This window comes from Nerophis ophidion, linkage group LG08, assembly GCF_033978795.1.
Source record: "Nerophis ophidion isolate RoL-2023_Sa linkage group LG08, RoL_Noph_v1.0, whole genome shotgun sequence".
Lineage (NCBI taxonomy): Eukaryota > Metazoa > Chordata > Actinopteri > Syngnathiformes > Syngnathidae > Nerophis > Nerophis ophidion.
In genome coordinates this window covers 62492691-62614586 of record NC_084618.1, presented here as the reverse complement: position 1 = coordinate 62614586, position 121896 = coordinate 62492691, and the positions used below count along the sequence as shown (strand labels likewise).

Sequence of the window (121896 nt, the reverse complement as noted above, 5' to 3'; positions counted from 1 at the left end):
CAAATCTGTGAAGAACTTTGTAAATTAAACAGCTATTTTTATTTAATGTATACATTTTGTCTGTGTGTATATATATATATATATATATATATATATACACACAGACAAAATGTATACATTACATTAATTTACATTAATGTAATGTATACATTACATTAATATAATGTAATGTGTATATATATTAATAATAATAATGTGTATATATATTAATAATAATAATGTAATGTGTATATATATATATATATATATATATATATATATATATATATATATATATATATATATATATATATATATATACACAGTTGTGACCACAGAACTTTCCTCCAGAAAGTCTTGTCTGTCCACGTGATGTCAGATGAAACTAAAATTGAGCTGTTTGGCCACAATACCCAGCAATATGTTTGGAGGAAAAAAGGTGAGACTTTTAATTCCTGGAACACCATTCCTACTGTCAAACATGTTGGTTGTAGTATTATGCTCTGGGCCTGTTTTTCTGCCAATGGAACTGGTGCTTTACAGAAAGTAAATGGGACAACGAAAAAGGAGGATTACCTCCAAACTCTTTGGGACAACCTAAAATCATCAACCTGAAGGTTGGGTCTTGGGCGCAGTTGAGTGTTCAGGACAATGACGCCAAACACACATCAAAAGTGGTAAAGGAATATATATATATATACATGTATATATATATATATATATATATATATATATATATATATATATATATATACACACACACACATAAATGTGTGTGTGTGTGTATATACCGTATTTCCTTGAATTGCCGCCGGGGCGCTAATTAATTTAAAACCTCTTCTCACTCCTGCGCTTACCAAAGGCATGCGGTCAAAGTAAGCATGCGCTAATTATTTTAAAACCTCTTCTCACTCCGGCACTTACCAAAGGTATGCAGTAAAAAATTGAGTGTGATGTAAGCTTGGACCTTAAATCCTACTGAATATCTCTTAATCTTCTTCCCTTTATGCGATTTCATCTTACCGGTATTGAAATCAGCCTCCTCCATTTTGAAAATGATGATGGGGGAAGTGTTACTCGTGACATCACGAGTTTGACCAGGCGGTAATACTAAGGATGCGCTAATTATTTTGGGAAGCGAGTTTGACCCGGCAGTAATTCAAGGCAGGCGCGTACTCTATGTCCTGTGGAAATTCAAGGAAATACGATATATATATATATATATATATATATATATATATATATATATATATATATATATATATATATATATATATATATATACACATACTGTATGTATATGTGTATGTATATATATATTTTTTATTTTTTTATTTTTTTTCTTATGGCACTTATTTTTTCAAACTATTGCTCAAATGGAACGACAGCGGCTTTAAAAAAAACATTTTTTCTAACATTTCTATCGCTGTGGCAAAAAAAAAACGTGAATTCGTTATCACTCCCTCTTTAAAGCCCACCGATCGCAAGTAAGGGAGGAGGTACTTTAGCGTTTTCCTATTGGACAATAATATATCTCCCCTCGGGGGTCCACACAGCCTTGCTTCTGATTGGAGGACATGGCCGCCAGTCACCATTGGCTCCTCCCAATGTCTGACCAAAGGCAGCATTTTGACGAAAACATCTAACTCGAGCTACGCAGCGCGAATGCAGACAACTGTGTGACAGCTGCGTCGGTCAGTAGTGGCGTATTTTTGTATCTATTTTTTTTAAAAGTTGGATAATGTCCGACCCTGACGCGACGCCGTTACGAATACGCGACCGCTCGATAAGATAGGAACCGGAGAAGGACGAAGAGCACTCCCTCGGTAAGTTGGCGTCGTTCCCCCCGCGATGGAGGCAGACGCGACCCTTAGCAGCGAGCTCGAGGACCGCAGTGTCACCAGCGTCATGTCGACGCCTCTTTGAGCAATTAACTACCAGGAAAATTGCGCACACCTGCCCGCGCTAGTCGTCAACTTTTAAGCGAGAGAAAAAGTTCGCATACAAAATGACCATAACTTAAAGAGCACGTCCACCCGGAGCTCTACAGAGTTCTACCAGCCTACAAACATAAGACTTTTTTCATCATTCTTTGAGCAACATGTCACTCAAAGAGAACCCCTGTCGCAAGTTCCAAGCCAACATTTTCAACAAGAGCAAGTGTCAGAACTGTTTTAAGCCCCGGGAGTCGCACCTGCTCAACGACGAAGACCTCAACCAGGTGAGTACCTCCCTCCATGCTGTGTAACATTACCACTAACTCAATACTGCAAGTGCAAAGGTTTGTTCATTCTATTTGTCTCCAGCCTAGGGGCATTATTGACCTTAGCTGTCAATCTGCTTTTGCTGATTAATTGGGTCAAAACTGTGCACAACGATCATCCTCTATTGCAGTGGTTCTCAACCTTTTTTCAGTGATGTACCCCAGTGAGCATTTTTTAATTCAAGTACCCCCTAGTCAGAGCAAAGCATTTTTGGTTGAAAAAAAGAGATAAAAAAGTAAAATACAGCACTATGTCATCAGTTTCTGATTTATTAAATTGTACAACAGTGCAAAATATTGCTTACTTGTAGTGGTCTTTCTTGAACTATTTACAAAAAAAATATAAAAATAACTAAAAACTTGTTGAAAAATAAACAAGTGATTCAATTATAAATAAAGATTTCTACACATAGAAGTAATCATCAAGTTAAAGTGCCCTCTTTGGGGATTGTAATACATATCCATCTGGATTCATCAACTTCATTCTGAACATTTCTTCATAAAAAAAGAAATCTTTAACATCAATATTTATGGAACATGTCCACAAAAAATCTAGCTGTCAACACTGAATATTTCATTGTTGCATTCCTTTTCACAGTTTATGAACTTACATTCATATTTTGTCGATTATTCAATAAATATATTTATAAAGGATTTTTGAATTGTTGCTATTTTTAGAATATATGTTAAAAATCTCACATACCCCTTGGCATACCTTCAAGTACCCCCAGGGGTACGCGTACCCCCATTTGAGAACCACTGCTCTATTGCATTGTTTTTCAACCTTTTTTGAGCCAAGGCACATTTTTTCATTGAACAAATCCCGAGGCACACTACTAGCAGAACACATAAATAAAACAAGATTTAGCAGCAAATATTGACAGTATCAACAGGGTTTGTACGGGGGTTTAAAAACTTTGAAAATGCTTGGATTTTAACGTTATGTTTTTAAAATGCTTGCATTTTGGGTGAAGTGCTTGGAAATGTTCATCATATTTCTCGGTAGTCTGACTCAATAGGCTAATTATAGAATGGGGGAAAAAAAAAAAAAGTTACCTTAAAAATAAAATCTATACGCTTGATCTGTTGGCTTTGCAAGAGCCCTTACATTAGGTTGTTGTCATGCCAGAGCTGTGTATATATTGCCCTTATGTGGGCCTACCGAGGATGTCGTAGTGGTTTGTGCAGCCCTTTGAGACACTAGTGATTTAGGGCTATATAAGTAAACATTGATTGATTGATATATATATATATATATATATATATATATATATATATATATATGCCCTCAAGAGGACAGTGTTGCATCAGTCCATCATACTGGGAGGTTGTCGTTTTTAATGAACATCAAGGGGTGGCACTTTCGTGACTTCTGTGGTGCTTTGTGGTGAACTTTTGGATCTGCCTCCCGAGAGCATTTTGGCCATGGCGACCAGCTGCTGGGCCTCTGCCACACCAGAGTCCGTTTGGAGAGACTGGAGTAGATGAGGATGAAGAGAAAGGGCTGCGGAGCTGGCGCCAAGTGCCGGGACGGACAAGCTTCACAGTGTCTTGGCTGAATGAGCAGGTATTGGACACCTTGCTCATCCATGCGGACTGGACATTGGCCGAGAGTTGGTTGGCGGCCGAGGACTGAGTCGGCTCTCATGGTTGCTTTGTTGGGTCTGCTCCTGTTTCTGGCCATGCTCCCTCCACCCCAGCAGACGATGGTGTGGAACACAGTAGAGGCCATCACAGTGTATATGTTGGTTTTTTTGTTTTACTTCTGTGGCTGTGTGTAGAAATGGCTGATTGCATCAGCTCTGCTTTTCTAATGTCTTTAATGTCCCTTTGTGTTTTTTTATGTTTCTCTCTTACGCGTATGTCTAGTGTGCTATGGCTATGAGTGTTTTTTTCCTTCCTGTTTGTCACCTTTTTTGTAATGGGCGCCGGAAGTTGGCAGACCCGTCAGTAATCCTGCTCTGTCTCCCTGTAATGTTTGTCTGCTCTTGAATGGGATTGTCCTGAAAATCTCAATTTCTCCTCTGGGATTATTAAAGTATTTCTGATTCTGATGTATGCATGAATTATGATACAAACAAACAAGTAAACGATAATGTTATTTCTTGTAAGGAATGATGTATACATGAATGATGACAATACAAACTAACAAGTAAACGTTTGCACACACCAATGACATTGAATAGTCTACAGAAACACTGCATCATTTTATATGCCCCATTCAGTTAATGATAACTGCTGGTTCAATGTTAGGTTTTAGCAGATTTTCCGTATTTTTCCTACAGACAGCATTTGGTGACCTCAAACAAAAAGGCTATGGATTGATTCACACTGGTTTTCCGCCTTTTGAAGGGAACTGAAAAATTGATGTTGAAAGTCCTTAAAAAGTGCTTGACTTTGTCCATGGATAAGGTGTACGGAGCCTGTAAAAAGTTGTTCTCGCAATTGCTGGATATATATTCAAACCATAACCAACCATGCATCACTATAGCTCATCTCAAAGTAGGTGTACTGTCACGACCTGTCACATCACGCCGTGACTTATTTGGAGTTTTTTGGTGTTTCCTGTGTGTAGTAGTGATTTAGTTCCTGTCTTGCAGTCCTATTTTGTTGTTTATGTCCTGTACGGATTTACTTTGTAGACGCCGTCTGCTCCTCCACACGCTGTAAGTCTTTGCTGTCGTCCAGCATTCGGTTTTTGGTTACTTTGCAGCCAGTTCAGTTTTAGTTTCATTTTGCATAACCATCACTAAGTGTCAATGCCTTTTCTTAGCGCCACTCGACTTTTGTTCATTTTTGGTTTAAGTATTAGATACTATTTTGACTTACATGCTGCCTCCTGCTGTCGCCTGCATATTGTGATCATGACAAACCATGTTCCCAACATCCACAAAGCAATTAGCTACCTGCTGCAACCTATTGATATGGTAGAGTATTACACGGTTACTCTGCTACGCTCCAAACAGCACAGACATTCAACAACGGCACATTATTTGCGGATTATAATTACTAGTTTGCAAAAAAATATTTTTAACCCAATAGGTGTAATGACACAATATCTCACGGTACACTATTGTGCCGAGGCACAGTGGTTGAAAAACACTACTATTGGACACACTGCACAAACTGCCTGGATAGGATATTTCCAAATCACATTATGTTCCATTTGTTGATTAATCACAAATGGTAATATTCCAATTCCAGCTGGCTCCGGAAAACTAACTGCACACTTTCCCTTCCTCAACATTGTGGAAAATAGCTTGTCTTCCCTGTGGAACACCGGCTGTCAACCTACAGCTTGAGCCAGTCAAGTTAAAAGTTGCAATGTTTTCCTACACTGAAGGACGCGGATGGATTTTATTCTGTTCATGTTTTTTACTCGTTGGATCCTATATGTTCCATTTAAAAAAAGCGTGTCAACATCCTAATATTTATTCAGTTTCCACCTGTTAAATGGTATTGTACAATGTTAAACATACATAAACGTAATCCTACAGACTGGTTGCATGGTAATTTTATAACATATATTCTGGGTGCCAAACTCTTCATAATAACAAAAAAACACAGCTGACTGCCATGTTTTGCTGATCAGCCAGGCCATTGACCAACTTGCTTGCTTATGGTTGTCCATCGAGTCCAATGACAACATAAACAAGTAAGCAAGTACCTGCGCAAGGAGATATTTCATTGCCAAAGGAGGTAAACCCGATGGCATGGGTGAGCCCATGACGACCAGTCCCTCGCCATGACTGCAGGAGGTTGCCGGGTCCTTATTCCTTCAAGGCCCGCCTATTGCGCACCACCAGCACATTGCTTTTCTGTTAGGGTGTGCTTCCTTAGCCTTTGCCTAAATAAGCTGACCCACAAGGTAATGGGGCTATTTACCCATAGTTGGGACAGGGTTGACGGGCATCAGGGTGTGTTCCACACAATGGTGGGCCTATACACCACATCTCAGGGGCCCACTGCTGCTCCGAGATCCCCTTCAGTTTAGTTCGGGGTCTGCAAAGACCCTTATCCGTGTGTGGCCACGAGGAGGCACTGAAGGAGTCTTGGTGGTGGAGAGGCTTTGTACCAGCAGGAGGAGACTTACGCACTCGGCTCCTCTTTTCACCCCCTGAGGGGGGCTAGATGGCGGCGGTAGCTGTAAGCAGAGAGTAGCAAGCAGAAAGCAACATGCACTATCTACAGACATATCTCTACTTCTACTGCACTAGACGCGTCACACACACAATTGACCAACACAGCACTTTTGTCATACGTTAAATTAAATGGCTATCATCACTGGTAACATCCTTGTCAGTGGCATCCGAAAATGTAAGTCCTGAAAAAATGTTGAATTGTCTTTAATTTTGTGCAACTTTTGAGCAGCATTATTAATATAAATTGCTCTGGGGGCCACATCTTTTGTACTTTATTTACATGTATTGTGTTTGTCATTGCGGTTTCCTCCGGGTACTCCTGCTTTCTCCCACCTCCAAAGACATGCACCAGGGGATAGGTTGATTGGCAACACTAAATGGGCTCTAGTGTGTGAATGTAAGTGTGAATGTTGTCTGTCTATCTGTGTTGGCCCTGGGATGAGGTGGCGACTTGTCCAGGGTGTACCCCGCCTTCCGCTCGATTGTAGCTGCGTTAGGCACCAGCGCCCCCCGCTAATCCCAAAAGGGAATAAGTGGTAGAAATGGATGGACGGATGAATGGCGTTTGTCATTGCAAGGCTCTGTTGTATCTTAAAAACCTCAGTTTACCAAGCAGTAGTCATGAATAAAGTCATAATCTAAGACAAAGATATTTTATGTTATTGTTTCTTAACCATAGGGCCAGGGCCCATAGTTGGACTGTAAGCGCCCCCTAAAGGGCAACCAAAACAATCAAAGTTATTTATAGAGCTCTTAATCACAAATGCTTCAAAGGGCTGCACAAACCACAGCAAAATCCTCGGATTTGATCCTACATCAGGGCAAGATAGAACTCCACCCAATGGGAACAATGTGAAATCTTGGAAGGAACTGCAGATGTGGGGACCCCCCTCCAGGTGACCGGTGAAATGGATGCCGAGTGGATATGGTTAATAACGTGAGAGTCCTGACCATAGTGAGGCCAGCAGGGGATTCTCTTGTATGTATACAAATCAGCAAAGCAGATACGTCACCAGTTGATGTACAGATGAGTGGTCCACACCGAGTCCCAACTTTGAACAGCTAGCGCGTCCTCTGTGGAAACTGATCCGTGGCCACCTAAAAACCTCTCTATGTAGGAGAGGGGGTCAGAGCAGAACAAAGAGAGGGCAGATCAACTGGTTTAAAAATGGGTCTATTTAAAGGTTAGGGTGTATACATGAGTTTTAAAATGGGACACAAGTGCCTCCACTGAGGTAGCATCTCTAATTGTTACCGGTAGGGCATTCCAGAATACTTGGGTGTGAATTTAAAACATTCTATAGCCCGCAGACTTTTTTTTGGGCTCTGGGGATCACTAATAAGCCAAATTTTTGGAACATAAGTTTCTGGCTAGAATGTAGGGTATAATACAATCGGCAAGATAAGATGGAGCTAGACTGTTTGGTATTTTATTCACAAATAATAAAACCTTAAAGTTGCATTTTAAGAGCACAGGAAACCAGTGCAGGTGAGCTAGTATAGGTGTAATTAGGGCTGGGCGATATGGCCTTTTTAAAATATTTTTAGGCCATATCGCCATACATGATATATATCTCGATGTTTTGCCTTAGCCTTGAATCAACACTTGATACATATAATCACAGCAGTATGATGATTCTGTGTATACATTAAAACTTTGTTCTTCATACTGCATTAATATATGCTACTTTTTAAACTTTCATGCAGGGAAAATCACAAGTCAATTAACCAAAAGTGTAATTATTAAACCTTTATTAAGCAGTGGCACAAACATTCATGTCATTTCCAAAACAGAAAGTGCATCACAGCTAACGTTACCCATGCTGCTACCTCTCTGCTGGGCGAGAGCGTATACGTATGTGACAGTGTGTGATGTGTGTAAGAAAGTGCGCTTGTCTGTGAGAAAGAGAGACAGGAAAGAGCGAGGAGAGCCTGTAATGTAATGCCCGCAGCTAAAAGTAACTGTGTGAGAATGTATACTTGAATATCACGATATAGTCATTTTCTATATCGCACAGAGACAAAACCGCTATATGTGTATATCGATATATCGCCCAGCCCTAGGTGTAATATAATCAAACTTTCTGGTTTTTGTCAAAAAGCTAGCAGCCACACTTTGTACCAACTGTAATCTTTTAATGTCAGACATAGAGAGACCCGAAACTAAGACGAGATGTAACGACCGCATGAATCGTTGGTTGACAAAATGGGATGAATTTTAGCGATATTATGGAGATGAAAGAAGGCTGTTTTAGTAACACTCTGAATGTGTGACTCAAACGAGAGAGTTGGGTCAAAGATAATATCAAGATTCTTTAACGAGTCGCTTTGTACAATTGTTTTGTCAAATGTTATGGTGGTATTATTAAATAAGTGGCGGTGTTTAACAGCCCCGACAATCAGCAATTACCTTTTCTTAGCGTTAAGATTCAAAAAGCTGCTCGGAATCCATTGTTATATCTGTTTGTCAGCGAAGGTCCGTATGGGCCATAGCGCTACTCCGTTGTAATTATAGGTGGAAATTTGGGCCGGGTTTGTCTCTGCGATGTAGAAAATGACTATCGTGAGTGTTCGAGTATACGTTCTCTCACAGTTGCTTTTTGCTGCGGGCATTACACTACAGGCGTTTCTCACTCTTCTTCACTCTCCTTCGCACAGAGAGATAAAACAAGCGCACCTTGTTACACATATGTCACATACTTGTCACGCGTACAATGTCATACGCCCTCGTGAAGCAGAGAGTTAGCGGCATAGGTAAAGTTAGCGGTGGCAGGTGGTGCTAGCGGTGCGGTGCGTGTGGTAATATGAGCGAGAGGTGTCAATCTGCAGGAAGAATTAACTCCCAAGAAAAACAGCACGGGGTTCATCGTCAGGCGGTGGTTTGACTTCTAGCAGGAAGATGTTGAACTATCCATCCATCCATCCATTTCTACCGCTTATTCCCTTTTGGGGTCGCGGGGGGCGCTGGCGCCTATCTCAGCTACAATCGGGCGGAAGGCGGGGTACACCCTGGACAAGTCGCCACCTCATCGCAGGGCCAACACAGATAGTGTTGGCCCTGCGAACTAGCCAGCCTTAATATGTGAAGTATGCGGCAAAAGCGTTGTACCAAAAAGTAACGGCACTACTAATTTGTAGCATTTTTTAAAAAAGTCAACCGTTAGAGAATAAGAAGTGTTTGAAACTACGACGGAGGGGACTGCGTGGCGAAGTTGGTATAGTGGCTGTGCCAGTAATCTGAGGGTTACTGGTTCAATCCCCACCTTCTACCATCCTAGTCACGTCCGTTGTGTCCTTGGGCAAGACACTTCACCCTTGCTCCTGATGGGCCCTGGTTAGCGCCTTGCATGGCAGCTTCCGCCATCAGTGTGTGAATGTGTGTGTGAATGGGCGAATGTGGAAATACTGTCAAAGCGCTTTGGGCTCCTTTTTAAAAAGGGGTAGAAAAGCGCTATACAAGTACAACCCATTTACCATTTACCAAACTCTGCATGTCAACATCTCCGGCCGGTGCCACACCGACAAAATGCCAAATAACAGCACTGACCCAATTGAGCCTGGCATCTTCCATTTCCACATCAACACCATATGAAAAAGTTGTCAACAGAAGGAGATAACGTCCGCACTCCGCAGTAACCTACCATGTCACGAAGGGCCTACACTTTTATTTCCTATTATGCAGCTAATTTTTTTTGACAGTTATTGAAATATCTTGTTTGACATCATGCACAAAAGTGCATATTATTTGTTTTAAACTATTTTAGTGGCGTTCTGTACAAAAAGTGCACTTTAGTTTTGTTTTGATATGTCATATTAGTGAAATCATGCACAAAAGTGCACTAATTTGTTTTAAAATATTTCTGACAATCTTGCACTTTCTGTTTTGAAATTACATGCATGTTTGTGCCACTGCTTAACAAAGACAGTTTTGGTAAATTGATTAAGTTGTGAGTTCCCTCTCTGCGTGAAAGCTTAAAATGAGTATATATTAATGCAGTATGAACAAGAGTGTTTTAATGTAGACATAGAATCATCGTACTGGTGTGATTATATGCATCACATATGGCATTTTAATTTTCCTGAAGGAATCAATAAAGTACTATCCATCTATCTATCAAGTGTTGATTCAAGGCTAAGGCAAAATATCGAGATATATGTCGTTAATCGTGACATGGCCTAAAAATATTGAGGAATTAATAAAAGGCCATATCGCCAAGCCCTAGTGGGAATCTTTGGGCTCCTCATGGTTTGATTACGATTCAGGAGCTACGAATCGATTATTGATGCATCTTTAATTTATGTATATTGATGCAGTTTTACATTTCTTTTCATTTCACTAAATAAATGTTTATGACTTGCAACTTAAAAAAAAAAAATTAGTTCCCACGTGTATTAAATTAACATGTCTGTAAAACTGGAACATAGATGCCCTATAATAAAATATGTCCGGATCTCTCGGTGAGTTGGCTCTCTGCAGTCAAAACCGTCTGCATTACTTTATTTACAATAAATAAATCATCGATTATTGATGTTTACTAATCGATTTTAGAATCGTCCATGTCGGAATTGCAATGCATCTAAAAATGGATTATTCCCCCCACATTTAGTTGTAATACACTTTTCCACCACGTGTGGCAGTAATGACAATATCAAAATAACAGAAGTCTGGATCTAAAATCATAGAGAAGTTTAAGCCCAAAAATAATGACTAAAGTGGCAAAGCAGTATTTTCATTTACACATCAATTTTCCCAGTTTATTTAAGAAACATGTACAGCATTATTTAGTATTAATTTTGTTATATTTATTTATGTTAGCACTTTAATTTTATGTAAACAAGTTTTTATTAGTCCCTTTTGCAGTATACTTAATCACTTATTTTTATAATCAGCCTAAACTAAACCTTGATGATAATTTTTGTGATTTACAAATGATTTCATGCCATTTGACAATCATTATTCTGTTAAACTCTTATGTTAGGTTTAGAGTTGTATAATTATTGAATACAATTGAAATCTATAATATGATTACTAATTCTGGGTAAACATTTGAGTTTGTGGAAACGTTTGGCCCCAAAGTCAAAGAGGTTAAGAACCCCTGTGTTATTTGACAAAGTAGGGTTGCACGATATAGACAATATAAATCTGGCAAGTTATAGAGCTTTCAATACATTATCATATCGTGATAATTAGGGCTGGGCGATATTGCCTTTTTTTAATATCGCGATATTTTTATGCCATATTGCGATATACGATATTTTGCCTTGGCCTTGAATGAACACTTGATGCATATAATCACAGCAGTATGATTTTTCTGTGCGTATACATTAAAAAATTCTTCTTCATACTGCATTCATATATGCTACTTTTAAACTTTCATGCAGAGAAGGAAATCACAACTAAGTCAATTGACCAAAAGTGTATTTATTAAAGTTACTAAGCAATGGCACAAACATTCAAGTCATTTTCAAAACATAAAGTGCAAGATTGTCAGAGACATTTTAAGTGTCAAATAAAAATTAGCTGCATAATAGGAAATCAAATGATATTCGTCCTTCGCTATGTGGTATGTTACTAAGGTTATGAAATTCTCTTCATTTTCTAGCGATTGATGCTACATATTAGCAGTAATGCTACTTTTTATAGTAACGCTTTTACCGCATGCTTGAGTTATTACGGTTCTCTGTTCGACATATTCCCACTTGAAACCGAACCACCGCCAGACGATGGAAATCCTGCTGTTTTTATTGGGAATTAAGTCTTCCTTCATTTGTTACCAGATCCGCACCTTTTTTCTCTCGTATTCCCACTCGTACGGCTACGTTAGCAGCTAACGTTAGCCACGCCTCTACTTCTCTGTTGGGCGAAGGCGTGTATGTGACGTATGTAAGAATGTGCGCCTGCTTGTCTGTGAGGAGAGACAGGAAAGAGTGAGAAGAGCCTGAATGCCCGCAGCTAAAAGCAACTGCGTTAGAACGTATACTCGAATATTACGATATAGTCATTTTCTATATCGCACAGAGACAAACCCGCGATATATCTTATATATCGATATATCGCCCAGCCCTAGTGATAATACATGTTAATGACACATTTTAATTGTTTCACGACTGCGTCCGCACACTATGGCACCCTTGCGAGCCTGCTAGAGCATCCAGAGTGAACGCCGCGTCTATGTCAGCAATCATCGCCTCCATGGTGACAAATAAACTAAGTTTCTTACAAGTAACCTTATTATTGGCGGTCAAAGAGTAGATAAACATACTACACTACGCTCTGTATGAGGATTCAATAAGCTATGCTAACCGCTAAGGAGAGCTCTTGAAAGTAAACAAAGGTAGTTGGATTAATACAAATATCGACAGTAGGGATAGCAAGTATAGTAGCTGTACATGGTCTACATTACAGTGATTAGATTTTTTTTTTTTTCATTATCACAAATATATTTCAATGTTTTTGTTGTTAACAAATTCAGGGAATAAGACCCTGGATTCAGAAGCAGGGCTGTAACTAGGATTTGACAAATACCGTGGTCAAAATTTGGTTGTCCAAGAGGAGCTTTGAAAGGCTGCACCACATAAATATTACCTTCAGCAACTCAATGAATTTCCAGAATAACAAAAACTTTCATTGAGGTAGAATTATCACGCCATACTATCTAAAACTTTTAAGAATCAGCATGATTTTGTTACAGTGTCTGTTTGATATGCTGAAGTTGAACATATTAAACAATTATAACATCATTAAAACATACATTTAAAAACCTTATTACAAATTCAACTCCGACATGGAATTGAACCCAAACCCTTTTGCTTTGCAACACAAGTACTAAATGGGCGAGCAACATCAGCCACTGGAAGTCTAGGGAGAAATTTGTCCCCATATTCTTATCAGTAACAGAGCATGATGTGGCCAGGAATGCATTTGGGGTACAATTTTACATGAAGACCTTGTCATTCAAGAGTTTACATTTGACATGTGCTGCTTCATCGCAAAGCACTACGCACGGCGCCTGGCTTGATTTCTGTGAACAGAACTTGACTGACATGACAGTATTATACCGATAGTTTCACATCAATTTCATTCAGGTGAAACCAACATTGTTTAAGTCAATAGCCTTCTATATTAAAGTTATGTTGACATTTCGGATCGGATGATGAAGTAAAAGTAGACTTCTTTGCATTATGTTGTTGCCTGGAGCTGGAGCAAGTGTTTTTTTGCTGCTAACTCAAAAAAGAAAAAAACTACTAGTAGCATAAAACGGTGATTGAAACAAAAGTATAAGCCCTACCATTGTTTGCATCGATGTGAACTTCCTCATGGTGTATTTGTCTCCATGCAGTGGCCTAGTGGTTAGAGTGTCCGCCCTGAGATCTGTAGGTTGTGAGTTTAAACCCCGGCCGAGTCATACCAAAGACTATAAAAATGGGACCGATAACCACCCTGCTTGGCACTCTGCATCAAGTGTTGGAATTGGGGTTCAAATCACCAAAAATGATTCCCGGGCGCAGCCACCGCTGCTGCTCACTGCTCCCCTCACCTCCCAGGGGGTGAACAAGGGAATGGGTCAAACGCAGAGGACACATTTCACGTGTGTGTGTGACAATCATTGGTTAAAATCATTGGTACTTTAACTTAACTTACTGTCCAATAATATACATGTGAACTTTCTCACAATGTAATTGACATATTTGCTGGTCAGAACAGATACAATGAAAGAAACATGATTTAAAATCCCTACTTACAAGTACGCGAGGCACACAAGGAAGCTGCTTTTGATTAGTATTTTGTCCGACGCAAATGTTTTTAAATATTTGTGTTGGTGCGCATTCTCAGTGGCATAAATAGCAGACATCGACAGAACGCCGGCTGTGCATGACCAAAGATTGTCAGTCTTATTTTTGTCTCTTAAAAATACAGAGGATATGACCTTGATGTCCTCAATGATAGTTAATTACGACCATGCACAAGAGGGCTGTAAGGGCATACATTTTTTTAATTAATCAGAGCCAATAGTAGGACATTTTAAAATATGCCATAAAAATTGTTACGCCGCCATCCTGTTTGTCTGATTATAGTAATAATTATGATAAAAAATTCAATCATTCAGTGATCCTTACAATGTTTAGTATCAGTATTGTTAACCTTGAACTAATTTTGAAATAGCTTTATTATCATATACATACCAAATAATATTGTAATATATCGTTATTGCAATAAAAATTTAAGGCCATATCGCTCATCGTTAACAGGAAGGCTCTGCTATTTTCAGAAAAACAGTAGTACACCTTAATATGACAGGAGCACTGTGCTGTTTTTAAGGAATCCACAGTAAAAATATTAGTCAAAGAGCTTCTGTGACAAGAAAGCTCTGCTGTTTTTAAGGATCTACTTGCTGCAAGACAAGAATCTTCCATTAAACTCCATATTGTTTTTTTTTTTTTAGATTTACTGCAAAAATGCCATCCATCCTCTTCCGCTTATCCTAGGTCGGGTCGCGGGGGCAGCAGCCTAAGCAGGGAAGCCCATATTTCCTTCTCCCCAGCCACTTCGTCTAGCTCTTCCCAGGCCAGCTTGGAGACATTGTCTTCCCAACGTGTCCTGGGTCTTCCCCATGGCCTCCTACCGGTTGGACGTGCCCTAAACACCTCCCTTGGGAGGCGTTCGGGTGGCATCCTGACTAGATGCCCGAACCACCTCATCTGGCTCCTCTAAATGTGGAGAAGCAGTGGCTTTACTTTGAGTTCCTCCCGGATGACAGAGGTTCTCACCCTATCTCTAAGGGAGAGACCCACCACACGGCGAAGGAAACTATTTTCGGCCGCTTGTACCCGCGATCTTATCCTTTCGGTCATGACCCAAAGCTCGTGACAGTAGGTGAGGATGGGAACGTAAATCGACCGGTAAATTGAGAGCATTGCCTTCCGGCTCAGCTCCTTCTTCACCACAACGGATCGGTACAATGTCCGCGTTACTGAAGACTCCTCACCGATCCGCCTGTCGATCTCACGATCCACTCTTCTCCCACTAGTGAACAAGACTCCTAGGTACTCGAACTCCTCCACTTGGAGCAGGGTCTCCTCCCCAACCTGGAGATGGCACTCCACCCTTTTCCGGAAGAGAACCATGGACTCGGACATAGAGGTGCTGAATCTCATCCCGGTCGCTTCACACTCTGCTGCGAACTGATCCAGTGAGAGCTGAATATCATGGCCAGATGAAGCCATCAGGACCACATCATCTGCAAAAAGCAGAGACCAAATCCCGTGGCCACCAAACCGGAACCCCTCAACGCCTTGACTGCGCCTATAAATTCTGTCCATAAAAGTTATGAACAGAATCGGTGACAAAGGGCAGCCTTGGCGGAGTCCAACCCTCACTGGAAACGTGTCCGACTTACTGCCGGCAAAGCGGACCAAGCTCTGACACTGATCGTACAGGGAGCGGACTGCCACAATCAGACAGTCCGATACCCCGTACTCTCTGAGCACTTCCCGAGGGACACGGTCGAATGCCTTCTCCAAGTCTACAAAGCATGTGTAGTTTTGGTTGGGCAAACTCCCATGCACCCTCAAGGACCCTGCCGAGACTATAGTGCTGGTCCACAGTTCCACGACCAGGACGAAAACCACACTGTTCCTCCTGAATCCGAGGTTCAACTATCCGGCGTAGCCTCCTCTCCAGTACACCTGAATAAACCTTACCGTGAAGCCTGAGAAGTGTGATCCCACAATAGTTGGAACACACCCTCCGGTCCCCCTTCTTAAAGAGAGCAACCACCACACCGGTCTGCCAATCCAGAGGTACTGCCCCCAACGTCCACGCGATGCTGCAGAGTCTTGTCAACCAAGACAGCCCCACAGCATCCGTAGCCTTAAGGAACTCCGGGCGCATCTCATCCACCCCTGGGGCCTTGTCACCGAGGAGCTTTTTAACTACCTTAGCAACCTCAGCCCCAGAAATAGGAGAGCCCACCACAGAATACCCCAGGCACTGCTTCCTCATAGGAAGACGTGTTGGTGGGATTGAGGAGGTCTTCAAAGTATTCCTTCCACCTATCCACAACATCCGCAATTGAGGTCAGCAGAACACCATCCGCACCATATACAGTGTTGACAGTGTACTGCTACCCCTCCCTGAGGCGGCGGACGGTGGTCTAGAATCGCTCGGAAGCCGTCCGGAAGTCGTTCTCCATGGCTTCCCCGAACTCCTCCCATGTCCGAGTTTTTGCCTCCGCAACCGCTGAAGTTGCATACCGCTTGGCCTGTCTGTACATGTCTACTGCCTCCGGAGTCCTATGAGCCAAAAGAACCCGATTGGACTCTGTCAGCTTGACGGCATCCCTCACCGCTGGTTTCCTCCAAAGGGTTCCCAGACAGGCACCAACTACCTTGCGGCCACAGCTCCAGTCAGCCGCCTCAACAATAGAGGTGCGGAACATGGTCCACTCGGACTCAATGTCCAGCACCTCCCTCGTGACATGTTCAAAGTTCTTCCGAAGGTGGGAATTGAATCTTTCTCTGACAGGAGACTCTGCCAAACTTTGCCAGCAAACCCTCACAATGCGTTTGGGCCTGCCAGGTCTGTCCGGCATCCTCTCCTACCATCGCAGCCAACTCACCACCAGGTGGTGATCGGTAGAAAGCTCCGCCCCTCTCTTCACCAGAGTGTCCAAAACATGAGGCTGCAAATCCGAAGACACAACTACAAAGTCGATCATTCAAATGCGGCCCAGGGTGTCCTGGTGCCAACCAAGTGCACATATGGACAACCTTATGTTTGAACATGGTGTTTGGTATGGACAAACTGTGACGAGCACAAACGTCCAATAACAAAACACCACTCGGGTTCAGATCCGGGCGGCCATTCTTCCCAATCACGCCACTCCAGGTTTCACTGTCGTTGCCAACATGTGCGTTGAAGTCCCCCAGCAAAACAAGGGAATTACCTGAGGGAGCACTCTCCAGTACTCCCTCGAGTGTACCCAAAAAGGGTGGGTACCCTGAACTGTTGTTTGGTGCGTAAGCACAAACAGTCAGGACCTGTCCCCCCCACCCAAAGGCGGAGGGAGGCTACCCTTTCGTCCACTGGGTTGAACTCCAACGTGCAGGCTTTGAGCTGGGGGGCAACGAGAATTGCCACCCCAGCCCGTCGCCTCTCACTGCTGGCAACGCCAGAGTGGAAGAGTCCAGCCCCTTTTCAAGAGAAGTGGTTCCAGAGCCCTTGCTTTGCGTCGAAGTGAGTCCGACTACGTCCAGCCAGAATTTCTCTACTTCGCGCACTAGCTCAGGCTCCTTTCCCCCAGTGAGGTGACGTTCCACGTCCCAAGAGCTATCTTATGTAGCCGAGGATCTGACCGCCAAGAGCCCTGCCTTCGGCTGCCGCCCAGCTCACATCGCACCCGACCTCTATGGCCCCTGCTATGGGTGGTGAGCCCATTGGAGGGGGTACCCACGTTGCCTCTTTGAGCTGTGCGCAGCCGGGCCCCATGGGAACAGGCCCGGCCAAAAATGCCATTAGAAAAATAACTGGAACCCTATTTTGTATTTGAGCACCAGTCAAAAAGTACCTGTATGGCAGATGTTTTTATAAATAATAAAATGCTTGTGAAAGATCTTAAAATAATTGAAATAAATTATTGCAAAATATTAACGCTCTCTTCCAATTTTTGAATGGGACGAAAGTTGAATGGGCTGCTTTAAAGTGTTTATAAAAACTGCACACTTTGTCTCTTTCCCTGAGGAACACCGCTGTCACCTTTTACAAGATGAACCAGTTGCTTTAAGGTCTGTGGGCTTTGTTCTATTTGTCTCCCGATCCACCGTCCAACTGAAGACCAGCACTATTGCATTATAACCAAATGGAATAGGAGGCCAGGAGCTTTTTGCAATACGCAGTTTAACCACTAAACCAATGAAGGGTAAAAATTGACCTGGAATTATGCGAGTGTATTTTTCAAATTGGGCTGCTGTCAGGTCATGTGAGGAAAGACGAGGTCTTCTCCCCCCTCATGGCCCATCCTGAACTCTGCACAGTCTCCTTGGGTTTCAGGCATATTTGTACAGGCTTGGACTCAGCTGGTGTCAGCGCGATTCCTTCCCCCATTATCAGAAAGATTCAAACTACTGACAGTCAAAGACTGTTTGGGACTGGTATTAAAAAAATTATCTTACGTCATTTTGTTTACATTGTGACTGCTGAGAAATGTTTTGTACCTTCTGTAATCAAAACGAAAGCGGATTTTACGGTGGATTATATGTGGCTTTACATGGGATGAAGTTATGACTGTAATCAAAACCCCTGACGGCCATAAATGTCAGAGCTTTTCAACTTAATTTCTAGCCTAGTGTTTCATGGATTCTTTGAGGGCACCGTTGACTTTGTGGAGGATTTATGCCTTATCATTTGAGCACAAACATCTTGCAACATTTCTCCCCATTCACACATAAACCAGCTGTGGTTAGGCAGGGCTTGTTTGACTCGAAATAACTGCTGACTACTCAAGTGGCAGGAGTTCAAGTATGTCGCATAACTATTTAAGAAAGCTTGCCAGGCCAACTCGCATTTTTCAAGTTAAAGTTGCAAATTTGTAGCCCGCAAACGCTCCCAGCGTCCGCGCTACCTCTCTATGTTTCTAATCTACTTCGCTGTTTTTTTTACCGTCTCTGTACCCGCTAGTATACTCACTCCGAAGTATCAGAGAGAAAATCATGTGTTGGCCTTTTTTTTTCTCCTCCAAGAGCAGCATGGTGCTTTGGAAAAAAGCCAGCTGAGGAAAGTAGCCTGCAGTCAACAATGAATATAACTAACACTTATTTCCCTACCATTAATATGAAATGTATTTGTTTAGTTTGATTGTGTGGTCACTGAAAATGAAGCCGTCTGCTATTGTAACTTACAATCATTTTAATAGGATTTTAATTGAACTTTGACTTTGTTAAGGTTACTGTTTCATGGTTTGTCTTTTAACACTGTAATTATGTCTTCTCATTGACAGGCAAAACCTATTTATGGCGGATGGCTGCTCCTTGCACCAGAGGGAACCAATTTTGACAATCCTTTGCACCGATCTCGGGTAAGGGCTTTTATAAGTGTCTTATTTACTGGAGTTAGTGTCAGAAGTAATACATTTTGGTTTCTGGTACTGAAAGAACCACCTTTTGTTGTTGTTTTGCTTTAAGCAGCTAAATTTATTTTGGCATTGTTGCAATCTGCGTCAAAGGTAATTGGCAAGGATTAGCAGATCAAGAATCTCAGATTGCAGCAGATAAATTAAACAAATACAATTAGTTTAATAGCACATGCTTTCATTTCAATTTCCATACAGCTTCCTGTGGGAGTCTTATGATGAGAGCGGTGGTTCTCAAGCTATAATAAGCCAGATATTGACTTTATTCCTTGAACCCCACTCCCTTAACATCATGTAACGGGAGCCTCACTCTGTTGCACTGCCTCCTTTATCAACTTCCAGATAAAGCTGCAACGATGCATCCCAAAGCAGAGCTGGGAGAATGCGGAGGAGGTGGTGTAAAAGTTCTCACAGCCACTGTGATGGCTTCCATATGGGTGTTTTTTGAGGCAGGGGGTGGGGCTGAAGCCCCTACGTGTAGTTCCCCCCTGCTATTGTCAACAGTATATCGCTGCCTTTGTGTTGGCATTATGCAAAGTCTGAACATGCCGATGGCTTAAGTTTAATCATGTTTGTGGGACCATCTTGAATAATATACTTTCTAGAAAGAATAGTGTAATGCCTTTAGACATGACAACAGCACTGTTGGGACCTTTTCAAAGTTTTTTTACAAAGAGCTATTCAATATTTCATGGAATTGACTATGTTGCAATCTGAGCCCGGCAAATGTAATACTGGAACAAAGTTGTGTGTAAAGATACAGCAGGATATAGTTCTCAGTTGTTATGTGGACATAGACACATTATATCGGATTAAAAACCTAACTGGAATAAAAATGTGTAAAACACGCCATTCGGATCAAAAGTTTATTTCGATCGAGACAGGTGGTTTATGCCAATAGTCTTTCAGATTTGGGTTGAAATTATCCTTACTGCGCATGTCTTTTGATTTCAGATATACAGATAAGGGGGACTAAATTTAATAATATCGGAAGGAAGTGATTGTCTTGCTACTGTTTCACTTGAGTCAGCGTGTACACATGTAGCGTTATGTAATGTTGACTTTGTTGCTTTAAAAAAGACTAGCAAAAACAAAAGTTTGGTCTGGAGTGTCATGTATCGATGTAACAAAAGAAAGTATCCAGTTGTTTTTACGAGCTGTTTTATTCACAACATTACAGTTACTCCAAGTGCTAACTGCTAGCCTCAGACACACGCACAGAATGTTGTAACATGAAGCTGTGCGGCAACCTATACAGTACATATCGCAACATACATGGCACAGAACAGCTACATTTCAAAAAGAGAGGTAAAACAAAAGTAGTGAACAGAAGGAAAAAAATAATACTGTGATAACGTCGGACAAGCAGAAATATACAAAGCCACGTTTGTTTACAGTAGAAGTCTAGTGCTCCTGCAATGAGCAAACCCGTCCAAAAGATGGCGCTGTAGCACAAACAATAAAACACTTTTCCGTTTATGTTCTGCACACGTTAAAGTGAAGAAGTATTCTGATTTAATGGTTGGGTGTGATGCAGGTCTTAATCAGAATTTTTTTTCAGGGTCCATGTTCTAATCCGAATGATCAGATTAAATAAATGTTGTCCATGTACACATGGCCAGTGATGGGTGCAATGGTAATGACAGAAACAGGTCTTTATAGCTTTGGCTTCTCCTTGGGGCTATCGCCAGCCATGTCTCCAACCCACACGTTATTTGTACTGTATGCAGAGGTAGAGTATACCACAAGGAAGTTACGCGTTCTGTCAGTCACTCAATGCGTTCCGGGTGAGAAGTCTGTATGCTCCTGTACACGACCGAATGTTCATACTAAAAAATTTGATTAAAAATACATTGACTGTTTCACCCCCACAATGTACATTATGCAGAGCTTTTCAGGCCATTTAAAGATCAGGATCATGTTGGTAAATTGTTGGCACTATCTGCCAGTGACTTGCATCATCTGGAAAATAATACATTTTTCTGCCTAAAGACATTTTTTCATGTACATTGATGAATGAAGAAAACGCTGCTCAGCTTGCTTGAAAACGTGATGTGCTTCATACAAAAACGTTTTCCAATAGTTCTCTTGCCAATATATGGCAAATGTTTACCAAAGGTTGTCTTGCGTGTTGGCTTGCGTGTGTATTGACTCTTTGCATGAGTGTGTGCACAAGAGTGCAATGGTCCCGACTTTCTAAACTTGTCAGTTATTGAATAATATATTTTTAAAAAGGCTTTTAAAGACAAGGTACAAACGCCCTACTCAATGTCAAATGTTGCTTCACTTCTCTGCAGTTGTGTGTCCCGAAATTCCTGACAGCCAGAAAAATAATGCTCGTTGAAAGTTCTGTTCAGCGGCTCCCATTCCATCGTTGTGTCCGAAGACGTCCTTGACTTTCATGTCAGGAAAGACAAAGTCGACAAGAGCAAAATGCGGCTGGAAGGGCAGGGAGCGACAAATATAGTTGTGCTGCCAAAAAACATTCACACTTTCAGCAGTTGTGTGCCAGTCGCACATTGTTTATTCCAAAACACTCAAAATTTTGGACAGTGTAGCAGATGTGGGACGAGTCTGCGACACAATTATGGGCCATGTCACTCCTAAAGAGTCAACCTGACTTTCATTAGGGATATTCTTTACCTTCATTAGTTGCCTGCCTCCTTAGTACATGTTGTACACTTTTTTTTTAAAATCATTTGTATGGGTTTATTTGACAAGTTTGACACTGACGTCTTTATGTATCACCGTTATGATTTTTAAAAATATATATTAAGCTTGATATTGTTCTGTCAATGTTCTAATGCATGCAACTTTCTCTTTTACATGCAGAAATGGCAGAGAAGGTTCTTCATTCTGTATGAACATGGCATACTTCGTTATGCTTTGGATGAAATGGTAAGTGAAACAGCTTTTCCAGTTCATAAAAGTGAACTAGAATGTAATTGTTTGACCGTTCCCTAAAACGCATTTTTATGCTCCAAATCTTTTATCACCAAACGTAATGGTGTCGTCTTTGTTTCTTTTCAACTTGCTGCGAATTAAAAAAAGCACTTTATCAAACAATGGAAGGGAAGTGTCTGACCCCAGAGACTCCTCGAAGAGGGTTCGTTTGAAACTGAAGCACAGAGCTTGCATTTCAGCTAAATACCAGTACACACAAAGTACACTATTTTTAAGAAATTACCGTATGTAATAACCATATGGTACTTGCTTTAGATTAATAGTTACGATAAGATTTATTTTGTCAGTACAGTGACAGCTACCTTTTATGCACTTCACCAGGAAGGTTAAATGTTTTCAAAACAGGGGACTTTTAAAATGAAAGAGGGTTTTCCAACTCTGGCTTCTCTTTGGCACTATCACTAGCCATGACTCTCACTAGCCACAGGCTGGGCTGCATTGTTATTGTTAACAGAGTAGACATGTGGCAATAACACAAGGCAGTAACCCTTCTTGTCCTTTCTGCAATGTGTTCCGTGTGGGAAGTTTCGCACGGCTCTGCATCGTAATGAACAATCCAATTACAGTATATTTAAGTCTTGTCTCTCGGGTAATTGTTATGCCTGAGGTTGCGAGCAACAATTCGGGTTACGCGCCACCCCATCGATGTGTTGATGTAGCGACTGTAAACCCGGTGAGAGCCGACCAAATCATCCCAGTGTCTGATTCGCTAGAATTAGCTAATAGCTAGCGTTAGCTAACAGCTAGCAATATGGGTGGTATGGCGTAGTGGGTAGAGCGGCCGTGCCAGAAGCGTGAGGGTTGCAGGTTCGCTCCCCGCGTCTTGACATCCAAATCGCTGCCGTTGTGTCCTTGGGCAGGACACTTCACCCTTGCCCCCGGTGCCGCTCACACTGGTGAATGAATGATGAATGAATGATAGGTGGTGATCGGAGGGGCCGTAGGTGCAAACTGGCAGCCACGCTTCCGTCAGTCTACCCCAGGGCAGCTGTGGCTACAAATGCAGCTTACAACCACCGGGTGTGAATGAATGATGGGTTCCCACTTCTCTGTGAGCGCCTTGAGTATCTAATAGAAAAGCGCGATACAAAATCTAATCCATGTATTTATTCATTTATTTATTTAATAGCTAACAATAGAACTGACTTTAAATAGTCGACAATTCGATTTGAAACAGTCAGATTCAGCAATCAATCTTGCAGTCAAATCGTCAGACATTAAACCTCCCCCCATGGGAGAGAGGCAAGTTGAGGACCTGCTAGTTATTGCCCGCATACAGCAAGTGTGTTGGGAGTATGGATAGATTGTGTTCATTGTCTTCTTTAAATATCAAAATATTTTTGTGTACAGACAAATAGGTTTTCAAGAGTAAAATGTTTACCTGCCTACAGTTTCGACTGTCACTTAAGCCTTCCTGAGTGTGGTTGCTGCTTTCAGGTAGCCATGTTTTGGCCTGCACATTTCTTGTATAAAATCTATTTGTCTGCGAACAAAGAATATTTTAGGAATAGTTTGTAGGATGTTTCTACATGTGGGACACGCTGCAGTCCGACACGGCGCTGTGCGCGTCTGGTCGGCCGAATCCCGCCGTTGACACTGGTGGGACTCGCTGGAAACGGTGCCCACATTGATCCATAGGTATAGCTCTTCTCTGGCAAAGGTAATGATCCTTCCACTGCTTCATGCACGGAAACTTTTAATACTTCGACTTACTCTATTTAGTCAAGTGTAATACTGCGCCAGATGCGAGGATTTAACCACACCAGACAATCTCTACCGTGTTTGTTTATCAGAGTGGTTTAGCCTTTTTTTAAGTGGAAAATGTTACAAATGAGCTTCACGGTGGCAGAGGGGTTAGTGCGTCTGCCTCACAATACGAAGGTCCTGCAGTCCTGGGATCAAATCCAGGCTCGGGATCTTTCTGTGTGGAGTTTGCATGTTCTCCCCGTGAATGCGTGGGTTCCCTCCGGGTACTCCGGCTTCCTCCCACCTCCAAAGACATGCACCTGGGGATAGGTTGATTGGCAACACTAAATTGGCCCTAGTGTGTGAATGTGAGTGTGAATGTTGTCTGTCTATCTGTGTTGGCCCTGCGATGAGGTGGCGACTTGTCCAGGGTGTACCCCGCCTTCCGCCCGATTGTAGCTGAGATAGGCGCCAGCGCCCCCCGTGACCCCGAAAGGGAATAAGCGGTAGAAAATGGATGGATGGATGGATGTTACAAATGAGATCTGTTTTGTTCACTTTAATGAACGACTATCTTTTTATAACCTTTTGGAATAATTAACTTAAAGCGACCATATTTATCTGCATCCATGTGACATTACTAAAGACCTAGTGAGCTGTCCGGATATACAGTACTTTATATCATCACATTCTGTTAATTCCTCCCTCCCCTGGACTTGACTGATCGTTGCAAACGTCGAACGAGTCAGTCAAATCCATAGTTGAAGACACCTCTCGCTAGCAATACATAACTGTTGTTTCAACCAGGGGTTGAAGAAAGTGAGTGTGATAGACGGTGTTGAGTAGAATTAGAGAAATAAATCTGCTGATGGATGTGTATGTTGGAAAAGCAGCTTGAAGATTATGTTGTAGAAGTCCCTGCTCTGAGTTAAATCCTGTACATCGTTACAAGTTAATAAAACGACTGTAGTTGTTGGTAGTGTATTCTATTATTTGTGATACAATATTTGTTAGTGCTTTGCTTTTCTTGGAAAAAATGTACCAGTAGAGGGGAAAAACAAGTTGCCTCTATATTGACGCTGTTATCATATATATCTGATTCATGACACTGAATAACAGCCATTTTGAGAGTTAATGAGCAAGCCTAGCAGCCACAGATCCCTTCCCAATCAACAACAATGTTAATCAAGCAGATTTTGAGAGCCAACAACGATTACTTTGGAAAAAAGTATGTTCCAGAGCCTTATGTTTTTGAGCCGAACACAGAGGATGAACAAGACGTTTTCGAAGCGGAGTGCTAAATGAGTATAGCTTCATTGAAACGCTAGCATCAGCAACTTTGCTTGGTGCGAAACATACAACCTAACTATAACAAACCATCATAAAGCAAACACTGTACAACTTCACCTCTGGCTGGAAGGCCGACCGACGGGACGCTCAAATATTTCCGATTAAATGAAGAATCAATCACAATCCTAACAAAGGGTTACAAAACAGTTGCCGGAACAATCGTCTTTTTGTGTCTTTTTTGCCATCTCGGGGAAGCAGAGGCAGCCGGCAGCTCAGTGTGTCAGCAATAGCAGCATAAGCTAGCATTAGTTCACTGCTTTCAATGCACCGCTGAAATAGGCTGTCTACGTTAGCGCTTCTAATAACAATATAACTCATATTTGGTTCATTTTCAGGTCACAAAATGTAAATGGAATATTTTTGGCCATTACTGGATTTTTTAGAGGGTGTAATGGGCAAAATAGAGGACCCTAGATCTGTTAACTAAATTGTTAGCTACCGTATTTTTCGGATTATAAATCACTCCAGAGTATACGTCGCACCGGCCGAAAATGCATAATAAAGAATGGAAAAAACATATATGTCACACTGGAGTATAAGTCACATTTTTGGGGGAAATTTCTTTGATAAAATCCAACACCAAGAATAGACATTTGAAAGGAAATTTAAAATAAAGTATCGTGAACAACAGGCTGAATAAGTATAAGTTATATGACGCATAAATAACCAACTGAGAAGGTGCCTGGTATGTTAACGTAACATATTATGGTAAGAGTCATTCAAATAACTATAACATATAGAACATGCTATACGTTTACCAAACAATCTGTCACTCCTAATCGATAAATCCGATGAAATATTCTTCCTTGATGTCTCTTCTAAACAATTCTTCCAACAAAGATATGCGCCGCTTCCTCTTGTCGTTTTCTGCTGCATAATTCACTACGTCCAGCTTGTAATGTGCAGTACATGATTTCCTTTTCGGTCCAATTTTTGTTCAGCCCTCCTCAGTTTTTATAAGTTACCGCCAACGATGAAATGATCCATTTTAATATCTACGGCAGTAGCATATACCAGTTAGCATTCCATGACCCACAATGCACTTTTGCTATGACCCTCCCCCGCCAAATTCTTGTTGGTTGACGTGAAATGTGACGATTGCTGACGTGTGTGTGACGGTTGTTGACATTTTCTTTGTCTCTTCCGCGAATGAGATAAATAATATTATTTGATATTTTACGGTAATGTGTTAAAAATTTCACACACAAGTTGCTCCGGAGTATATGTCGCACCCCCGGCCAAACTATGAAAAAAACTGCGACTTATAGTCCGAAAAATACGTTATTTTATTTACGATTTCAAATGCATTAAAAAAAAAATGCCAAGCATATGTGTTTTTGTCTTATATAAAAATTGTGAATGATAAACAGCACATCTTTCAAATGTTTGCGTCTTTCCAGTACGACTGATCTGATATTATTATGGTCAGAGTGCAGAAGCGTTCCTCCAGTGACTTAGAATCTACGGAATTTGCCAAAGATATTCAGAGCGTAACATTCAAAAAGGCCGACTGAATTTGTGGCATTTTGTGATGTTTAGTTTGTATTTTCACATACTTTGCGGATTTTAAATACAGTTGGATATGATGTAATGGATACAATGAAACTCAATTAAGCATATAACTTGTCAACCCTTTTTTCTACTTTTTTGCAATAACATTTAAAGTCATTTCAATGGGGCACTTTGATTTGAGATACGAGTATTTTGGGCTATGAGCTTTGTCATAGAACCAATTAAACTTGGTAGCCAAGTTACTACTGTATGCAGACATGTACCACTACACCCCAAATGCTAACAAACATTTGAATGGAAGAATTTGCTTCTGTTGCTTGTCACGTAATTACACTATTTTTCATTACTGTAAATGAGTTGAGACATGCTTAATGCTTACACCCTAGTACTTTGTGAATGTTTTTAACATCCATACTAGTGTAGTGTTGTCAAAAGGAATGCATTGACACCCTACATGATGTTGATGCGGAGTCATGTGCCAAGCTCTTTTCTGTTTGTTTAGCAGCTTGTCCAAATATTGTGCAAGACCCTCATAATTTCTTTAGTTTTTACAAAGAATAACTGGAAAAAACACTTAAATGCCAGTAATATGGATGTCTTCTTTGCTGGTGATAGTTGAAGTTTAGTATCTAATAGCTCCCGTTTTTGTAAGTCACCTTTCACTGTGCTGTTTGGTTCTGGCTGCAGTGAGTCATGTGACTGAGCAGTGACTGACCCAGAAGCAGCTCTTTTTCAGCCATGGGGCTGTGTTATTGTGAAACATCAGCACATCCTTTATTTGACCCTTTCTTTCTACATGTGGCATTTTCTGGCAGAAGAGTATGCTTGCTGTATATAATACTCTAGATACAGAATGGGTTATATTTTGGACCTTTCAGGAATATTGTGAACAAAGGCCTAATGTTGAGTGGCGAGGTTATTGTGCATAAGACAGGGTAGACATTTCCCCAGTAAGATGCTACATCAGAAGTATTGCGAGAAATACTGCACAATGTCCTCTTCAGACTCAAGGCCGATTAATCGAGAGGCACTAGTGAAGGATGACTCATGAATAGAAGAAAAAGCACTCACCCTTGTGCTCTGTTCATTGTTTGCTGCATGTCAATCATCGTCTTTTAATCTTCTTACTGAACGAAGGATCAAAAGGGAAGGTTAACACTGGAGATATCAAGTGACACTAAATATAGATCCTTGTTTGTCTTAAAAAGAACATCAGAATAATCATGTGTTTTGAAATATCTTCCCATCCATGGCTCTTTAGCAAACATGTATGTATAACCTACAGACCAAAAATCTGTAATTCTATTTGAAGGGTAAATCTACACAACAGTTTGCTTATTGTTTCATTTGCTATGTCACTTGGCTTTGCTCGGAAAAAGTTGTTTCGTGATTTTAAAGACCTCTTATCTTTCCCTCAGTTCTATGTTGCGCCACACCACATCACAACTGAGAGAATGTTAGTCTTGTAGTTGAGGTGCTGCCCCTCCGTTTTCCTATTGGCTCTTTTTTTTTATGGGTTTGTGTCTTGACTTTTAACCAAACCCAGATGGGCTGTGGTACCAACCTGCAGGATGTGGCCCTGCTGTATGGAGGGTATAGAATAGTTTTGCAAAGGCCTTGGATGGCACAGTTCTGAGCCATCAACTAGGGAGTTCCCCACCTGTGATGCACAATTTTTTAGTTAATTGTTGGAAGCACATTTAAATGGATGAATAGGAGGGAAAATGAATTATGTTACAAAGTGAAGGGGGAGGAGATGAATAGCTGACATGTTGGTGTGCAAAAGACATGGGCTGTCATGCAGGACTAATGTGTCGCTGCAGCTTTAACAGGTTTTGGCATGGTGAATAGGGTTGCGTCTCATGTATTTTACAGAAGTTTGTGAGTGCAAATGTGGGACTAAAGTGCATTTACTTACAGTGAATGACAGGGAGGCAACTCAAAGTCTCCTGTACTAGAATGTAAAAGCTGGTTTCCAAGGGCAACTCGTGCAGTTATTTCAGAGAGTGTGTTGCCAAGGGCAACATGTTTTGTCACTTGTTCCAGCAACAATTGTTCATGGCATAGACAACAGGGGACAGAGTTAAATTTTTTTCTGGAAAATAATTTTTTATGTCCTTACTCTTGACTTAAGACACACAAAGTGGAACACAGTGAAATCATCATTAGTTTATGGGCACCATGCAGAGCTTGTAAGTTGTGCAGTGACAGACTTTTACAGGAAGCTCAGAAATGCAAGGTTGTGCAAATTAAGTTGACACAAAAACTCTGGGCTATCCTAATTTATTTTATCACAACGGTAAATTATAGTCTCCTTTGAGTTATGGGCTGGAAAAGTTGCTAGCATACATGTAATGCAGATACTCTCAAATTTGTTTAATATTTAGAAACATGGTCACTGACTTATGGGCAATTAGTTGTCCTGCCTGTGCTCCTGCAAAGCTGTTTTGCTTGAGGTACTCATGTTGTTTAACTCATTTTTCTCAAATTTCACAAATATGTTCATGTTAATCCTCTTAACGTGTGTACCAAATTTGGTGATTTGCCTAAATACCCTAAATTTACATTGGGTGTTTTGTGGAGTAATCTGAGCTATCTGAGAAATGTAAAGTTACACTCACTTTTTTGTCAAATGTAAGGGGTTTGATAAAAGTGCCACCTTATGGTGTATATGTCAGTCAAAAAACCGCGCAGGCAACGAGGTAGGGGGTGAATGTTTTGTATCATGTTCACCACTTTTGTATGCAGCAATCCAGGAGTAAACTAGTTTATATAAACGCAGGTAAGTGCATTTCAGTTGTAATATTCACATTGATTAATGAAAGGGGATTTTACTCTGGCTCCGAGACTCAGGTGTGAGGGAATAATATTTTGTGCTGACCTGCAGGTGTTTCATGTGTGCATGCACCTGTGTTCAAGGGCGCTAGACTGCCAGGCCATGTCAGGAACAGATGTTGTAAGGGTTCAGAAATCTCAGTCTTTAAATGACTGGAAGTCAAGTTGTAGTGCTGCTTTCTATTAACAAGACTTTGTTTACTTTGTTGATGCAATACAAGTACAGACGTACCAAAAATCCAGTAGGGTGCATATGCTTCTTTGACAAACAGAAGCATCTCTCAATAATTAAATTATTTTAGAAAATTAATCAATTTACAGCTGGTTCATCGCGGCTATCTGGTTTCAGACCTGACTGTGGTAAATGATTTTATGTGAGGTAGGATTATATCATTAATATTTTTATAATTAAATTATAATTGTTTTTACGCCTTAAGTTTTTTTTAACAGTATTAGAGCCCTCTAAACATGATATAACACCTATATACTCACCTTTTCACTTGTAACCTGGAAGATCCTCAAAGCGTCATTGCAATGGTCCTTGCCCGGGCCACTACAACACGGCCACAATGTGGAAATACTTTGTCAAGTTAGAACTAGGCATAGATGAGCTGAAGCCATGGCTGTGTGTTGTTCTGGAAAAAAATGGGGTCAACTTGACAGTTGCAGCTAAGATGCCCAAGATTATTAGCTGTGTTGTTAGGATTGCATGTCCTGCTTTGCCATTCCACATTGCTCACATGGCTCACAAATGTTGTGTGGAACTGTTACGGATGTTGAAGATGAAGTGCTTCTTTGAATCAACAGTTCATCTCTACTCAACGCTGCCTGGGCAGCTGCTGATAGCTGTCTCTTTAGCATTAAGTGGTACGCTGCGTCCCATCGAGTCCTGCTGCGTCCCGCTTTTGCTCTCCAAGGTGGAGATGTGTCAGTGGGGAGAGTGGCCGTGCGCAACCCGAGGGTCACTGGTTCAAATCCGGCCTAGAACCAACCTCGTCACGTCCGTTGTGTCCTGAGCAAGACACTTCACCCTTGCTCCTGATGGGTTCTGGTTGGCGCCTTGCATGGCAGCTCCCTCCATCAGTGTGTGAATGTGTGTGTGAATGGGTAAATGTGGAAGTAGTGTCAAAGCGCTTTGAGTACCTTGAAGGTAGAAAAGCGCTATACAAGTACAACCCATTTATTGATGAGGCAGGAGTCGAAGATGAAATGCATCAAGAAGTTGTGATGCCTAATGTTGGTAAACTTGATTGTCGCAATGAAGATGATGCCAATATGTTGCGGTGTTATTGTCACCTTTAACCTGTAAACTGAAGTCCCATTTTAACAATCGCCAAAACCATAATAATAAAGAAATGGACAAATGATCTGTAATACATATAAAGCATAAATAGGACATAATTTTACACTTGATTATTGCCAGAAATATGTGTAATCTGCTTTAAAAACGAATTGATGTTGTGAAGCCGCAGTTGTTGATGTGCACTGTGTGGAAAGGGACCACGGTAATCTATTAGCTCATTGTCATATCTTAGATTTTTGTGTATCGTGTTAACCACTGCTCGCCACCACTAATCAGTAACACACCACTGGAAGATATGCTATACTTACTAACAGAATGTTAATGTATTGTCTAAAAAAGTGTTTTCTGCAGTGGACATTTGTGTTTTGCATAAGGTTTTTTGTCCCGAAATTTCCACCTCCTACTAAAGAAATATACCAAACAAATATCCACTGCAAAGGATGCTTTTTTCAGGATGATACAATAGGATTTGACATTGTTTAGATTAGGTGGTAATTAGATTTTACTTCTGTTTGATTTAAGGTTGTCCACCTAACTTGACGAGCTCCAGTAAATTAAATGTGCAGTATAGACACAAGAAAACCTACTAGAGTCAAGTTGATAAGCATCCTCTACGATCTTTTTTTCAAGTTCAGGCAGGCTAAAGTACTAAATAAGTTAGCATCTTTAGTCAACATATTTTACTAATTAAACCATTCAACCCCTTTTAAGTTGTATTAATACTAGGTACATAAAGGGGTATGTAGTGCTGAGGACTGTCAGTTAGGTGTTAAGAACTCTCTACTGCTGCGCCATTCAGTGAAAATAATCGACACCCACACTCCAATAGCTGCTTGTCCATACCACACTACATTTCTTATGCACTGCAAACCTACCAATGACCATCTTTTAGTCTAGTTTACGCTCACATGAATATCAATTGATCACATCTGCCCTTGAAAATATATACAGTAGTTAGTGTAGACCAGAGGTGGGCATTACGTCGATCGCGATCGACTGGTCTATCTCGGAGGGTGTGTCAGTCGATCTCAAGCCAGGCATTAAAAAATATACATAAAAATGAGCAATCATCAATCATACCAAGACTTCACTTTCGTCAGTTGTTTGACATTCTCGGCACCCGAGGATCTTGTGAGATGACGCTGGCTGCTGTGAGCTCATATTTAAGAAAAAAATCACTAACAGGGCGGACGCAGAGAAACACATTTTATTTCTAGAGACTCCGTACCTACTGTCAAAACTCTAAAGACCGACTGCACAGTTCCTGTCTTCACCATAAAAGACCTGTTTCATCCTGCCTGTGCTAACAAAATAAGAGTCTCAGAAAGCTAGCGTGCACAAGCTAGCAAGCTACGGAGTTTGATGCCAATGTATTTCTCCCCCGCCCTGAGCGACCGCTTTCTCACTTGCTTGCCCACCCGCACACTCACTGACGTCACTCACCTGCTGCCAGACATTAAAGGGCCACACACATATGCTACTCTTATAACAAAGTGTTTAAAAATGAGTATGCAAGTTGGACAAATGAGATGCCAAATCCAACCACTTTCATGTGGTATTGGACAGAAAGGAGGACTTTTTTTTCCCCTCCATTTGAAAATGCGGACGTTTTTAGCACCACTGTCTAATTCCAATCAATGCAAGTCATCAGAATCAAATACCCCAACTTATATTCTTGTCTTCATGAAAGAAAGGAATCTATGTGTGTTAAACATGCTTGTATTATCATTAAACACCATTAACTTGTTAACAAAAATGTCTCTTTCATAAATAAATGAATATAAATTATAAATAGGAATGAGGTAGATCTCCTTGACTTGGTCAATTGAAAAGTAGCTCACCTGCAGAAAAAGTGTGAGCGCCCCTGGTGTAGACTGAGTCTCTCTCATGGCGTTTTTAGCTCTTGAGGATCTTTGCATTTCACGTGCGCTCAATTAATTTCCTGTGTTTACTTGAATTCAAATACTGGTCTTCTGCCCTCTAGCACTGTCCAAGAACAAAGTTTTTAGAAACTTCCTTTTCCCATTTTGTGCATTCTTTGTTAATTTGAGACATGCCATTTTGCTCTCTCTGCCACCAATCTTGCAGACACAAGCCTATGCAACCCTCTCTAGTGTTTACATTCAGAGTTGTAAGCCCCGTGGTATGCTTAAACATTGCATAGACCCTCTTCCCTCTGTACCCGTGTGGTGTGTAAGATTGAGGGCTCCTCTGATGGGCTTTTATCTTATATTGCCATTGATGAGAATGTTTGGCAAAGATGAACAATTGGGTATAGTTTGCTCATGGCATTCTGTGCAGGGAATTACCTGTAGTGTAGACCGACCACCGAGACCCACTAAATTAGGGACACTTAAAGTAAAACTTATTGTGTGGGTCCTGTGGGTGAAGCATCTGTTAGCTGTATTGAGGGGATGGTGTGTGAGTCTTCTTTAGCCCTTGTCCTTCCTTCCTCATGAATCCTATAGTAACCAATCTGCTGGAATGTAAACATACATGGATTACTGTGGGGTCACTGTTCGTATTGCACAAGGCCACCAAAACATGGGAACAGTCGACCATAGGGTTTGTAATTAACAGGCTTGACTGTAACTCTGCTATAACTGACTTTCAACCAAGGTTAGTAATGAAAGGCCCACATCAAAAAATTCCCAAATAAACATCTTTGTGTAGCTAAGCCTCTCCATGATAAAGACGATGCAGAGATACAATTCACATGCCACGGCGGTGTGACTCGGTTGGTAGAGTGGCCGTGCCAGCAACATGAAGGTTCCTGATGGGTGCTGGTTAGGGCCTTGCATGGCAGCTCCCGCCATCAGTGTGTGAATGTGTGTGTGAAGGTGGAAATGGTGCCGAAAGTGCTTAAGTACCTTGAATCTAGAAAAGCACGATAAAAATATAACCTATTCACCATTAAATAATACTAATTCTCAGAAATAGTTTTTATTTGCGTTGACATAATTAAAAAAGCAGCTGATACAAACATGGATTGATGCTCTTACATTTGAGTTCTCCCAGAGTGTTTGTGCTGCTTTTCATTTTATTTTTTCCCCTCTAGCCCTTCATCATACAGTGACATGCTAGCTCCATAAGACTATGGCTAAAGCCAGTGTCCACAACTTTAGCTGACATGGCCGTCACCTTTGCTTATCCTATTATTCCCCCTAGTTCACTTTCCCATCGTTGTCTTCTCTCTCTCTCTCTCTCTCTCTCTCTCTCTCTCTCTCTCTCTCTCTCTCTCTCTCTCTCTGTGTCTGCCAGCCTCTTGTACATCCGTCTTTCAGACTATTTTGCTGTGTCCAATAAACCATTTGTGCTGGAGAAAGCAACCAGTGGTGTTGTGCAACTTCTCTCCCTACAAAGCCTCCGCTTAGTTTATTCTAAAAAGTAGACCAGGACACTGACAAAAGGTTGTATTTAAAGTGTTGGGGTGAGGGGTGAGCAGCTCTCTGAAAGACCCTAATAAAACAGTGGCCTATACGGGTAGGTGTCTGCGTGTGATGGTGGGGCTGCTGGAGGGACACCAGCAGGTAACGATTAGGAAAGTGAAATGCATCTATTGACAACATGCACTATGAAATGATCGGTGTAATGGGTGCGATTGTCCTTATTACCTAAATGTAATGTGCTCTTTATATGGCTTTTGGGACAGTTTTTATTGGTTATGGCATTTCCCAGGCGTCTCAATTGAAAGCCCGATACTGCTGTCTCATAACCGACTGTAGGGGGAGCAGCTGCATTAGTATATCGTTTGAAGTTGTGGAATGTGTATTGGACGACCTTCAACCTTTCACCTAAGCTCAGTGACCTTCCTAGCCAACCACCTGTTCATCCCAGCGTTTTGCAATCAAAATGTTTTGGGGGCAGAAAAAAAAAGTGTAGCCTTAGAATTTGAGCCCAGTGTTGTTTAAAATAATTAACGTAGCAAAGACCAAGAAAATATTTAAAGGGGCTATTTTTATTTTATTTTTTATTCTTTTTTTTTTAACAATTTACTAATTTTATTGAATAAAAATTGTCAATCTGAGTAAATGGTCTGGCGTTCAGTCTTGTCACTCACTTCTGTCTTCTCTACACGTACACACAGGGAGCGCATTGACACACACAATTAAATTAGCAACTAACGATATTTTAACCGTAATATGTGTGCTCATGAGCGCCAATCATGAAACCTATTATCTCCCACACTAATTTGCTTTACTTTTGCGCAATTGGTCTGAGACATCATGAAGAAAATTATAAACGTCCCCTTTGCCTGTTCGCGAGCAGGTTAGAGGTGGTGTAATCCGAATCAGTCTGTTTCGATCTTGCTTTTAAAATGTGACTGCAATGTTTAAATTGTAGCTCACGTAGCTATGCAAGTGTTGCTAATACTTGTCTTTCTGTCACACTCTGTTAATGTTGTGGTTGCATTTGGTGAAATACATATTGAATTGGAAAAATGCAGATCAATAGCATGTGCGGAAAAAAGTGAAGCCCCTTGCTGTCAGAGACAAGTAGGGACACTTGACTGACCGGAAATGTTGTTCCCAGTAGGGCTTACTAAAGGCACTTTTAAACTTTTTTTTACATTTACAACCAACAATGTTAAAATTATCACATGTCAAATGTTAACCCCCCCCCCTCCCCCAAAGAAGTAACCCACAAAAAATGCATCAATTAAGTATAGGCCGATATTGAAATGAATCCACAGGCAACTGCACTCCTGAATGTCCCCAACATGGTGCAGCAATACACAATGGCGGACAAAAGGCTTCTCAATCATCTACATTTAAATTACTTCTTAATCAGGGTTAAATTTGTGATTAGTCTCTTTTACATATTTTAGGAAACCACCCTACACTTTCTGAAACTTCACAGAACAGCCTTTAAATGTCAGCCTGTTGGTGTATTTACATCAGCAATAACGTCTTAAAAGAGCATCAGACTCTGTGTGCCTCTCTTGGGATTACATACCAGATGTAACTTGCGCAATATCACCTTCAAAACACTTGATGCAGGTGACATCATCCGCATTAATTTAGCACTGAAAACTACTCTGTTTTGGTCTGGTTAAGGTAATTCCTATCGTTTACATCGGCACCATTGTGGAACCGAGTTTTGGTAGCCATCTTTCATTCTGGGGATTCTAATTCATCCATCCATTTTCTACCAATACTTGTGTGAACGTCTCTAGCCGTCACCGTGTGGGTTGCATGGACCATTCAGGAAGGACATCGTGTCGAGCAGGTTTAACTCTTATTTTTTCAAATAAGAAGCTGTCTGCGTCGGTCGGGTCTCTTTTCAGCTCCTCCTCCTCCACTGCTTGTCTCGGTTGGCTTTTCAGCTGCCAGTGGCGTTGTCTTCTTCTGGGGCTCATTCTCTGTTTGGTTTTGTTCGGTTGCTTCTGCTGTGCTGCGGGCACTCCATCTCTTCCTTCCCATCTTTCCTCCTTCTCCCATTTTATATACTGAGAGGAGATAGGCAGATTGTAAAACGGTGTATTTGTCACGCACCTGATTTCAAATGCTGCTACGTCGCTCCAGGCACGCCCCGCCTCTCCGTTCCGCTCCATTCTCCGCCTCCTGGCCGCCGTCTTGAGTAGGGCCAAAGGGTGTCCCTCCCCGCAATCGGCCCGTCTGCTCCGCCTCTCCACAGTCCTCCATTGCCAAACTCAAGCCGGGCTTCCGTCTGGCTGAGCCTACTCCCCCCTCCCTTTTTTGAAGGAGCGGGAAAAAAACTACCACGGCCACGTATCTTCTCTTCTTTGTCCGCTTTTACCTTTTCTTTGTCTTCTTCGTCCTCTTTGACATTTTCTTTTTTTTCCTCTTTGTCTTCTTCTTTGTCCTTCTTGACTCCTTCATCCTCTTTGACTTGTTCCTCCTCTTCTTCCTCCTCTCCTTACACTTCTTTTTCTTCCAGCACCACCACTTTTTCCCATCTCCCTTTTCTCATCTTCATAATTTTCTTGAATTTCTTCAACTGTTTCTTCTTCTTCTTCTTTTTTGTCTTCTTCAACTATTTCTTCTTCTTTACTTTTTTCTTGAATTTCTTCAAGTATTTCTTCTTCATCTTTAGTATTTTCTTGAATTCCTTCAAGTATTTCTTCTTCATGTTTTTGAATTTCTTGGACTATTTCTTTTTCTTCATTTTCAACTTCTTCATCTTCTTTAACAAATTTTATCATCGTAATCTTCATCATCAACTTACTTCATCCTCAACGTAAACTTCATCATCAATGTATACTTCAACGTATATTTCTTCATTATAAACTTCTTCATATTCTTCTTTATCGTAAACTTCATCAACGTAAACTTCTTCAATGTACATTTCTTCTACCTCTTCAGCTGCACGCTCCACTGGCTGTGCATTTGTCTCCTCAGCAGGGGGCGCCTCCTCTCCACCGCTGCCTGTCTTGTCTTTGGGGGGCCATTCACCGCTCCCCCTCGTTTGGTCCGCCAGTGCCTGCAAGAGCCGTCAACTCTCACTGCCGCTTTCCGCCAGCTCGGTGAACGCCGCGACGAGCGTCCAGAGGAAGTCGTCCTCCCCCTGCCTCCGATGATCCATCTGCGTTGGGCGCCATTTGTAAAGGTCTCCAGCCATCACCGTGTGGGTTGCATGGACCATTTAGGAAGGACATCGTGTCGAGCAGGTTTGACTCTTTTATTTTTTCAAATCAGAAGCTGTCTGCGTCGATCGGGTCGCTTTTCAGCTCCTCCTCCTCCTCCGCTGCTCTTCTCGGTCGGCTTTTCAGCTGCCGGTGGCGTTTTCTGCCTCTGGGGCTCATTCTCTGTTCAGTCTCGTTCGGTTGCTTCTGCTGTGCTGCGGACACTCCACCTCTTCCTTCCCATCTTTCCTCCTTCTCCCCTTTTGTATACTGAGAGGAGATAGGCAGATTGTGAGCCGGTGTGTTTGTCACGCACCTGATTTTGATTGCTGCAGCGTCTCTCCATTCTGCTGCGTTCTCCGCCTCCTGGCCGCTATCTTGAGCAGGGCCAAAGCGTGTCCCGCCCCGCCGTCGGCCTGTCTGCTCCGCCCCTCCACAACTTGTTTAAAACCGTTAAAACTAGTTACATAATTAATAGAGCAACATTTTGATGAGACGAATAGAATGAGCAATCACAAATATTCCTGGTAATATGGTTTCCGGTAGTCATGAGCACCATTTATCACTAGCTAACAAGAACACAACTGAATAGCTTATTGCCATTAGTGGTGTAACAGAAATTTTTTTTTAATGTCTATACTTTTTATAATTACTAATTACATGGAGTAAAAATTTCTTGTCGGCGCAATACATTTGTCTGGTGTTCAGGCTTGTCATTCACCACTGTCTCCACTGTGTCCACACTCACATGCAGGAAGCGTGTGCGTACACACTCAAGCAGTCCTAGAAAAGCAACTAACAATTTGCAGTCGTTGTTGTTACGATAGGATACACATTCAATGTTGACTAACATTAGTAAGCCAAATTGTTATCATTAGCTAACAACACACAAAGATAATCTGCGTGTTACATACTGGCCAAGTTGACATCATTATGTACTAAATGCTGTAAAAGGGCGGGATATAATGTTTAAAATCGATGGAAAAGTAAGCTTCCTTTAGGGATTTGAATAAAGACTGCAACCAGCCTCTTTTTTTAAATGGGTCTCTATGGCAACAACAGCCATAATATGAAATAGGTTACTCATCATGCCTATTTGCAGCCAGTGTGGGATGATGTGGGTGGTAGTGTTAGTTTTTTTGGAGAAGGATTGGTGGTTCTAGACTTGTCTTCTGGGCTGCAGTTTGAATATTTACTGCGCGACAAATGAGTCACACCACTTTTCAGAGGATATATATTATAATGAACTGAATCGGAAAAGAAAACTGGTCCACTTATGTCGCGTTTGCGTTTTCTCGTGATTACCCCCATAAAACTTGAAAGGCCAGAAGAGATTGAAAAGATGAGTCCTGATTATGACTTGTGAAAATGACATAATGTGTTGTATAGGAACAATTAGTGTAGAATCCCAGTGACCCCGAGAGGGACAAGCGGTAGAGAATGGATGGATGGATGGATGGACGGATAGTGTAGACTCCTTTCTTGGTTTAGCCCAACACTGAAGGGTATATGTCTTTATTCACGTCTGTATGCACAAAGTAGCAAAGAGATGACAGGACGGTTTAAAGGTAAGGACATGCTTGCCTGCCAGTTTGTTGTTGTATGATCATAACTGAATAGGTTTCCATATCAAAACTCGTAATTTAATGTTCTAGGATGCCATTTATTTTTAGATGCAAACTTTGCACATGTAATCTAGAGAGGCCTGAGAAGCAAGGCTGTATAAAGAAAACATTGTCATATTGAAAGGAGTTGGACAGCTAAGGAGAATTGTTGAGTCTGGGAAAGAACACACCCCCAAACTAATTCAGCTGAGACATTGTGAGAGTGAACAGACCAAATGACAGAAGCTCAGTGTAACACCTGTTCATGTCCACTTCACAGCCAATCTCTCAACATCTTCAATGACTTCTCACAGTCTCTTTCACAATTCAGAGACATTTCCTAAAGCTTGCACTCTTAATGTGGCGTGCATGCTCTGTCGACGCACCACCATCTGTATATCTATTTTACTGAGATTGGTTCACGTCGCTATTTTTACAATTACATTAGCCGTTTTGGACATAATGATGCTGCACTCTTCATCCTCCAACACTTCCATCCTCTACCTCCTCCTCTGCATCAATATGCTGGCTTCCTAACAGTCAGCGTTAAACCACCCACGTCCTCTAGCTATGTGCCATGATGTGGAGCAGCACTGTTGCCCTCCACATTCTTTGAAATTGAGTACCTGCTTTGAAATGTGTCAAAATAGGTTTTATCTGGCGGTTTTATAATCCAGTACTGCAGCTTTGTAACCACTGCCTGCAAATGCATGCCAGTGTAGTGAGGTGTCAGGAGGGACCATGTTGTTCTTCAACGAAGATATCCCGCATTTCTCTAAGTAAGGGATGTTTGTTCTTCTGCAAGTGGTTCACATGCATATTACAGCGGAGATTATTACAATTACATTTAAGTGTTCCATCTGATATGTTAATGCTCCATTTTTGTTGCTGCTATCCTCCATCTCACAAACATACATCTGCCCCAGGGAGTCGAAATAATGTACCGAACCGACGGTCAACTCCTTAACATCAACCGTTTCAGGGCTAAAGGTCAAACCACCACCATATCCATCATGGAGCTGCAGTATGCAGACGATAATGCCCTCGTAGCCCTCTCAGAAGAAGACCTGCAGTGCACTCAGTCTGCTTTTGCAAAGGCATACAAACAGCTTGGTCTTGCCATCAATATAAAGAAAACCCAAATCCTCCACCAACCACCACCAAACAGTAGTGCGCCTGACCTGCCCCCAAACCTCTCAATTAAAAAAATCCGACTGGAAAATGTGGACCACTTCCCATATCTCGGGAGCCTCCTGTCATCTAAAGCTGTCATTGACGATGAAATTCACCACCGCCTCAGCTGTGCCAGCGGGGCCTTCTCAAGACTGAGGAAGCGAGTCTTCGAGAACCGTGACCTCCAAGCAAAGACCAAAATCCTGGTCTACAAAGCAGTCGTGCTCCCGACCCTTATGTATGGGTCAGAAGCCTGGACCACCTACAGCAGGCACTTAAAGGCACTCGAGACCTACCATCAAAGATGTCTCAGAAAAATCCTCAGGATCAGCTGGGAGGACCGACGCACCAACACCAGCGTCCTGGAAGAGGCTGGCTTGCCCACCATCACTGCCACGATTGCCCGAAACCAACTCAGGTGGACTGGCCATGTAGTCCGCATGCCTGACTCTCGCCTCCCAAAACAAGTCCTTTATTCCCAGCTTGTTGTAGGGAAACGGGCCCCGGGAGGTCAAAAGAAGAGATTTAAGGATAACATCATGGCAAACCTGACAAAGTGTCGCATAGACCTTAAGTCTTGGGAAGTCAAGGCAACAGACAGGACGATGTGGAGAAACCTTGTCCGTGAGGGTGCCGCGCAATATAATGACGACCTCCGCCATGCTGCACAAGACAAGCGCAGACTAAGAAAGGAGAGAGCATCCATCAAACAGGCCCAACCCAAACCCACCACCACTACATTCCCTTGTCCACATTGCCCCAGAATAATCGGGTCCAGAATCGGCCTCCACGCCCACCTGAAGACCCACAAAGACCAGGAAGGAGGACAGTCATACTTGACCACGAGTGACCGCCGATGATGATGACAGCGGAGATCATTACAATTACATTTAAGTGTTCCATCTGATATGTTAATGCTGGGGATGAATTTAAAGGACTATGGTATTGTTGTGACTATATTGATGACCTGTCTTAGTTGTGTTATATATATATGTTTAGGTGTATTACTGTAATGGGGCAGATGATTTCTTTACAAAACTTGAGAAGTGACTCTATCCGTCTGGCACCTAGGGATTATTAACCCTGCTGCGTCTTGCGGGTTCACTTGCATCCAAAAATGTGTTTACCTCTATTGTGCCTGGTTGCTAAGGAATGTTGTATTGCACGTTTGCTGTTATCGGTAATGAGCAGGATGTTGGACCCCGAAGAGACCCGACTCCTTGCCATATTCGTGAGTCAGGATGATGCAGTGCCAGCTCATCATGGTTACTTCATGTTGGCTGTCTGTGTACAACAAAGGCTAGTGACTGTGGGTGCTGTGGTAATGACCTTAGAACCTGTTGGAGGTAGCCTGATACATGCCTTGCACAAGAGTAATACAGAGTAAAGCCAACTGACAACAGATACTGATGTTTGCAATTAACTTGCAGGTGTTTAACAGCATAACTTGATGACTGAGCACTATTTTTAGCAGTCTTTCAAATAGAAGAGAATAGTGAAAATGATGAGATGTCTGTGACTCACTTATTTCTGGTATTCTACATGTTTTTTAGGTCTGCCCTGTCAAAGAAGACTTATGATACAGAGAAAGAAAATGTGTTTTACAGCCCAAACATAAGACAAAATGACAGATGTTTGATTTGGTAGATAATTATCTTGCATGCTCATGTGCTCAATCATAGTTATACTGACTCTGCAGTCAGGGTAATTATAGGGAGTGTTAATAGATGATAAAATGGACTGGAAATCTCATATACAAAACATACAACATAAGGTGGCAAAAAACATTTCAATAATGAATAAAGCAAAATACATCCTGGGCCAAAAATCACTTTATATTCTCTACTGCTCGCTAGTGTTACCATATCTGAGTTATTGTGCAGAAATATGGGGAAACAACTGCAAATGTGCGCTACATTCGTTAACTGTGTTACAAAAAAGATCAATTAGAATATTACATAATGTTGGATATAGAGAACATACAAACCCTATATTTATTAAGTCAAAAATATTAAAGCTCGATTAATTTGGTAGAATTGCAAACCGCTAAAATGATGTACAAAGCAAATTATAACCTACTACCAAATGTACAACAATTATTCTCAACTAAAGAGGAGAAATATAACCTTAGAGGAAAATCTAATTTAAAACATTTGAATGCACGTACAACACTTAAAACCTTTAGCATATCAGTATGTGGAATTAAATTATGGAATGGATTAAGTAAAGAAGTTAAACATTGTACTGATATGATCCAGTTTAAAGGGGAGCATTATCACAATTTCAGAAGGGTTAACACCAATAAAAATCAATTCCCAGTGGCTTATTTTATTTTTTTAATTTTTTTCAAAATTTTACCCATCCCGGAATATCCCTGAAAAAAGCTTTAAAGTGCCTGATTTTCGCTATCTGTGAAGCCATCGTCCGTTTTCCTGTGACGTCATCCAGTAATGCCGATACGGATAGCACCGAAAGATATAGCGACATTAGCTCAGATTCAGACACGGATTTCAGCAGTTTAAGCGATTCAACAGATTACGCATGTATTGAAACGGATGGTTGGAGTATGGAGGCAGATAGTGAAAACGAAATTGAAGAAGAAACTAAAGCTATTCAGCGAATAGATATTGACGCTATTCGGCCATGTTTTCCTTAGCATCACCGGTAAAATGTGCAGACCAACGATCGGAAGTTTCGCACCTTGTGACACTGGATCAACTTAAATCCATCGATTCGTGTTTGTTTGGCATTAAATGTGGGTGGAGGGAAACGCTGGATGTAAATATAGTTTCAAATGTACGTACAGCTAGCCTAAATTAGGCTGACCATATTGTGAAATCCCAAAAAGAGGACACATACATGCGTGCCAAGGCGGGCAGCACGCGAAGGCCGGTAGTAGGTGAAAATTTGCCAATGATACTCGAACTTGCTTTATAAATAATATATTTATTTAAATAAAGCATTTTTACTCTGTTGATGGCTGTGTTGGCGCTAGGGATTTCTAAAATGGGGTCCTACAGACCCCATCAAGTCATAAAAATGGGGTCCCACAGTAAATTTTTGGGGTCCCACTTTTTTGTAAGCGTTTTGAAAACAAATGATAAACGTATTCATTATCCTGTTGTATCACATTCTATATCGTGTTTTGGAAAAAGGTTGTCACAAATGTTACTTCATTCATTTAAAAAAAATATTAAAAAAAGAAAACAAATGTGTATACATATGTAAATGTATTCAGTTATAAACATTCATTCACTTTTTTCTTTCCTTCATGGATCTAAACTTTACCGCCGCTGGTAGTTTTTCCTATGTTTTTATTTAATAAGTTGTAGGTGTATTTATTTTAGTATAAAAGTGTAAAAAGTGTTTCGCTTGGGTCACGAAAAGATATTGGTGTGCCAGGGCATACATACATTTTATATTTAACGCTTAAATCTCTGGAGTTTTACACTCACCTTAGTGTTTACCAAGAAGTCTATTTGCTTTTCCCGGCAAAACTCGAACCAACACTTCCTGTCAATAGCGCCACTTCCCTAACTTCCCCGGAAGTCCTGCCCCCAACCAAAGCCATTGGCTAACACCCCGTAGCCAGCCGCTACAATATTTACAGCTAGTGTGATGTTATGAGCCAGGGAATTAAAGGACTACACTACCCAGCATGAAACAGAAGTGACGAGCATGCGCGGTAGAACGGTAAAGGGGGGTGGTGTGTCGCCATGACGGCATCACTGCAGACAAGCCAGCCGCACTTGATTCTGAAATGCGCCTATACTTTAGACATCAAAGTAATTGAGCTAATAAATTCAAATAAAATATGTAAAGCACTGAAATTGAAATATAAGAGGTGTATCTCAACCAACTCATATGGGACTATCATCCTGTACTGTTTGGGGTCAATAGGTCACATGACCTGGAAGCTATTGAGCTAAAAAGTAATAAATTCATATAAAATATGTAAAGCAATGAAATTGAAAAGATAAGAGGTGTATCTCAACCAACCCATATAGGACTACCATCATGTACTATTTGGGGTCAATAGGTCGCATGACCTGGAAGCTGTTGAGCAAAAACGCTAATATTTACAGGAATAAATTCATATAAAATGTGTAAAGCAATGAAATTGAAATATAAGAGGTGTATCTCAACCAACCCATATAGGATTATTATCCTGCAATGTTTGGGGTCAATAAGTCACATGACCTGGAAGCTATTGAGCTAAAAAGCTCATATTTACAGGAATTAATTCATATAAAATATGTAAAGCAATGAAATTGAAATATAAGAGGTGTTTCTCCAATAGCCCTTATAGGACTATTATCCTGCAATGTTTGGGGTCAATAGGTCACATGACCTGGAAGCTATTGAGCTAAAAAGCTCATATTTACAGTAATAAATTCATATAAAATATGTAAAGCATTGAAATACAAATACAAGAGGTGTATCTCCAATAGCTCTTATAGGACTATTCTGCAATGTTTGGGGTCAATAGGTCACATGACCTGGAAGCTATTGAGCTAAAATGCTAATATTTAAAGAGATATATTCACATAAAATATGTGAAGCATTGAAATTGAATTATAAGAGGTGTATCTCCACTAGCCCATATCGGACTATCAATTTGCACTGTATGGGGTCAATAGGTCAAATGACCTGGGAGCTATTGAGCTAGGACAAATCACCACTCACACACACATCTTCAAACACACAATACCACCTCACACACAGTTAAGGCAATCAAATCAGAGAATCACATTTGCATGCATATACACATGTATAATCCAAAAGAAAAAAAAACACAGAGCCATTATTTGCATTCAATAATATGATTTTGCAATACATTCACCCTTTTTTTCCAAGACCCCAGAGCTGCCATTACACTTCCGTCAACACAGTTTAAAGTAAACAGAAACATACATTCTCACAAAAAATATATATTCAGATGACACACAGACACACACAACCACACATTGGGGAGAATTCATAGAATGGCAAAATAGGATGATAGCCCTATATGGGCTGGTTGAGATACACCTCTTCTATTTCAATTTCCATACTTTATATATTTTATATGAATTTATTCCTGTAAATATTAGCGTTTTTGCTCAATAGCTTCTAGGTCATGTGACTTATTGACCCTAAACATTGCAGGATAATAGTCTTATAGGGGCTATTGGAGATATACCTCTTATATTTCAATTTCATTGCTTTACATATTTTATATGAATTAATTCCTGTAAATATGAGCTTTTTAGCTGAAAAGCTTCGAGGTCATGCGACCTATTGACCCCAAACAGTGCAGGATAATAATCCTATATGGGTTGGTTGAGATACACCTCTTACATTTCAATTTCCATGCTTTACATATTTTATATGAATTTATTCCTGTAAATATTAGCGTTTTTGCTCAATAGCTTCCAGGTCATGTGACCTATTGACCCCAAACAGTGCAGGATAATAATCCTATATGGGTTGGTTGAAATACACCTCTTATATTTCAATTTCATTGTGCTTTACACATTTTATATGAATTTATTCCTGTAAATATTAGCGTTTTTGCTCAATAGCTTCCAGGTCATGCGACCTATTGACCCCAAATAGTGCAGGATGGTAGTCCTATATGGGTTGGTTGAGATACACGTCTTACATTTCAAATTCCATGCTTTACATATTTTGGGGGCTGTATGGCTCGGTTGGTAGAGCGGCCGTGCCAGCAACTTGAGGGTTGCAGGTTCGATTCCCGCTTCAGCCATCCTAGTCACTGCCGTTGTGTCCTTGGGCTAGACACTTTACCCACCTGCTCCCAGTGCCACCCACACTGGTTTAAATGTAACTTCGATATTGGGTCTCACTATGTAAAGTGCTTTGAATCACTTGAGAAAAGCGCTATATAAATAAAATTCACATAATTCACCTATATGAATTTATTCCTGTAAATATTAGCATTTTTGGTCAATAGCTTCCAGGTCTTGTGACCTATTGACCCCCAAACATTGCAGGATAATAGTCCTATAAGGGTTATTGGAGATACACCTCTTATATTTCAATTTCCATGCTTTACATATTTTATGTGAATATATTACTTTTTTTTTTATTACTTTTTAGCTCAATAGCTTCCAGGTCATGTGACCTATTGACCCCAAACAGTACAGGATGATAGTCCTATATGAGTTGGTTGAGATACATCTCTTATATTTAAATTTCAATGTTTTACATATTTTATATGAATTTATTAGCTTAATTACCGTAATGTCTAACGTATAGGCGCATTTCAGATTCAAGTGCGGCTGGCTTGACCGCAGTATGGCATCTTATACGTTGTGATATGCACGCTCTGAAAGTAAACGTTAAAAACACGCAACCCTAATTCAAAATGCCGGACATTTGACACATTTAAAAAAACCCGCCCGGACATGCCGGACAACGCCGCAAAAGAGGACGTGTCCGGGGAAAAGAGGACGTATGGTCAGCCTACCTAAATAGCATGTTAGAATCGATTAGCTGGCAGTCATGCCACGGCCAAATATGTCTGATCAGCACATAAGACAACAACATCAACAAAATTCACCTTTGTGAGTTAGTTGACTTTATCGTTTGAAATGCATCTGCAGGTTATCCATACATCTCTGTGCCATGTCTGCCTTAGCATCGCCGGTAAAATGTGCAGACACTCCGGCACATTCAATGGGGGTTTGGCGGCAGATTTCTTTGACTTTATTGTTGGAAATGCATCTGCTTTGAGTGTCGCAGGATATCCACACAATCTTGCCATATCTGTAGTAGCATAGCTTTTGTCGGTAAAGTGTGCGAAACAAACGACTGACCATTTCGTCGGCTTTCCCCACACCCTCGTATTTTAAACAAATTTCGTCCAATTTCTTGCCACTTTCGCATCTTTGGGCCAGTGGTGCAACTTGAATACCTCCCTGTTAGTGTTGTTACACCCTCCGACAACACACCGACGAGGCATGATGTCTCCAAGGTTCCAGAAAAAACGGAAAATAACAGAGCTGAGATGCGGTGTTTGTAATGTGTTTGAGAAAATGGCGGCTTTATTACCTAGGTGACGTCACGTTCTGACGTCATCGCTCCGAGAGCGATAAATAGAAAGGCGTTTAATTCGCCAAAATTCACCCATTTAGAGTTCGGAAATCGGTCCCAAAAAATATATGGTCTTTTTTCTGCAACACCAAGGTATATATTGACGCTTACATAGGTCTGGTGATAATGTTCCCCTTTAAGAGGCTGTTAAAATTAATAATGCTTACAAAGTACAAAGAAGAAGAATCATTAGAAACACTTTCAACCTTATTGAAAATAAGATATTCTTCATCTCAGTATGTTAATAATGACTGAATTAATTATTTACATATTACAAAACTTGTGTTACTCATTCACGGATGTCATTTTGCTATTTTGCTGTAAAGGTCAATGAATGAATGTATATATTTTTGAACGCTCTGACGTGGGAAAGGGGTAGGATTAAATAAGCTTTGCTTCTTCCTACTTCTTTTCGGACATGATGTATTGTGAAATGATATGAAATTGCCTGATATATAATGTTGTAGGTATGTCATGATCGAAATAAACTAAGAAAGAAATAATATTTTCCACAATTGTCTGAGTAACTTCAGGGACAAAAATCTTCCTAATTTCCATGTACTGATCACAAACTGTGTGTCCATTACTTCCTTGTGTGAGAGTTAAGGGGAGGAGTGGTTCTGTGGACTGTGGCAGCCGACAATCCCACATTGTGTTAACTGGTCCTGATGCACAAAGGGCTCGTTGTGGTGAGACATGGCACAGAGAGAGGGGACAGGGTTTAGGATAGGTGACAGAGAGGTGTGGGTTCATTGGGGCCTGGGTCTGGGGGGCAAATGTTGTCCTAGCTGCCCAAAATAGGGGGCGTGTGTTAGAGGGCAGCTGATGTAAAGCCTGGCCTAGTAGGCTGCACATGTGTGAGGAGTCTTATGCTGCTCTCCAAAACCTTCTTAAAATGTGAGCCGTACAACCACACATTCTTCTTATAAACACAGTAGTCTTAATATTAGAATGTTTTTGTCTTAACAATAAGCCTTTGGTTTCTGTAAGTTAAAATCTCAGGTCATAAACTGCCTAAAGGCCACACGGTACTCTAGATTTGTTTATATAGACAGATGGGCAAAGCAGTCAACAGTCATAATCCATTAAACATTTTATTTTCCGGCAGTACTGCTGCTCCCATCGACCACTAGATTGAGATTCCTAATCCGCCCTGCCACTTTTTCTTCTTAGCCTCTAAACTTCTCCCCTCTCCCCAAGTCTGAGTGTGACAAGGCTTTCAGATCAAGCTGACGCCAGTCTCTCCTTGGCAATCTGAAGCAGGTCTTCCAGGCCCTCGCCCAGCTGTCCCAGGGTCTGTTTGTCAATTTACCTGTCAAGCACAACTGTTGAGTTAGCCCCTCACCTGGTCGAGAGCCCTTCATTGATTTTTATTGCACGTGCACAAGAAGTCAACTCATTGACTTAGTGAGTTGCTCCCATTGTCTCGCGCCCACGGATGTGGCATCATGCTGCTTCAATGTCCTAAGCTAAACAATGTCATGATGTGCATTTTCAGCCCTTTTCAGTCAGCGTATAATGTGAAAGACTTCAGAATTTAAATTGTGATTACACAGGGCTGCAGTCAACACAGTTAGTCAAATCGCCCTAAGGGTGGGATTACAATCAAGTATTGACTCCTACATCCACGCTTCAATTTCTCTGGTACTGTCATACCACGATAATGCTGCACAAATGGGTTTCCTGAATCTGATTTATTGGGTCACTGGCCAAGTTGAGTCTGATGCCTTTTAATCTTGTCTCTCTCCTATACTCCGATGCACACAGTGCTGTAATTTATCATTTGTGGCTGGTACTATACCAAGACACCAGAGCGGTTGAAAGCTGTAATTTTTACCGTATGTGTAGTGCAGTCAAGACCAAAAAACTGTTAAAAGAAAGCTTGTTCTAAACCATGTAATTTATGTTTCTTATAAAACTATTTAAACAAATTAGTTCAAGATAACATCAACAGCCTTATTTTTGCTCCACCCTCTAAGCGAATCAATTAGAGTTCAATAGTTGATTTGGTCACTTTGATTTCTTTAAAAAAATTAATCTTTGCAGATCTGCTTTGTAAATCCCATAATGAAAATGGCAAGAAACACTCTCTCACAGGCACATTGCTGCTTGGAAGGATTATGTGAGATCATCATGTGAAGCGGGATATGTGAGCACGTCTGTTCTTTGCACTTCCTACATGTCCTTCTGTTGTGTCTTCCAGCCGAGTACTCTTCCCCAGGGCACCATAAATATGAACCAGTGCTCTGATGTCATCGATGGAGAGTCTAGGACGGGTCAGAAGAACTCCTTGTGTATTCTGACCCCTGATAAAGAGCACTTCATTCGTGCTGAGTGTAAAGAAATCCTCAACGGGTATGTAGATTTGTAGTCAACTTGTTTGAGATTGATTTAAAGTTAACTTAACAAAATGTAAATATCCATCCATCCATCCATCTTCTTCCGCTTATCCGAGGTCAGGTCGCGGGGGCAGCAGCCTAAGCAGGGAAGCCCAGACTTCCCTCTCCCCAGCCACTACGTCTAGCTCTTCCCGGGGGATCCCGAGGCGTTCCCAGGCCAGCCGGGAGACATAGTCTTGCCAACGTGTCCTGGGTCTTCCCCGTGGCATCCTACCGGTTGGACGTGCCCTAAACACCTCCCTTGGGAGGCGTTCGGGTGGCATCCTGACCAGATGCCCGAACCACCTCATCTGGCTCCTCTCAATGTGGAGGAGCAGCGGCTTTACTTTGAGTTCCTCCCGGATGACAGAGCTTCTCACCCTATCTCCAAGGGAGAGCCCCGCAATTTAGTGTTAAGTTTTTTTTTTTTAATTATTTAAAAAAAATGTAAATATATTTAAAATAATTAAAAAAAACTTAACACTAAATTGTCCCGAATGCGAGAATGTGAGTTTGATTGTTGGCCCTGCTATGAGGTGGCGAGTTGTCCAGGATGTACCCTGCTTTTTGCCTGAGTGCAGCAGGGATTGGCTCTAGCACCCCCGCGACCCGAGAGGGACAAGTGGTAGAAATGGATGGATGGATAGTGTTTTTTTTTTTTTTTGTTCTTAAGTTGAAAAGATGACACCAATGTGTGATTCCCTTGGCTAATAAAACTGTTCTGCCCCCTGGTGGCTGCTTTGGACTATGCTTTCCTATACTTTTGTTTTTTGTTGTTAGTACTTTTGAGTGTTTCCAAATGTTATTTTGAATAAATGGCGTGGTGTACTGGTGCATAAGTTAAAACAGAACTTTCACTCTTTACAGTTGGCAGGAAGCTCTGACCGTGTACCCCAGAACAAACAAGCAGAATCAGAAGAAAAAGCGCAAGGTTGATCCACCGACTCAGCAGGTAATGCATCAACTCCCCCTTATTACTCAGTGATGTTCTTGCTTCAGTTGACATCGTTCCATTGTCATTTTGCATTTGGAACCTGCATAACAGCTTGAAAGCTGACCGCAATGTGTATATGCATATCCAAGGGCAAAAAAAAGGATGTTTCTGTAACCACCATAGAACCGTAAACATGACATATACTAGATAGGATTTTTAGCCCACATTCAGTGTAATACAGCCCTTCCATATTCTGTATTGAATGCCGACAAATTTCCCTCAAAGGGCCATTGTCTGGTCCTGCTAATGATGGCGCCCTAAATTGGTATGATATTGTGCAACACTAATTTGCAGAAGGACAGCGCTGACATTGTGTCGACCTCGTCTGCCTCACATTTGACTGCATATTTCAACAGAAACCTTCAAAATATTAGTAAAAAATAAATGTATTTATATTTTACAGAGTACAACTGCCAGAAAAATTACACTTACATAGTGTACTAGCAGTGTTTGAGTTCAATGCAATTTAAATACATACTGCAGGTGCAGCAAACCGTTTGCTTTCTGGGCTGTGCCACTAAACATGACACCAATTCTATATTATATGAAACTGACATTTATGTGCATTCTCGGAATATTTTTTGAAGCAAAACCACTTTAAGTAGTGCACAGCATATCTAATAGTAAGAACACAAGCTTTATGTGGTTGGCACGGTGGAGTAACTACAATCCAGTGTTTTTCTATTAAGGACGTGAATGGACACCCAGTGAGTTTAGATTGACCATCCTGCTTCACATCCTAAAATGTCTGACGGATTTTATACAGTTTCAAAATTAATTATTGTTGCAAAAAATTAAAGGCTTTTTGTAAAAACCTGTAAAAACTCAATTCTAACAGCTGCATGTTGGTGGTGATTGTAAATATAGCAATGAGTCTGAAATGTTGTTGGTGCATTTTGATTGATTTCTCTTAAATACAAGGAGCTTCATTTACTTGCAATGTCAACAGTTAAATTTAATGGTAATTTCAATCTGTCTTTGGTCACACTATCTAATCAAATAATTTATCAGAGGTTGGACTTAAGACCCTTAAATTTGAATGCACTTCTCATGTTTCTAACTTTGTGGGAACAATTTGGATAATTCATTGTTTATAAAAGAATGCTTGGAGTTTTTGTGGAGTCTCCGCTTCATATTTTCTTCCTGGTGTCTTAATGCTCTTTGTCCATGCACAGTATCATTCAGTTACATATATGTACAGGAATATTGACTACAAATTCCTTATCTGTTTACAGTGTCAATATATTTCTGTATTTTCGTACTACAAACCCAAAACCATTGATTGATTGATTGATTGATTGAAACTTTTATTAGTAGATTGCGCAGTACAGTACATATTTCGTACAATTGACATTGAAATGGTTACACCCGAATAAGTTTTTCAACTTGTTTAAGTCAGGGTCCACATTAATCAATTCATGCTAAGTGAAGTTGGCACGTTGTGTAAATCCTAAATAAAAACAGAATACAATGATTTGCAAATCCTTTTCAACCTATATTCAATTGAATAGACTGCAAAGACAAGATACTTGAAGTTCGAAATGGAAACTTTATTTTTTGCACATATTAGCTAATTTGGAATTTGATGCCTGCTACATGTTTCAAAAAATCTGGCACAAGAGGCAAAAAAGAATGAGAAAGTTGAGGAATGCTCATCAAACACGTATTTGGAACATCCCACAGGTGAACAGGCTAATTGGGAAGAGGTGTGTGCTGTGATTGGGTATAAAAGCAGCTTCCATAAAATGCTCAGTTATTCACAAACAAGGATGGGGTGAGGGTCACCACTTTCTGAACAAATGCGTGAGCAAAATGTCAGTTTAAGAACAATATTTCTCAACAAGCTCTTGCAAAGAATTTAGAGATTTTACCATCTACGGTCCGTAAAATCATTAAAACCTTCAGATAATCTGGAGAAATCATTGCACGTAAGCGATGATATCATGGACCTTTGATCTCTCAGGCGGTCCTGCATCAAAAAGCGACATCATTGTGTAAAGGTTATTACTACATGGGCTCAGGAACACTTCAGAAAACCACTGTCAGTAACTACAGTTGGTCGCTAGATCTGGAAGTGCATGTTAAAACTGTACTATGCAATGTGAAAGCCATTTATCAACAACACCCAGAAACGAAGTTGGCTTCGTCGGCCCAAGCTCATCTAAGATGGACTGATGCAAAGTGGAAAAGTGTTCTGTGGTCTGACGAATCCACATTTCAAATTCTTTTTGGCAACTGTGGATTTTGTTTCCTCCGGAATAAAGACGAAAAGGACTATCCGGATTGTTCTAGGCGTAAAGTTCAAAAGCTAGACTCTGTGATGGTATGGGGGTGTACTAGTGCCCAAGGCATGGGTAACATTTGTAAAGGCACCATTAATGCTGAAAGGGACATACAGGTTTTGGAGCCACATATGTTGCCATCCGAGCAACGTTATCACAAACTCCCCTGCTTTTTTCAGCAAGACAATATCAAGCCACTTGTTACAACAGCGTGGCTTCATAGTGAAAGAGTGTGGGTACTAGACTGGCCTGCCTGTAGTCCAGACCTGTCTCCCATTGAAAATGTTTGGCGCAATATGAAGGCTAAAATACCTCAATGGAGACCCCGGACTGTTGAACAACTTGAGCTGTACATATCAAGCAAAAATGGGAAAGAATTCCACCTGAAAAGCTTAAAAAATTGGTCGTCTCAGTTCCCAAACGTTTACTGAGTGTTTTTTAAAGGAAAGGCCAAGTAACACAGTGGTAAAAATGGCCCTGTGCCAAGTTTTTTAGCAATGTGTTGCTCCCATTAAAGTTTAAGTTAATGATTATTTGCACAAAATTTTTTTAGTTTTGTCAGTTTGAACATTACATATGTTGTCTTTGCAGTCTATTCAATTGAATATTAGTTGAAAAGGATTTGCAAATCATTGTGTTCTGTTTTTATTTACAAATTACACAACGTGCCAACTTAACTGTTTTTTTGTTTTGTACATGGTAGCCATCTAGTACAAATTTGGTTGCTTATGTCTTATGTATTGTTTTACCTTCGTCCATTTTTTTCTTTTTTCTAGTGTTGTTGTGACCTTGCCTCCCATTTTGTCCTTTCCTCCTCCCTTCCACTCCTTCCTTCCCAAACCCCTATCCAGGAGCCGGGTCCCGCCAAGGTGACGGTCACCAGCAGCAGTGGAGGCAGCATCCCGTGCCTGCCGAGCAGCATTGCCAGTGCCGAGCGTGTCCCAATGAGCCGTGCCACTTTATGGCAAGAGGAGAACCGCTGGAATCGAGCCACCATCTCGTGTAGCCGCAGCGCTTCCTGCCTCAGCCAGCTGGGCCATAGCCAACCGGACTCTACTATCACTACTCAAGATGGTTAGGACTGATACCAGACACATTTAACATCTGTGTACAATACCCACTGTTACTGATAGATTGTTATTCATTACAGATGTTGGCACAATGAGCACTGGACGCAAAGTGCGCGTGGAGAGTGGTTATTTTTCCCTGGAGAAGACCAAGACGGATCCCTCGCCACCACCTGCACAGCATTCACAACCACTGCAGCCACCCCACTATCTCCCCCTGTCTTCATCAACATGTTCTTTAGGAGCTCCCAGTCCCAGGTACAACTCTGAGCCCGAACCCCCGATGTGTCCCTATCCCCACTCCCAAGACCCTCTACCCTCTCCAGGTGACATATTGTCCCCCAGTTACTCCACTGTCAGCTCCTCCCAGAGCTCACTGGACTCTGAACATAGCAGCGCTACACCCACCTGGGAGGGCCGCCGCAGTAGTGTTGGTGGAGGGAGCATTGCTAGTGTGAATAGTGCAGTGGGTAGAGTGGGTCGTTCAGGCAGAGAGTATGCGTCACTGTCAGATGTGCCGTGGGCTCGCAGGCTGACCCACCGCGAAGCCTTTCATTCAGAGAAAAAACGACAAGAGCTTAGAGAACGCACACGGAGTCCCGGAAGAGAAGAGGTGGCTCGGCTGTTTGGGGAAGAGCGAAGGTGAGAACACACAGATACACTCCTACACAGCATTACCATTTTAAATTAAAACAAATATGCGACAAAGATGGCAACACATCATTAGTAAGACATAAAATATCAATTCATTTGACATATAAAGGTGAGTAATTTCTGAATATCTTAGTGTTGCCCTGTTGTTGTATTTAATGATCTGGGGTGATAATTGCACATGTTACTTTCTTTTCTGTGGGCCTCTTGCTGCCTTTGCTAGATTGGTTTTGTTGTTTTCATCTCTTCCAGGGGCTTCTGAACAGAGCTCATGCTCAACCAACCCCTCCACCTCTGTCCCAATGCTGTTTCCTACTGGTCACCACTGGCTCCTGTTTTCTATCATTTCATCTCTTCTCTGCCTGGGAGCACACGCAAACACTATTCTATCCTAAATGCTTGGTTTACTGTAGACACACTCTTCATGGTTTCCCATCTTTTCTGACATCCACACATTAACATATTTCAGTGCTTTATAATAATGCTGCTGTAAGTTGCCATTGCTACTACTTCTGCAGATACTAGTCATTTTTATTCTTTGTTGTTATTAAAAAAAACAAAAACACCTAACTGCAATCATATCCTTAGATGTCATCTCTTGGTGCATCTCATTGACGGAGGCAACATTAAATTGCACATTGTTTTCTATGAGAGGCACTTTAAATCTAAAACAATTTTCCAGAGTCATGTCATTGTTGTGTGTGAATGCAGTTCGATAACGGCACTTTTTTTTTTTTTTTTGCACACAATAAATTCAAACTCGTGCAGCACCGTGTACCAGGGGTTAGTGCATGTGCCTCACAATACGAAGGTCCTGGGTTCAATCCCGGGCTCGGGATCTTTCTGTGTGGAGTTTGCATGTTCTCCCCGTGACTGCTTGGGTTCCCTCCGGGTACTCCGGCTTCCTCCCACTTCCAAAGACATGCACCTGGGGATAGGTTGATTGGCAACGCTAAATTGGCCCTAGTGTGTGAATGTGAGTGTGAATGTTGTCTATCTGTGTTGGCCCTGCGATGAGGTAGCGGCTTGTCCAGTGTGTACCCCGCCTTCTGCCCGAATGCAGCTGAGATAGGCTCCAGCGACCCCGAATGGGACAAGCAGTAGAAAATGAATGGATGGATGGATAAATTCAAACTCTTCATCCATCATGACATATTTTTGCTCAAACTAACTTTTTAGTTGTATTTTTGACTGATATTGCCACTACAATTACCTGATCAAACAACTATTTTGTGTATGCAGGAATATTTTACTTTTCACTGCAAATGGTAATGTTGTTTATGTATGAAGTTGTGTTGTGTACTGATCAGAGGCATGATGCTTTCTCTCACAAAGGCGTTCTCAAGTCATTGACCGATTTGAAGAGAGTCCAAATGTAGAGCGCATGTACACGGGCAGCTCCAGCGAGCTGTCATCAAGTGTCAACAATGCACAGCGACAAGGCCGCAGTGAGAGACGCTATCTGGGCGCCAAACATGTGTGTTGTGGTTTGATTACTAAATTTGAAATGCAATGACCTCCCAGATGGATAATTCTACAACATGTTGTCGTTGTAGGAAATGTCATTGGACGCAGGAAAAGACCACTCAGTCCCGGATGTGTCCAGCTCGACTTTTGCAAACATAAGGAGGGCCAAGTCGCTTGACCGCAGAGTCACAGAGTCTTCAATGACTGTGAGTTCCAGCTATACAGTATTTCTCAAGTATACATCTTTGGAATTCATGTAAATAGCACTGAAATAAACATTCACAGTACATGTTCATGGCCACCCACATCCATTGCTGCATGTGACTGAAGCCTTCTTTTTTTCATCATGAAATAAAGGTTGACTTTTGACATAATCAGGAGCAGACAATGACCGATGACATTGTAATAAAAATAGAACAATCAACTCACATTTCTTGTTGTCAAGACATTCGAATTGCCTTGTTGGAATGTTTTGTTAATCCTAAGAACGGTGTCAAAGGTGAAGGGCGAGATGTAGGACGAAATATTTGAAAACTGCCATCATAGATTTAAAGGCCTACTGAAACCCACTACTACCCACCACGCAGTCTCATAGTTTATACATCAATGATGAAATATTAACATTGCAACACATGCCAATACGGCTTTTTTAGTTTACTAAATTACAAATTTAAATTTCCCGGGAGTTTCGTCTATGAAACGTCGTGTAATGATGACGTGTACGCAAGACGTCACAGGATTTTAGGAAGTATGAGCGCTGCACACACACACACAGCTAAAAATCGTCTCCTTTAACGGCATAATTACACAGTATTTTGGACATCTGTGTTGCTGAATTTTTGCAATTTGTTCAATCAATATTAGAGAAGTCACAGTAGAAAGATGGAGTTGGGAAGCTTTAGCCTTTAGCCACACAAACACACGGTGATTCCTTGTTTAAAATTCCTGGAGGTGAAACTTTCCTATGGATCAGAGCGCCGTCAAGCGAACATGAATCAAGATGGAATGTCAACCAGCAGGTTTCGGTGAGAAAATTGTGGTTAAAAAGTCAGTTCTTACCGGAGAAAAGCTGAGCTTGTGCCGTCCATAGCTGCCGTCGACTCCCCTGAGACACTGCGCGTCGAGACACCCGTGGAGACACCCTTCCGAATATCAGGTACTATTTAACTCACTAAAACACTAGCAACACAATAGAAAGATAGGGGATTTCCCAGAATTAACCTAGTAAATGTGTCTAAAAACATCAGAATCCGTCCCAATGCAATCGCGTTTTGTTTTTTTTAAACTTTTTTTCTTTAAACTTTTTTTTTCTAGTCCATCGCTATCCATATCCTTAAACACGAATCTTTCATCCTCGCTCAAATTAATGGGGAAATTGACGTTTTCTCGGTCCGAATAGCACTTTTTGTTGGAGGCTCCCATTAAAAACAATGTGAATATGTGAGGAGCCATCACACGGGTGACGTCATCGTCTGCGACTTCTGGTAGAGGCAGGGCATTTCTCTTAACACCGAAAGTTGCAAACTTTATCGTGGATGTTCTCTACTAAATTCTTTCAGCAAAAATATGGCAATATCGCGAAATGATCAAGTATGACACATAGAATGGACCTGCTATCCCCGTTTAAATAAGAAAATCTCATTTCAGTAGGCCTTTAATGTCAGAGATGCCAAACTTAAATAGTCAAGTCATATAGCCCAGTTGAATAAAAACAAATATGTTGTTTAAATCAGAATGCTCCGCTATGCTAGAATTGCTCCCAAAATTTCTGCTGTATTACTATAGAACGGGTACAGCAACAGCTAAAGTATGAACACATTTGTAAAAGTATCCTTTACCCTTTACAAGTGGGATTGAAGTTACTACAAAGCTGCTTAGTTTTGCAAAGGTGTCTTCCCTGAGGTTAGACTCCTATACGACAGCCACTAACCTCAGGTCTGCTCGGAGACCACTGCAGTCACTGTGTTTGGTCTCTGCGAGTGAGGTGCAGCTGCCAGGAATCCCACCCACCCACTCTCACGCACTGACACCGCTGCCACCACTGCTACTGCTAATTATAAATAGCCGACACAGAGGCGGCTGCAGTCGAGCCTTGCGTTCCCCGGGGTAGAAGGAGAGAAACCAGATTGTCAACACATGAAGTGAAGAAGGCAGTTAGCCGTCACAATGACTCTTTGCCAGACGGTCACGCCACACCTGATGAAGCTAAACAAAAACAAGGTACAGTTGTGCACAGGGCTTGTTTGGATGCGTTGTTTACATTGGATTTTAGAGCTTGAGCTGTGCAGCAGCTTTTGTAGCAGTTGGTCTGTTCAACTGCTGTCACCTTTTGGCACTCACACTTACTTAGCTAAGGTGGTGACCTGAATGTTGCACACACACTAAGTAAGCAGTTTAGTGAGAAGTCTGTCTCACATGAGTTCCTTAAATACCATACATAATTTATTATGTTGTATCTTGGCTCTGGAATACGCAATAATGTTGTCGTTTTCTCTGCAGCCAGATCTGCTGAACTTCAAAAAGGGATGGATGACCAAGCTGTATGAAGATGGAATGGTAACGTCTGTCATTTTGTGATAATCACTTGTTTTTTTCCTTTAATACATTGTTTTATCCACATAAATGACTATTGAAGTCACATTGGGTCTTTTGTCCGTCTCTTTTAGTGGAAGAAGCACTGGTTTGTCCTAACAGATCAGAGTCTGAGGTACTACAAGGACTCAATAGCTGAGGAGGTAACAGATTTCTAAATGAGTTGTATAACCTAGTCATTTTCTATTTAATGTTCTTTGAATTATACACTTTTTTTGACGCTTTCTTCATTGATTTTTCGAGGCTTCCCAACTGGACGGTGAGATTGATCTGTCGACAAGTTACGATGTCAAGGAGTTTCCCGTCCAGAGAAATTATGGCTTCCAAATTCTGGTCAGTGTTGATCTATGTCATCAATTGTTTTGCGTCATTCATCACTTGTAAGGACAACATACATTGTCGACACAGTTTAGCTCTGCTGTCTGTTGCCAGCCTATAAACAGCTTTAGACACCATGTGATGCAACCTAAGGTATCAGGTTTTGATGTTTCTCTTTTTGAACTGATTCTTTTTGTTTGTCACGGCGGATGTCACATGACTTAACATCTTTCGGTGACATCATAGGCTAAATGTGCCTCAGCCGTTAGAAGCCTCACTTGTCACCATGAACCCACATACCACCCTATTTTGTATAATCTGTCTGAGTGACTGTTCTCGGCTGTTAAACATCTTTAGACCTTGGAACATATATAGTTGCGTAAATGGGAATATTATCTCTTGGATGCCAGTGTATTATTTTCTCCTGGTTTTAACTTTCATACAAATAGGTAGCAATGAGCTCATTGCCTTTTGTTTACATTTGCTTGAGTACCTTCATGGCTATTTTTTGGCAGATGTCAGAAATAGAGTAGTCAAAGGGGATCGTTGTGTCTTTGGCGAAGAACAAGGGTTTGGTGTTCAAAAATGATTAACGCCAGTATTTGTCTACAATTCCTTCTCACCACAGTGAGCCAGGATGTGGTTTTAGCGGGTTGAGCTTCACTGTCTCGTATAAATATGGAAGAACTCACCTGAACTAGTGGCGAAAGACTGCATCTGTTGTAAAGGACATTTTGCTTTTTTTCTTTTTAACAATAAGTTAGGTGATACAAATGTTGAACTACTCGAAATGTGTATTGGCCCATCTCAGACAAAAGTGAGTCATTTGAGCAATAGACCTTAAAGTAACAGGAGTGAGTTTTCAGCAAATACGTGAAATATAACCCTTTTGCATTTATACTAATAGCATGTTGACATTCAGAACATCACAGTGATTCTACCAAAAGTATTTTAAAAACGAAAAAATTACATTAAAAAAAATAAGAGTGACTGCTGAGATTATAACCCCTCCTTTCTCCATTCAAAGTTTAAATATGAAATTTATTTAAAAAACATCAGGAATTTTCAGAGGGGCTAATTTGTTAGGGCAGTTTTGTCCAAATTACGACCGTGTTCAATTTGGCCTGCGATACGTCACAAGTTAATAAGGAATCTGGCCCCTTGGAGTGCCGTCAATTTCCGGATAATATAATTGCTACACGTTTACCTTGTGGACAAGGTAAGTAATTAAGGTAATGACCATGAATTGCTATTTGAAGTGTACATAGCACATCATCAAATCCAAACAAATTGTCCTTCTCTTGTCGCAAATAAATACAAAATGTCAGCACACAGCCACACATAACACAACCTGCTCACTGAACTTTGTCCATATTATAAAAAAAACGTCTATTCACAAAACAATTAAAAATTACACCCATTTAAATCCCCTGCAAAGCATGATGGGAATAATGCAAAACACTCTCATTGTATCCATGTTTGGCGCATTTTTGCTGCTTGACATTTTTGATTGACGCGACCCTGAAGTCAACAGGTTTGGACACAGTTGCAGCGCAGGAAGCGGTACAGTTGCAGCGATTTTCTTTTCAAGCGCTCATCTGTTTTGGCAATGTACATCAATCTTTTTCTTCGTTGTCTTTGTTCCTCAAGGCTGACCAATTTTTTTTTAGCCTGTGTGCTGTTAAGTAGTGGAAGAAACAAGCACCTCCTGAGTCCTCATTGGGCAGCGCAAGTCGTTCTCAGTCACATGGCTACTTTCATTACGATTTGCGTATTCATAAAGGGGCGTGGTCTGCCCATGCCAAGTAGATGTAGCAAAGAAATGTACTTGGATTTGTGCTAGCAAACCGTTTAATACATATAATTTTTTACTGGCGTACTTTATTTTGTGGATTTGATATTAGGTCCATATTTAGAAGGCAAACCACGCAACACTTTGTACACAAGGCCCCTGAACACTGACGGTATAAATGTAACAGCCCATGCTGCCTTTTGAATTTTAAATAACTATCCACGTTAATGTAAAGGAGTACGTAAGGTCAAAATAAATTGCCTGATTAATTTGCGTATACACATGATTAATTTAATATTTGTTAATGACACGCTAACTTATTTTTGACAAACTCCTGCTGCTGCCTCAGTATTGTAGCCTCTGATGTAGTGATATTTGTTAATTTCCCTAAAGAGATTTACAATATCTCATTGTCAGTTGTTTTACATCTATTGTCTACTATTATCAAGTTACTTTTGACACAAACAACTCATGCATGGCCCAATCATTTGATGTATTAGTGCCAAATAAATACGTTGGGCATATAACTTATAGGTTATATTTTTAGACGGTTTCGCAGAAAGCTGCTGAAGTCACTTTGCAAAGCGGGGTGAATATTCACAAGGTGCAGCAATTTAATTTAGACATCTCAGCTATGCAGTAAATGTAATGTACATGAAATAGGAATGTGTAAGTTAATAGTCTATATGATTCTTCACGGTGTAGTAGTAAAAGCTTAAAATACTCAAAATATTGTGTGTTCTGTTTTCAGTGTAAAGAAGGAGCGTGCACCTTGTCAGCCATGACCTCCGGAATCCGTCGCAACTGGATTCAGGCCATCATGAAGAATGCTCGACCCGCCATTGCCCCCGATGTCACTCGGTAATACCTAGAGAGGATCAACACTTGACCGCTGGCAGATACGAACGCTGCTTTTCTCACCTACTTGAACTTAATCCCTCTCTCCTCCTTACCCTCTGTTTCCTACTTCTCCCTCAACCGGTGTTTACAACCTGCTTCCAGGAAAAACATCTCACTGAAACTATCCGTACTGAAGCCCAGGTTGGAAAGCTTGTGTGTTGATTATCTCCTCCCTCCCTCGGCCTTCCTCCTAATAGTGATGTAATTGCTCAGCAATGTCTGCCCCGGCGTGTTTGTCGTCCTACCCTATGTCATATGGTGTTGAGCAATGTATCCTTGTAAATTGGGCTGCTGTACAGCCAAACGGCAATCACATTAACAAACTAGAGAGACCTCCTCCTGCTCACCTTGATTAACAGCCTTGTGTAAATAAATATATTTACCATAAAGTAAAAGAGATTTACATTACCCTTTTTCAAAAACGTACATTACGTGAGTCATAAGATACAAACCCTGTTTCCATATGAGTTGGGAAATTGTGTTAGATGTAAATATAAACGGAATACAATGATTTGCAAATCATTTTCAACCCATATTCAGTTTAATATGCTACAAAGACAACATATTTGATGTTCAAACTCGTAAACATTTTTTTTGCAAATAATCATTAACTTTAGAATTTGATGCCAGCAACACGTGACAAAGAAGTTGGGAAAGGTGGCAATAAATACTGATAAAGTTGAGGAATGCTCATCAAACACTTATTTGGAACATCCCACAGGTGTGCAGGCTAGTTGGGAACAGGAGGGTGTCATGATGGGTATAAAAACAGCTTCCATAAAATGCTAAGTAATTCACAAGCAAGGATGGGCCGAGGGTCACCAATTTGTAAGCAAATTGTCGAACAGTTTTAGAACATTTTGTCAACGAGCTATTGCAAGGAATTTAGGGATTTTACCATTTACGGTCCATAAAATCATCAAAAGGTTCAGAGAATCTGGTGAAATCACTGAACGTAAGCGATGATATTACAGTCCTTTGACCCCTCAGGCGGTACTGCATCAAAAACCGACATCAGTGTGTAAATGATATCACCATATGGGCTCAGGGACACTTCATAAAACCACTGTCAGTAACTACAATTGGTCGCTACATCTGTAAGTGCAAGTTAAAACTTTACTATGCAAAGCAAAAGCCATTTATCAACAACACCCAGGAACGCCGCCGGCTTGGCTAGGCCCGAGCTCATCTAAGATGGACTGATGCAAAATGGAAAAGTGTTCTGTGGTCTGACAAGTCCACATTTCAAATTATATTTGGAAACTGTGGACGTGGTGTCCTCCGGAACAAAGAGAAAAATAACCATCCGGATTGTTCAAGGTTCAAAAGCCAGCATCTGTGATGGTATGGGGCTTGTATTAGTGCCCAAGGCATGGGTAACTTGCTCATCTGTGAAGGCACCATTAATGCTGAATGGTCCATACAGGTTTTGGAGCAACATATGTTGTCATCCAAGCAATATTATTATGGACGCCCCTGCTTATTTCAGCACAACAATGCCAAGCCACGTGTTACAACAGCGTGGCTTCGTGAAAAAAGAGTGTGGGTACTTTCCTGGCCCGCCTGCAGTCCAGACATGTCTCCCATCGAAAATGTGTGGCGCATTATGAAGCGTAAAATACGACAACAAGACCCCGGACTGTTGAACAACTTAAGCTGTACATCAAGCAAGAATGGTAAATAATTCCACTTTCAAAGCTTCAACAATTAGTTTCCTCAGTTCCCGAACGTGTATTGAGTTTTGTTAAAAGAAAATGCGATGTAACACAGTGGTGAACATGCCCTTTCCCAACTACTTTGGCACGTGTTGCAGCCATGAAATTCTAAGTTAATTATTATTTGCAAAAAAAAAAAAGGTTTATGAGTTTGAACATCAAATATCTTGTCTTGTAGTGCATTCAATTGAATATGGGTTGAAAAGGACTTGCAAATCATTTGTATTCAGTTTATATTTACATCTAACACAATTTCCCAACTCATATGGAAACGCGGTTTGTAAGTCACACCAAGTCAATACTTATTGGGCCGATGCCTTCAAGGAGAGGTGTGATATTTTTGGCATTTCTGCATAGACACACGCTTACCTCAGATACTGCTCTTGCATTCTTGAGCACCGTGCCTTCTCATTTTCCCTTGCTGACACATCTTCAACCCAACGTGATGAAAGTATTAGTCAATAACTTTTAAAAAACAAACCTCTCCTGTAGGTAACTGGAAGCATGCCATTCTGCCCAGTGTGCTGCAAATACATTCTTCACATTAAGCCCCCGTATAAATGGCATTAACATAGCAGCTGAAGGAAGGAGTCTGCCTTCAGGCTTATTTTAGCTTATGAGTGTAAACGCTAAAACTGCTTTCAGGCCAACACACAGTGTACATCATAAGTGGGTTTTAATGCTTTGATTGTCATGTCCCGTGGTGTCTTGTTTTTTTCAATGCTTTTACATGCACAGTTAAATGATGCTCCTGCTCGCAATATTTGTACATTCTGTCTAGTAAAACGCTTTTCATTGTGTTGCATCTTTTTTTTTCCCCCATGTATTTATATCATGTGTAATTATTTCATTTCAGATCTGTCCCTGAGGAGAACATAAAAGCTCAGGTGCTGCTGGAGCCATGTCCACAGGTCACACCTGAGCCAAGCCCCTGTCTTGAGCCCACCAAGACTGATGACCACAGACAGCCAATAGAGAATCGTGTCTCCAATCCGCCCCTTGAGCCCCGGAAAAGCAGGGTCCGCGAGCGCCGACGGGAAGGCCGTTCAAAAACTTTTGACTGGTCTGAGTTCAAAACTGAAAAAACAGACAAGCTTATGAAGGAGCGAGCAGACACAGTTGACCTCAGTTCATCCCTTTCCACAACCACCTCCTGCTGCTCCATTTCCTCTTCTCCGTCATCGTCCTCTCCCCTGTCTACCTCGGCCCTTCAATCCTCCTGTGTATCAGACACTCTCCCCCCCTCGACAATAGTACATTCAGAAAAGAATAACGTTATGAGGGGCCCAGTCAGCACATACCACCGGCCAAATACTGTACCTGTCACTTCCACGTTGAACACATCATCACCAGTGGAACCGCCCAGACCTGAACGTCCAGCGCAAGGAAGGATGGAGGTTGACCACCCTACAGCCCTGCACAATGTTGAGGAAGAAAAGTTCACCGAAACCTTGGGTGTGCAGGAAGAAATCGAACACAGATGGCATCAGGTTGAAAAAACGCCACTAAGGGAGGAGAAGCAAGTGCCTATCACCACTGCTTCAGGGAACCCAGACAGATTACCTCCACATGAGCTTGCTGCATTGCTAGACAAAGAGGTTTGTGCATCTAAATACATATAATTTTAGCTTGTTACTGCATCTTATTAAATGTATGTTTCTGTTATCAGCTGGGACAGAAACAGAAAGAGCTGGACCAGCTGCACAGACAGAACAGTATTTTAAAAGAGCAGCTGGAAAATGCACTAGGAAGAGAACAGAGTGCCAGAGATGGCTACATCTTGCAGGTACTACATCAGGTCAATTGGTTCATGGAAAACAGATAACTTGTCACTTGTCCCAGCAATGTGTTTTAGTTTTCTATACGTGCTCAGTATGTGTTGACAATGTTACTTGGTATGGTATTCTACTAACTGGTGTGGGTGCTTTTCTTCTGAAAACTGATATCCATGGTTGTGGTGTTTCTAGCATGAGCTGTACTAATGCTTGTCACGGAGTTTCACATCTCTTGGGAATATAACTGATTTGAATTGATATACTTAAGGTAAGAACATTTATCAACAAGCTTTGCACTGTGCTTTCTCTTCTGCATTGTTTGTGTGTGTTATACCATCTTGATTTGGGGTGTTTTATGCATGTATTTGGGTTTGTAGATTGCATTCTTCAACTTATATCTCTTGGAAACTAATGGCTTATTGCACATTCACATGTATTATTTTTTTATAGTATCACATCACAGGTGTATTGCATACAGTTTAGTTCATCCCATTTATCACCTGATTTGTTTTGTTGAACAGTTTGTGTGTATTTTATCTTATTATTTTTTATAAACACTCAAAAAGCACAGTGGAAGCTTGTGGGGAAATTTTTTTTTACCAAACAAGAGATTCATACCAAGAAACTTGAGATGTGGGTCTCCGTATCAGAGCGGGAACCCAACACCATGTCATTAATCACTGTTGTCTCATCAATCTCTTTCAAGAGCGCAACACCCCCTTCCTCCTCGCCACGTAGAATGCCATGGCAACACTTGCACCAGCTCAAGCAAGACTTGCAGGGTGAATTAGAGTCCCAGAAGCGCAAGCAGGACCTCACTCAGCAGCAGTTTCAGGTGTTAAAGAGAAGCTACACTGAAGCCCAAGATGTAGTAGACCACCATGATGCTGACATCCAAGCCCTTCAAGCGAAGCTAGCATCTGCACTAGCTGAAATCTTGGCAAGTGAACAAGCTGTGGCTCGAATGCGCAATGAACTCAAGCTGGAACAAGAGCGTTCAAAGGAACAAGACGAGGAACACGGGCGCAGCGAGGCCACCTTACGAGCTCAGCTAAAGGACAGTGAAGAAAGACTGCGTGAGGTTGAGGCCAGCCTTTTAGAGCGAAACCAGGCCCTCAGGCATCTCGAGCACCAGCAGGCCCTGCAGCGAGACCACACCAGAGAGATACAGAGGTTACAGGACCGACTACAAGAGGTGACTGCACGGCTTGTTGCAACAGAGGAAGGCCAGGCGCTTAAAGAAGAACGCCTGAGAAAGGAGCAGCATTGCATTCAAGAAAGTCACGAGAGGGAAAAACAAAATCTTTGTAAGAGAATAGCCGAAGCTGAAATAGCACATAAATGCATGGAGGACAGGCTACTAGAGGCCGAACAGCAGGTGGAGGCCTTGCTAAAAGGGCGGCAGGCCTCAGCAGGAGGAGAACACATGGAGGAAATGCTAAAGTTGCAAGAGAATCTTGCGCAGAAGACCAGCATGGTAGAGTCACTGAAAGAGAGCGTACGCAGGCTCGAAGAAGAGAGAGGTCTGCTCACATGCAGATGTCAGGAGCTTCTTAACCAGATTGCAGAGGCAGACCGAGAGGTCAACAAGCTTCACAATCGCCTCAAAACGGAGGAGGCAGATTACTGCTCTCTGGAGAACTCTTATGAGAGGGCCACCCAAGAGTTTCAGAGAATGAGCCAATTCCTCAGAGAGAAAGAGGAAGAGATTCGGCAGACGAAAGAAATGTATGAAAGGCTGATGGAACGTAAAGAGGAGGACTTAAGAGAGGCTCTTGTTAAAATGACTGTACTTGGCAACAGTTTAGAAGAAACTGAACAGAAGCTTCAAGCAAAGGAGGACCTTCTTTGTCAAATGAGTCAAAGTCTGATAGAGAAAGTTGAGCCAAGGGATGCTGAACAAGATCTTAAAATCAAGCTTGGGGTCGCAGAGGACCGCGTAATCGAGCTTGAGCAGCACCTCAATGACTTGCAGCTGGGATATGATAATTTACACCTCGGGAAGAAACAAGTCCAAGAACAGAACAAACGGGAACATGTATTTTCTTCAAACAATGCAACTAATATAGATAACTCAACCGATGACATCTCACAGGCTAAGAGGCCAAGAATTCGTTGTTCTAATATCCAATGTCAAAAATATGACAACTTAGATGACCCAGATGATTGCCATTTGAGCGATGCATTTGAAGATAAAAGACAAGTGGACAACCAGGAAAACTTTGATCTAGCTGAAGCCCTTTCCTACCCAGGTACCCCGTTCCCACATGCCAGTGACTCTGAGAAGTTCATTGCTATTGTGCATGCCCTAGAAACTAAGCTGCTCACTACTGAGGAAAAACTGAGAAATCTAACTAGGACTCTACAGGAGCAACGTTCCACTCATGTTGATGTGTCCAAGAAAGATTTTAAAATGGTTGAAAACAAGCCTTACTCAGATAAAAATGTTATGTGTGCCAGTGGACCTTCTCTCAATAATCCTTATGTAAAGGCCTTGCATTGTGTGGAAACAAGTCGAGAGAAAGTCAAGGCTATTCTGTCTGGCACTCACGATACCACTGATTCGCAGCTTCACTCTCTGACAGAGGTTGAAAACGAGCTGTTCAGTGCATCAATGTATATCCGCCATGCACAAAAGACCTTGGATGAACAATCGCCTGCTCTCCCTCAAACGTCAGAATCCTTAGATAAAGAAGCAATTAATCTCTTTGCCAAAACACTTTCTTTTGAGGCACTTGTTTTAAATAAAATGGCTTTGCTGGTACAGTCCTCAGAGTCTGATCTTCTACAAACGCTGACAGCGATATGGAAGGACATAGAGAACATTAAAAGTGGTGACAAAGATTGCTTAGCTATAGTTTATGCAGATGTTTTGACTAGGAAGTTAATGTTGGAGAATGCATTTTGGAAGGAACTAGAGAATGAGGTGACACCATGTGAGGGGTTGAATGTTGCCAAATCTCAGGAGGCCAGTGTTGCAGCTGATGCAGACATAAACACATCAGCTATATTCAATACTTTAATCAAAGCAGAACTGTCTTACTCTATTCAAAACCTTAAGCTTTGCTATGACGAGAAATTCAGGCTACTTAAAGGGGAGCTGACTGAAGCTAATCACAATCTATATCAAAGGGAAATGGCATTGAAGACAATTATTGAAGCCTCTAAAAGGTCTGATTTGAAAAATGTAATCAAAGAAGTTAAAAGCAACTTTGGCCTTGGTAAACAAAAGTTAGCTGATATGCACCCACCTGAACTTGCTCCATACAAAGAGCAGATCAAACAGCAAGACGCCCGTGAGCTCGCTGAAGAGATTATAGAGCGACATTTAGCCGAGCAGGTGCCATCTTGTAGTGTTGACTCCATTCAGTCTCTGCATGACACACATGACTGTTTGGCTACTGAGCTTCAACAACAAGCAGCAAAGCTCTACACCTATGCACAGGAAATACAAAGCAGTGGCAACCATCCTGAATTAGCTAAAATGGTCAATGCACTTTTAGGGCCTCAAACATCTCATGTTTTTACTAGTACCTCTCTTTGTATGCGAGAAGCCCTCATCCAGGCTCAGGTGGCTTATGTGGCGTGCAGATTACGCTCCATGCATGAACGAAACGTGAGTTGGTGTAAACAGACACATCAGAACATGGATGCCCTCGTGCAGCAGCATGCCTGCAGCATCAGGGCAATCCACGAGAAGTACGAAACATCCTTTCAGGAGGAGCGCCACAAAATCTCTCGAACACTGGCCATTCTTCAGAAGGAAAACATAACTCTCAAGTGTGAAGTCAGTCAACGTTCCAACCAACTCTCACAACAACAAGAGCAGCTGGTGCTCCTGGAAGAACATTTCAAGATGCAAACTGAGGAGCTCAAGCGGAAGCACAAGCAAGAGCTAAACCTAGCTGAGAAAGACCGGGCATCAACAGAGCTGGCCTTTGTAGAGACCTCAGTAGACAGCCAGCAGAAGCTGAAAGATCTGCTATCGGACATGGACGCCATGAAGCAGCAGCACCAGAGTCATGTGAGAAAGCTAGAGGAACAATTTGAGCAGAGAATCTCTGAGCTTGAGCACATCTACAAAGAGGAGATTTTAAAACTGCATTTCCAGCTTGAGGACAAAATTTGCAATGTCCAAGAAGTGGACGAGAAAGACCCTGTGGTTTCTCACCAACCCTCTTTTGAGGCTTCAGCGCCAATGGAAGAAGAGGAACAAGGGCAGGAGGGAGGTGCATGCGCCATGTCAGAGGTGGACACTATGGGGCTTCTGAAAGACAGGATTCAAGAACTGGAAACTCAGATGATCAGCATGAGGGATGAACTGGAAATCAAGCACCTGGAAGGAGATGTGGCCAGCCTGAGGGAGAAATACCAGAGAGACTTTGAAAGTCTTAAGGTTTTTGTTTTTTAATTTTTTTCTAACAATCTTATATATTTCAATATATGAAAACATATATAGTCATAGATAGTAACAAATTACCACCTACTTCTTAGAACTGGGAAATTGTGAGATGAATTGGACATTTTATTAAAAACTGTTCTCAAAAGCAGTTGTCTTTTTTTTCAAAATTTACGACTGCAGTTATTACTACTACTAGGTAATTTAAAGTATTTTGAGATTTCTTGACAATATATTTTAATCAGGCTTACATTATAAGGCACAATGATTATCAAAACAACCTGTGATAATCCGAAATATAGAAAGAGCAAAATGGCTGATTTATTTGACGATTTCCCCACATTTAATAGAGTATACATTTCTTGCCTGTGCTAACCTGCTGCTCTATTTTAACACTCTACTGCCAGAGCTGGGCTTGCATTTAATTGCTTATAATGATCTTGCATGACCTACTTTAGACTTGTAATGTATTGTACACCTAGTGTGTGTACTAGAGTATAAATCAAATCATATTTTTTTCTTTATAGCTTCATATTTCAGTTTGTTTCTTGTGCCTTTCACCAGGCCACGTGTGAGCGTGGCTTCGCAGCAATGGAAGAAACCCACCAGAAAGTGGTCGACGACCTCCAGAGGCAGCATCAGAGGGAGATTTCTAAACTCATGGAAGAGCGAGAGAGGCTCCTAGCGGAGGAGACTGCTGCCACTATTGCAGGTATACAAAATAGCTTCTTTTTTTATTTGTTTCAATTGTCCTACAATAAGGTTTAATATGTGATCTCTCTTGAAAAATGAAGCCATTGAAGCTATGAAGAATGCACACAAGGAGGAGCTAGAGAAGACCCAGCGCTCCCAGATCAGTGGACTGAACTCTGATATTGATGAACTGCGATTACAATATGAGTATGTTTTCGAGTAGTATAATCACATAAAGAGAGGCACCGCTTCAATGATTGTACATTTATCTGACTTGTCCAGAGAAGAGCTGCAGTCCATCCAGAGGGAGCTGGAGGTTCTGTCTGAACAGTATTCTCAGAAATGTCTGGAGAACGCCCATCTGGCTCAGGCCCTGGAGGCTGAAAGACAGGCACTCAGGCAGTGTCAAAGAGAGAACCAGGAGCTCAACGCTCACAACCAGGTTAGAATACACACACGCGCACCTGGGCACTCAACATGCAATGACGTCTTGTTTTGACTAACTCCATGTGGTCCAACAGGAATTGAATAACCGCCTGTCTGCAGAGATCACGCGCATGCGCTCTTGTTTCAGTGGTGAGACAGCACTGTCGCCGGTCACGCAGGGCAAAGATGTGTATGAACTGGAGGTATGTCCAGGAAGGAAGCTCACACACCAGATCACAAAGAGTTGCTTCATCTCAGCTTTTACTCTTGCCATCTTGAAGGTGCTGCTTCGAATCAAGGAGTCAGAGATACAATACCTTAAACAGGAAATCCACTCTTTGAAGGACGAACTGCAGACTGCTCTGAGGGTCAGCAAATGCATTGCGTTGTACTTTTCCTTTTAATTCCTGAAGCACATGAGCATGTGTATATATACAGTGTATGTTGTACCATCAGGACAAGAAGTACACTACAGACAAATACAAAGACATCTACACAGAGCTGAGCATTGTGAAAGCAAAGGCTGACTGTGATATTGGCAAGCTGAAGGAGAAGCTTCTCGTTGCCACCGAAGCGTTAGGCGAGAGGACCGTTGATGGGACAGTCACATCTGGATATGGTAACTGTAATAGCTGTATTTTTTCTCTGTTTGTTTCCATGTAAGCTATACAATGCATACACGCACATGAATAGGATACGGTTATGCTACAGAAGCAGTGTTTGGAAAATTGTATGATTTAAACTTACCAATTAATCAGGAATATACTGTAGCAACCATAGCATCCCTTTTTAAATCCTTATTTTGCATACATCTCGCTTGTGTATGTGTGCAAGACAGTTGCGATTGACAGCCATGAATGCCAGTCCTCTTGTCTGGCCCAGATGCCTATTGTCATTCCTTTTACGTTTGTAGTTGTGAAAAATATAGATTTTTAGTTTTGTAAAAATCTGTTCTTTCAAATATGGTTTTATTAAACCAACCACAGAATCTGAGTCCGATAGGTCTACATAACAAATAACGTAATATTAATTGCTGGGTGATAAAAGATTGGCATGAACAGCTGTTGCTGTGAGCAACCTCCAAATGTTTTATTAAAACTCCACAAGAGTTTGGTCAGCTTTCAAGATTTATCGAGATCTGCATCTATTTTTGAATATTGCGTGTGCGTGCATGTTTCATTTGCCTTAATGTTGTTTTTCAATAAACTCACTATTACTGTTCTTGCTGACTTAGGAGTTTGTTTCTTGGCAGTATTGTAACATGGTCACTATTTAGTGACCATGTGTGAAAAGAGAGAGGTTTCCCTTTTCACTTTCTCATGCACTCAGTCATTATCAAAGTTCATTATATATTTTGAGTTGTCCAATTTCAGAAATAACTTCACAAATAAATAATTTATGGTGATCTCAACCAATTGGTGGTCAACCGACATCCTGGAACAGATTGTGTTCAACCTTAGAGGTTCCACTGTATCAGTCATGAAGCAACATATTTTAGAATGATATGCTAATGCAGTGACATAACGTAGTGTTATTTGTGTTTTTGTAAGATATCATGAAATCCAAAAGTAACCCTGACTTCATCAAAAAGGAAAAATCAACTCCCCCCAAGTCATCCAGAGGCCTGAGGTCAAAGGTAAGCATCAGACACTTCCTCACGCAGTAGAAATCCATGCGCTTGTGTGTCATGTGACTTCTAAAGTAATACAGTTACATCGAATCAGACGTGTGTCCGGTCCTGCAAGATTTGTCATGTGTCTGTTTTGTCCACCAGTCTGTCACTGAACAGGTCCCATGGGACAGCTGACACTCCCCATGTGGGGTTAAGCCCTCCCACAAAACCTGCCCAAGATGCGCCGTAGGTATATTCAAATAAGCATGACAGAGAGCTAAGCATCCTTGCATGACCACACCTCCCTGTTTTCCTTTAATCCAACACCCACCTACCATCCAGAAAGATGTTTGCAGTAAATATTATAAGTCTGAAGATTAGCACTTTCACAAATGTAAAACCTGGACTGGTGAAGTTTGACCTGTGCTGTTTTTTTGGCATCCACGTTTTGTTTGTGTTTGTCTGCAAAGGAGTATAATGATGACAATGAACAATACAACGGTACGGTTGAAATATTATGAAAATTAAGTTACCCTATTAGAGTTATTTTACAACAATAAAGTACAAAGATAAACAGAATGAAGTTGCAATATTTAGAAGACAAAATTATAAGAAATAAATGAAAGTTAAGAAATTAAAGTTGCAAATTTTACAAGAATAAAGTCAAAACTTTATAAAAATAAACTCACAATACTATGAGAATAAATAGTTAATAAATACACTTTAGGAGAATACATTTGTAATTTTATGAAAACAAAGTGGAAATATTAAAGAACTAGTTATTCTGGGAACATGTATTTATAAGTTTTCAGTGTACAAGAGTAAACTTGAAGTTACAATATTATAATGGCAATAAAAATAAATAAATTTTAGGACAATACATCTTTAATTTTATAAGAACAAAGTTACAATATTACATAACAAATTATTCTTGTAACACTTAATTAGAATTTGTCACTTTTAAGATAAAACTAGTCATTGTACTATAATAAAGTCACAATATAGTTATGATAATAAATAATAAATACATGCATTTTTTTGTAGAATACATTCCCTATTTTAGAGAAAACAAAGTTGCAATATAGCTATAAATTAACATTTATGATTAAAAATTTCTAATTTTATCACAAATATTATGAAAAGTAATGATAAATGTTACAAAAATAAGAGGTTCATTTCCCAAGAGTAAACTTATTTGACAAAACTTAAGTAGATGCAAACATTTTTACATGAATAAAATAACAATTTTTTAATATACATTTTTAATTACTAAATAAATGATCGGAAAATATATTTGTAATTTTACAGAACAAAGTAGCAGTATTATGAGAAACAGGAATTAATAAGCAAACTTTAATAATATGAATTGATTGGATTTATATAGCGCCTTTTAGACACTCAAAGTGCTTTACGTTGAGAGCTTATTACTTATCCACAGCTTATGACTAGTCCACATTTACACATTGGTGGTAGTAGCCACAGCTGCCCTTGGGTAGGTAGACTGATGGAAACATGGCTGGTAAAACAGGCCAACGGCCTCCCCGACCACCATTAAACATACATTTACATTCATACACGTGGGCTACACTTTACAAAAATAAAGTCAAAATTTAACAAGAATGAACTAGCAAAGTCGAATAAATTGTAAATGATTGTATAAAGAATCATTTAGTAAATGAATGACAACAAAGTCACAATATCACGGAATCAAATGCAAATGAAGTCAAATGTACATGAATAAAGTTGCAATGTGATGACAAAAAATGTTAAAAGAATATGATCAACACATTTTAATGAAAATAAAGTATATATTAAAGTATATTGTGCTGTGAAAATAAATGATCAATATTGGATACATGTAATTTTTCCAATAGTAATCTTATATTTTAAAATGTTATCATGTTGCGTGTTTTGTTTCTGTAAACACCTTTGTTTGAGAATTTCAACATTTACTTTAAAAAAAAAAAACGTATTGCAATATTTTTTTCTCCAAGACTATTTTTCTTGTAGTGCATGTTTTTCCCCTCATTTTTATGTCACACTTGTAACCAGTGTCAGCTCCTCATATATAATGTGTTGTATATGACACCTCAGCCAAGCTCATATTGTGTCGTATACATTGTTAGTGCAGCAGACATGTTTTTCCCAGGCTCTTCTTCTATGCTCACATGTTGTTCTGCTACAATGTTGTCCTGAACAGAGTCTGAAAGAGGGACTGACGGTGCAGGAACGCATGCGGCTGTTTGAGGAAAAGGATTCCAAAAAGATTCAAATGTCAAGAGTCTGAAGCTTCTCTTTACCAGCTTTTTGTTTTTATGGGGTTTGTTTTTTTCATTTTTGCTAAGACTGTGCCAGCACTTGCTCAGACTCATGGGAGTGAGAGGTCAGACTTTCTGCTTACATGGAAAAAGTTTTTTGCATGTTCAAAAAAGGTATTTAATATTTCTAAAGTGGTGTGGAATAAGCTGTGAGAGGGATACATGACAGCCTTTTTAATCATCTTCCCAAATGCCAAAATAGCTAAAACACAGTATGAATAATATATATCTATATATTTCTTGATATTTGTCTGCTGTATTTTATATTCTTAGTTCCTTCAGTATATCTGAATGATTTTATTGTTTAGTGTACATAACTACTGGACATACAGTATGTAAGAGCATGTGTTTGTTGCGTGTTGGGGCATCTGCTGTACTCTAGTTTGACTGATGGTGGAAATTGTATTTTTATTTTTCTTTCATTATTAAAATATGTCTGTGTGTTGAAAGGGGTGGGATGGGGTGGGAGGTCAGTTGGTGGGATTGCACTTACAACTTGACTACTTGAGGAACCTTTTTTTATGTATCCAATCGGTGTTGTGATTTTCTCTGATCATTAGAGTGCAACCAAATATGGTGACGCGTTTTGTGGCGTACTTTTTATCCGGTTTCATATGTGTGACTTTCGTGCTTTGCATGACTAATACTGTCATTTCAATCGCAAATCGCAGCACGTGGCCTCCTTTTCCTACTTTGTGACGCTTTCAGTGTGGAACCTTTAACCTTAATAAGCTTTGCTTTTGCAAGTCCTACTGTTTTAACGTTACCTCGAAGCACTTGGCCCCCGCTTTATTCTAGTTGTGCCTCAACCCAGTGAAGAACACCCATTAAAAAACGTAAATAAAAAAACTGTGCAGCTATGGAAACACACTGTGTAGTATTCAAAACCATGCTTCAGAAATGTACACATACACAGTATATATGCGCCACATTGAACACTTCTTCCGTGTGTTCTTGTTTTCAACTTGCTCACTCGCTCTATATGAAATATACAAATATTTTTTTTTATTTGAATGTATAACATGAAATAAATCAAGCGTTTGGAAAATACGTCCATCCTGTGACTCTTTTTATATGAGCACCAATCATTCCAACAGGCTCTAAAGTGGAAAAGTAAAGGTGAGTAATGCTTACTTTTTTAGTCTCATACCACGTTTCTGGTGTATGGGTTTGTGTTTACCATAATAGATAGGGAAACAATATCTGGGGTCTATGTCACTGTGCTTGCTGTGCCTAAGCATGTTGAATGTGTTAACTTTCATTTCCACAAGAGGGTACTACTAGCTTAGTTTCTGCATTCATGTATTGAAGCAATAACCACTTCATTTCAAAGTGATTTTTTTCTCCTTATGTGTAGCGAGATAGCTCTGCTAACAAAGGCAATATTGAATTATTTTGCTTATTTTATGGCGTTTGTAAATATGTTTTTGTATTGTCAATGTGATTTAATTCTGTTTAAAAGTAATTCTGTATAAACAACTACTGACAATTTGACCTCGTCAGGTTTGAATTAAGGCTCTTCCTGCTATGGCAGCTGACCTTTTACCTTTGTGGCCGCTGTGTGGAGTCGTTGAAGATGACACAGGACATCCAGTCGAGTGTCCTTCAGGGGCACACAGGTAGACTGCTACTAGGCTGCTATTTTCTATTTATTTATTAAGTCATTTCTAGAGCTTGGGGGCCACTGACCTTTACAGAGGGGGCGGTCCCTTTATTGAAAAGCAGGGACGCATTTGACCCCACTTGATGACGTGTGTGCTTGGGGACCTGCCTGACTTTTTGGCCCGTGTCAGATCAGATAAGGATGGTTTGACTACAATATATAGTAGTTCTTACAGATATAAAATCAGAATTTTCCAAAATCAATTTCAAAAAATATAATTATTTTTAGAGTTCTTAGGCCAATTTCAAGCAACCAGAAGCTTTTCTTACCTGTAATTTGCGTTTCAAAAAGTTTCATTATAATTGTACCAATTAAATTGTGAGATTCTGTTGAATTTATAATCAATTCTGAATGCAATCGTTAGTTTCTCTAAGATTCAAACCCCTATAAAGTACAAAACTTCATTAACTGTCGCACATGTATGGTATGCAATATCCATATATTTATTGAATATTTAATTGTTGGTTTAAGTTTGTGCAGCGGTAGAGGTTCATTTGTGAATTTGACGTATAATGCACACACCATTTTACATGTAATGTTATATTAATGAACAGAGGTGTTAAAATGTGCCACCAAGTTGCTTTTCAAGTTTTTATATGGACTTTTTTTTTTGACTACACAAATTTGCTGGGCATTATTTTTAAACAATGTAAAGAAAATGTGCATTTTTTAAAAAATATCTGTTCGTGTGAACATAGTCACAAAGTCATAGGCCTACTGTGTGAAGCTCAATACCCCTAACATTTTGTGAGTAGTGAAAGAAATAATCGACAAATGTATTGATTTTAGTTGATAAATTATCTCTGTATTAAATCGATCACTACTGGACTGTTCAGTTTGTCAGACGTTTTGCCTCTAATCCAAGTAGGCTTAATCAGTTCATGCTCATAGACTTTGATGGTCAGATCTAGATTCTGCATGACCTCATGAAACCTACTCGGATGAGAGGCAAAACCAAACAGTCCATTTGCAATTGATTGAATGCCCTGAGATCACAAAGACCTGGATAAATGAGAATATTTATAGACAAATTAATACATTTGTTTAAATGTTCCTTTTTACCAGACAAATTTATTATTTTAATTTTACGCCACTAACCAATTTACCAAACTCCATGTTTGAATCTAAATCAAGACCGTTTATGCGGTTGTAGCAAAAGTGTTAGTACTTGTTGCACTTTTGAGGTGGTACTTTGTGTAATAGGTTTGAGAGACAGTTTATTCTTGTGTTGTGGTGTAGAATTAAACTGCAATATTGTGGGGGTGTTTTTAAAACGTTTTGTAATATGGTTTACCTCAACTTACTAATTTTACATGAAGAAATAAATTTACCAGAAATACCAGACAGCATCTCTGTCTGGACTGGAGCCTGCAATGCCTCAGACTGGAAGTCTCTCCAGAGAGTGGTGAGGACGGCGGAAAAGATTATCAGGACTCCTCTTCCTCCTATTCAGGAGATCGCAAAAAGCCGCTGCCTGACCAGGGCTCACAAAATCTGCAAAGACTCCTCCCACCCCCACCAAGGACTGTTTTCCCTGCTGGACTCGGAAGAGGTTCCACAGCCTCCGAAGCAGAACCTCCAGGTTCTGTAACGGCCTCTTCCCTCAGGCCGTTAGACTCTTGAACGCATCATAACTATCCCCTCAATTACCCCCGAAATGGATTAACTCGCTGGAATAAAAAGACAATATAACATACATCCATAAACCTGGATGCATATGCAAAAGTGCAATATATTTATCTGTACAGTAATCTATATCTGCACCTTATTGCTTTTTTTTTATCCTGCACTACCATGAATTAATGCAACGAAATGTTATTTGTACTGTAAAGTTCAAATTTGAATGACAATAAAAAGGAAGTCTAAGTCTAGTTGTGTATAATACAATTTATTTTCCAGTACATCCAAGACAAACTTGTTTATAAAAGCATTTGTAACACTGTACAATATATTTATTGTATCATTTACAAGCGTATGGAAATGATTGTCAAGCTAAAGAGTTTCAATGACAAAGTGGTGACAATCGAAATTCCTGTAGTGCACATGTGAGATCATTCTCTTTTTGGAAAAGGTGCTGAATGTTTTTGTGAAAGAAAAACAAAATACATGTCAACAAGTTTCTTTCAGCTTTAGTTATCGGTAGCTGTCAAAGGGCTGGGGGGGCAATGCCCTTCCACTCCTTGTATGGAAGGAGGTCTTTTGGCCACCTTGGCTGAGGAGTGGACATCAGCAAACATGACTGACCTGCCATCAGGACAAAGCAGTACGCTTGAGTCCGCCTCACACTTTGTGGTTCTGTTAGGCCATAGGGCCTCGGCTGGACTGTGCCTAATGCTGAGGGCACCTGGAGCTAGGACCTCTGTGTTGATCACTGAAGCGCCTGCATTGCTCATCTTGATAAGCATCTCCAATGACTGCTTCTGGTTCTCCAACATCATGACCTTCCGTTCCCCCTCCTCGTCTTTCTTCCCATCCTCCTCCTCTTCATCCTCCTCATCGGTCTCTGTGGTGTTGTCCTTAAGAGCGACATCCTGCTCAGCTCTCTTGAAAGACAGATCCAGAGGCCCGTCACTCTGACGCGCTGTGCACTCCAGCGCTACATGAATGTGTGACAGCTCATTGCGGATTTTCGCCAGGTGCTCCCAAAGGTGATACTGCACGGGAAGCTCCTCCTTCTCCAGGTGGGATATTTTGCGCTCTGCCTTCTGGTATTCCTGTAAGGCTTTGGAGAGGTCACTAAGGAGGACGGCCACTGACTCTGAGTTTCTGTCCCCGGTTGAATGGGTGGTTGTCGGGTCATGGCTGCTGGGTACCCCAGAGGAAGTTTCGCTTTTTGGACTGTTAAGATGATTAGTGTACAAAGGTTCTGATGGTCTCGTCTGTGAACTAACGAGGGGAGAAAGTTAGTTTCTGCAGCAACCTCTTGATAGAAAAAAGATCTTACCTGCCAAGAAGAAGACGTTTCTCTGGTACCATGTTTTTCAGGAGGTCCAAAGTGAAGCCCATAGTTTGCTTCTTCTCCATGGGGGCCTCATGGTTCTTTATGGCAGCTGCTGTCCTCTTGAGGCTCCAACTTGTTTTACCTTCTTTGGAAGCAGATTGCATTTTATCCCCCACTCTGTAGGCCTGTAGGTCTGGAGAATCTCTCTGAGGGGACACCTGACCACTGGTTGAGACCGTGGTGGCCCCGGGCCTCAAAGCAGGCACTTTCCACAGATTAGCTTTGGGCTGGAAGCCAGACAAGGAAAAGGTATCGAGAGTGTTTGATGTTTTGGGTGCCTTTGTGGTGTCACTCTGACCGGAGGCCGCTCGGAAGCTGTGCTCACACAGGAACGGGTAGTAGAGCCTCGGGGGGAGGAGAGTTCTGTCCGAATGGCCGTTGGAGGCCGGGTGAATCAGCTGAGCAGCCGACGCCAGGAAGGGCAGCTGCGCGAGCTGTGCGTGAGTCTGAGCGGCGACACTTGTGGTGGAATGCGCCGAATTCATGTAAGAGAAAAGGCTGGGACTGATGGGGTAGCCCACTCCTAGCACGGAGAGGTTGAGACCCGCTGGGTCCTGGTAGTCAACCAGGTTTGATGGAGGTGGGTAACACGGAATCGAACTGTTGACACGACTCTGCGTACCTTCGGCTTTGGCCTTGGTGTGGCTGGAGGTCAGCAGGCGCCACTGGTCTGAGAGCAGCCCTGGAGTCGTCATGCACGCCTTTGTCAACTTGTAGTGCTTCAGCTGGGCCTCCACTTCCACAGAGCGAGCTCGCAAGAGCTGGTCCTCCAGGGAGAGCATGTCGGCCATCAGCAACGCTGAATCGGCGTTACTCTTCATTGTGCACTCTGCAGCGTCCCTTCTAGTGGACGTCTCTTTTGCTGACGCCGTCACCTCCGCACCCTCTTCTTCGTCTTGTCCTCCGCCCTCCTGACCCTCACTTTCGTCCTCCAAGTTGTTCTGCTGCCTCTCCTCCATCGACGCTCCCTGCTCTTGTGCATCTTTGCCAGCAGCGTGGAAGCCCTGCTGAAAGGGTCTCAGCTGGTCCGGATGCAGAAGGTTTCCCTTTTTATAGGGCCAGTCGGACTCGATGAGCAGGGACAGGGAGTTCTTGCATAGGCTGTACTTCATGTGGTTGTACAGGTGTGACTTCTCCATGCAGGTGAAGGGGCATTGGAAGCACTTGTAGTTGTAGGGCTTGCCCCATGGCCGAGGAATGTAGTGAGGCTTCTTGGGCTTGCGCTCCTTGTGCTTGCTAGCAGACGTCACTTTGCAGGCGTCGTCTTTGGACATGATTGACCGCTGTTCTTGTCGATCAGAAGATTGTGTGATTGTGTTCAGCTTGTTCACTTCTCAGTCTTTCCTTCAGCTTCGAGCGTCGTTGCTGACGAGAGGGTGCATTTTCTTGGCACCAAACCTGAAAACCGACACAATGATTAATGTTAGACAAAATGTTGGTGAGAAGAAAGCATCAAAAGAAACATGGCGGGTTAAGAGCACACTGTAAAAAGAAAAAGGTGAAATGTTTGAACAAGCAATACAATAATAATTCAACTTACTGAAAACCTTTGTGTATATTCACCTACACTGAAGTGGTTTGAATGTCTTAAATTCTCAGGAAAATTGAACCTCGCAGATGTGGAAAAGATACGCTTGATAGCGCAGCCACACAGATGATGTTGTTCAACTTTCATAAAAAGTGGAGACTCTAAAATGCAGACTTGTCTTCAAATCGCCAAAGAAAAACCGCTGTATAGTCATTCAAACATTTACCGGGAAAACAAAATGTTGCACGATAAAAATTGGTAGATAAAGTCACCGTAAGGAGGTTCAAACCGGGTTTGAAATTTAGTTTTAAAGTTGTAAAAGTTTGGAAACAATTTAAATAATAAACCAGTGTCAATCTTTTCACTATGAATTTGTCCTTGTTTTGTCTCGTTGTTTATATGTCAGTATGGCGCAAGAAGGCCGCCACTTTCTTAAATTAAACAAAAGAAAGGGCAAGAAACAAGACCTATTCATTCTTGTTGGTGGAAACAAAGTTAATCAATCAAAGCATGAAAGCTGTTTGTTATTGATAACTGATAACTGAGTTATCAAGTGGCCAACTGATGGGAAAACACACATCTCACACAGCTTTGAAAGACCAATGCAGGGCTGACTTCTTACTCTGGATTATCAAGAATGATACATTGTATGAATAGGTAATATTTAGCTTCTTTGGAATGGAGGGGAAAAAACTTTTTTTGTATCAAACACATTGTGTAGTTAGTAAGATTGACTACATTATATATATATATATACAGTGGGCAAAAAAGTATTTAGTCAGCCACCGATTGTGCAAGTTCTCCCATTTAAAATGATGACAGAGGTCTGTAATTTTCATCATAGGTACACTTCAACTGTGAGAGAAAGAATGTGAAAAACAAATCCAGGAATTTTAACTAATTTATTTGTAAATTATGGTGGAAAATATGTATTTGGTCAACCATTCAAAGCTCTCACTGATGGAAGGAGGTTCTGGCTCAAAATCTCACGATACATGGCCCCATTCATTCTTTCCTTAACACGGATCAATCTTCCTGTCCCCTTATCAGAAAAACAGCCCCTAAGCATGATGTTTCCACCCCCATGCTTCACAGTAGGTATGGTGTTCTTGGGATGCAAATCAGTATTCTTCTTCCTCCAAACACGACGAGTTGAGTTTATACCAAAATGGATACATGGATGATACAGCAGAGGATTGGGAGAATGTCATGTGGTCAGATGAAACCAAAATAGAACTTTTTGGTATAAACTCAACTCGTCGTGTTTGGAGGAAGAAGAATACTGAGTTGCATCCCAAGAACACCATACCTACTGTGAAGCATGGGGGTGGAAACATCATGCTTTGGGGCTGTTTTTCTGCTAAGGTGACAGGACGATTGATCCGTGTTAAGGAAAGAATGAATGGGGCCATGTATCGTGAGATTTTGAGCCAAAACCTCCTTCCATCAGTGAGAGCTTTGAATGGTTGACCAAATACCTATTTTCCACCATAATTTACAAATAAATTATCTAAAATTCCTACAATGTGAATTCCTGGATTTTTTTCACATTCTGTCTCTCACAGTTGAAGTGTACCTATGATGAAAATGACAGACCTCTGTGCAAGTTCTCCCACTTAAAATGATGACAATCGGTGGCTGACTAAATACTTTTTTGCTCCAATGTGTGTGTGTGTTTGTGTATATATATATATATATATATATATATATATATATATATATATATATATATATATATATATATATATATATAAATGTATTTAAGGGGAAATGTAAATACGCAAAAAAACAAAAACGACCCTGTACTTCAAAGAATGAATCAAAATGAAAAAAGTGAATTATATCAAAGTTGCCCTTCACTCTTAAGATTTGTTTCTGCATGCAGCCTCAGTGGAAAAAGATTGGTCACCTCTGAAATGTTCTTTTGTCTTTTCTACCTAAACTATTAGTCGCCACAAACCCAGCTGGAGGTTGCCGCTGTGCCCGCCACCTATCATTAGTTCTGGCAGAACGTACCAAGCGTGGTGAGGTTCTGGGCTTGGAGGAAAATGAGCCAGGAGCTGTGCACCTGTACGGGGGGCGCGGGGAGCTTGAAGGCCCTTGAAGGCCAGCTAGCAGGCATGGTGAGGCCAGGCTGCGGGTAGCACGGTATATTAGGGACTAGATGTGGTGGTGGGGAGGGCAGGATTTATTTGGTCTAATGAGGGCCTGGCGTCACGCCTGGGAGGCATCATTAGTGCCAGGACTGGGATCTGGGTCAGGACACGGTGCATAAGTTCAAGAGCGATCCGCTTCTGGGTCATACTTAAGAACTTGGTGAAGAATTTGTGTTGTATTTTTGTTAATTTGCGGGCATGACTTTAGTTTAATGAAGAATAAAGTCAATTTTTTTCTTGTACTTGAGGCCCTGCGGTGATTAAAGATGTAAGGAGTTGCTGTCAGGCTTTTATTTTGTCTTTATCCTCAAGTCATTCCAAGATAAAAGTGTCTGTGAAGCCTAAACCGAAAGGCAAATATCATCTTTTTAAAATGCTGCTAAATCCTCTCCCCAAATCGCGGCTTCAGTGCCCGATGACCGTTCCATCGACTCCCTTGTCCGCCTCAGGGCTCTCACCCTCATAATGGAGCCTAACAGCTGCTGCTACCAGCCAATCAATAAATATCATTTTTTACAGTACTGTACACACCTCTTCTGGCCACTATATCTAACTCCGCCGCTCACTGTGCACTTTGGAAGCCCCCCCTTCCTGTCCCCTGTTCCCGTATCCAAACCCTGCGGTCTTGTTTTGGGCTTTTACGGCTAATGATCCAACAAGCTGCACCGCTTGAACATGAATTGTTACAATTGCAGCGGCTCGCCAAGGCCGTACTGTGTCCGCATGCACCAGCAAGCACATAACCCATACAGATATCTCTAAACTACAATAAATATGATTGAAAAAAATACCTTTTTATTAATGAATTTAGCGGTGACCAGCCTCTTCTTTCTCTCCGAAAACAGAAAAGTCCTGAAATGAAATGTGGGAAAATATTAGTAATCAAATATTAAAAATTACATTTTACATTGCTGTAAATAATTTTTGAATTACACAAGTAAAACTAATTAGAGCAATGCTATTTATTCAGTGTAACATACTCATGCATTTTAAATTTATAGTATTTTTTTTAATTGTTTTTAATATGTAATCCATGCTTAACCTTATGGAACTTTTCTGTATTTTCCACACACATTTTAATGGTTTGATTGATTGATTGATTGATACTTTTATTAGTAGATTGCACAGTTCAGTACATATTCCGTACAATTGACCACTAAATGGTAACACCCCAATAAGTTTTTCAACTTGTTTAAGTCGGGGTCCACGTTAATCAATTCATGGTAACACTTTATAATAAATACACACTATAAAGCATTAATAAATACTGGATTTATAATTTATAGAGCATATTTCTGATATGAATACTGTAATTTCTAAACAGTGTACATCATAAGCTCATATGTAAAAAGCTTAATAGTTGCATTCTTATACTTTATAAATGATTGATTCTGCATTTTTACATTAAATATTACATAATTTACAAACTAATTAGGTATTAGTGGTCTAGAAAGTGTATGTAAATATTTTTAATATTTTGACATTTATACATGCACTTACCTATACATTATTCAGACATGTTCTAATGGGTATATTCTCATAACTGTGTTTATAAATGAGTATCCATCCATCCATCCATTTTCTACCTCTTATTCCCATTGGGGTCGCTGTTGTATATGTCGGAAATATGCTTTCTAAATAATTCAGTATTTGCTTACAGTATTTATTAATATTAGTGTTTTAATTATATTTACTAACTACAAAGAGTGCTGATAATTACACCATATATTTAATTAAACTTAAAAAGATAAAATCTCAACAAATCAGTCAGTAATTGCTTTAATTTGGTCCAAATTTGGTTCAAGTGCAAATAATAAAAAAATGTATTTTCTTGTCAAAGCCACATGAAAAGCAATCCATCAAAAGTCAAACCACCCTATGTAGTCCATGCAAGACCACTTCAGTCCTAAACAATTTTGCTTTTATAATCTCAGTATGAATTGCAAGTTTACCCGCAAAGTGTAGTGAGAAGTCTCCGTCTCTCTGGTAGTTGTAGTTGTAGAAGTAGCTCTGTCCTGGTGCGGCTGTCCTGTGCGCCGCCACGTTCCGCTCAAATGGGAGCACAGGAGGGAGTGTGCACATTTATATTGACTGGGAGCATCGCCCTTAGGCTCTACAATCCAGCAGCCAACCCCCCCCCCACACACACACACACACTCCCTCAAACCCTCAACCCTTACCACCTCCACTTTAGATTGTCAAATGTCGTCTACCTTGCAGCCTATACTTAAAGGTTACACTGGTCATGGCATCTAAGACTTTTCTTACCAAACTATTTTGTCATTACACATTGTGTAAGATTGTCTGATGAAAGACCATGTTTACATATTTATTTTGAATATTTGATTACACAGAAAATATACCATCACCTAAGATCCAATCAAATTACTCTGACACCATCCCCTAAGTCAGTGGTTCTCAACCTTTTTTCAGTGTTGTACCCCCTGTGAACATTTTTTTTAATTCAAGTACCTCCTAATCAGAGCAAAGCATTTTTGGTTGAAAAAAATAGATAAAGAAGTGAAATACAGCATTATGTCATCACTTTCTGATTTATTAAATTGTATAACAGTGCAAAATATTGCTCATTTGTAGTGGTCTTTCTTGAACTATTTGGGAAAAAAAGCTATAAAAATAACTAAAAACTTGTTGAAAAATAAACAAATGATTCAATTATAAATTATAAATGGGGATTGTAATAGAGATCCATCTGGATTCAAGAACTTACTTCTAAACATTTCTTCACAAAAAAAAAAGAAATCTTTAACATCAATATTTATGGAACATGTCCACAAACAATCTAGCTGTCAACACTGAATATTGCATTGTTGCATTTCTTTTCACAGTTTATGAACTTAACATTCATATTTTGTTGAAGTATTATTCAATAAATATATTTATAAATGATTTTTTAAATTGTTACTCTTTTTAGAATATTAAAAAAAAATCTCACGTACCCCTTGGCATACCTTTTAAGTACCCCCAGGGGTACGCTAACCCCCATTTGAGAACCACTGACCTATGCTGCTGTTATTTACAAGCTGACATTTTTAGCTTTTCTTTGTCATAAAAATATATTTCAAGCCATCTTTCCAATTTCGGCATACATTCAAAACATATTTTGTCCATGACCTGTTATTATTATTGACTAATGCACCTGTATTTTTGCCTAGGCATTTACAAAATACATGTAAAATTCACTAAATACTTTAACAATCCCTCATAATTACCCTAATATGCTTATGTTTTTTATTGTTATGTATCAGTTTCATACGATGATATTTCATGCTGATTTTAATTTGCACTGTCGTCACTGATTGAGAAACTGAATTTTTGTTGGGTATGTCCAGCGACCCCAAGAGGGATAAGCGGTACAAAATGGACGAATGGATGTAAATGCCCAGTGAAAATGACAAAAAATCTGACCAAATTACAAATAAACCTTTATAACCTACCCAAATTCCTACACAATTAGGTCACTCAAAACTGCTGTAAAATCCACTTTAATTGAGTCAATGGTTTCAACATACTTAAACCTGAAATATACACAAGTATATTTGGGGGGGGAATTAAAAAAAATAATAATAATTTACCCTAAAAAGGCCTTTATGTTCACATATCTCCACTATTTTATTTAATGAAACCTAAAATAACATATGCACTGTTATTAAACATCAATAGCCATGTACACACACACGGCTTCATTTGCAAGGCGCCCTCGCAGAAAAATAAACGATAACAAAATTTGTTGCATGCTTTGAATGGGAAAGTAGCGCTATATAATGAACGAATAGACCAAAACCACCTAACATGTAATTTAATTAGTTTTTGATCATTAAAATAAATTAAGATTTCAATGGGATATTTTTGGTCTCGAGGAACAAATGTGAGTGTTCGTAGCTTTGCCATTGTAAGCTAGTATAAGAAACTAAAATGAGCATTATATTACATTAAAAACTAATTATTTAATTTATACTAATTCAATACTGTGAAAATACTGGCTTCACGGTGGCAGAGTGGTTAGTGCGTCCGCCCCACAATACTAAGGTCCTGCAGTCCTGGGTTCAATCCCGGGCTCGGGATCTTTCTGTGTGGAGTTTGCATGTTCTCCCCGTGACTGCGTAGGTTCCCTCCGGGTACTCCGGCTTCCTCCCACTTCCAAAGACATGCACCCGGGGATAGGTTGATTGGCAACACTAAATTGGCCCTAGTGTGTGAATGTTGTCTGTCGATCTGTGTTGACCCTGTGATGAGGTGGCGACTTGTCCAGGGCGTACTCCGCCTTCCGCCCGATTGTAGCTGAGATAGGCGCCAGCGCCCCCCGCGACCCCAAAAGGGAATAAGCGGTAGAAAATGGTTGGCTGGATGGCAATACTGTGAAAATGAATCACACGAAATTACGCTAAGACCTTAAAGGTTAAACTGGGTTAAATTGTAACCATTAACAAAACCTAGAAAAGGACTCAGTGTGCAGATCTCCCAAGTGTATAGTATTGAACCCAGACGGTGATCCGGATCAGCCCCAAAATGTAATCACATGTTCCTTACCCCGTTTCCTGAAAGTGGAATTAAAATCTGCACATTTTGGAGTTATTTATGGCGGAATGAAAATAATGGAGTGAAGCCTCTTGTCAGTCACCCACTATCTTTGTCTCTGCAGGGCCACCAGCATACAGTAGGCACAGAAGCCTAAATGTAAGGCAATGCAGTAGCAATCATCCGGATCAGGCCCAAAATGTAATCAGCTGTTCCTTGTCCCGTTTCGGACAGTTCCTCAAATTTCCCTGCAAATCTGACTCACTGACAAAACGGCAGCAAAAATAATTTAGCTGAATTAAATTAGCAACATTTTTTACGCGTTTAGTTTTACTTGAGCTATTTTTATTCCTTAGATTTGTAGATGTTATACTGTTGGATTGAATGTTTGTAATTATGTTGTGCAACAAACATCTATTTTTGTTTACTCTGCAGTTTTTTTTACTAAGTCCAGGAGTCTGGGTGAGTTAGTAGCTTGTTGGTCTCAGTAAATAAAGCGCTGGAGGAGGTATTTTCTACCAAGGATGATTGGAGCAAGTATTGCGGTTGTGGTTTGCATAATCGTAACATTTTGGATGTATACAGTGGGGCAAAAAAGTATTTAGTCAGCCACCGATTGTGCAAGTTCTCCCACTTAAAATGATGACAGAGGTCTGTAATTTTCATCGTAGGTACACTTCAACTGTGAGAGACAGAATGTGGGAAAAAAAATCCAGGAATTCACATTGTAGGAATTTTAAAGAATTTATTTGTAAATGATGGTGGAAAAAAAGTATTTGGTCAACCATTCAAAGCTCTCACTGATGGAAGGAGGTTTTGGCTCAAAATCTCACGATACATGGCCCCATTCATTCGTTCCTTAACACGGATCAATCGTCCTGTCCCCTTAGCAGAAAAACAGCCCCAAAGCATGATGTTTCCACCCCCATGCTTCACAGTAGGTATGGTGTTCTTGGGATGCAACTCAGTATTCTTCTTCCTCCAAACACTACGAGTTGAGTTTATACCAAAAAGTTCTATTTTGGTTTCATCTGACCACATGACATTCTCCCAAACCTCTGCTGTATCATCCATGTATCCATTTTGGGATAAACTCAGTTAGTAGCTTCTTGGTCTCAGTAAATAAAGCGCATGAGGAGTTGCAGTCTCTCTTCCTCTTCCTCCATGTCACTGAGCCCTCCTGTCCTTCCTCCTGATTGACCAGACATCCTTTCCCCGCTGTCACATTTGCTACAGATGGTTACGCTCTATGGAGTGGCCTGTCAGCCCCCATTTGGCCGCCTCAGTGCGACAGCCGGCCCGATGGCTCATGAAGGGCCCCGGACTTCCACGCCGCACGGATCGTGACATTTGACAAACACAGTCCTTGTGCACGGCGAAGGAGATGGAGAGACAGACACTGTTATTCATACGCCGAGTCCTCTTTTCCGCTACCACACTTTAAGTCCACACTGCGCCTCTCTTGATGCCTTGCAGAAGTGAGGAACCTATTGAGGAGCTGAGGGTCCTTATGGAGCAGCATCTGCGGAGGCTGACAGCAGCGCTCCATTACTGCTCTGAGAAAGGAACTGGAGGGCTTGAACAAAACGCCCACCAGGCAGGGCCAGCTGTGCCCATGCAGCCAAACACTCACACAATTTGCAGCACGTCTGAAAAAGATTGTTTCGAATAGAAAAAGTATGTTGCTGGATCCTTCAACTCTGAATGGAGTGTTTCTACTTCCACACCCACTTTGAGGCCTGAGGTGGAATAGCTAACAGCTCCTCTCTGAGCGTGCGCTGCTGGGCACATTAACTAAACTCATATCGCTCTCAGCCAATATCAATTATTCACTGCAGCCCCCTGCTCCCAGCCCCTTCCTTAGCTACACCTGAAACTATTCCCTGCTTTCTGTCTGCCAGGGATTTCAGAGTTGGAAGGCCTACGGAAACCCACTACTACCGACCACGCAGTCGGATAGTTTAGTTTTCAATGATGAAATATTAACATTGCAACACATGCCAATACGGCCTTTGTAGTTTACTAAATTGCAATTTTAAATTTCCCGCGAGTTTCTTGTTGAAAACGTCGCGGAATGATGACGTGTGCGCGTGACGTCAAGGACTGTCTGGAAATATTGGCGCTGCACCACTAGCGGCTAAAAGTCGTCTGTTTTAATCGCATAATTACACAGTATTCTGGACATCTGTGTTGCTGAAACTTTTGCAATTTGTTCATTTAATAATGGAGACGATAAAGAACAATGCTGTTGGTGGAAAGCGGTGTATTGCAGCTGTCTTTAGCACCGAGACACAGCCGGTGTTTCTTTGTTTGTTGTGAAGCAGAGCGGTCAAGCGAACATGTTTTCTCTACGTCAACCAGCATGTTTTTGGATGGAAAAATGGTGGTATATATCTCTTACCAGAGACATCATTGGATTATTCGTCGTCCTGGAGCAGCTGTCAAAAAAGGCAGCTGTGAGCTTGGCTCCTCGGCTTCTCTCTGAGACACTGCGTGTTCACCGCAGCCATCCGTCCTCGAGGTATGTCTTTACAATCTTTAAAATCTCACTAAAACACTCTTAAAACAATAAACAGATAAGGGATCTTCCAGAATTATTAGCACAGAGACACAGCCGGTGTTTCTTTTTTTGTTGTGAAGCAGAGCTGTCAAGCGAACGTGTTTTCTCTACGTCATCCAGAATTTTTTGGGATGGGGAAATTGTGAAATATATAGCTTACCGGAGACATCATTGGATTATTCGTCGTCCTGGAGCAGCTGTCAAAAAAGGCAGCTGTGAGCTTGGCTCCTCGGCTTCTCTCTGAGACACTGCGTATTCACCGCAGCCATCCGTCCTCGAGGTATGTCTTTACAATCTTTAAAATCTCACTAAAACACTCTTAAAACAATAAACAGATAAGGGATCTTCCAGAATTATTAGCACAGAGACACAGCCGGTGTTTCTTTTTTTGTTGTGAAGCAGAGCTGTCAAGCGAACGTGTTTTCTCTACGTCATCCAGAATTTTTTGGGATGGGGAAATTGTGAAATATATAGCTTACCGGAGACATCATTGGATTATTCGTCGTCCTGCAGCAGCTGTCAAAAAAGGCAGCTGTGAGCTTGGCTCCTCGGCTTCTCTCTGAGACACTGCGTGTTCACCATAGCCATCCGACCTCGAAGTATGTCTTTACAATCTCACTAAAAAACAATTAAAACAATAAGCAGATAAGGGATCTTACAGAATTATCTTACATCTGAAACTCTCACACTGCCGCAGCCCGCAGCCGTCGCTTTTTTTTTTTCCCAGTCCTTCACTATCAATATCCTAATTCACAAATCTTTCATCCTCGCTCAAATTAATGGGGAAATTGTCGCTTTCTCGGTCCGAATTGCTCTTACAGCTGGTGGCTCCCATTATAAACAATGTGAATATGTGTGGAGCCCTGCAACTCATGACGTCACGCGCACATACTTCCGGTAAAGGCAAGGCTTTTTTATTAGCGACCAAAAGTTGCGAACTTTATCGTCGATGTTCTCTACTAAATTCTTTCAGGAAAAATATGGCAATATCGCAAAATGATCAGGTATGACACATAGAATGGACCTGATATTCTCGTTTAAATAAGTAAATCTAATTTTAGTACAGTAGGCCTTGAAGGACTTTGAGGATATAACTGGGCCTGCTTTACCTTCTTGAAGATCCTTTTGGAGAACCATCTTGCATTCTAGTACAAAATGTCCAATATTTGAGTTTCAACTTTTGAGTGTTTGTGATGCCGTCATCTATTTTCTACCAAGGATGATTGGAGCAAGTATTGCGGTTGTGGCTTGCATGTATCGTAACATTTTGGATGTATACAGTGGGGCAAAAAAGTATTTAGTCAGCCACCGATTGTGCAAGTTCTCCCACTTAAAATGATGACAGAGGTCTGTAATGTTCATCATAGGTACACTTCAACTGTGAGAGACAGAATGTGAAAAAAAATCCAGGAATTCACATTGTAGGAATTTTAAAGAATTTATTTGTAAATGATGGTGGAAAATAAGTATTTGGTTAACCATTCAAAGCTCTCACTGATGGAAGGAGGTTTTGGCTCAAAATCTCACGATACATGGCCCCATTCATTCTTTCCTTAACACGGATCAATCGTCCTGTCCCCTTAGCAGAAAAACAGCCCCAAAGCATGATGTTTCCACCCCCATGCTTCACAGTATTTATGGTGTTCTTTGGATGCAACTCAGTATTCTTCTTCCTCCAAACACGACAAGTTGAGTTTATACCAAAAAGTTCTATTTTGGTTTCATCTGACCACATGACATTCTCCCAATCCTCTGTTGTATCATCCATCCATCCATTTTCTACCGCTTATTCCCTTGTGGGGTCGCGGGGGGCGCTGGCGCCTATCTCAGCTACAATCGGGCGGAAGGCGGGGTACACCCTGGACAAGTCGCCACCTCATCGCAGGGCCAACACAGATAGACAGACAACATTCACACTCACATTCACATTTTGGTATAAACTCAACTTGTCGTGTTTGGAGGAAGAAGAATACTGAGTTGCATCCCAAGAACACCATAACTACTGTGAAGCATGGGGGTGGAAACATCATGATTTGGGGCTGTTTTTCTGCTAAGGGGACAGGACGATTGATCCGTGTTAAGGAAAGAATGAATGGGGCCATGTATCGTGAGATTTTGAGCCAAAACCTCCTTCCATCAGTGAGAGCTTTGAATGGTTGACCAAATACTTATTTTCCACCATAATTCACAAATAAATTCTTTAAAATTCCTACAATGTGAATTCCTGGATTTTTTTTTTCCACATTCTGTCTCTCACAGTTGAAGTGTACCTATGATGAAAATTACAGACCTCTGTCATCATTTCAAGTGGGAGAACTTGCACAATCGGTGGCTGACTAAATACTTTTTTGCCCCACTGTACCTAATATCAGGGCAAAATGTGTTCCTAATAATTTGGGTACAGGTGTATCTAACATTGTCTCATGTGTACCTAATATTTACACCCAGTATTTTTTATTTTTTTTGTCCTGTCCAGCTTCTCAGGCAAACCATATAGTTGATGTAGATGCCCATATCGGCTGTTCAGATTTACTTTACAAAAGAGAAGTGTAGGATACTTCTCTTGTTGCCTTATTTGAATATGACTTTATTAAATGTATTTATATTATCATTTGGTGCAGCCGGGCCGCAGCAGGAGGGGATAGAAAGAGGAAAAAAAGGAAGACAGAGGGGGAAATTGTGGGGATAAGAGGGGGATTAGACAGAGAGACAAAAACAACAACAGCAAATACAACAACAATAACAACAACAATAGAACAACACCAGCACATACATAATATGTACAAATATGATTGTAAAAGTGATAGCAAATAAGCAGTTAGTGAAATAAATAATAATATAGAAATGACAATGAGCATTTTTACACTACAACTGGAACAATACAAATACCAATAGAAAAAGGGCTATTGATCATGAACAATACCAATGGTTTACCTCTATTATCAACAATACAGTTGTTCAAATGCAACAGTACGTATACATAATGATAGCTAGAAAGATAATAAAAAAAATAATAAATGAAAAAAAAAAAAAGAAGGAATACAGAAAGATGAAAGGGAAGAGAGAGAGGCAACCTATATTAATCTTGCAGATTGTTATAGTAACAATGGTTTATTGTCAGTATGCCTTGTGTCACCCAGTTTACGCTAGGGCAACAAGGTTAATATATGTTTGATGAAACATGATTATGTGCATGAGTGTATGTATGTATATGTACTTGTATATGTATAGTATGTGTATATGAATGTTTGTACAGTAAATATATATGTACAGTATGTGTATGTTTGAACCGTGAATGTGCGCGTTGATGGACGGACTTGGAGTATGTAGGTATGTAATGTATTTGTGTATGTATGTGGGAGCGTAGGTACCTATGTATGGACGTTTGTATGTATGAATAACGGTGTGTGTGTGTGTGAGTATATGTGTGTTTGTATGTACAATATATTTGACCCCCAGTGTGCGTGGGAGCCAGAGTACGGAGCCAGCCGCCCAGAGAGCCCAACCCATACAGCAGGTGTGGCGCCCAGGGAACCAGGGACCACCCGCCCCACGCAGCCAGGTCGGCCGGCGGTGGGAACCCCAAAGCCCGGCCTACCGCGCCGCCCGGAAGAGCCGGCAGCAGGCCGCAGACAGACGCGCCCGGCAGAGGACAGGGCACGAGAGAAGCAGCGGACGGCCAGACCCAAAGCCAGCGAGAGAGAACCCCCCACACGGGCAGAAAGACGGGACGCCCCGCCCAGGGGAACCCAGAGACTCCTCGCAGCCGGACGGGAAGACTGCCCCCACCCCACCAGCACCCGGGCCCCCCCGACCCCACCCCCAGCCCCGGGGAGCACGGCGCGGCCCACACCAGGCCACCCCTCCCGAGCCGGCCGCCACAGGACCACCCAGCGCAGGGCCGCGGGGACAACCCACCCCACCCGCAGGGACCCCAACGATGGAGATGGAACAACCAGCAACCACCAGTATTTGAACTCTGGCATTCCTAGTAATTTGCCCCCACGTGTACCTAATATATTGGGTGTAGCAACTATAGTTTGGCCTTTTGTGTTCCAGTAACGTCCATAAACATTTGACGTGACATGCGACGGACACGTGTCCATTCACTGAGGTGACGTGCCCTCCCAGTATGTCAGTGGACATCTCTCGGAGCCAACAATGAGACATTTTCTCTTTCACACTTAAATGAACACTGCGATTATACAGACGAGCGCTGATGAAAGCTGGCCGACTTCCAAAGTGTAAAAAGGCCGCCTTCCAAGTGAGGCTGCTCTGCTACGTGAAAAGGGCAGATATGAAAGATCGGCCATCATGACACCTCTGATCGGTCGGGGCTTTTCTCTGCAGTCACTGGTAACCTTCTACTTGGTCTCAACACGACACTTTAGTTCACCTTGGATTGCTAGCATTTTATTATTAAAGGCCTACTGAAATGAGATTTTCTTATTTAAACGGGGATAGCAGGTCCCTTCTATGTGTCGTACTTGATCATTTCGCGATATTGCCACATTTTTGCTGAGAGGATTTAGTAGAGAACATCGACGAAGTTTGCAACTTTTGGTGCTGATAAAAAAGCCTCGCCTTTACCGGAAGTCGCAGACGATGACGTCACAAGGGTGAGGGCTCCTCACGTCCTCACATTGTTTATAATGGGAGTCTCCAGCAGCGAGAACTATTCGGACCGAGAAAACGACAATTTCCCCATTAATTTGAGCGAGGATGAAAGATTTGTGGATGATGATATTGATAGTGAAGGACTAGAAAAAAAAAATAGAAAATAAAATAAAGTTAAAAAAAAAAAAGCTGATTGCATTGGGACGGATTCAGATGTTTTTAGACACATTTACTAGGATAATTCTGGGAAATCCCTTATCTTTCTATTGTGTTGCTAGTGTTTTAGTGAGATTAAATAGTACCTGATAGTCGGAGGGGTGTGTCCACGGGTGTCTTGAGGCCAGTCTCTGGGGGAAGTCACGGCAGATACAAGGACGGCGCAAACTCCACAGATCTCCGTTAAGAGGCGACTTTTTAACACAATTTTCTCACCAAAACCTGCTGGTTGACAAGTGGTCGTGATCCATGTTCGCTTGACCGCTCTGATCCATAGTAAAGCTTCACCTCTGGGAATTTTAAACAAGGAATCACTATGTGTTTGTGTGGCTAAAGGCTAAAGCTTCCCAACTCCATCTTTCTACTTTGACTTCTCCATTATTAATTGAACAAATTGCAAAAGATTCAGCAACACAGAATGTCCAGAATACTGTTTAATTGCGCGATGAAAAGAGACGACTTTTAGCCGCAAATAGTGCTGCGTTAATATTTCCTGACAGTCCGTGACGTCATGCGTCATCATTCCGTGACGTTTTCAACAAGAAACTCCGCGGGAAATTTTAAATTGCAATTTAGTAAACTAAAAAGACCGTATTGGCATGTGTTGCAATGTTAATATTTCATCATTGATATATAAACTATCAGACTGCGTGGTCGGTAGTAGTGGGTTTCAGTAGGCCTTTAACTACACTCATACAACAAAATTAGTCTGGCCCGTCATGTTTCACTTCAGTCCTGTGGGTGGCAGTAATGAGCGTTAGAACCATGAAGAAGACCGGAGTACTAGAATGCGATACTTTTCCACAACAAGGTCACTACTGCCTAGTTTCTGTTGTTATATTCTTATTTTACAGTTATATTTTTATTTCGATTGTTGCTTTTTATTTTTACTGTCATTGTAATATTTTGCTATTTTATTTCCATTCATACCCCAATTATCTACTTTTTACTTTTTTAAATTCGATCTCAATTCTGTACACTGCTGCTGGAATTAAAATTTTCCTGAAGGAACTCTCCTGAAAGAATCAAAGATCTATCTATCTATCTATCTATCTATCTAAATAACATTTTGTAAAAAAAATAATTAAAATAAACAAAAAAAAAACACTTTAAAAAATGTTTTTTTTATCATTTATTTTTAAATCACCTTTATATTTTTACTTATTATTGTTTCATTTAAATTCACCTGCAGTGCGTTGTCTTGCCTGATTTTGTGTTTTGTAGGAATACATCATTAGTATTCTTGCTGTGGGAGCAAATGCATTCAAAAGAGGAGCTACACTTCCATGTTTAGATACCAGTTTCACACATCGATAATGGCGATCATTGTCAAAGATGTTTGGTAATGTAAGCTGTTATTTCCATCCATCCATCCATTTTCTACCGCTTATTCCCTTTCGGGGTCGCGGGGGGCGCTGGCGCCTATCTCAGCTACAATCGGGCGGAAGGCGGGGTACACCCTGGACAAGTCGCCACCTCATCGCAGGGCCAACACAGATAGACAGACAACATTCACACTCACATTCACACACTAGGGCCAATTTAGTGTTGCCAATCACTGTTATTTCTACTTTAATAAATGTTTCTAATATTCTGTACATTACATGTTGTACAAGTTAATGGTATTCATCAATCAATCAATCAATGTTTATTTATATAGCCCTAAATCACAAATGTCTCAAAGGACTGTACAAACTACATGACAATGTTTTAACTGTCATTTATTATTAAAACATTCTGTAATTGAGAATTATCAACCAAAGTAGGTTGTATAGGAATATACACTTTATTTCAATTTGGCGGAAAACATTTATTTTGGTTGAAATATCACAGATTGCAATACAAAACATCTTAGACAAAGCATATTGGTAATGTAAGATGATTTTTCATTTTGTTATCTAGTTAGACCTGATGTGATGCTCAAGTGCTTTTATTATGAAGCCAGAGATGTGTGATTAGAACACCATACCTACTGTGAAGCATGGGGGTGGAAACATCATGTTTTGGGGCTGTTTTTCTGCAAAGTTAAAGTTAAAGTACCAATGATTGTCACACACACACAAGGTGTGGTGAAAATTGTCCTCTGCATTTGACCCATCCTCTTGTTCACCCCCTGTGAAGTGAGGGGAGCAGTGGGCAGCAGCGGTGCCGCGCCCTAATCATTTGTGTTGATTTAACCCCCAATTCCAACCCTTTATGCTGAGTGCCAAGCAGGGAGGTAATGAGTCCCATTTTTATAGTCTTTGGTATGACTCGGCCGGGGTTTAAACTCCCAACTTACCTATCTCAGAGCGGACACACTAACCACTAGGCCACTGAGTAAGGACCAGGATGACTGATCCGTGTAAAGGAAATAATTGATGGAGCCGTGTTTTGTGAGATTTTGAGTGAAAACCTCGGTCCATCAGCAAGGGCATTGCAGATGAAACATGGCTGGGCGTATCAGCATGACAATGATCCCAAACACAACGCCCGGGCAACGAAGGAGTGACTTTGTAAGAAGCATTTCAAGGTCCTGGAGTGGCCAGGCCAGTCTCCAGATCTCAACCCCGTGGAAAATCTTTGGAGGGAGTTGAAAGTCAGTGTTGCCCAGCAACAGCCCCAAAATAATACTGCTGTTGAGGAGATCTGCATGGAGGAATGGTCCAAAATACCAGCAACAGTGTGTGAAAACCTTCTGAAGAGTTACAGGAAACATTTGACCACTGTCATTGCCAACACAGCTTATATAACAAAGTATAGAGATGACATTTTGTCATTAACCAAATACTTACTTTCCACCAAAATGTGCAAATAATCCATCCATCCATTTTCTACCGCTTATTCCCTTTTTGGGGTCGCGGGGGGCGCTGGCGCCTATCTCAGCTACAATCGGGCGGAAGGCGGGGTACACCCTGGACAAGTCGCCACCTCATCACAGGGCCAACACAGATAGACAGACAACATTCACACTCACATTCACACACTGGGGGCCAATTTAGTGTTGCCAATCAACCTATCCCCAGGTGCATGTCTTTGGAGGTGAGAGGAAGCCGGAGTACCCGGAGGGAACCCACGCAGTCACGGGGAGAACATGCAAACTCCACACAGAAAGATCCTGAGCCTGGATTTGAACCCAGGACTGCAGGACCTTCGTATTGTGAGGCAGACGCACTAACCCCTCTGCCACCGTGAAGCCGTGTGCAAATAAATTATTTAAAAATCAGACAATGTGAGTTTGTGGATTTTTTTTTCTCACAGTTGAAGTGTAACTTTGATGAATATTACAGGCCTCTCATCTTTTAATTGGGAGAACTTGCACAATTGGTGACAGACTAAATATTTTGCCCCACTGTATATATACAGTACAGGTCAAAAGATTGGATACACCTTCTGATTTCAATGTGTTTTCTTTATTTTCATCTAAAATGACTATTGCCATTGTTGTAGATTGTCACTGAAGGCATCAAAAATATATGTGAAACCATTTCATACCTCTTGAAGCTCATGGAGAGAATGCCAAGAGTGTGCGAAAAAGTAATCAGAGCACATGGTGGCAATTTTGAAGAAACTAGAATATATAACATGTTTCAAGTTATTTCATCTTTTGTTAAGTACTTAACACGTGTTCATTCATAGTTTTGATGCCTTCAGTGACAATCTACAATGTAAGTCATGAAAAAAAAGAAAGCCCATTGAATGAGGTGTGTCCAAATTTTGGCCTGTACTGTATGTATGTATACTGAGTATATATATACAGTATGAATATATGTACAGTATATACTGTATGTATGTGTATATATGTATGCATATATATGTATATTTAAAATATACAGTATATACATTAGTGTATATATGTATATTTATACATGAGTATATATTTGTGTATACAGTATATATATATATGCACACACACACATACAGTATGTATATACACACATATGTATATACTGTATTATATATCCATGCATCGTCTACTGTTTGTCCCTTTTTTGGGGGTAAGGGGGGTGCTGGAGCCTCTGTCGGCTGTATTCGGGAGGAAGGCGGGGTACACCCTGGACAAGTCTCCACAGGGCCAACACAGATAGACAACTTTCACACTCACATTCACACACTGGGGCCAATTTAGTGTTGCAATCAACCTATCCCCAGGTGCATGTCTTTGGAAGTGGGAGGAAGCCGGAGTACCCGGAGGGAACCCACGCAGTCGCGGGGAGAACATGCAAACTCCACACAGAAAGACCGAGGATGCTATGCGGGCCTCGTTGGAAAAAGGGAGAGAGATCCTCACAGGTGCACTTCTACTGTGTGTCTCAGACAGAAAGCTGCTGTAGTTTACCTCTGACTTGGAGGCTTTCACTTTTCTTTTTTTTTTCTTAAACATAAATATATATATTTTCTGTGCAGATTTGGGTGTCACCTGACAGGGTAAAAGCAAGTGGAAATGAAAGGAAGCAGCTGATCCTGTCAGAGCGCATCACTACTGCTGTCCATCACAGTGCTGACCTTCAGGGGGTGTGTGAGTACGTTTGTGTGTGTGTGTTTGTGTGTGAGTGCGCGAGTGCGTGGTGTGTGTGTATCAACAATGTGTAAGTATGTGCATATTAAGTCACTGACCCACAGGGAGTGCATGTGTTTGTTCATCAATGTGGGGTGTGTGAGACCATGTGTGTACACTGGAGCCTTGATTTCGTCTAGTGTTTCTCTGTGGATCCTGAGGGGTGTGTGCGTACGTGTGTGTGTGTGTACGTGTGTGTGTGTGTGTGTGTCTATATCAATGCAGCCATGTGCGTACGTTAGCTCATGTAGCCGATAGCTCCACTGTCATCAAGCTCGCTCGCCATCTTCTACAAATTCCCACAGCATGCAGGATACATTTCTGGACAAATGTGTCCAAAATGTGTGGACAAAAAAAAAAAGGTGTGGCAAATAAACGTCCATATGTGTTGGGACTCGAGCACCAGCGAGGCCTCATGCAGGGACCAGGCGCGTATTCCCTCAGCAACACACTCAAGGGACCCAGCAGTCCTTTGGATGCATGGTGTCACTCACTCTCCCAGCTGCGTCCGATCCCCCGTCCACCCCCCACTTCTTCTCATCACTTTCCCTCAGTACGAGGACGGGGAGAGCGCCAACTCCTGGAGGACGTGAGTGTGACGCTGGCTGTCCATGCGGGAGGAATTGAGGGAGACAAGGACCAAAGGCCATCAGCTCCAGCCCTTAGGGTGCCTCAGCCTCCCAACTACAAGTCCATGTTTTAGCAAACCATATGTTCCCCCCCACACCCCCAGCCAGTTAGCAAATAAACAAGTCAGGAAGCCATAGCTGCAGGGAAGTCTTGTTTGCCTTTCAGTGGCTGTCAATGTACCGCTTTTTTTTACCGCCTCCTGCCCTCGCATTCTATCATTGCAGATGGATGACAAGCTGATGGACACTCCTGGTACAATTAAAAAAAAAAAAAAAAAAAAATTTAACAAAGCAAAGGAACAATTTATGATATATTTAGTGGTGTTGAAGGTGGACCATCTCACCTTCTAGTCAAAATAGAAAATACATATTTAATACATCCATAATATCTATAATGTATATTTTCAGAATATACTATATATATATATATATATACTATGGATGTATTTGATATGTATGTTCTATTTATCCATCCATCTTTTTCCGCTTCTCCAAGGTCGGATGACGGGGGCAGCAGCCTAAGCTGACTTTCCTCTCCCCAGCCACTTGGTCCAGCTCTTCCCGGGGGATAGTTCTATTCATTTCTATTTATTTATTCACTATATATACAGTGGGGCAAAAAAGTATTTAGTCAGCCACCGATTGTGCAAGTTCTCCCACTTAAAAAGATGACAGAGGTCTGTAATTTTCATCATAGGTACACTTCAACTGTGAAAGACAGAATGTGAAAAAAATCCAGGTATTCACATTGTAGGAATTTTTAAGAATTTACTTGTAAATTATGGTGGAAAATAAGTATTTGGTCAACCATTTAAAGCTCTCACTGATGGAAGGAGGTTTTGGCTCAAAATCTCAGATACATGGCCCCATTCATTCTTTCCTTAACACGGATCAATCGTCCTGTCCCCTTAGCAGAAAAACAGCCCCAAAGCATGATGTTTCCACCTCCATGCTTCACAGTAGGTATGGTGTTCTTGGGATGCAACTCAGTATTCTTCTTCCACCAAACACGACGAGTTGAGTCCATACCAAAAAGTTCTATTTTGGTTTCATCTGACCACATGACATTCTCCCAATCCTCTGCTGTATCATCCATGTGCTCTCTGGCAAACTTCAGACAGGCCTGGACATGCACTGGCTTAAGCAGGGGGACACGTCTGGCACTGCAGGATTTGATTTGCTGTCGGTATAGTGTATTACTGATGGTAACCTTTGTTACTTTGGTCCCAGCTCTCTGCAGGTCATTCACCAGGTCCCCCTGTGTAGTTCTGGGATTTTTGCTCACCGTTCTCATGATCATTTTGACCCCACGGGATAAGATCTTGCGTGGAGCCCCAGATCGAGGGAGATTATCAGTGGTGTTATATGTCTTCCATTTTCTGATAATTGCTCCCACGGTTGATTTTTTTCACACCAAGCTGCTTGCCTATTGTAGATTCACTCTTCCCAGTCTGGTGCAGGTCTACAATTATTTTACTGGTGTCCTTCGACAGCTCTTTGGTCCTAGCCATAGTGGAGTTTGGAGTCTGACTGTTTGAGGCTGTGGACAGGTGTCTTTTATACAGATAACGAGTTCAAAAAGTTTCCATTAATACAGGTAACGAGTGGAGGACAGAAGAGCTTCTTAAAGAAGAAGTTACAGGTCTGTGAGAGCCAGAGATTTTCCTTGTTTGAAGTGACCAAATACTTATTTTCCACCATAATTTACAAATAAATTCTTTAAATTTCCTACAATGTGAATTCCTGGATTTTTTTTTCACATTCTGTCTCTCACAGTTGAAGTGTACCTATGATGAAAATTACAGACCTCTGTCATCATTTTAAGTGGGAGAACTTGCACAATCGGTGGCTGACTAAATACTTTTTTGCCCCACTAATATATATATATATATATATATATATATATATATATATATATATATATATATATATATATATATATATATATATATATATATATATATGGATATATATACATATATATATATATATGTATGGATATGTGTATATATATATATATATATATACATATATATATATATATATATATATATATATATACACATATCCATACATATATATATATATATATATATATATATATATATATATATGTATACGTACCTACAGTACAGGCCAATGGTTTGGACACACCTCCTCATTGTATATGTATATATATATGTATGTATATATATATATATATATATATACATACATATATATGTATGTGTGTGTATATATATATATATATATATATATATATACATACATATATATATACATATACATATATATATATACACATATCCATACATATATATATATATATATATATACATATATATATATATATACATATATATATATATATACATATATATATATATATACATACATATATATATATATACATATATATATATATATATATATATATATATATATATATATATATATATATATATACACATATCCATACATATATATATATATATATATGTATACGTACCTACAGTACAGGCCAATGGTTTGGACACACCTCCTCATTCAATGAATTTACTTTATTTTCATGACTATTTACATTGTAGATTGTCACTGGCCTCAAAACTATGAATGACACATGTGGATTATGTACTTAACAAAAAAATGGTGAAATAACTGAAAACATGTTTTTTATTCTACTTTCTTCAGAATAGCCACCCTTTGCTCTGATTACTGCTTTGCACACTTTTGGCATTCTCTAGATGAGCTTCAAGCACACCTCTGAAGTGAAAACCATTTCAGGTGACTACATACTTGCCAACCTTGAGACCTCCGATTTCGGGAGGTGGGGGGTGGAGGAGGCATGGTCGGGGGGCGGAGGCGTGGTTGGGGGTGTGGTTGGGTCGGGGGGCATGGTTAAGAGGGGAGGAGTATAATTCAACAAGTATTTCATATATATATATATATATATATATATATATATATATATATATATATATATGTATGAAATACTTGACTTTCAGTGAATTTTAGTTATATATATTTATTTTTTAATATATATATAAATAAAAGAAATAGTTGAATTTCAGACGGCACCTATCAAATACACAGTAATAAAAACACAGTTTTTCTACTAACTGTACTGTGCTTGCTGGTTACTAAAAAAACAACAACAACACTTACCTTTCACTATTTGATTAACCTTTGTTCTGCCATTTGCGTATTGGTTAGCGATCTCCGAATCCGGGAACATATCCTTCACGGCTTTGTTTTAGACATCCGCAAAGGAGAACGGGATGTTGCTTCCAGCTATCAGCATAGCCATCTTTGTCTCAGCATAAGTTACACCATCGGGTCTCCATTTTGCGAGGTGGCCCATAATACTGGGTTGTGAATGATGCTGTGCTACGGACGGTGTGTGCTTCGCTGACCGTTCATGACTGAGTATATTCGTTCGGCCGCCGTGTTCAATGGAGAAGTCTGTTCTAAAAAATTTACAGGCAACATACCCCTTCACCTTCGAACTCTCCTGGATAAACTGAAATTCTTGTTTCAAATCGTTCTGAAACTTGCAAGCGTATTTCTTCATTTTGCTTGTCGACGGTGTAATATCTTGGGTTGGAGTCAATAACCAGGCGACGTGATGAAGTTATGTCTCTTTACTGTGGGCTTCAGAACATACTCCCTAATGCATGTTCCTTGACTGCACTTAAATGTAGATTAAATGTAGAATATATTTACATTCTATTCTATTCTATGTACAGTAGATGGCAGTATTGTCCTGTTTGAGAGGGTCACAACATTGCTGAGTCTGGTTCTCATGGAGCTGGAGGGGGCGTGGCCTTTGGGAGAGGCGCTGAATTTGGGGAGTCTCCCGGAAAATCTGGGAGTGTTGGCAAGTACGGGTGACTACATCTTGAAGCTCATCGAGAGAATACCAAGAGTGTGCAAAAAAGTAATCAGAGCAACATATAACCATAATCCTAAAAGATACTATTGACATCTTAAAACTAAAATGTATAGGAGTTTTGTATTCTTAACTGTAGAAATGTTAAATATATTATTGCATAAAAATATTTAATACTGTATTTCTTTAAAGGGATCTTAACTGTTGGCACCTGTGTTTGTGTATAATTGCCAAAAATAGGAATTTAAACCATGATTAAATTTTCTTTTTTCTTTTAATTTTTGCCGTTTTGAGATTTGAGCATACTTGAGACATTTACCAACCTGTGACGTCAGCGGATATCTTCATACGTGGTAGAATTCTGCGTGAGTCTGCCATTTCTATTTCCTGTAGCGGCAGTTGTCTAAAGTCTAGTCTAAAGAAACATATGTCCACGATGAGACCAGTAAGCTTGTATAACTCAATTGACAAATCAAATGTAAGGGTACATTAGTGATGTCGCATTAGCTTGACCTGACTGCATGTAAATGAGACGAACAAGCCACTGCCTGTTTAGTGCCTGATTTGCTAAAGGTTCGCGTGTACAAAAAAACGTGCAAACTTGATAAAACATGCAAAAATGTGCAAAGTGGTTTGCTTCTGTTAAGTGAGTAGATTAAGGCGTGCAATACATGTTGCATCTTGATCTTCTTTAATATGCAGAATATATACTGATCATCAAAACGCCCACAATACTAGGAGGACAAGATGCAAATCTAATTATTTAGAACACACAATGCGATACATCAACACTCATCGCCGTTTTGCAAGCACTATATAGGGTATTTATATATATAGGGACGGCGTGGCGCAGTGGGGAAAGTGGCTGTGCGCAACCCGAGCGTCCCTGGTTCAATTCCCACCTAGTACCAACCTTGTCACGTCCGTTGTGTCCTGAGCAAGACACTTCACCCTTGCTCCTGATGGGTGCTAGTTGGCGCCTTGCATGGCAGCTCCCTCCATCAGTGTGTGAATGTGTGTGTGAATGGGTGAATGTGGAAGTAGTGTCAAAGCGCTTTGAGTACCTTGAAGGTAGAAAAGCGCTATACAAGTACAACCCATTTATTTATTTATTTATTATTTAGCACGTGCAAACAGACCGTTCCACACACAGCTGCAAGATCAGACATTGGGCAGACGAGAATCCTCTGTATGTCAACGTTTGGGAAGGTCAGAAATAAAAAATATTAGACATACTGTCTATTCAGCAACATCATTAAATACTTTTATTGCTCTTAAAGGACTTAAAGAGCTGATTAAAACAAAGTTAATTGATGCGTTTTGGTGTCCTTTGATATACTGTAAGTTTTTAATGATGTTCAGTTATTTTCACTTAGAATATCCATCCATCCATCCATTTGTACCGCTTATTCCCTTTGGAGGCGCTGGTGCCTATTTCAGCTACAATCGGGCGGAAGGCGTGGTACACCCTGGACAAGTCACCACCTTATCGCAGGGCCAACATAGATAGATAGACGACATTCATATATATTGTTATAATGTTTTATATGACAAAACCTTCTTTAAGAATGCATTGTTTGCCTCTTAAGAGGATTAAGTGCAGCCTCTCTCCAATCAGCGCACCTTCAGCTGTAAACAAATTAAATAAAAAGGGATGTCAGTGTCCAAAGACATGCACCTGGGGATAGGTTTATTGGCAACACTAAATATGAGTGTGAATGTTGTCTGTCTATCTGTGTTGGCCCTGCGATGAGGTGGCGACTTGTCCAGGGTGTACCCCGCCTTCCGCCCGATTGCAGCTGAGATAGGCACCAGCGCCCCCCGCGATCCCAAAGGGAATAAGCAGTAGAAAATGGATGGATGGTTGATGTCAGTGTAAATGCACTGCACGGCTGCTCTAAAATACCCATAAAAAGTGGTACATATATCTCTCCTGCTTGTTTGAAAACATAGCAAACCCCATAAGGAGCATGACCTGATGAATGTGTAAATGAGTGTCTCCATGGTGATGCCCTGTATAGTACACACAAAATCTTCATTTAGAGAAGGTGGACTGGACCACTTTGTCCTAGTAAATGACATGCAACACGTCCACTAATAGTACATGCTATTTTGTCAATTGCACATGCTGTTTAGCACAAAGTATTTACATCTTAATACCTCATGTCCTTATAATGTTCTAGTGTTGCATGGATGCTTAGTCCTTTCAAAACAGGACACAGACAATAAATTAACACTTAACACACTCAGCCTGTAATTTTTTTGGTTTGATATGTTGTATGTTTTTCAAAGGATTTTTTTGTTTCAATTACAAATACTAACCTTTCACTGAAAAAAAATGTAAGTAAAGTCCTGCACTAATGTTTCTGCAAAAAACAGTAATATCTTTTTATACTTTAAATCCATAATGAAGCAACTTGTCTGCTTCTGTTTTCCAGTAGGGTGACTGAAAGACAGTCAAACAGATGGACTGCGTGTGTGTGTGTGTGTGTGTGTGTGTGTGTGTGTGTGTGTGTGTGTGTGTGTGTGTGTGTGTGTGTGTGTGTGCGTGTGTGTGTGTGCACAAGGACCATGGAGTCAGTCAGTCGTCCCTTTGGGCAGAGAAAATTGTCCACAAATGGACAGCTGTGCCCACGGCACGACATACTGGAAGTATGACCTGACCTTGGCCATCTAAAAAAAAAAGTTTGATCCAAGGTCACACACACTCTTATATCATCATTCTCACCGGTCACTTCCTTAGCTACACCGGCACAATCATTGATGCCAGGCTATCTTCGCAAAGGGGTGTTTTATACGTTTTGCAACATGTATAACACGAGTACTACTGTATAAAATGAAATACAACTAAAATAAAGTACAACTCACCGACACACAAAGGAAAGGGAAAAGAACACTTTTTGTGTAACGATACGATCATTTAGAGGCATTATATAGGCACTGCATGGTGTTTAATAAATGTATTCACAGTAGCACATAACTGCAAAATACAACTAAAATTAAATAAAATTACGAAACATGTCATGCAAAGAAAAAAAAGAAAGGTGTTAACAGAATGGTGCTGCCATTTTGTGGCGTTTTATCGGCACTGCATAGTTTATTTACATTAGTACACGACTGCGGTATAAAGCTAAATATAACTCAAATAAAAGTTAAACTTTGCAGACAACTCATGGAAAGGGAACAGGAAGGTGTATGCAAAGCCATCCCTTTCACTTTGTGGTGTTTTACAGGAACTGTGCCGTTTTAGGAAGTGTATTTACTACTGTATACAAATCTAAAATAAAGAAAAACTAGTCACAGACTGAATGGAGAGGTGGAAGGGGAGTTGTATAAGGGTGGCTTCTGTCACCTAGTGGTGTCTTATAGGTATGGTTTTGTGGAAAATAGGTATATTAACGTTGGAATAGTGCCGTATAATAAGACTAAAAAAATCAAAACTATTCGCGGACACATAATAGATGTGGATTTACATTAGAATAGTGCCATATAATAAGACTAAGATCAAACAAAATTACTCACAAACACATGATTTTAGTATAATATGTGTATTTACATTAGAATAGTACCGTATAATAAACTAAAAAAAATCTAAACTACTCACAGACACAGAATACAAGTATAATAAGTGTATTTACATTGGACTTGTACTGAAAAATACAACATTATCAGACACATACAAGTATAAATGGGGAAATACATTGTAATAGTACCGTATAATAAAAAATAAGCGGTAAAAAATGGATGGATGGATGGATAATCAGGCACATAACACCAGTTTAATAAGTGTTTTTACGTTGGAATAGTACCGTATAATAAAACTAAATCATTCAAGCACATATATCCATCCATTGATTTTCTACCGCTTGTCCCTTTTGGGGTTGCGGGGGGGTCGCTGGAGCCTATCTCTGCTGCATTCGGGCGGAAGGTGGGCTAAACCCTGGACAAGTCGCCACCTCATCGCAGGGCCAACACAGATAGACAGACAACATTCACACACTAGGGCCAATTTAGTGTTGCCAATCAACCTATCCCCAGGTGCATGTCTTTGGAAGTGGGAGGAAGCCGGAGTACCCGGAAGGAACCCACGCATTCACGGGGAGAACATGCAAACTCCACATAGAAAGATCCCGAGCCTGGGGTTACCATGAATTGATTTACGTGGACCTCGACTTAAACAAGTTGAAAAACTTATTGGGGTGTTACCATTTAGTGGTCAATTGTACGGAATAATTACTGACTGTGCAATCTACTAATAAAATAAAAGTTTCAATCAATCAATCCATCAAAGAACCCAAGACTGCTCAGGATCTTCGTATTGTGAGGCAGATGCACTAACCCCTGTCCACCGCGCTGCCTGTGTTTTAACATTGGAATAGTACAACATCAACAAAAAGAAAGTGTACTTAACATTACAAGCTGCTTTGTCAAATGTATTCACATATGTACTTAAATTATATTGCCCATATTGTCCGCATTATGCTTTCCTGTACTGTACGTCACAGTCAAACAAATTACGACTAATGCCATCATTTTCCTCCTTCTGGGGTAGTATCACCAAAAAGCCAAAGAAAAAGAAAAACTTTCAGATCGCGTTAGTGTTACTTTTGAGGCATAACACACACGCACGCGCCACACAAAACACACACGCACCTGGGATTAAAGTTGCCAATTGACCAAATCACTGATCTTTAAAAGCAACCTATGGGAAAAAGGTCACAATTTCAAAAGAAAAACTCTGAATTTTGGCAATATTACAATAAAAGTCGTAATTTTACTCAACACAAGTCAAAATGCAGTATTATGATAAAAGTTGGAATTGCACTCAATAACAGTTGCGATTTCACAAGAAAAGCTTAAAATGTTGTCAACTTCATGAAAAGACCCGTCATTTTATTCGACAAAAGTCACAATTTTATAATAAAACTTAAAAATGTTAATAATTGGAATTTTACTTGTACTCATCAAAAAACTAATTATATTTGCCTGAATTTAGAACAACTTTAAAGGCCTACTGAAACCCATTACTACCGACCACGCAGTCTGATAGTTTAAATATCAATGATGAAATATTAACATTGCAACACATGCCAATACGGCCTTTTTAGTTTACTAAATTGCAATTTTAAATTTCCCGGGAATGATGACGTGGACGAGTGACGTCACGGACTGTTAGGAATATTAGCGCTGCGCACACACTGCTTTAACCGCATAATTACACAGTATTCTGGACATCTGTGTTGCTGAATCTTTTGCAATGTGTTCAATTAATAGTGGAGAGTTCAAAGTAGAAAGATGGAGTTGGGAAGCTTTAGCCTTTAGCCACACAAACACACGGTGATTCCTTGTTTAAAATTCCCGGAGGTGAAACTTTACTATGGATCAGAGCAGGCAAGCGAACATGGGTCCCGACCAAATGTCAACCAGCAGTTTTCGGTGAGAAAATTGTGGTAAAAAGTCGCCACTTACCTGATATCAGCTGAGCTTGCGCCGTCCATACAGCTGCCGTCGACTTCCATCAGACACTGGCCTCAAGACACCCGTGGACACACCCTTCCAACTATCAAGTACTATTTAAACTCACTAAAACACTAGCAACACAATAGAAAGATAAGGGATTTCCCAGAATTATCCTAGTAAATGTGTCTAAAAACATCTGAACCTGTCCCAACCCAATCGCCTTTTTTTTTTTAACTTGATTTTTTTTTTCTAGCCCTTCGCTATCAATATCCTCAAACACGAATCTTTCATCCTTGCTCAAATTAATGGGGAAATTGTCGTTTTCTCGGTCCGAATAGCTCTTTTTGTTGGAGGCTCCCATTAAAAACAATGTGAATATGTGAGGAGCCCTCACCCTTGTGACGTCATCGTCTGCGACTTTCGGTGAAGGCAGGGCTTTTCTGTTAGGGACTAAAAGTTGCGAACTTTATCGTCGATGTTCTCTACTAAGTCCTTTCAGCAAAAATATGGCAATATCGCAAAATGATCAAGTATGACACATAAAATGGACCTGCTATCCCCGTTTAAATAAGAAAATCGCATTTCAGTAGGCTTTTAAAATCAATCGGCATTTCAGTGTGTGGAGTCACTTTGTGGACCAACTTAGGGGACGAGTTAAAAACGTGTTCGAACATGATTCAATTTAAAAAAAACTGTTTAAAAAAGAATTACTGAAGAAGTATGAGGAGAAAAGAGAGTGATGCCCTCAGCATAGAGCGATGGGAGAGAGGTGTATGGTCAGAGAGTGTCGGGCCTGTGTGTGTGTGTGTGTGTGTGTGTGTGTGGGTGTGTGTTTTGTCCCGTCTTGTCTTGTCTCATACCAACAGTGGTACTATTGTATTGTTGGTGTACAGGGTTTTTTTTTGTTTTTGTTTGTATGGTAGTGTTCTTGTGTTATATTGTTTATGTTAAATGTGGAATGAGTGAGAGGGGTTGGGATATTATAAGCATCTGCTTCATCCAACGCCTTTTCAAGCCTTGCACAAATGTCTCTGCCAATATGTAAAAAAATGTGTTGTTGTACTGTGCAGGTTTGAAATAAATACTTCAATTCAATTCAATGTCACTATTTTATAAAAAAACAACAACATCAAAATAGGGAATACTGTGATAAGTCAGAATTGTGTATGAAAAATATCATCATTGTGCATTATACAGTAAAGTAATAATTTTACATAAAAAACTAATAATTTTACATAAAAAGTAATACTTTTACGAGAAAACATTGCAGTATTACAGAAACAGAAAGAATATGACAAATTGTGTCCAATTTTATAAGAAAAAAGTCGACTGCTTTTAATATTTTTTTAATTTTTTTTTTTTGTTTGTAGTTAGTTTTTAATCTTCATTATTTACTTGAAGTTATTACAGTATGTCGCTATATACATACAGTATCTATTTATTTATCTATCAATTAATTTTGGCCAAAGGGGGCGCATTTCGATTTCTTACACACACTTGTAATTACATATGTTGGCCAGAGGGGGAGAATTCCAAATTTTTAGACACACTTGTTATTTCATATGTTGGCCAGAGGGGGGACTTTTCAAACCAACACACAAACCATTTGAAAAATCCCTCCTTTTTGGGACCGCCCTAATATTGATAGATTTCACCAATCTCTATTTTTTGTTTTTTGTGATGTGCTTAAGGCCGATGACAAACGAGTCACAGACCACAGATGGCCCCTGTGCCGTGCTTTGGGCAACCCAGCTATAGCAGCATAGTCTTAATGGCCACTATAGTCTTAGTACTGTAGTGTATTTGTTCCTCCTATGGTCACATATGGGAAGTGGGTTACAGTATGTCTCTAGGTACATATTTATTTTACAAAGGTCCACTTAGGAGTTTTAGGGAAACTACCACCATTAAAGCATGACTTTGCACGTTTGGACAGGACAGCGGGGCAGCCATGTGACAGGGCGGGGTGTAGTTTTCATGGACTCTAGTATTTGTCTCTTTATTAGATACAATGTTTTTCCGTATTTGGACCATGATTTATGTCCTAACTTGTTCACTGGTCCTCATATGGAAGGTACTTTTCTTTATGGATGTCTCAGGAAGGGAGGAAATACAATAACACACACACACACACACACACACACACACACACGCACACACACACACGCACACACACACACACACACACACACACACAAAACACACATTCTTGTATTTGCTATCTTCTTGAGACTTGGGCAAAATGCTCACCTCTTTAGGACCACCCTTTCTAGATTTATAAATATTTGCATTTACAACATTAATAATACATACATATTATGCAAGTATAAAAAGGTAAGCTTTTACTTAATTTTTTATTTCTTGTTTGTAATTGTTTTTTAATCTTCATTATTTACTTCAAGTTATTACAGTATGTCTCTATGTACATATTTATTTTACAAGGGTCCACTTAGGAGTTTTAGGGAAACAATTACCAATAAAGCATGACTTTGCACGTTTGGACAGGACAGCGGGGCAGCCATGTGACAGGGTGGGGGCAAGTGTTCACGGACTCTAGTATTTGGCTCTCTATCAGATGCGATGTTTTTTCCGTATTGGGACCGTGACTTATGTCCTAACTTGTTCACCGGTCCTCATATTGAAGGTACTTTTCCTTATGGATGTCTCAGAAAGGGTGGAAATACAATAACACACACACACGCACACACACACACACACACACACATTCTTGTATTTGCTATCTTCTTGAGACTTTGGCAAAATGCTTACCTCTTTAGGACCACCCTTTCTAGATTTATAAATATTTGCATTTACAACATTATTAATATATACATACCCCTATGCAAGTATAAAAAGGTAAGCTTTTACTTAATTTTATTTTTTTGAATTTTTTTATTTGTAATTGGTTTTTAATCTTCATTATTTACTTCAAGTTATTACAGTATGTCTCTATGTACATATTTATTTTACAAGGGTCCACTTAGGAGTTTTAGGGAAACAATTACCAATAAAGCATGACTTTGCACGTTTGGACAGGACAGCGGGGGAGCCATGTGACAGGGTGGGGGCAAGTGTTCACGGACTCTAGTATTTGGCTCTCTATCAGATGCGATGTTTTTTCCGTATTGGGACCATGACTTATGTCCTAACTTGTTCACCGGTCCTCATATTGAAGGTACTTTTCCTTATGGATGTCTCAGAAAGGGTGGAAATACAATAACACACACACACGCACACACACACACACACACACACATTCTTGTATTTGCTATCTTCTTGAGACTTTGGCAAAATGCTTACCTCTTTTGGACCACCCTTTCTAGATGTATAAATATTTGCATTTACAACATTATTAATATATACATACCCCTATGCAAGTATAAAAAGGTAAGCTTTTACTTAATTTGATTTTTTTATGAATTTTTTTATTTGTAATTGGTTTTTAATCTTCATTATCTACTTCAAGTTATTACAGTATGTCTCTATGTACATATTTATTTGACAAATGTCCACTTAGGAGTTTTAGGGAAACAATCACCAATAAAGCATGACTTTATGCGTTTGGACAGGACAGCGGGGCAGCCTTGTGACAGGGTGGGGGCAAGTGTTCACGGACTCTAGTATTTGGCTCTCTATTAGATGTGATTGTTGCGATCCGCAGCTCGGACCGTTCCATTTTGTAGTTTTGATTATTTCCTGTATCACATTTTGTAGTTTGACTCCTTAGTTCCTGTTTTAGTCTGTTTCCATAGCAACATATTATTTTCACCTGCCATGGTTTCAAGACGCACGCCTGTTTTACTAATCACCGTCCTATATAAGCCAGCCTTTTCTGTTCACTCATTCTGGGACTCTAATTTGCTCACATGCAACGGTTGAAGACTTGCTTTCATCGTTAATACTCGCTAGCTCTCACGCTGCGGTTTTGTTTATTGCTAGCTCTCATGCTAATCATTTTGTTTTCCCTTTTTGTGCCTTCGTGCCAAGTGTTTGTGTTTCCGTTTGTTTTCCTAGCTTTTCATGCTAGCGCTTTTATTTGCCTTTCTGTTAGCACCAGTGGTTTTTGTTCTTAGCCTGTTTAATTAGTTTAATAAATACTTTATTTCTTACTTTTCGCTGTGTTCTTGCCCGACGCATCCTCGGAAGAACAAATCCGGCATTGCTATGCCGCACAATCTTCAACCGTTGCATGTGAGCAAATTAGAGTCACAGAATGAGTGAACAGAAAAGGTTGGCTTATATAGGATGGTGATTAGTAAAACAGGTGTGTGTCTTGAAACCACGGCAGGTGAAAATGATAGGTGGCTATGGAAACAGACAAAAACAGGAACTAAGGAGTCAAACTACAAAATGTGATACAGGAAAGAATCAAAACTACAAAATGGAACGATCCGAGCAGCGGATCGCAACAGGAAACAGGAACCGACGGAGAGTGATACAAAAAAGGATCAAAACTACAAAATTGAACGATCCGAGCAGCAGATCGCTACAGCGATGTTTTTTCCGTATTGGGACCATGATTTATGTCCTAACTTGTTCACCGGTCCTCATATGGAAGGTACTTTTCCTTATGGATGTCTCAAGAAGGGTAGCAATACAGGAACACACACACACACACACACACACACACACACACACACACACACACACACACACACACACACACACACACACACACACACACACACACACACACACACACACACACACACACACACACACACACACACACACACACACATGGCATTGCTGACTGGTCCATTGAGTCATCAGTGACCTTCCGTGGGATTAAAGTTGCCAATTGACCAAATCACTGATCTTTAAAAGCAACCTACGGGTAGGAGAGGAGGGGGGCTGACACTATAGTGATCACCCCCATGCTTTACTGAAGACACACACACACACACCCACACACACACACACTCCATCCACCTCAGCCTCTAATCAAGGAGCAGGCATGCTCAGTGACGCTAACATGAAGCGACATCTCCACAGCGCTCGGGGCAACGACCAGCTCGGCTGTCGAGACCGCCGAGAGAGTCCGCCAGGCACGCACTGAGGCAAGGTTAGCTGTTTTGGGAGGAGGCGGGGGTGCCGGGTGGGTAGGGGTTGGAGGGGGGGTTCGGGTGATCACATGAGCGAGCGAGCTGGTGGATGCAAGTGGACTTGATGAAGACAGTCCTTCCACCATGAGATACCTCCTGCATCTTTATTTGCTTATGACGACAAACTAAACACTCGCCTTGGCCTCCTCAAGCATCCAGCAGCCCTCAGGGGTCTACAGGCAGAGTGCTGCCCCCCCCATGCCCCCCTTCTTCCCCCCCCGCCTCCCATCTCCTGCGGAACACAGTTTAACTTCTGTCATCTAGATGAAGCAAGCGAGTCAGTCTGGCAGCCAGGAGAGGATGTGACAGGCCGGTAATGGACAGGACAAAGAGGGGATTTATCAAGTATTAGTAAACCTTAATAATTCACTGCGCCAAAGACCCCCGGCAGACCCCCCTGGATCCCTGGCGCCCATCGCTCTTCATCATAGCGAGAAGAACATTTACTGTACCGTGTTAGAACAAACGTCTCTTAAAGGATGACTTGAATATTTTTTTAATTGACAGGCAGCACATTAACAGAAAATAAGTAGACCACACCTGAAAAAAATTAACTTTCCAGGACTATTCCACAGGAGGTGTACAAATATTCAGCATGTTGCAAAACGCAAGACAATTGTTTGCTGGGTCTGCTGCTAAATGATGAGAGTGCCAAAATAAAATAAAGCAATTTGACATTTTCCAGCACCGAAAGATGCTTTGAGAAGATGTGACTTTGAGTACAAACAAAAGTGTGATTGTTTCGTACAGTAAAATATGTTGGAATAGGTTTAGTAAGTAATTCAGAGGGTTTCCATCATGCATCACCAGTAGAGCTGCTTTGACAATAACATCGGTGAGGGGAGCTATTTGTGTTTTTTTTTTAGTAGTATTTGTCATTAAATAAAGGCATTATGTCAGAGTTGAACACTTCTAAAAAAAGAATACTAAGGCTGTCAATGTTAAAGGCCTACTGAAATGAGATTTTCTTATTTTAACGGGGATAGCAGGTCCATTCTATGTGTCATACTTGAGAATTTCGCGATATTGCCATATTTTTGCTGAAAGGATTTAGTAGAGAACATCGACGATAAAGTTTGCAACTTATGGTGCTGATAAAAAAGCCCTGCCTCTACCGGAAGTCGCAGACGATGATGTCACAAGTGTGGGGGCTCCTCACATATTCACATTGATTTTAATGGGAGCCTCCAACAAAAAGTGCTATTTGGACCGAGAAAACGACAATTTCCCCATTAATTTGAGCGAGGATGAAAGATTCGTGTTTGAGGATATTGATAGTGACGGACTAGAAAAAAGAACAAAAAAAAAACGCAATTGCATAGGGATGGATTCAGATGTTTTTAGAGACATTTACTAGGATAATTCTTTATTGGTGATGCTTTATTGGTGATTGTTTCCCTAAAACTCCTAAGTGGACCTTTGTAAAATAAATATGTACATAGAGACATACTGTAATAACTTTAAGTAAATAATGAAGATTAAAAACCAATTACAAACAAAAAATTCAAAAAAATTAAATTAAGTAAAAGCTTACGTTTTTATACTTGCATAGTATGTATATATTATTAATGTTGTAAATGCAAATATTTATAAATCTCGAAGGGGTGGTCCTAAAGAGGTAAGCATTTTGCCAAAGTCTCAAGAAGATAGCAAATACAAGAATGTGTGTGTCTGTGTGTGTGTGTTATTGTATTTCCTCCCTTCCTGAGACATCCATAAGGAAAAGTACCTTCCTTATGAGGTTCAGTGAACAAGATAGGACATAAATCATGGTCCAAATACGGAAAAACATTGTATCTAATAAAGAGACAAATACTAGAGTCCATGAAAACTACACCCCGCCCTGTCACATGGCTGCCCCGCTGTCCTGTCCAAACGTGCAAAGTCATGCTTTAATGATGGTAGTTTCCCTAAAACTCCTAAGTGGACCTTTGTAAAATAAATATGTACATAGAGACATACTGTAACCCACTTCCCATATGTGACCATAGGAGGAACAAATACACACTACAGTGCTAAGACTATAGGTGGCCATTAACTCTAAGCTGCTATAGCTGGGTTGCCCAAAGTGCGACACAGGGGCCATCTGTGGTCTGTGACTCGTTTGTCATCGGCCTTAAGCACATTACAAAAAATAAAAAATAGAGATCTCATTTGCACCCCTGGTGGTGAAATCTATCAAAATTAGGGCGGTCCCAAAAAGTAGGGATTTTTTTCGGTTTTTGTCGGTTTTAAAAGTCCCCCCCTCCCCCCCGGCCAACATATGAAATAACAAGTGTGTCTAAAATTTGGAGTTCTTCCCCCTCTAGCGACATACTGTAATAACTTCAAGTAAATAATGAAGATTAAAAACTAATAACAAACCAAAACATATTTTGTTTTACTAAAAGCAGTCAACTTTTTTCTCATAAAATTGGAAACAATTTCTCATATTCTTTCTGTTTCCGTAATATTGCAATATTTTTTTCGTAATGTAAAATTATTATTTTTCTATGTAAAATTATTACTTTACTGTATAATGCACAATGATTATATTTTTCATATAAAATTCTGACTTATCACAGTATTCCCTATTTTGATGTTTTTTATAAAATAGTGACATTGAATTGAATTGAAGTATTTATTTCAAACCTGCACAGTACAACAACACATTTTTTTTTACATCTTGGCAGAGACATTTGTGCAAGGCTTGAAAAAGGGGTTGGATGAAGCAGATGCTTATAATATCCCAACCCCTCTCACTCATTCCACATTTAACATAAACAATATAACACAAGAACACTACCATACAAACAAAAACAAGAAAAACTCCTGTACACCAACAATACAATAGTACCACTGTTGGTATGAGACAAGACGAGACAAAACAGACACACACACACACACATACACACACACACACACACACACACACACACACACACACGCACACACACACACACACAACACTCTCTGACCATACACCTCTCTCCCATCGCTCTATGCTGAGGGCATCCCTCTCTTTCCTCCTCGTACTTCTTCAGTACTTCTTTTTTAAACAGTTTTTTAAATTGAATCATGTTCGAACACGTTTTTAACTTTCCCCTAAGTTGTTCCACAAAGTGACTCCACGCACTTAAATGCCCATTGATTTTAAAGGCCTACTGAAATGCGATTTTCTTATCTAAACGGGGATAGCAGGTCCATTTTATGTGTCATACTTGATCATTTCGCGATATTACCATATTTTTACTGAAAGGACTTAGTAGAGAACATCGACGATAAAGTTCGCAACTTTTAGTCGCTAACAGAAAAGCCCTGACTTCACCGAAAGTCGCAGACGATGACGTCACAAGGGTGAGGGCTCCTCACGTCCTCACATTGTTTATAATGGGAGCCTCCAACAAAAAGAGCTATTCGGACCGAGAAAACGACAACTTCCCCATTAATTTGAGCAAGGATGAAAGATTTGTGTTTTAAGGATATTGATAGCAAAGGGCTAGAAAAAAAAAAAAAAATCAAGTTAAAAAAAAAAGGCGATTGCATTGGGACAGATTTAGATGTTTTTCGACACATTTACTAAGATAATTCTGGGAAATCCCTTATCTTTCTATTGTGTTGCTAGTGTTTTAGTGAGTTTAACAGTACCTGATAGTCGGAACTGTGTCTCCACGGGTGTGTTGACGCGCAGTGTCTCAGGGAAGTCGACGGCAGCTTTATGGACGGGGCAAGGTCAGCTGATCTCCGGTAAGATGCGACTTTTTATCACAATTTTCTCACCGAAACCTGCTGGTTGACATTCCGTCGTGATTCATGTTCGCTTGACCGCGTCTGATCCATAGTAAAGTTTCACCTCCAGGAATTTTAAACAAGGAATCACCGTGTGTTTGTGTGGCTAAAGGCTAAAGCATCCCAACTCCATCTTTCTACTTTGACTTCTCCAATATTAATTGAATAAATTGCAAAAGATTCAGCAACACAGGTCTCCAAAATACTGTGTAAATATGCGGTTAAAGCAGACGTCTTTTAGCTGTGTGTGTGTGCAGCGCTCATATTTCCTAAAAACCTGTGACGTCTTGCGTACACGTCATCATTACACAACGTTTTCATGTGTATATATGTATGTGTATGTACATACATATATATGTGTATATATGGAAATATACACATATACAAACTCAGTTTCCATATGAGTTGGGAAATTGTGTTAGATGTAAATATAAACGGAATACAATGATTTGCAAATCCTTTTCAACCCATATTCAATTGAATTAACTACAAAGACAAGATATTTGATGTTCAAACTCATAAACTTAATTTTTTTTGCAAATAATAATTTACTTAGCATTTCATGGCTACAACAAGTGCAAAAATAGTTGGGAAAGGGCATGTTGACCACTGTGTTACATCACCTTTTCTTTCAACAACACTCAATAAACGTTTGGGAACTGAGGAAACTAATTGTTGAAGCTTTGAAAGAGGAATTCTTTCCCATTCTTGTTTGATGTAGAGCTTCAGTCATTCAACAGTCTCCGCTGTCGTATTTTACGCTTCATAATGCGCCACACATTTTCGATGGGAGATAGGTCTGGACTGCAGGCGTGCCAGGAAAGTACCCGCACTCTTTTACTATGAAGCCACACTGTTGTAACACGTGGCTTGGCATTGTCTTGCTGAAATAAGCAGGGGCGTCCATGATAATGTTGCTTGGATGACTACACATGTTGCTCCAAAACCTGTATGGACCTTTCAGCATTAATGGTGCCTTCACAGATGTGTAAGTTACCCACGCCTTGGGCACTAATACACCCCCATACCATCACAGATGCTGGCTTTTGAACTTCGCACCTTTAACAATCCGAAAGGTTATTTTCCTCTTTGTTCTGGGGGACACTTCTGTTTCCAAAAGCAATTTGAAATGTGGACTTGTCAGACCACAGAACACTTTTCCACTTTGCATTAGTCCATCTTAGATGAGCTCGGGTCCAGCGAAGCCGGCGGCGTTTCTGGGTGTTGTTGATAAAAGGGTTTGGCTTTGCATAGTAGAGTTTTAACTTGGACTTACAGATGTAGCAACCAACTGTAGTTACTGACAGTGGTTTTATGAAGTGTCCCTGAGCCCATGTGGTGATATCCTTCACACACTGATGTCGCTTTTTGATGCAGTACCGCCTGAGGGGTCAAATTTCCGTAATATCATCGCTTACCTGCAGTGATTTCTCCAGATTTTGTGAACCTTTTGATGACTTGATGGACCGTAGATGGTAAAATCCCTAAATTCCTTGCAATAGCTCGTTGAGAAATGTTGTTCTAAAACTGTTCGACAATTTGCTTACAAAGTGGTGACCCTCGCCCCATCCTTGTTTGTGAATTACTTAACATTTCATGGAAGCTGCTTTTATACCTGATCATGGCACCCAACTGTTCCCAATTAGCCTGCACACCTGTGAGATGTTCTATATAAGTGTTTGATGAGCATCCCTCAACTTTATCAGTATTAATTGCCACCTTTCCCAACTACTTTGTCACGTGTTGTTGGAATCAAATTTTAAAAGTAATAATTCTTTGCAAAAAAAAAAAAAAGTCTATCAGTTTGAACATTAAATATGTTGTCTTTGTAATATATTCAACAGAATATGGGTTGAAAATAATTAGCAAATCATTGTATTACGTTTATATCGTTTATATTTACATCTAACAAAATTTCCCTACTCATATGGAAACAGGGTTTGTATATACATATATGAGTATATATATGTATATATATATATATATATGTGTGTTTGTATATACATATATGTGTATATATGTTTATATACATATATGTGTATATAGATATGTATGTATGTATATATATATATATATATATATATATATACATATACATAGATACATACATACAGTACATACATACACACACACGCACACACACATATATATATATATATATGTTTGTATATACATATATGTGTATATATGTTTATGTACATATATATGTGTATATAGATATGTATATATATATATATATATATATATATATATATATATATACATATATATATATATATATATATAAATATACATATACATACATACATACATATAGCACAGTTTTTCATTGCATAAGGACTTCAGGGAAACGAGGCAATATTGAACCAGATTTAGTTCTAACAGAAAAGGCAAATTTGAGTGAGGCGGTTTGTAGATAATTGAGGTCATAACCGTGTTGTAAGAAAAGAGAGCTCCCCTCGCGGCCACCAGCCAGCAATTATCAGATATCAGAGCAGAGCAGGTCACTGTCAGTCACACCAACATGGAGGTAGTGGGACTCCCTTTGCTGTGTGATGACTGCAGCTTTGGCTGTGAGTGGCAGCCGCAGTCATTAGATGCGCCCACTGGCTGCTCTTTTTACTGCCCTCTTGTCTGTGCGCTGATAGTGGGGTGTGACGGGTGTCAGCACGGAGGCCCGGTCCAGTCTGCTGTGGCCTCGTGTGACAGCAATGCCGCCTGACCAGTCCAGCCCTGACCCCCTCCCGCATGGCCCCGAGAGACGTGGAGGGTGATGCGGACTGGCACCGCGGGGGCCTCCCTGGCTGGTGCCTTTGCTGGTGGTCTCCGTGGCCTATTAGTGTCTCGCTGTGGGCCTGTCACACTGACAAAACAGGGAGCTGTCAAATTAAGTAGGGGCTGAATAACCGGAGATATATGGACTCAAACGCACCGAGGGGACGTGGGGAGGAGGACCAGGATGAGGGAAGCACCGGTGCTAATGTCGACGGTAAGTGAGAGTGACAGCTTGAGAGCTGATCGGAGAGAGAGAGAGAGAGCGAGAGAACGAGGTCCCCATTTAGGAAGTGTGGCTGGTAATGGGGGGTCCTGAGGAGACTTGCTGAGGGCCAGAGGTGGACCAACATGTGGAAGACGCTTCAGGTTCTGTCCTAAACATCTTGGAGTTGCAGTACTCCACCTTAATGATAACTGACTCTGGAGCTCCATGTGTGTGTGTGTGTGTGTGCAGG

The 121896-nt window shown here is 40.7% G+C and overlaps 2 protein-coding genes across 10 annotated transcripts; one reads left to right on the top strand and one right to left on the bottom strand.

The window, feature by feature from the left end:
* The first annotated feature begins 1587 nt into the window (after window positions 1–1587).
* Window positions 1588–76051, top strand: si:ch73-103b11.2 (myosin phosphatase Rho-interacting protein). Of its 9 annotated transcripts, none has more exons than XR_009807897.1 (26): window positions 1588–2200; window positions 19380–19457; window positions 22344–22409; window positions 49826–49977; window positions 50868–50952; window positions 54053–54350; window positions 54427–54985; window positions 56330–56471; window positions 56551–56667; window positions 58961–59017; window positions 59128–59196; window positions 59297–59386; window positions 61915–62024; window positions 62166–62204; window positions 64635–65376; window positions 65448–65564; window positions 66260–69949; window positions 70517–70664; window positions 70747–70852; window positions 70928–71087; window positions 71167–71274; window positions 71353–71439; window positions 71528–71690; window positions 72622–72707; window positions 72846–72929; window positions 74884–76051. XR_009807897.1 is itself a non-coding variant. In XM_061909291.1 (25 exons), the coding sequence occupies exons 1-25, from the start codon at window positions 2081–2083 to the stop codon at window positions 74968–74970; spliced, it is 7401 nt and encodes a 2466-aa protein (XP_061765275.1). In that variant the 5' UTR covers window positions 1588–2080; the 3' UTR covers window positions 74971–76051. The 9 variants fall into 9 exon arrangements, 7 of the variants coding, with proteins under 7 accessions (XP_061765275.1, XP_061765276.1, XP_061765273.1 ...); XR_009807898.1 differs by having other exon boundaries at window positions 72846–72933; XM_061909291.1 differs by lacking the exon at window positions 72846–72929 and having other exon boundaries at window positions 54128–54350.
* A 2504-nt stretch (window positions 76052–78555) lies between these two features.
* Window positions 78556–85410, bottom strand: prr35 (proline rich 35). The gene is made up of 4 exons (XM_061909296.1): window positions 85302–85410; window positions 84141–84201; window positions 79609–81063; window positions 78556–79550 (listed from the first exon to the last, which is right to left on the bottom strand). Exons 3-4 carry the CDS (start codon window positions 80937–80939, stop codon window positions 78794–78796), a joined length of 2088 nt encoding a protein of 695 aa, XP_061765280.1. The 5' UTR covers window positions 80940–81063; window positions 84141–84201; window positions 85302–85410; the 3' UTR covers window positions 78556–78793.
* Between the last annotated feature and the right edge of the window lie 36486 nt (window positions 85411–121896).

Bases quoted from the DNA above. Each gene is read 5' to 3' on its own strand.
- si:ch73-103b11.2 (XM_061909289.1), top strand. From the start codon at position 2,081: ATGTCACTCAAAGAGAACCCCTGTCGCAAGTTCCAAGCCAACATTTTC. The intron at 50,953-54,052 runs GTAATGCATCAA...TCTTTTTTCTAG, and splicing joins TTGATCCACCGACTCAGCAG to TGTTGTTGTGACCTTGCCTC. The intron at 59,197-59,296 runs GTAACAGATTTC...TGATTTTTCGAG, and splicing joins AGGACTCAATAGCTGAGGAG to GCTTCCCAACTGGACGGTGA.
- prr35 (XM_061909296.1), bottom strand. From the start codon at position 80,939: ATGTCCAAAGACGACGCCTGCAAAGTGACGTCTGCTAGCAAGCACAAG. The intron at 79,551-79,608 runs GTAAGATCTTTT...TCCCCTCGTTAG, and splicing joins AAACGTCTTCTTCTTGGCAG to TTCACAGACGAGACCATCAG.